This window comes from Platichthys flesus, chromosome 10 (assembly GCF_949316205.1).
Source record: "Platichthys flesus chromosome 10, fPlaFle2.1, whole genome shotgun sequence".
In the NCBI taxonomy this organism is placed as follows: domain Eukaryota; kingdom Metazoa; phylum Chordata; class Actinopteri; order Pleuronectiformes; family Pleuronectidae; genus Platichthys; species Platichthys flesus.
In genome coordinates this window covers 26,195,900-26,340,078 of record NC_084954.1, presented here as the reverse complement: position 1 = coordinate 26,340,078, position 144,179 = coordinate 26,195,900, and the positions used below count along the sequence as shown (strand labels likewise).

Genomic DNA, 144,179 nt, shown 5'->3' with positions numbered 1-144,179 from the left:
GCCTTTTGTTTAGTGCTGGTTTCTTGGTCTCAGAGAGAGAGAGAGGGGCTGTCACAGGTTAAATCTGTAAATTATCTATCTCCAGTTACATTTTTTATTATTTCATAGGATGAACTTACTTAAAGTGAAGGATACAAGTAATAAAACTAGCTTGTTATCACGCCACTTACATACCTAGTACATTTCAATCCCTCCCCGTTTTAAATGTGCCAGGCGCAGTCACTATAATACCAAATGTGTACAGACACGCTCTCTGTGCGCAAGTCGCACTTTGCAAAGTGCGACTTGCGAAAAAAAAAGTGCGACTTGCAAAAAAAAAATTCGGCCCTATGTCTTCATTGACAAGTAATTACAAATTGCACAAAAAGTGCTGGCCTCAGTAATGCGTCCATCCATACTGAATAAGCAAATAAGTTTACAATAAAAAAAATGCAAATTAATATTTTCCTCATTAATAATGTATGATGCCTATTTCACTCACCTGAACCCATCTGTAATAAATCAGTACATTTTTAGACCCTACCACCCTTACCACCCATACCTGCGGACTCGTTGTGAATCAACGAGTCCGCAGGTATAACTGCAGTACGCGCATCACTAGCATGTACCTCTTTCTGTGTGTCTCTGTCACATTGTAATGGGGACTGCTGCCACCAAACGCTAACTGCTGCTTTTAGGGAGAGCTTTTAGCTGTGGCGGTACCCCTCGAACAAGACACACAATCAAAAACACAGGATGAACTAAAATGTTTTTGTATTTATATAGCGCTTTTCTAGTCTTGATGATCACTCAAAGTGCTTTACAGTACAGTTTTACATTCACCCATTCACACACACATTCATACAGTGCATCTATTTGTAGCACTTTGTTATTCTATGGGAGGCCATTTGAGGTTCAGCACCTTGTCCAAGGACACTTCGGCATGCAGATGGGTCAGACTGGGGATCGAACTGCCGACCTTCAGGTTGGAGGACGACCATTCTACCCCTCAGCCATAGCCACATTATACAGAATGGCTACACAGATGCAGACAGCCTCATGTGGATTTTTAACACGACAAGTCCTTTTACCTTTGTTACAGGATAATTTAGCAACAATAAAATGGTTTAAGTGTTAGGTTTTCTCAGAGCAAGAACCAATCGCAGACCAAGATGCAAAAAATACTTGGGGTTAGGATTTCTATCAAAAATAGGAAAACCAAGGATCCAAAAAGGTAAAAAGATGACAAGAGCAAAAAACTGAAAATCAAATACAATAATTTGGCAAAACAGTGTTCTAAAAAGGGAAAAACAAAGAAGCAAAAAAAATTGGAGAGTCGAAAATCATACCAGATAACAGAGCTAAAACATTGCAATATCCTGGCATGGCTTCTTCACAATAAAAAATGATACAATCCGACAGGGGACAACAGAAAGACTGGGCTTAAATAGAAGGGGGAACAAAGACAAGACACAGGGGAACAAATCAGGCAAACAATAAGGGTGATGATAGGGAACAGGTGAGGGAGAAAAAGAGCAGAAAGCAGTAGAGGGCGGAGTCTCAGGACAATAACAGAACACACATGGCTTGACATTATAAACACAACAAGCACATGACAACATAAATAAACAGGGGTAAAGACATGACATAAAAAAACACAAGCAGGAGGCACAAGGGAAAATGTCTTAAATCACCAGGGTCTTAACATTAAGAGCATTAGGGTAAGGCAAGAAAGACGAGAAAAAAATCGAACTTGCACTAATTTCAGCATTCACATCCAAATATCCACCATCTGCTTTGCAAACACCTTCATAATAAAAGAGCCATGGTCCATGACAGTGTTAGCTGATATGACATATTTCCTGCAGGCATTGTCACAGTGTTGTTAGTTCAGATTCTAATATTGGAGGGCAGTTAGTGATTTATGCCCCTTTTTGTGAAATAGAGGTGTTTCTCCCCATTAGATTTAGAATGTTCTGCAGTGTGTGAGAGAGCCAAACATTAGCAAGTTGCAGGTTTGTGGTAACCAGAAATGCATGTAGTGTCTGTGCCCTGACAGCAGAGCAATAGATTCTGCCAGGGGAATTCAGAGATGACAGGACCAAAAGGAGAGCTTTTGCTGATTGTTGTCTGTAATTGCCCAAGGTCATGGTCATTGCTTCACTTCTGATGACCCAGACAGGCATTATTATTACAAGACAAGAACTTAAAACCCCTCATAAAAATAACTATCAAGGGTATTTCTCCAAACTTTTAGCCCTGGAGGCCTGGATTTTGTAAAAATCAAGAGCCCCCCCCCCCCCCCCCCCCCCCCCATATGCTCATATGCTAACTCCCTTAGCATATGATGAAGAGTGAGGATCCATAACAATGACAGCACCTTAAACATATTAACATATTTTTCTGTGTGGGTTCCAAAGATAACCTGACTAATGAATGTTAATGGGTTGGAAAATATCTTTGCCTATAATGCTAAAGCTATAATGGTTTCTCTCCCTTATGTAGGTGTCAAAAAACATCAGGGTATTAAACCTGAAAACATTTACTTTTTCAGTGAATTAATACACATTGCCTGTTTGCTTCTTGCCTCATAATCAGCTTTGTAAGTGTCTGTTGAAGGGGAATGTGAGCCTAACTAGGCTAATTCTTAAATATGTGAATAAGTCAAAATGTTTAAATGATTAGCGACTCTTAATGTGGGGTTTCACAATTACAAGTCAGCCTTCATGTAATTAATGCTGTCATGGAATATCCTTCTCCCACTGTTCCCAATGCAACTTTGTACAGGAATGATTAGTGGACTACTACTGATAACCTTGCTTGTTGAAAAGATTTGGTTAAGGAGATAGAAAAATCCCAGTAGGAGCTATTGAATCTCTAGAATATTTGGAAAAAAAATGTAATCCCTTTTTCCATTATGAAAAATGTACACCGATTCACAAACACACTCATACAGTGCTACTATATGCTGTTCTTATTTTATCACAGACTGCTGGTACATCCGTCCAGGGAAATTTGGTGTTCAGTAACTTGCCCAAGAACACGGGGATGCACACTGGAGAGGATCAAATCACCAACCCTTTTGGGTTAGTGTAAAACCAGATCTACCTTCTCAGCCAGATATATCAATATAATGCTAAAGCATAGCTGTGGTAGTGGGATGTGGACAGCTTTGGCAGCAGGGGGGAGAGATTGGGGTTGTGGTTTAGGGAACAATGTGTGAGATTTTAGTTTTTCCGTGCTCTCCTCTCCTTCTCTCTCCCTCCTCTGTTTCCTTTCCTCAGTGTGTGTGTGCGTGCGTGCGTGCGTGCGTGCATGTAGTGCAGGGAGCGTGGATGGTCTCCGTGAGCTTTGCTCATGACCCGAGTCTCTGAGTCTCTCCAAGTCTATCTGAGTGCTCAGCCCAGTCGCTGCCTTCTAAACGTGAGGATCACTCAGCTAACAGCTCTCCCCTGTGCTGACTGATCCTCTGTGGTGTCTGGGTGGTGTCTAGGTCCTCTCCCAGCCCCCTCACTTCCCACCTTAATAATATGGCATCATCATGCCTTAAAGAGCTCATAGTACCGTATCACATCACAAGAGCGGAAATCAGGCTTTCTTTTGATCACTGAAGGTTCTTAAAGTAAAGTAGAAGCCAAAGCCTTCAGCTATCAAGGTTCTCTCCTGAGGAATCATCTCCTGGTTTGAGAGTATGCTTAAAATCTTCCTTTTTTTGATAAAGCTTTTAGTAAGATCTGGTTCAAGTCTGTCTTGGTCCAGCGATTATTTATGCTGCTATAGGACTAGAATGTCGGGACACACAAAACTCTCTTCGTCTTCATCACAGCGATGTCTCATCAATATTACTGACTTGACGTATTCAATGAGTAATTTGTCCTCATCCACCAACATTTTATTTGAACCTGGCTCAGCATGTCTGATTCTGATGGTTCCCTTCAGGCTCAGGTCTACTATCCACAGATGCTCAGCCAAGGATTCACCTGCAGTTCTGGGTTTCCAATGACGCTCCAGCCCAGATCATTCTGTGCACTTTACTTTTCTTTTTCCTTCCCACTCTCTCTTCTTTGTCTGACAATTTTCATTGAGGCTTCAAATCAGAGATAAAAATGCTAACTTAAATTATGCACCGTCGTTAGATTTACGTTCAATCATTCCTGGCTTCTTAAATGTTCTTTGCAGTTTCTGTGTGTCTCATCCCAGAGCATTGGCGGTGCATTTACGAATGCTAATTAGGAAAAACTGAAACAAGCTTTCAACCTACGAACACAATGCATTCATCAATACAAGATATCAGATGCGAACAATGCTGCCGCTTAAGAACGACTCATGAATCTGACAACATTTTCTTAGAAGAGATATTGGTGAATGAGGCCCATCATTATTTATCATTTGCAGATCATGGATCATGACTATGACGGTGAATGGTGGATCGTAGATTGCGATCATGGATGGGGATCGTGGTGGTAGCTGATCGTAGGTCATGATGGGTGATCGTGATCGTAGACCGGATTGATGATTACAACTTTATTGCTTAGATTTAAAATATAATCAGAATCAGAATCTGAATTATTTTTATTGCCATGTATATTTGCACATACAGGAAATTGCCTTGGTGTTGTTGGTGCACTGTACAAACAACAATATAAAAACAACAATAGAACAACAATATATACAGTAAGAGAGTCATCGGTACGTGCGGTTCTAAGGTGCAGAGATTGGTGGTAGTGCCAATAATATATAGTTATAAATTATGTGTGGGGGTTGGGGGTGAGCAGAGACAGTGTGATGCAGGGGGCTTGTTTGTGAGCCCTACTGCCATAGGGAAAAAACTGTTCAGATGGCGCAATGTTTTAGTCCTGATAGCCCGGAACCTTTTTCCGGATGGGAGTCTCTCGAATAGGTGGTGAACAAGATGGGAAGGATCAGCAATGATCTTGTCTGCTCTCTTACTGGTCCTGAAGTGGAATAGACCTAGGAGAGCCGGCAGGTCACAGCCGATGACCTTCTCGGCTGACCGAATGATCCGCTGCAGTCTGCCCTTTTCCTTGGCAGTGGAGGCAGCAAACCAGACGGTGATAGATGAGGTGAGGACGGACTCAATGATGGCTATGTAGAACTCAACCATCACCATCATGTTGAATTTCCTCAGTTGCCGCAGAAAAAACATTCTCTGCTGGGCCTTCTTGATGATGGAGGTGATGTTCTCCGTCCACCTCAGGTCCTGTGCAATTATAGTCCCCAGGAATCTGAATGACTCCACTGTTTTAACTGGGGTGTAGCACATGGTGAGGGGGGCGGTTTGGGCTGGGCTCCTCCTGAAATCTGCTACCATCTCTACAGTTTTTAAAGCGTTCAGCTCCAGGTGGTTCTGGCTGCACAAGGAAGCCAGGCTGTTCTGTGTCATCAGCAAACTTCAAGAGTTTGACAGAGGGATGGCTAGAGGTGCAGTTGATGGTGTAGAGGGAGAAGAGTAGAGGAGAGAGCAAGCAACCTTGTGGGGCTCCAGTGCTGATGGTCGGGTCTCAGAGACAAGTGTTGCGTGTGGAAATCAAAGGAGAGGAGTCGTCGTTCTCAAGTTGAAATTAAGCAAGTTTATTCAGAGGTCACACGTCAGGAAAACGCTGTGTCCAGCAATTGAACATGCATGGGTCTCTAGTTCAATGCAGGAGGCTGCACAGGAAAAGAGGCGCTTAAACAGAGTGCGCACATAGGTGATATATTGATATATTGGGCGTGACTGGGGTTCTTCTTGGATTGGTCAAAACTAGATGGAGGCCGCTGCATCTATACGGGACACTGCCTCATCCTCTTGGAATGTCGCGTGATGAAGATATCGTACGTGCAATCCGTTGTCGTGGTTACCAGAGGTCATAATGTTCCTGTGTCAGTGCAGCTGCCTTAGTGTGTTGTGGGGGAGAGATTTTAGGCCAAGATCTGCTCATTATCTGCTGTTGGTGTTCTACTTTGTGTGTGTATGAATTGAAACAGGGAGCTGGGATGTGTGGTACAAAGTGTTGACTGCTCTACAGAGTGTAATAAAAAGGTCAAAGGAATGTATGTGGTTTATGTCAATAAATGTATATGTAATGTATGAGGTATATTTCAATAAATCCCCCTTTCCACACCTGATTGGTGTGGACAACACGGGGAAGGCAAAGGGCAGAAAAGGGCAAGGCAGATAAACAAACCCAACTAAAGCCATGAGCAAAAAATACAACACCAGTAATAAAATAAAAAAGATACCTATACTATAAAAACGTCAAAACATAGCTGTGATCAGAAGAATCACAGCCATCAAAACTTGTGTCAAGAAGAAGCTCCCTTTCATCTTAAGTCCACAGTATCACTTGTATGGGTCCATACATCACCATTATGTCAATAAATGTATGTGTAATGTATGAGGTATACTTCAATACAAGCTTGCCCAGCCTCACGCGCTGCTTCCTATCGGTCAGGAAGTTAGTGATCCACCTACAGGTGGGCTTAGGCACGCTCAGCTGTGTCAGCTTGTCCCCTAGAAGAGATGGGGAGATTGTGTTGAATGTGGAGCTGAAGTCCACAAACAGGATCCTGGCGTAGGTGCCGGGGGATGCGAGGTGCTGGAGGATGAAGTGGAGTCCCATGTTGACTGCATCGTCTACGGACCTGTTGTCTCTGTAGGCAAACTGCGGTGGGTCCTGGAGGTGGTTTGTTATGGTCTGGAGGTGGGTCAGCACGAGGCGCTCAAAGGTCCTCATTACTACAGAGGTCAGGGCAGTTTGTTGACATCTCTCTCCTGAATTGAGAGAGGTGTGAAGAGGGGGATGGGGCAGTCTAGAGCCATTTTGTGGGGAGGGCTAGTGTCTTTGTCCAGGCTGGGAAGAAGAGGTGTGATAGCTTTGGGGTGTGGGGGGTTGAGAGTGTGGGGAAGTGTTAGACTTGGTCCGTTGTTCGTCAAATATGCAGTAAAACTTATTGAGGCCGTTTGCGAGTTTGAGGTCTTCGACGGAGTAGGAGGATTTTGTCTTCCAGCCAGTGATCACCCGAAGGCCTTTCCTGACTAACGAGGAGTCGTTGGCTGCAAACTGTTGTCCCAGCTTCTTCAAATACTGTCGTTTGGCCTCCTTGCCAAACAAGTATTTAATCAGTCTGAAACTATCCATGTCCCCACTCTTGAAGGCCGCCTCCTTCTCTAAACGTAGCTGTTTGAGCTTTGCTGTGAACCAGGGCTTGTCGTTGTTGTAACTCACCCTGGTGCATGTCAGAATACATCTCTCTTCACAGTAGCTGATGTAGGATGTCACAGCATCTGTGTATTCGTCCAGGCTGTTAGAAGCAGTTCTGAACATGTCCCAGTCAGTGTTTTCCAGGCAGTAATGCAGCTCCTCCACAGCTTATCTGCTGCTCCAGTTCTTTGATCTCAGCACAGAAGGTTTAGAAAGTTTTGGTTTCTGTCTGTAAGCCGGGATCAGATGAATGAGAGCGTGGTCGGATAGACCCAGAGCAGCGCGTGAAACTGCATGATACGCCTTGCTGATGGAGCTGTAACAGTGGTCCAGAGTATTGTCTCCCCTGGTCGGGCATTTGATTAACTGTTTGTATTTTGGGAGATCCTGAGATAAGTTCCCCTTATTAAAGTCCCCAAGATCAATAACGGGGGAATGCGTGTTCTCTCTCTCCTTCTCTCCACTCCCAGTATCTGCTCCGCGAGTTGTCGTTGAGCCTCGCGCACATCAGCTTGCTCGGATGTAGACTCCAGCCAGGATAAAAGAGGTGAATTCAAGGGGAGAGTAGAACGGTCTGCAGGTGATACAAAAAGTTTCAAGGTCCGGTGAACAGGACTGTAAAATTTCACGTCGCTGCACCAGCCATGGTTTATATAAAAATAAATCCCTCCGCCTTTTGCCTTGCGTGAGAGGATCGGGTCGCGTTCCGCTCGTAACAGCTGAAAGCCGGTTAGCTGTGCACCGGAATCCGGTGTAGCTTCGGTCAGCTAGGATTCCGTGTAACACAAGACAGAAGAAAGGGAAAAGTCTCTATTTGTCCGGATGAGAAGGCGCAGTTCGTCCATTTTATTGCACAGCGAACGAACATTGGAGAGGAGAATGCTCGGGAGAGGTGAGCGTTGGCCAGTCTTGCTGCCTGGCCAAGGACCGCAGCACCTTTGATCAGTAAATCCATGGAAGAGGCGAGGAAGTTGGGACATAAATCCGATGGTGTTGTGTCCCTGATGGTAAGAAGCTTGTCCATCGTGAAAGTAATCAGAGTAGGGTCGCAGTAAACAGAATTAAATACTAAAACAAACACAGAAGTGCGCACCAACACGCCGAAGCAGCCTTTCGTGGCGCCATCTTTGTGGGATCTCACATATCACATATCTCAACAACAATCTCACATATTCTACCATTGCTGACAACACTTCTGCGATTACAACTTCCATTACTCTTTCCCTCATCTCAGTAAGACTTTTTCTTAAGCCCAAATCATTAAACATTAATACACCTCTCCCTTTATGTCTTTTCAATCAATGTTGTAAATATGGTTATTTTGTTGATGATGCTAGGCCAGCATGTATTGCATTTCTCTCCCTCTCACACAGCTCAAGGAATTAATTTTTTCTTTGTTTAATATCGTGAGATAGGGCATTCGCCTAGGTGGAGGAATGCACTCTCTGAATGCCCTTGTAGGTCTTCATGTGTTGGCAAAAGGCTTGGTCTTCACTGGAGGAGTTAGCCCTTCTGAGTTGAGCTTTGCTGGTAAAATGGTAAATGGTCTGTACTGCAGTTTCTTGTCCTAATAACCACACTAAGAGTAAAGACTCAGAGAGAGTGGTTCTGGGCCATATTCAGAGCACTATACCTGAGACGACGGACCCCTTGCAGTTAGTCTATCACCCTTATAGAAGTACCACTCTGCAGCCCTTCACATAGTCCTCTCTCACCTAGAAAAAATAGAGGCCTACTTCACGATGCTTTTCATAGACTACAGCAGTGCTTTTAATACAGTCATCCCGAAGAAGTACACTAACAAACTGTTAGTGAAACCTTGGATCACACTCCACACTGCGCCCTATGCTCGAAAAAATGCTCACATACGCCTCTCACAAGAACAGAGTGAGCAACTTCAAATTGCTGGGGGTCTGTTTGGGATTGATGTTTCAACCCTTTAAACTCAGGACGTGAGCAGTCAGTTAGGGAGAACTGAAGAGCAACAATCTGACCAGAAGTCCAGGAACTTTCTCACAAGATAAAGGTACATGACATCGATACACAAAACTGAGACAAATGGCTGAATGCCTCAAACAAAAGCATTAAATATTAGATAAATTAGATTAGATTCAACTTTATCGTCATTGCACAGTACAAGTACTTATACAACGAAATGCAGTTTAGCGTCTAACCAGAAGTGCAAAAAAAGGAGTTAAAGTGCAGAGTATTGTGCGTATTTAAAATGGAATGTAAATAAATAAGATATGTACAGTAGTGTGGAAATTGCGACGCAACACAAGGGGCAACTTCCATCAAGTTGAACACACAAATTGTGCTCCGTTTATTAGCATCAAAACAATAACAAACAAGATGGCTTTTAACATCCCAGCATGCCCTGGGGTCTCAGACGTCACTACGTTCCCATCATGCCTTGGGATCCTGACGTCATCACGTCACCCGGCATGCCCCGGGGTCGATGTCATCGCCCTCGTAGGAGACTGACGCCGATTGTGCCTATACTGAGCGCGAGGGTGAATTATGCAAGTCCCCTATTCACTACAGTAGCAAATATATATGGAATAGTACAGTATTAACAGGTATTGTATGATATAAGAACTATGAGCAGTAAGTAATATATCTGAAGTAGTACAGTATTGACAGGTATTGTGTGATATAATAACTTTAAGCAAGATAAACATATAAATATGAATATACTATAGGCAGGATAATACAGTATTAAAAAAAAGTAATAGTGTAGTGCAAGTGTTCAAATGTTCAGTGGTTGGAAGAGGGTGTGTGTTAAAAAAAGTAACAGTGTAGTGCAAGTATTCAAATGTTCAGTGGTAGGATGATGGTGTGTGGCCGGGGGGATTGCTGCTATCACTGCGGTGCAGAGTTCAGCAGGGTGACAGCCGCAGGGATGAAGCCTTCTGTAAGGCCTCCCAGAAGGGAAGAGGGCAAACAGTCTGTGGCTGGGGTGAGAGCTGTCCTTGACAATGCTGCGCGCTCTCTGCAGACATCTCTTGCCCTGGACAGCTGCAATGGTGGGGAGTGAGGAACTGGTGATGCGTTGGGCAGTTTTAACCACCCTCTGCAGTGACTTCCGGTCCGCCACAGAGCAGCTCCCATACCACACTGAGATGCAGTTGGTGAGGATGCACTCGATGGTGCAGCGGTAGAAATTCACCAGAATCTGAGACAGATGAGCCGTCCTCAGTCTCCTCAGGAAGAAGAGACGCTAGTGAGCTTTCTTGACCAGGGTTGAGATGTTGAGGGTCCAAGAGAGGTCCTCAGAGATATGGACACCCAGGAACTTGAAGCTGGTGACACGCTCAACCTCCGTCCCGTTGATACGGATGGGGGTGTGTGTGCTGCCTTTCTTCCTGAAGTCCACGATGAGCTCTTTGGTCTTCTTGGTGTTGAGAGCCAGGTTGTTGTCGGCGCACCACTCCGCCAGATGCTGGACCTCTTCTCTGTAGGCCGACTCATCGTTGTTGCTGATGAGGCCAATCACCGTAGTATTGTCTGCAAACTTGACACAAGTATTAGTGACATGTACAGGTATGCAGTCATACGTGAATAGTGAGTAAAGGAGAGGACTTAGCAAACAGCCCTGTGGCACGCCGGTGTTCAGGATGAGGGTTGAGGAGGTGTGGTCCTCTAACCACACCTCCACCTATAGGAAGTCCAGTATCCAGTTGCAGAGGGAAGGGTTGATGCCTAAATTGCCGAGTTTCGTGATCAGTATGGAGGGGATGATTGTGTTGAAAGCTGAACTGAAGTCTATGAACAGCTTTCTTAAATAGGAGTTGTTATTGTTCAGGTGAGAAAGTGTGGAGTGAAGTGCCGTGGAGATGGCATCCTCCGTACTCCTGTTCTGGCGGTGGGCGAATTGGAAGGGGTCCAGTGTGGGTGGTAAACAGGTTTTGAGGTGAGCCAGGACCATCCTCTCGAAGCACTTCATAATGGTGGTGGTGAGTGCAACAGGGCGGAAGTCTTTGAGGCTCGCTGCAGTGGAGTGTTTAGGCACTGGCACGATGGAGGTGGTTTTGAAGCACGTGGGGACAGCTGCTTGGGCCAGTGACAGATTGAATATGTTAGTCAAGACCTCAGCTAGCTGCCCAGCACAGGCCCTGAGCATGCGTCCGGGGATGCCATCAGGGCCAGCAGCCTTACGTGCGTTGATCCTGCTCAGTGCAGCACACACGTCGATGGAGGAGAGTGTGAGGGGCTGGTGGTCTGAAGTGAGCACAGCCTTGGTAGCCGCCTCCTGGTTTTCGCTGTCAAAGCGAGCATAAAAGATGTTGAGCTCGTCAGGGAAGGAGGCATCACTGTTTTGGGGGAAGTGTTGGTGGGTTTGTAGTCAGTTAAAGCCTGGATGCCTTGCCACATACGTCTGGGGTCGGAGTTGTTTTTGAAGTGCTCCTCAATCCTTAGCGTGTGGCAGTGCTGGGCCTTCTTGATGCCCCTCTTCAGGTCAGCCCTGGATGAACTGTAGGCCTGAGCATCACCTGATCTGAAAGCGATGTCTCGTGCCTTCAGCAGTAGACGGACCTCTTTGTTCATCCATGGCTTCTGGTTAGGGAATGTAGTGATACGTTTGAGGGTGGTGACACTGTTGATGTTGGTGTTGATGAAGTCAAGAACGGAAGAGGCATAAGAGTCGATGTCAGTGTGGGAGTCCAGTGTTGCCTGAACGGCAAACGCCCTCCAGTCTGCGAGTTTGAACTGGAGCTGGAGTTCAGTGTCTGCTCCCTCTGGCCACACTTTAACTGTCCTCACTGTGGGTTTCACACGTTTGATGAGTGGTGTGTATTTGGGGAGTAGAAACAAGGAGAGGTGGTCAGACTGTCCTAGATGGGGGAGGAGGACGGCTTTGTAAGCACCAGCCATGCTGGTGTAAACATGGTCCAAAGTCTTGACTCCTCTCGTTGCACAGGAGATATGTTGGTGGAATTTGGGGAGTACAGTCTTCAGGCTGGAGTGGTTGAAGTCACCCGCAACAATATAGGCTGTCGTTTGCTAATGGCAGAATGCAGTTCTTTCGTTGCCAGCTTAGCATTAGCATCAGGGGGGATATAGTATATAGTCCCAACAGTAGATGTAAACTCTCTGGGCAAATAGAACGGTCTGCACTTAACCATGATATAGTCCAGGTTAGGAGAGCAGTGACTCTCAATGATGACAGTGTCCATGCACCAAGCTTTGTTCACATAGATGCACAGTCACCCACTTCTGGTCTTACCGGAGTCATATGTTTGGCTAAAACCATCCCTTAAATAGAAAAGATAAAATGAAAATTATTAATATTAATAAAGTGTCTTTAAATGACAACATTAAAGCGTAGAATAACTCTAGAACACATTTTTAAGGCTAGAGTTGATAATACTTTAGGCTGGGATAAAAATTAATTACAAAACAAAACCATTTGCTGCCATCCTACATGGTTTAGTCCACATTGAAACAACCTGGTGGAGATAAGGCATTCATGTGTAGGCATTTATGAGCACCAGCCTCAACTAGGAGGTGAACATCAAAGAAAACAAGGATTAGAAATCAAGGCAAACAAGCAACAATGAAACAAATATTTTAATGAAAATATATTAAGTTAAACAAATCCATTAATCAGCGGAAGTTGATCCTAATTTAAAACACAAACAGAGAAACAAACATTCTTAACTGAAACCAAATATTCAGAATGAATAAACAATGAGCTGAGCTGGCTCGACTACTCTAGCATAACAACATCAACAGTAATGTCTATTATACTACATTGCACACATGTTTTACTTTATATAACATGTTTATATCTTTTACTCTTAGTATATTTTTATATTTTACTCTGATATTTTTTTAACTTTTAACGGTATTCATAGTGGAAGACAAAGAAATAATTGTATTGTACAGGGAGGGTACATACAACAATAACTGCTTTGAACTTCAACTATGGCCCTGATCAGACCTGGTATCAAATCAATCTCAGGTGTTCCAATCACCTGTGAACAGATCTTAGGTTCAGTGTGTAAGAATTGGGTGAAAGGCATCTATTGGCATAAATTGAATATATTATTATCCTACTAATGTTTTCACTAGTGTGTAATCATCTAAATTGTACGAATTTTTACACACTGAACCTTTAAGTGCAGATGCGAACAATCTAAGATGCACTGGGGTTGCAATTGAGATCTGATCAATCAGACAACATTTAGAGGGGGGTAGGAATTCATGTGTCCACATTATTTTACCAAAGTTAATGTAAATGTATTCTAGTTAACACTGAAAGACCACCTACTAAACTGATGTCCTCTGATTCACAAGTTTCATAATAAACTCAAAGTATTTTTACACACATCTTTGTCCTTCACATGCATTGATTTGTGACCATCCGCACAATATAAACACTGAGTTGCAATTTCATCAACAAAAATGTTCTGCCAGTTGAGCTGCTTTTTTCATAGTTCAGAAAGCAGTGTGAGCTGAGAGCCTTGCAATTCAAAATATATGTTTTGGTGCCTTACTCAACAATTTCAATCAGATGTATCTCATCCAGCCTTATGGAAACTGGAACACATAAGCTCCAAGTAAACAGTCCTCTACTATTCAATACAAGGCTGCCTTGTTCGACAGCTATTTTGAAGCATTCCTAAGCTGCAAGGCCCTTATCATCCTCCTTAATGCATAGGTAATCACATGTGTGTCTCATCACTTCCCCTGCTGACAGGCCAATCGTCTGGGCACTCCAAACATGAAAAACATCCTTTTTATAACATGTTTCTTCAACATTTTGTTTTTTTTATTCCTTACAAAGCCTGTGATGGACACCCAGTGAGACTATGTGACACTGATGGCTGGGTGAGGGCATAATTTCCATGAGTAAAATATCAAGCCCCTGTCAGGCCTGTCAACTCTTTCTCACACTATCACACAAACCCACATGCATATACTCAAAGCTTGCTGGGAAGCCTGTGTGATGCCAATGTCTCCAGAAATGTTTTCATCCTTTAGTTTTCCTTTTGAGTGCCAAAGGGATACAGTGTCTGGTGAGAGGGAAAAAAGCATTAATTTTCACTTGTGAAACTTTAAAGGCTGATGGGATGCTTACTTTTACTTAGTGGTGTTTTACGATTTGACTGGCCAGGGCCCAGAGCAGACATACAGAAATATTAGCACTTAGTACATTTTCAGCACAGGTCATTTTGATTTTGGTTTGCACCCTTCACAGAGACTCTGTAAACTAAAAAGGAAACGTGGAAGGCTGTTGTCACCAGTTTTTCTTTTAATTTTGATTTGACAAGTTCTTCAATGTTGTTTATTCGAGGCGGCTTGGGCTTAGGCTATTGAGCGTGGTCGTCCTTTAACCAGAAGATCAGGGTTCAGTCCCAGTGTTTCCCATTCCACATGCCCAAGTGTCTTTGGGAACCCCAAATTGCCCCTGAACGCTGTGCTGCACAAAGATCCACTGTGTGAATGTATTTTTGATATGTGTCAAAATCTTCACTGTAAAGCGTTTGGAGTGGTCATCAAAACGTGAGAAGCACTATATATGTACACACGTGGACAAGAAAAACCCCTAATGGTCACTGAAATAACTTGGAACTGAAAAAGTCATAATAAATACAAATTTACTGAAAATTAATTCACGACAATCAGACATTGCTTTTGAATTGTAGTTCAACAAAATCATTAAAAAAACTAACTAATGAAAATAGCCTGGACAAAAATGATGGTACCCCTAGAAAAGATTAAAAAAAAATTACTGTGCTGTTTGGTATCATGGTGTGTACCACACTGAACATGGACCACAGAAACCTTAAGAGAGAGATGTCTCAGGAGATTAGAAAGAAAATTATAGACAAGCATGTTATAGGTAAAGGCTATAAAACCATCTCCAAGCAGCTTGATGTTCATGTGACTACAGTTGCACATATTATTCAGAAGTTTAAGGTCCAGAGGACTGTAGTCAATCTCCCTGGACATGGCCGCATGAGGAAAATTGATGACAAAATGAAAAGACGGATAATACGAACGATAACCAAAGAGCCAAGAACGACTTCCAAAGAGATTAGAGGTGAACTCTAAGGTCAAGGTCCATCAGTGTCAGATTGCACTATCCGTCTCTGTTTGAGCCAAAGTGGAAAGACAACCGAGAAGGACACCACTGTTGAAAGCAGTAATAAAAAAGGAGATGCTTGCTATTGCATATTCATTAAGGCAAACCAGCAGCGATTTTAGCCTGAAATTTCTGGTGGGGCAATTTTGTATGACGTCATGTCACCCACACACAAATAGAGGTCGCTGATTATTATAAACAGTAGGCCTATAGAGACCAGTAAGATATACTATGGGCTGCATTTTGAGTGCCAGCAGGGAGCAGAATGGTGAATTGTATTCGAAATTCACATCCTTTAGAGCTCAGCGCGACACAAAGATGTTGCCTATAATACAGCATTAAAGTAAAATGATTGCAACAAAGTAAAAAGATTAGACAGACACATAGCTTCACATCAAAGTCAACATCAATACTCTGAATAAAGAGCTTTTTCCCGGGCGAAATCCAGTTTGCACATGTTTTTGAATGTGCAAACCTTTAGTAGATCAGGCTCGAAGAGTTTTGTAAATTTACTAAATTAGATTAAGATTCGGATTAGACTAATGTTTCTGGCATCCAGAAACCCAACATCCACAGCCAAGGGGAAATCATAAAACTGAATTTAGTGTGATAATGTCTGATTGTTAGCAACTACTTCATTCATTCTTTATCTATTTCTCTGAGCTCACTTGCTTTTGATTGTTTTTTTCAATCAGCCATTAATCTACCGGACACTGACTGGCTGCAGCCTTAGATGATGATGTAAAACAACTGGACCTCGTCCAACTATCACAAGCCTATTAGGTGCAATTCTTCGGGATATGGAGGACAGAGACTGGATAAGAATATCCGTAATTCTTTAATTTTCTCATTTTCAGTTTTTTACATTTTACTAAATTTGTCAAGGGTGTAGTAACATTTTTAAAACATAATTTGAAAACCATTAAACTATAATTAGGTGATGGATCAACTTCAGCAGTCACAACATTCACAGGGAAGTGTTTACCAATGTGAAGAGTCATCAATCATAAACAGCTGGAACTGTCAAACCTGAAGTTCACATTTAACAAATGTTCTTGCTGTTTTTAGTACATTTTAGACATACAAACTCTGAAGTGTTTACTTAATCTCTGATAATTAAATATTGAAGCCACAGTTTATGGGATTGAACAGTGTGTTTAACGCAGGTACCCAACATGATTAATCTGTACATTTTCCATTGACTACAGAATACATGCCTGGTTTTTGCACAAACAGGACACTTTTTATAAACTGAAACTACCAGACCCCAAGATGGCGCCATCCAAAGTGACGGGAGAAGAAACAACGTAATAAACGATGTATTTCTTCCGTGATTATGGGGAATGTGAGATCTTTCCCCTATAAGATGGAAGATCTAACGGCGCTAACCAGGCGGCAGAGGGAGCACCTGGAAAGTAGCAACATATGCTTCACAAGAGACATCGAACTGCTAACTGTAAGCATTTTACCATATGACCTCCTGTAGAAGTTCTTGCACGTCATTGCGATAACTCTCTACATCCCCCCTTTGGCCGATGCTGCAGCAGCTTGAGAGCATCTGCAAACTGTAGTGTCACAGCTGCAGGTATCACACCCTCAGTCCCTCCTCCTCATCTCTAGAGATTCCAACCATGATTCCCTGTCTTCCACTCTCCCCACATTCACCCAGTTTGTTATAAAGGGCCCATATTTTACACCTTTCTGGGATTAAATTTAAGGAATTGGTACCCCTTAGATGATATCTGTGGTTGAAAGTCGAAAAAACTTCGATGTGTATTTCCATGTCCTCTCTTCTGCCTCTCTCTGGTTTTCCAGACAGAGCAGGCTGTTTTCTCCTGCCTCATTTATTATATATGAGCCCCTGCTATGATTTGCTGACTGCACTTTGAGGGACACACGACTGGGCCAATCGATGGTGTCATTTTGCCGCATTGACGATCTCTCTGGTAAAAACAGCTGAAAGTCACGTTGCAGGATGTTTCTGAAAGGTAAGTTACATAGTCCTCATATTTGTTCATGTTTTAGCAGGACAGTCTGCGAATAAAGGAGTAAGTCCTGAGGTTCAGTCCCGAGTTTCAGTCCTGAGTTACAGTCCAGAGTTTCAGTCCCGAATGGGGAGCTTACTTTTAGGGTACTGTTGTGCAATAGTAGGAGTAGAATTGACGTTGGCTAATTATTAATAATCATGAAATATGATTATTAAAATAACAATTATTTATTAAAAATAATCAAAAAAGATAAAGCTATTAATTAAGAACAGTAACACATTTAATTAGAAATGATATGGTTATCCATTAATAATAGTTAAAATAATTAATGAAAACAATACAATTATCAATTAAGAATAATACAAATCTGTAATCATTGCTTATTGTCGCGGGGCACCACCCTGGTTACAGGGACCAACAATTCAATCTATAAAATATCAGTCTCAATGATATAAGTTATATTAATAATCTCAATATTTAGTATTAATGATTATATAATAAACAATGAAGGGTTTTAAGTTCGAGCACAGGCAATCATAATCCAGCTGCAATCACATACATATGCACAAATAATCACAGACTACAGATACTTTAATTACAAAAGCATTTATTAAAAAGGGGAAATAAAGTTATAATGTTATTCAATGATTCATCATTTTAACAAGCTCCGATATTTCAAAGATAAACACAGCAGCAGCACTTATCACAATTCAGAAAATACATTTAAAACCGGCGGTCTACCTATGTATGTCTGTCTCGGTATGTGTGTGTGTCTGTGTCAAAGTGTCTCTCTGTGTGTGTGTGTCTATGTGTGTGCATGTGAAATACAGTTATTGTTATTTTGATGATTCATCATTTTAACAAACTCCCATATTTCAAAGATAACAACAGCAGCCGCTTATCACAATTAAGAAAACACATGTATTCATCTATGTGTATCTGTGTGTGTGTATCTGTCTGTGTCTATCAATGTGTCTCTGTGTCTGTGTCTGTGTGGGTGTGTGTGAGAGAGAGAGAGAGAGAGAGAGAGAGAAAAAGAAGGGGGCGTGGCGATGACGCAGTCACGTCACAACCAAGATGGCGGCCGATCATGATTCGTGGAATCAAGGCCTAAAAACTCTCAAAATGGCGGATTGACTACAAAACAAGATGGCGGAGCCGTTATGAATTTAGAGCCAGAATGGGAGGAGAGGGAGAGAGGAGGCGTGGCATTAATGGACTCAAAATGGTGGTTTAACTTGCGTTATTCAAAATGGAGTCTATGTTAATGACACCATGTGGCCGGAGCTCACACTGGTAGTCGTCACATGAATTACACAAAGGGATTTTCAGACAAAGAGAATTCTTTGTCTCTGCTTTGGCGTTCGGCCGCATGGCTTCCAGATGTGTCCAGCCTCTCTGAATATAGATTTAACTATGTTACATGAACTGTATTCTAAATACAGATCGGATGTGTGTATGGTTTGGTTTAGAAGGAGAGAGAGAGAGAGAGAGAGAGAGAATACAAGGGGAGAGCAAAGCTCTTAAAAGCACCGTCAGAGACAAGTTACACTTACTTTACCACTCAGCACCCAAGTGGCGTTGTGTGCTGAGGTTTGACCGGTAAAGTATCTTTAAAGTTGTTCAAACGGTCACAATGAGCTGGAGACGCTGCTCACGGCGCTTAAAAACTATGGCACAAGGCCGTAACCGGAAGTGGCGAATCGCCGCTAAAACACTGGAACCTCGGCGGTCTCATACAAAACAAATACATTCAAGTATTAAAACAATACGCTACGTATTAGATTAACATCTGCCCAGACAATAAAGCCTCTTACTGTGACCTTCACGGTGTTGCATGCGCGTGTCGCGCGGATATTTCGGAAGTCCAGTGAATAATCGTGGCCGCTCAAGCTCTGTTGCGCTGGTTCTTCTGTCGCAGCGGCGTCGGCTGGGCCGAATAGGAGCAGATTCGTCTTGCTCCTCAACGGGATGAACATCGTCCTTCTTCTTCAGGGATGTGGAGGTCGTGCTCCTCATCGGAATGAATCTCGCGCTTCTGCAGGGGATGCCGGTGGAAGCCGTTTGTAGATCGTTGGGAAAAGAAAGTAAAGTCCGTGGGAAATGTGAAACAGTCTGAGATTGTTCCGCGTGCAATTTCCTGTTTGGTCTTTTCAAGTTAAAACAGCAAAAGTCCTTTTGAAAATAAAACGTCGACTGAGATAAAGGATAATGAAAGGAATGAAAGAAAATAACTCTGGTTGCCCCCTTTAGCAACTAAATCAGCTGGGAGCCCCCGAAGGGGCCTGGTGATGTCTTCAGAGCAGGATAAAATGGCTGATAAACTAAAAGTTAAGGTTGCCTCCTTTAGCAACTAAATCATCTGGAAAGACCCGGAGGGGTCTGTTGACGTCTTCAGAGCAGGGTAAAAATGGCTGATAAACTAAAAGTTAAGGTTGCCCCCTTTAGCAACTAAATCAGCTGGGAGGCCCCGAAGGGGCCTGGTGATGTCTTCAGAGCAGGGTAAAATGGCAGCGATTATTGATGTCTCAGTGGTTTTATTCTACCTGAGAGGTTCTTGCTTCCTCCGGAAGTGGTCACAGGGTTCAGTTGGCTCTCAGCCAATGAGAATGTTAGGATTCCGACCTTAGTCGGTGGGGCTTGGAACTCAGCGGGGGTCCTGAAGGCTCTTCAGGACATTTTCAACCACCAGGGGGAGATTCTCAGGCCTGCTGGAGAATGTTTTCCCTCCAAAAGTTTTAATCCTTTGTCCTCACCGTTGGCTCCAGCCTGTCTGAGGAAGGTGTGAATTAAGACTGTAAACTGGCCAAACTGGTTTCAGCTTGGCCTAGCAGGGCCCAAGTATTTACAACCCACTGGGGAGTCTACCCCAACAGTACCGACTGACCCCCTTAAAATAATTGCGGATAGTAAAGCCCACAAAATGTATTTTACATGATATGGGCCCTTTAAATAGCAAAGCAGTGACCATAAAACACTGGAATACTGTATGCAAATGCCAAGGATGCATACAGCTCCTCCACCCTCCCCTGACTGGGTGGTTCTGATCAAAACCTGATTTGTCTGATCCCTGCCTACAGTGAATAAACAACCCCAAACCAAAAGGTATGTAAGGAAATGGTCTGAGGAGACAAGTATGGCACTGAGGGACTCTTTTGGACCTGTTGGGATTTTAAATTTTAGCCTGTCTGTTTGTGTAGGTCTGTGAAGATGGCAACAGAACTGAACACTAAACAAATGAAGGAGGGTGGGGGCAGGAGCAATTTGGACAAGGTATAGGGCCTTCACACAATGACTTAAAATAACGGTTGCTGCTTGGTGTTAATCTCAAAGTTAGTTAGAATGTGTGTGCGTCACATCGCTGGTCAGTCTCACACCTGTCTTGATAAAAGTTCTGATAAGAGCCGCTGCCTCATGTGGGAACTGAAAATCAGTGGCATACTATACACTGTATTTTAGCTTGTTGTTGTCACACCTAACTTTTCTGGATTAAAGATTAACTCTCTTAGATTTATTCAACATCTCACTGAGGTCGACCAGCTGCCCCAGGTTCTGGAGGGAAGATAGAAAGGCATTGTTTTGTTTGGAGGATGCGCATGTTTACACAAACAGAACATACAGCCGATAGAGCAGGAACACAATATTCTTTACTCCAAGGAACAACAACATCGACCCAAAAGCCGTCAGCTGAGTAAAGGCTTGTTTATGCGAAGATTTGCCCACCATCTTTCGGAGGAGGAGTGAAACTGGGAGTTGCTCCTCGTTATTTCCTAATTCCAGTGCCAAGAGGGTGGACTATGCCTGCGCACCATCGAGAAAGAAACCAAGTCTCGATTCCCCTTCATTATTGACCAATCAAATTATACCTACTGTTATAAAATATTACAACCACCGTCCGTGCTGTGAGACTCTTGACTGCCCCGGTATTGCTAAAGGGCCGGGGCAGTGTGTTGGGTGCCCATTGCTGTGCTGTCCTTTTCATACCTTTTCATTGCTTCTTAATAGATACTTGTTGAATCAAACCGAGACCGGCTCTTCTCATACATGCGACAGACCACGGACTGGGAAGTGCTCTGTGGGCCACACATGGAGGACAGATCCCTCGAGCACCTGGAGAACACCCTTAGCACTGTGAGAGTCATGTTCTTTGACTTTCCAGTGCTTTCAAACATTCAGCCAGCACTGCTGGATGGCTGCATGGACCATCGACTACCTCACCGCCAGTCCACAGAATGTGAGGCTTCATGACTGTGTGTCGAATGTGGTAGTTTGCAGCACAGGAGAAAGCACAAGGGACGGTGCTTTCTTCTTTCCTGTTTACCATATACACCTCAGACTTCAGACACAACACAGAGAGCTGTCATATCCAGAAAATCTCTGTTACACAGCCATCGTTGGTCGTGTATCACAGGCCAACGATCTGGAGTAAAGGGGGATCAACACTGACTTTGTTCGCTTTTGTGAACAGAATCACCTTTCAATCAACGCCACCAATACAAGGGAGATGGTGATAGACTTTCGCATGAGGTCGCCCCAGACCATACAGGTTTACATCTAGAATGTAGACATTGAAATTGTGTTACAAGACGACAGATAACTGGGTGTTCACCTAAAAAACAAACTGGACTAGTCCACAAATACATACATCCTGTACAAGAAGGGTACGAGTTGTCTCCATCTGCTGAGGAGACTGAGGTCCCTTGGAGTGTGCAGGAGACTAATTTGGACTTTTTATGACACCTCTCACCCCCTACATGACAGCTTGGGGGCCCTTGGCAGCTCTTTCAGCAGCAGACTACTCCACCCACAGTGCGAGAAGAAATGCTTTCACAGGTCCTTAATTTCCTGGTGTGTGGATCCAAAAAGTTTTATCTTATCTTATCTTGTCTTACTGTCACAGCTGATAGCACCTACAGCTGCAATCAGAAATGTTCAACCCTCTCACCTCAGGATACATTATAGTGATGCTATATAGTAAGTCTCTAGTTCAGTTATGTTTGATGGCTTCCATGCTGCAACTGCCTTCTTTAAAGGGGACATACTATGAAAATGTCACTTTTTTAGTTCTTCTACACGTTAATTTGGGCATCTGGCATGTCTACCATCCCCAAAACAACTCCCGCGATCTGTTGTGGTTGTAGGTTTCGTCGAATGGGATTACGACGAAAAATACGTCATAGTCTCGCTACATGGCCTTGGACCACCCCCCACCATCATCTCAATGGCTCCGGGGAGAGACGGCGCGGCTCCGTCTCCCCGGCTAGCATTAGCTCGCGAGCTCCTTGTGGTATTTTGACCAAAATATGTTACAAACATTTCATTAAGACCACAAAGAACCATATCAACTGTGCTAAAATGGGCATTCGATGGGTCCTTTAAATCCCACCAAAGATTATCAATCAGATTTAAATCTGGTGACTGTGAATACCACTCCTGGAAGTTTCAGGATCTTTTTTTCAACCAAGCTTTGCTTGACTTGGAGGTTGGCTTTGGATCATTGTCTTGCTGGAAAGTCTAATGATCACCAAGGTTAAATTTGTCAACAGTAGGCATCACATTCAACCTTAAAATGGCCTGGTATTTCTGAGAATCCATGATGACAGGTACACGATCAAGATTTCCAGTTCCTGCCGCAGAAAAACAGGCCAACATCATCAATGACCCACCATCAGGCTTGACCTTGGGGATGGTATTCTTATGGTCATAAGCCTGGCTTTTCGCATGCCCGACATACCGCTGGTCCATATGTCTAAATCAGGGGTGTCCAAACTAACAATTTAGTACAGGGGTGGGCAAACTTTTTGACTCACGGGCCACAATGGGTTCTAAAATTTGACAGAGGGGCCGGGCCAGGACCAGATGGATGGAGTAATTTTGTGAACTAATATAATTTACATGGAAAAATCATTACATGACAGGATTTGGCCTTTAACAAGTAGCAAAGCATTTATTTGCAAGGCAATTTAACAAATAATCAGCCAACCTCTGAGCTGTAGTCACCCGTACTTGCGTTGACTGCTTGCTAATGAGTTAGCATGCTTCGTAGCAAAGTGATGGCTGATGTTGTACTCCTTGAAAACTGCGACAGTATTTCGGCATATCAGGCATACAGCTTTCGATTGGATGTCAGTGACAAAGTATTTTGTTGTCCACTCCGCGTTAAACACTTGGCACTCATTGTCCACTTTTCGCTTCCTTGATACGCTCATTTTACAGAGGGGCTCACAAAGCGAAAAAGTGAAGGGAGATCATGTGCCCTTTCCAGCCCTATACACCACACTCCCATTTAATATAAATTTAATTTAATTTATTTTTTTAATATTTGGAAAAGTTCGGTGGACCAGATTAAAGAGCCCAACAGGCCGTATACAGCCCGCAGGCCGTACTTTGCCCATGTCTGATTTAGTAGCACTTAAATGGCACATACTTATAGGAGAAGAGAGCACATTTCTCCAGTATTAGCATCGCTACACTGGCTTCCAGTTAAATCTAGAATAGAATTTAAAATTCTCCTCCTCACCTTGAAGGCCCTTAATAATTATAGCGCCTTTTTACCTTAAAGAGCTGTTAGTAATAAACCCACAGAGCACTCGCTCCCAGAATTCAAGCCTACTTGTCGTACCTAAAGTCTCTAAAAGTAGAGTAGGAGCCAGAGCTTTTAGCCATCAAGCCCCTCCGCTGTGGAATAATCGACCACTTTTAGTTCGGGAGGCAGACACCATCTTTTCGTTTAAGAGTAGGCTCAAACCCTTCCTTTTTGATAAAGGTTATAGTTAGAGCTAACTAGTGCGCCAGAACGTTACTTTTAGTTATTTTATGACACATGAAACACAGAGCTTCTCTTTAGAGCTTCTCTTTCCAGCTTCTCCTTCCTCTTCTCCATCCCTATCCCCCTTCCCCGGAATCCCTTTGCTTATCAACCGCAGATCCAGTGCCTCTGTGGCCGCACCATGGATTGCGGTTTGTGGATCGCGCACCGGCGGTCGCAGTGTTGGATCCAGTGTGGCGGATTCTGAGTCATGTGGGCTGATCGTGGTGCTGGTGGCGGACCCTGTGTCGCGTTGGCATTGGGCACGGGGGGTGGACCAGGACCGTGGTGGTGGCTCGTGATGGGTCCTAGTGGGCGGCGGTGGACGGTGACTGAGGACTGGAGTGGCGTCTGGTCTGGATGGTGGATCGTGGTCTGGATGGTTGCTGACCATGGACTGTGATTGCAGCGGGACTGCTTGGCATGTCATGTTGGGGTTGTCTTTCGGGATGTCTACCCTCATCAAATGCTGCTAGTGACTTTGATTATTGATCATGTTCTCCTACACGTGGCATCTATTGCACTTCTGTCCGTCCTGGGAGAGGGATCCCTCACATGTGGCTCTCTCTGAGGTTTCTACGTATTTCTACCCTGTTAAAAGGGTTTTTAGTAGTTTTCCTTACTCTTGCTGAGGGTTAAGGACAGAGGATGTCCCACCCTGTTAAAGCCCTATGACATGAATTGTTTATTTGTGAATATGGGCTATACAAATAAAATTCGATTGATTGATTGATTGTACTGCACTTCTCAGTTTAGACACTAGGTGGTGCTCCATAAGTTTTAAACTTCCTTATAATGCTCCCAATGGTGTCTCTTGAAATCTTCTTATACCAAAGGCCCTTCAGGTTTGATGAAATAATCTCCTCTCTAAGCTTTTGTGGAAGTTCCTTTGTCTTTTCCATTGTTGCAACCCACCTTGAATACCTTGAAGGATCATTATAGAGTTCCCAAAGGCTTAATTATGTTTCAACTCCACTTTAGGCCATAAAAAGACAGCTTTAAAAACAACTATATTATATAGGGGTTGAATAATTGTGACATGGTTATCTTAACCATGTCCACAAATGGCCTCGATAACAGCCCCTAAATATTTTTCACTGGGTCTTCCTATTCAATTATTTTTGCCTAGAGAAATTAAATTTGGCACACGTGGTATCACAGTGGTATCATGGCGAGATGCACAAAAATGCTAATGCTACTCTTTGCCAAACCCAACAGGAAGACTTTTTGGATTGAACATGCAAATTTGGTTAAATTTTTACTCCTGCAACAGTGCAATTTAACTTTTTATATATGTCATGTTATGGACTTTTGACCAAACGTTTTATTTTCAATGACTTTTTGTTAGGGGGCTAACCTTGGCATGGTGGCAAATTTCGGTGATTGAAGCGCTTATAATGTCCATGTTTATTATCCAATCTGCCTCAAATTTCACCTTTACTACAAAGGTCTTGCCCTGAACAGATCCATATGAAAATATTCAACAATAGTCATTGCAGCCAGCTCTCTATAGCAGAAAATGTCTAGCCTAGCTTTTACCACAATCCACTTTTAATCTGGTTAGGGAAGCTGTTAGATGCTGTTGACACCATATTGTGAAACTTATGGGATAGTTCAACTTAAAATGAAAATCGAGTCGTTGTCTACTCACCACTATGTCGATGGAGGAGTAGGTGAAGTGTTTGAGTCTCATGGGCAAACTTTGTTGCTGCATTATCCAATAAAATTGTAGTCAATGGTCAGTCCGTCTTCTGACGTAATAAAACAACAGAAAAAAACATAACATGCCTCTGTGTGGTTGTGATCCGAGTGCCCTCAAGCCCTGACATTAGAAACATTCGAAACAAGGTCATTTACACCCTCTTCATAGCCTAAATGTCTGCTGTTATCTTCCTAAGAGGTGCGTTCATGGACATTCTGACATGCAATCATCCGCTAGTTTATTAGATTAGATTAGATTAAATTTTATTGTCATTGCACAGTACAAGTACATATACAACGAAATGCAGTTTAGCATCTAACAAGAAGTGCAAAAAAATGGCAGTTAAAGTGCAGAGATGGAATATGTAAATAAATATGAAGTACAGTTAGAAATATACATGGAATATAAATGGAAATATAAATGGAATATGAACAGTATTAAGAGCTAAGGTATGATATAAGAATGATGAATACACTGAGAGCAAGATAAATATATAAACATATTAATACACTATAGGTGGGATAATACAGTAGGAATAAGTTAAGTGAAAATGTACAAATGTGCAAATGTACAAATGTTCAAATGTGCAAATGTTAAGTGGATGTGCAAATGTTCAGTGGATGTGCAAATGTTTAGTGAATGTGCAAATGTTCAGTGAATGTGCAAATGTTCAGTGGCTGGAGGAGGTTGTGTGGCAGTCCAAGCCAGGGTGGAGAGGGAAGTGGCAGTAGAGTCATTGGAGAAGGTGTGTGTGGGTGTGTGTGGGTGTGTGTGGGTGTGTGTGTGTGTGGGGGGGGCTGCTATTACTGTGGAGCAGAGTTCAGCAGGGTGACAGCTGCAGGGATGAAGCTGTTCCTGAACCTGCTGGTCCGGGAACGGAGGACCCTGTATCGCTTCCCAGAAGGGAGGAGGGCAAACAGTCTGTGGCTGGGGTGTGAGCTGTCCTTGACGATAATGCGCGCTCTCCACAGACATCTCTTGCTCTGGACAGCTGCAATGGTGGGGAGTGAGGAACTGGTGATGCGTTGGGCAGTCTTCATCACCCTCTGCAGTGATTTGCAGTCCACAACTGAGCAGCTGCCATACCACACTGAGCTGTAGTTGATGAGGATGCTCTCGATGGTGCAGCGGTAGAAATTCACCAGAATCTGAGGAGACAGGTGGGCCATCCTCTGTCACCTCAGGAAGAAGAGACGCTGGTGAGCTTTCTTGACCAGGGTTGAGGTGTTGAGAGAGGTCAAGAGAGGTCCTCAGAGATGTGGACACCCAGAAACTTGAAGCTGGTGACACGCTCGACCTCCGTCCCGTTGATACGGATGGGGTAGTGTGTGCTGCCTTTCTTCCTGTAGTCCACGATGAGCTCTTTGGTATTCTTGGTGTTGAGAGCCAGGTTGTTGTCAGTGCACCACGCCGCCAGGTGCTGGACCTCTTCTCTGTAGGCCGACTCATCGTTGTTGCTGATGAGGTCAATCACTGTAGTATCGTCTGCAAACTTGACAAAAGTATTAGTTACATGTACAGGTATGCAGTCACACGTGAATAGTGAGTAGAGGAGAGGACTTAGCACACAGCCCTGTGGCACGCCGGTGTTCAGGATGAGGGTTGAGGAGGTGTGGTTCTCTAACCTAACAGACTGGGGTCTGTTGGATAGGAAGTCCAGTATCCAGTTGCAGAGGGAAGAGTTGATGCCTAGGTCGCTTAGTTTTGTGATCAGTTTGGAGGGGATGATCGTGTTGAAAGCTGAACTGAAGTCTAAGAACGGCATTCTTACATAAGAGTTGTTATTGTCCAGGTGAGAAAGGGTTAGGGTTATCCCCTTCAAGTCGACTCTGCACGCACACATCACTTCCCCACTCTCGCCAGGCAATGTATTTTCTCATGAATGTTGTAATTATTGATTATTTGTTATTTTCGCTGTTTCATGCACCCTCTATTACACCTCTGTCCATTGGGATCACGCATTTGCAGCTCTTTATGAGGATACTGTATTTATTTTCCTTGATTCAAAGTTTTTTGGAGTAGTTTGGACTTACTCATGTAGCGGATAAAGGGCTGAGGATGTACTCCTTGTCAAGCCCTTGGAGGCAAATTTTGATTTGTGAATATGGGCTATACAAATAAAATTTGATTGACTCTGATTGATTTTTGCCCTGCGATATGCTGGTGTAATAGGTTTAAAATGCCATGCATTCAGTTTTTAGTTTAACAGATACCCTCCCTATTTTTGAAATATAACTGAACCATTCTCACAGTTGTGCTCCACGCCAGTGGGTGGTGCTGTGGTGCAGCGGTGGATCTGAGGGACATCTGTTTGCACGGTCTCAGTAATCACGCACTTCACATTAAATCTGAGGTCCTGCTGAACAAGACGTGTTTGACAGGTGTCTTCTTAAATCCACGGGTAAGACAATGGTCTGTTTTATAATTAGTCAAGTGTGGATGTTATGTTAGATGAGAGTGGATGATAGTAAAACGTCTGGTAGAAGTACGAAAATGTATAGTTTAGTGACTCCTCTACCTGATGGGCTCCGTCGGCGGGTGCACGTACTTTTTCTTTTTTTGAACTTAATTTTTAACCACTTTTGTAATAATTCTGTAATGTAATATTGTTCTTAAAGGTGTAAACGTTTTTGTAGACAGCACTTGACTCATGTTTACCAGTTATGTTATATGTTCACGATCTTTAACGGCCACAGCCGGTTCGCGCCATTTTGTGAGAGGCCGCTGAGGAGTTGGAGTGTGTGCACGCTGAGTGTAAAATGGCGATATGTGTGATGGAAGAGTGTTAAAAACAGGAATTGGTTTATGTTACGTGTGTATGATAAATATTCAGAGTGTATGTGTCTGTGTGTAATCAGAGTAGCGTGTGGATGAGTCAGTGTAGTAATTTATGCCCAGAAAATGTGTTTCAGTCTTGTTAATTATTATTTATGTATATGTCATTTCATGTTTGTATTTATTTTTTATGTTAATAGAATTGAGATGAATGATGTGTGAGATTTGTAAGTTGTGATATAATGACACATTAAATCTGAGGTCCTGCTGAACAAGACGTGTTTGACAGGTGTCTTCTTAAATCCACAGATTGTATGTCTATCGGTTCCACAGTGCTCTTTAGCCTGTGGAACCCGTGCTGCTGGCCCAGATTCCCCTAGATCTGGTGCCGGTAACAATTGGGGGCTCGTCCGGGATTCGATCTAGCGACAACGCCTGGTGAAGTGAGTGCCAAGACAGCGTGAACCTTTGTCCAGTGCTTCAGGGTGCGTCATCCAGAGAGCAGAGGCCACCGGTGTAACGTCATCATGGCCACTGTCACCCCTCGACGACGCTGGTCTTCAAGATCCAGAAGAGACTGTCTGATTTGAGTATAAGCCAGCTACGGAGAGTTGTAAGTTACATCGATACAACTAGCAGAGTTGATGAGCTGAGTGAACCAGAACTGTATGACCTAATAGTTGACCACATAAGAGGTGAAGGACTGACCGCCCTTGAGGATGAAGGCATGGCCCAACTCCTTTCCTTCAACGGCATGTTGAGTAACCTGCCGGCCACGGCCCCCGGTGTTGATGAAGTTGAGATCGGAGATTCAACAAGCCATCAGCAGGGGAGCTCCACTCCCCCTCATCCTGGTATCAACCATCTAGACGGTTATCCATCTCCACCGACCACAGACAGTTCCACATATCCACCACTCATGGATAGAGACATTCACCCAGATGCATCGGCCACGAGAAGAGACACTGGTCTGCCAGCTGAGAACCTCACCACTTCAATGCCAGCCAAGTCACTCTTCACCTGTGGTGGTAGGGCTCTTCATGGTAGAGTGAGTCTATCCCCTAGTCTGGGAGATCAAGTACTCAGAGTTAATGATGTTGCAGCTCTGTTTCCTCGCAGAAAGTTTAAATTGCATGGTGGACAAATTTCTGATGTTTGTTCTGATATGTCATACAGTAACCTTTGTAAACAAGTGGATGAAGGTGTTCAGGAAGGTTTTACAGAGTCAGAGGTAATCCGCACAGTGATTAAGATCATAAAACCTGGGTCATTCAGAGATATGTTAATTAACAAAAGTGATTTAACTGTTGATGAGCTAAAGCAGTTTCTCCGCGCTCACATCAGGGACAAAAATACAACTGAGCTTTTCCAAGAGTTAAGTAATACTAAACAACAAGACAGGGAGAGTCCACAGCAGTTTTTGTACAAAATCATTGGTTTAAAGCAACGTGTTCTATTTGAGTCACAACAGCCTGGTGCAGAGTTTAGCTATGACAAACGTTTGGTTCAAGGTACCTTTCTGCATACCCTATATCAGGGGTTAAATGAGAAAAACAGTCATGTCCGACAAGACCTCAAACCCTTTCTCGCGAACTTACAGGTTAGTGACGACTTCCTTTTAGATCAAATCACTAAGTCTACGAGTGAAGAGGCAGAAAGACTAAAGCGCCTGGGCACAGTAGCAACACCTCGACCAGTGACTGTAAGTACAGCCCAGCTTGACAGTAATGACTCAGACAGACAAGCAAAAGTTGACACAGAGTTACAGGCTAACTGTGCTGCTATTAGAGAACTGACAGCACAAGTGTCCTCCCTGACAAAACATTTCACCCAGATTGCAAAACCTCCTGGCAGCTCTGTGACCCCTGCGGACCCTACCAACCTGCAGCCCGTCCGCAGCTTCCATCATCTGAGATCAGGGGAAGATGCAGTAACTGTATACAGCAGAGTAAGGTGAGCTGCCCTCACTGTTTTGTCTGTGGCCAAGCCGGTTATCGTGCCATCGGTTGTCTGCAGAGAAAGGTGTCGGGAAACGGGGTGAGGTCACTAGAGAGGGGCGACCAGTGACCGTGACAGCTGAGGAGCCCCCAGCACAAGCCAGTTATTCTAAAACAGCGAGCCGTAGGGAAGTGTCAGCACCGTCCCAACCACCACTAAGAAAGCGCCTAGCACATCTCATAGGAAAGCGATGTATGGTTTCATGTGCTATCAATAGAGTCCCTCTGGAAATGTAGCTTGACTCAGGGTCCCAAGTTACTATGGTGAGCATGGATAGACAAAGCACTTCCACATGTTCGTATCCAGCCACCCGAATCCCTCTTTTCCGAGCAGCCTTGGAGATCACTGCAGCGAATGGCACAGCCGTTCCTTTTGATGGTTGGGTAGCTGTTGAACTTCAGGTCTGTAGTGAGAATTATGGACATGTCAGAATACAAGTGCCACTGTTAATCAGCAGCCACAGCCTGAACTGTCCTCTGTTAGGCAGTAATGTTATTGCTGAAATAATCAAAACAAATCAAGATGAGACAGATATTTCCTCTTTGCTTAAAGAAGCCTTAAGCATCAGTGATAGTGCAGTGGAAGCGCTAGTTTCTAACCTCCAGATCCTTACTCCTGATGCAATAGCTTATGAATACGGCGTGAGAACAGGGAAGAGAGGTCTAAGCATTCCTGCGGGGCAGATTTTTTGGCTGAAGTGTAGAGTCAGAGAGTGGCCAAAGGGCGGGACTATGTTTTTTTAACCTAACCTAGTGAGTGACTGTCCTGAAGGGTTAGAGCTGTTGCCAGCTTTGGTAGATGTTTCAAGTGGGTACACAAAAGCTGTTAAAATCTTAATTCAGAACCCCACTAAACATGATATTTACCACCCAAAGAGAACAGTTTTAGGCACATTGGAGGAAGTTACTGCAGTGACACCAGTTAACAGTTTTTTAGGCGGTTCAAAGCCACATCCAACAGTTAATGTCTATTAAGCTCAGCGCAAAACAGATGAGCAGTGAGAAGCGAGTGAGAGACATGAAACGCCAGACAGGAAAGAACAGAGATGGCACCCTCCGGTAGATGTGTCACATCTGGAAGAGGATGAGCAAAAGATAGTCAGAGACATGTTGTATGAAGAGTCAGATGTGTTTGCTAAAGAGGACTCCGACATTGGTTGCATCCCAAACTTACGACTGAAAATTCACCTAAAGGATGAAACACCAGTCCAAGCGTCTTACAACTCAGTTCCCAAACCCCTGTATAAAGAGGTAAAAGACTATATCCATAACCTGCTCGACCATGGCTGGATCAGAAAGTCCACCTCCCCCTACTCATCGCCTGTGGTCTGCGTCAGAAAAAAATACCAACGTTTACATCTGTGTGTTGACTTTCGGGGGTTGAACCGCAAAACTATTGCAGACCGCCACCCTCTTCCACGCATCCAAGATTTGTTAGATAACTTGGGAGGCTACTCCTAGTTCTCAATACTCGACCAAGGCAGTGCTTACCACCAAGGTTTTGTCGATGAGAGCTGCAGACATCTGACTGCTTTCAGCACGCCTTGGGGACTGTGTGAGTGGAACCGCCTTCCATTTGGCCTTACTAACGCCCCAGCCGCATTTCAACGGTGCATGGAGGGAGTGCTTGATGGTTTAAGAGATGAGTGCTGTTCTCCATACTTGGATGACGTTCTTTGTTTTTCTAAGACCTTTCGTGACCACGTTGATGACCTGAGGCAGGTGCTGTGCCGCCTGCGAGAGCATGGTGTTAAACTATGCCCAAACAAATGTGAGCTGTTTAAAAGTCAAGTTAGATATGTAGGGCGGCTAGTGACCAGTGAAGGTATCGAAATAGACCCTAAGGATCTTCAGGCAGTTAAACATTTGAGGGATAGAGAGCCAAAGAATGTAGGTGAGGTCAGAGCTCTTCTAGGTTTTCTAGGCTATTATCGAACCTTCATACAGGATTTTTCCCGGATAGCCAGACCACTATTTAAACTCATCGACAGTACAAGTGAGTCAAGCCAAACACCCAGCTCAGGAAGATCTAGCAAGGCCATGCCAAAGGTGTTAAAAAGTGGTCAGTTATCATCCAAGACCCCAGTCCAGTGGACACCAGAACATAGTGCTGTGGTGTCGCGCCTGTGGTGTTGACATGCTCAGCAGTTCACCCATATTGGCCTACCCAGACTTTAATTTGCCCTTTGTTCTCCACACTGACGCATCAAATGAAGGTCTGGGAGCTGTGCTCTATCAACAACAGGGAGAGAAACTCTGTGTCATTGCTTACGGGTCCAGGACCCTCACGCCGGCTGAAAAGAAAAATAACTTTCACTCAGGCAAGCTTGAGTTTCTGGCGCTGAAGTGGGCAATTAGTGATATTTTTGAAATATAACTGAACCATTCTCACTGTTGTCATGAGAGTTGTGCTCCACGCCAGTGGGTGGCGCTGTGGTGCAGCGGTGGATCTGAGGGACATCTGTTTGCACGGTCTCAGTAATCACGCACTTCACATTAAATCTGAGGTCCTGCTGAACAAGACGTGTTTGACAGGTGTCTTCTTAAATCCACGGGTAAGACAATGGTCTGTTTTGTAATTAGTTTGTCAAGTGTGGATGTTATGTTAGATGAGAGTGGATGATAGTAAAACGTCTGGTTGAAGTACGAAAATGTATAGTTTAGTGACTCGTCTAACTGACGGGCTCCGTCGGCGGGTACACATACTTTTTCTTTTTTGAACTTAAGTTTTAACCACTTTTGTAATAATTCTGTAATGTAATATTGTTCTTAAAGGTGTAAAAGTTTTTGTACACAGCACTTGACGCATGTTTACCAGTCATGTTATATGTTCACGATCTTTAACGGCCACAGACGGTTCGCGCCATTTTGTGAGAGGCCGCTGAGGAGTTGGAGTGTGTGTGCGCTGAGTGTAAAATGGCGATATGTGTGATGGAAGAGTGTTAAAAACAGGAATTAGTTTATGTTACGTGTGTATGATAAATATTCAGAGTGTATGTGTCTGTGTGTAATCAGAGTAGCGTGTGGATGAGTCAGTGTAGTAATTTATGCCCAGAAAATGTGTTTCAGTCTTGTTAATTATTATTTATGTATATGTCATTTCATGTTTGTATTTATTTTTTATGTTAATAGAATTGAGATGAATGATGTGTGAGATTTGTAAGTTGTAATATAATTGACACATTAAATCTGAGGTCCTGCTGAACAAGACGTGTTTGACAGGTGTCTTCTTAAATCCACAGATTGTATGTCTATCGTTTACACAGTGCTCTCTAGCCTGTGGAACCCGTGCTGCTGGCCCAGATTCCCCTAGATCTGGTGCCGGTAACACTGAAAATCTATCCAGTGTACACTGCCTCTTTCCCAATGTCATCCAGGATTGGCTTCAGGTCCAAATTTAGAGATTATCTTGATTATGCCCCCACCTTCACCGTATATACGGATAATAACCCCCTTACTTACATCCTGAGCACCGCCAAGTTGAACGCTGTAGGACACCGCTGGGTGGGTGAGTTAGCCGACTTCCATTTCACCATTAAATATCGGCCAGGCAAGGCAAACGCATACGCTGACACCCTGTCAAGATATCCAGTGCCACTTCACGACCACCAACAAGTTTTTAGAGACAATGCCCCCAGATGTGATCTCTGCCATCTGGCAGGGGGACAAAGCTGCCAAAGACGGCGATGTACCCTGGGTGGCCGCACTGCAGATGAAGCCAGTTGAGGATGAGCCACCTCCTGAAGGCATTCCAGTTATCACCCCTGAAAGCATTAAAGCTGCTCAGAAGGAAGATGCTCCCATCTGTGAGGTGATAAACCTGAAAAAAAGAGGATGGAATCCTAATGACAAAGATAAGTGTCAGATGTGTAGAGAGACACGCAGGCTAGTCCATGAGTGGAACAGACTTACACTTGACCAGGAACTATTATACAGGCAGATAGGGCAAAGGAAACAGTTGGTTCTCCCCAATAAGCTCAAATCTACTGTGGTTCTCCCCAATAAGCTCAAATCTACTGTACTAAAACATCTTCATGATGATATGGGACATGTTGGTGCTGATAAAGTCATCCACTTGGTGAGGGAGAGGTTTTATTGGCCTTTTATGCAGCGTGAAATCGAAGATTACGTCATTCGCCAGTGCCAGTGTATTAAACAGAAGCAGCCAGGCATTCCAGAGAGAGCACCTATGGGTTCAATAACATCCAGTGCGTCCTTTGAGCTCATCTCTGTTGACTACCTCCATCTTGAAAAGAGTAAAGGTGGTTATGAGTACATTTTAGTCGTTGTAGATCATTTTACTCGTTTTGCACAAGCCTATCCAACTAAGAACAAGTCAGGCAGGACAGCAGCTGAGAAAATCTTCTTTGACTTTATCCCACGCTTCGGGTATGCTGAAAAGTTGTATCATGATCAAGGCCGGGAGTTTGAGAATAATCTTTTCCAGAGACTCCAACAACTAGCAGGAATATCTCATTCTCGAACCATGCCTTATCATCCACAAGGGAATCCTGTCGAGCGTCTAAATAGGACACTACTACAGATGCTTCTCACTCTGCAGGAAGAGAAAAAGGCTGAGTGGAAAGACCATCTACCTCATATAGTCCATGCGTATAACTGTACCAGACATGAGGGAACGGGCTATTCACCATTCTTTCTATTGTATGGCAGAACCCCACGCTTGCCTGTTGATTTACTCTTTGCTTTAAAACCTGAACCAGAGTCCAAGTCTAGACAGGAGTATGCACAGAAATGGGCATCTCGCATGCAAGAGGCATATAAGATCGCTTCGGCGAACAGTGGTAAGAGCTCGGCTAAAGGAAAGAAGTACTATGATCGGCATATGAAAGGCATGGTGCTGCAGCCGGGAGACAGAGTGCTTGTCAGAAATCTGTCAGAGAGGGGTGGGCCAGGTAAACTTCGCTCTTACTGGGAAAAGAGAATTCATCAGGTTATTGAAAAGATTGGAGATGGACCGGTGTATAAAGTTCAACCAGAAACAGGAGAGCGAAAGCTTCATTTCCTACATCGCAACCTTCTGTTACTTGTTAATGACTTACCCTTGGAACAGAGTGTACATGCTCCCGAGAAAAGACGGAAACAGAGAAACCTTCAGGTTTATCCCAGTGAAACAGTTGACAGGGAGTCTGAACATTCAGATGATGAGGAAGAGTATACTTATTGTTTAAGGTCAATACCTTTGTATGAAAGGAGAAAAATCAGTGCCCGGTCGGAACTAGGAAATGAACTCAGAGCTGTAGCTCCTGAATTTCAGCCAGTGAGATGAGTGACTGAGACAGCTCAAATGCAAAAGCCACATGAAATTGATCCTGATCTAGTTCCAAGGCCAGTACAGATGGTAATACCGGCCACTACACCACCAGCTGAGGGACAAGTGAGGGATGATATAATGGAGGCAGTGGTGGAGGAGCAGGGAGACGGTGAATCTATCACAGAGCTGCCAGTGGAGGACATGCCAACATTAAGGAGGTCAACCAGAGCAATGAAACCTCGAGAGACGCTCACATACAACCATTTTGGACAGCCTTCATACCAGACATGGAGGCCAGGAGTAAATATGATGGTGGCCTGCGTTCCTCACCCTATGTTGTGTTTCCCAGCTATCCCTGGACCCTGCTACTACCCTGTAGCAATATGGACATACTAGTCAGGTGACGGCATACTGTGATTTAATTGACATTTTGACAGTGAGACAAACTGACCATTGACATTCAGACTTTCTAGACTTTTGACAGGTACACTTTATTTTTTTGAGTTTGGTTCTAGATGCCCGGAGACATCTCTTAAAGCAGGGGAGAGTGTAATAGGTTTAAAATGCCATGCATCCAGTTTTTAGTTTAACAGATACCCTCCCTATTTTTGAAATATAACTGAACCATTCTCACTGTTGTCATGAGAGTTGTGCTCCACGCCAGTGGGTGGCGCTGTGGTGCAGCGGTGGATCTGAGGGACATCTGTTTGCACGGTCTCAGTAATCACGCACTTCACATTAAATCTGAGGTCCTGCTGAACAAGACGTGTTTGACAGGTGTCTTCTTAAATCCACGGGTAAGACAATGGTCTGTTTTGTAATTAGTTTGTCAAGTGTGGATGTTATGTTAGATGAGAGTGGATGATAGTAAAACATCTGGTTGAAGTACGAAAATGTATAGTTTAGTGACTCGTCTAACTGACGGGCTCCGTCGGCGGGTACACATACTTTTTCTTTTTTTGAACTTAAGTTTTAACCACTTTTGTAATAATTCTGTAATGTAATATTGTTCTTAAAGGTGTAAAAGTTTTTGTACACAGCACTTGACGCATGTTTACCAGTCATGTTATATGTTCACGATCTTTAACGGCCACAGACGGTTCGCGCCATTTTGTGAGAGGCCGCTGAGGAGTTGGAGTGTGTGCGCGCTGAGTGTAAAATGGCGATATGTGTGATGGAAGAGTGTTAAAAACAGGAATTAGTTTATGTTACGTGTGTATGATAAATATTCAGAGTGTATGTGTCTGTGTGTAATCAGAGTAGCGTGTGGATGAGTCAGTGTAGTAATTTATGCCCAGAAAATGTGTTTCAGTCTTGTTAATTATTATTTATGTATATGTCATTTCATGTTTGTATTTATTTTTTATGTTAATAGAATTGAGATGAATGATGTGTGAGATTTGTAAGTTGTAATATAATTGACACATTAAATCTGAGGTCCTGCTGAACAAGACGTGTTTGACAGGTGTCTTCTTAAATCCACAGATTGTATGTCTATCGTTTACACAGTGCTCTCTAGCCTGTGGAACCCGTGCTGCTGGCCCAGATTCCCCTAGATCTGGTGCCGGTAACACTGAAAATCTATCCAGTGTACACTGCCTCTTTCCCAATGTCATCCAGGATTGGCTTCAGGTCCCCCTGCGACCTCAAAGGAAAAGCGATATAGATTTAATACTGTAAATGATCCTGAGGCTTTAACCCTTTTTCATTAAAGTCCTTTAATGGTGGCAGAAGTTTTAAACTTATGCTGTAAATGCATCCACCTCCACATCTACCCCAGCACTTTTTGCTTGATGGAATCTAATGTGAAATTTGTAAAATGTTTGCATGGCTCCACTCTTCTGATATGTTTTCCCTGTATTGTGTGCCTCATAAGGAAAACAAACTGTACTAAATATTGATGCATGTTATTTGAAGACAATTGTAGATGATGACTTGGAGGGATAAGCAGTGGAGGAGGTGGATAAAGTTTGGCTCCGGGGTACCTTCTCAAGCTGCTGGGTAAAGCTTGAATAACAAATGAATTTTGCTGAGGATTTGGCTAATCATCTCAGGCTGGCGCCCCAGGACAACGAGGGAGAGAGAGAGAGAGAGAGAGAGAGAGAGAGAGAGAGAGAGAGAGAGAGAGAGAGAGAGAGAGAGAGAGAGAGAGAGAGAGAGAGAGAGAGAGAGAGAGAGAGAGAGAGAGAGAGAGAGAGAGAGAGAGAGAGCACTTGAACTGCAGACCCCAGGCTCTAATTAACAGCAACCACAAATGAAAAGCAGATGGCAATAATTACACAATTAAAGTGCCTTTGGGGGGGGGAAGAAAAGCATAATTTCTGTAGCCATCGCCATAAATCTTGTTCTGTCTGAGCCCATTCGTTTAACATGAACTTTTCCTTAGCAGGTTAATGCATTACTCATATTAAAAACACACAATCCCTTCATGTTTTGCTTGGACCTGCTCAATAACAAAGAATATAGAACGGTTGGCATGCAGATCACTGTACCAAGAGAACTGCTTGATAATGAAGAGCACCTATACTTATTGCAAACTTTTTCTCCTTTTTTCACTTCTCAAAGCAAGTCTGGGTTGGAAGTACAGTATGATTTGCTTGATGATTGTTGCTGCGATAAACCACACAAAGCCAGAGATGCAATTGTACATTACTTTACATTTCTTTGATTTGTTCTTCCTTTAGATTTTTTACGAGCTTGAATAGGGTATCATATGTGCACTGTAAAAAAGAAATCCTAAAAACCCACTTGCGTTTTCAACTTTGCAATTAAAATCTCACTGTGAACATTTGGTTTTACTTTGGATAATTTAACTGAAAATCACCAAAAGTCATACGGTACGTTTTACTCTGAAAACACAGCCACTAACAGATGAGCAATTAAGCAATTACTGCCATTTCACAAAGTAAGCCATAAACACCTCTAAGTGTATTGTGAATGGGCATTGCACGTTCAATCATTTTTTTTTATTATTCAGACACACAAATAATTTGATAAAACGAGGGGCCATTACCACATTTTGTAACAGACATGTTACAATGATAAAAGCCCTAATTTATTGTTAGAGCACTTAAAGGGGTTAGGAAAGCCGCCTCACCCCCCGCATCATCAATCATGTGTCACTTACCCGAAGTGTTATATTATGGGAGAAATACAAATACACAGGTTTAAATGCATGCTCTCTGACAGCTGGCTTCCCCTGCTCTTTGAATCTTTGCATACTGATTTCACTTTAAAGAAAATTGCAAGTAGTCTCTGGCACTGAATGAGGATAATTTTGTTAGCAAACGCATGACTGCTTTGAAGCAGGGTGTTATTAAAAAAAGACAGACATTCTAAACACCATGTGAATCAGTAAATTATTGATTATGTTCAGATTTATGGTTTGAACGTAATGAAGATTCCAGAAAATAATCATATGAAATATTTGGTCTTATACATTTTTAATGTTTGAAGAGAAGTAGCTGTGAGTGCTTAGTTTTCTAAGATGCTAATGTCAATTTAAGAGTTTGAATATGATAAAATTCATTCAGTTGTTATTAAATGGTGCTGATAAACATCTTTACATCTTATGTTACTTTTAACATTTTCATTATAAAAAAACGTCTATTTTTATAGACTGAGCTAACACTTTTTTCTTTGTGCAGAAAAGAGATTAATTAAGTGATGCATTTACCAGACTGCTTTCATTAATGAAATTAAAACCTGTGTGTATGTATGTACAACAAACTGTTTTTCGATCAAAAAACTTGCTTCCTTACCTTTGCATCAATCATTAATCAATCAAATTTTATTTTTACAGCCCCTATACACAGACCACAATTTGTCTCATAGGGCTTAACAAGTTATGTCGTCCTTTGCCCTTAACCCTCAGTAAGACTAAGGCTAAACTCCTATTACAGGAGAAAAAGACAAAAAACCTTGAGAGGCACATGAGAGGCATCCCTCTATAGGATGTACAGAAGTGCAACAAATGCTGCCCGTAGCAGAGCACGTCAACAAAATTGAAATACTAACAATTGCAATGATAGCGATATTGCTAATAGTGTATATGAGTATCTATTTGTAATTATAATCAACAATCAGATGCAACCACAATAAGTACAGTGGCAAACTTTTATTGTTTACAAGTTATTGTTCAAAGTAGACAATAAATGCGCTTATTTGAAATGCAGGGGCATATCTGTCACCTCTTTGAGTCAGACAAGGAGGATTACAGAAACAAAAGCAAAGTTATATAATCTAAATCAATATTTGACTTTAAAGTGGAAACGTTTGTTTTTTTCTTCTTCACATCTGATGATGTTTTGTTATATTATAGATTAGTTCAGACGTAAAAAAGTATGAAGACTCTTAAAAAGGCTTGTGCACTAAATGTAATAATTGTGGCAGGCCCAAAATCTAAAGCAGATTTTCAGTATTTATCTTGCTTTTTGTGTGTGGAAGGACTTAAACAGTGCACCTTCTGCTGCCTCGAACCAATTTCGCTCTGTACTGTAAATGAGTTGTCTGTTTCTGTTTTTCTAACTGGGTTTGTTGACACATCATCGTACCGCCACACAAATGCAGATCTGATTGGGACCATGAATGTTCCAGTGCATTTCAAGCGTCTTGACAGACTTCAGGGTTAAGATGTTCTGAATTAGATTTGAATTACAACCACTAAATGCCCCTGTCAAAACTAATTATGGCTGACACTGCCCATGTGTGCTTGGCTGAGGATAGGCTCAGACCTTAAACAAAGACGTACTCCAAAGGCATTGCCACAAAAATAGTCACAATGTAACAAAAAGGTATTTCCAAGCTAAGAGTGCTAATCTAGGCAGTCTTCAGCTGTGACTTGGCAAATACAAAAACCTGCAGAAAAATTGCTCAAGAGGTATTGTCTGCGGATTAATTACAACGTGGAGGTAAGAATTATAAATTATTACTAGCAACAATAAAATGTACAAGACGATCTTGTCTTACACTATTATTTATTGGTTCACAGTGTTAAATCATCATCAGTCTATCAGTAGAACAGGTGACATTATTCCCCGCTGTGATGACAGAGATGAGTGGTTTGTATGCAGCTCTATAGGCTACAAAACATTGGTTCATATGGATGTGTTTACAGGATGCAGTTAAATCTCCCTCAGTGGCTGCAGATGTTTAAGATCACTCCTTCTGACACAGTAATTGTCAGGGGGGTTGGAGGCGTATCCTTAAACAACAGTCAGCATTACTACGAAAAATGAAAGGATGATAAAATAAATTAAAATTCTTGTGTGAAACGGTGAAAATAAACAGCATGCCTGAAATGGCACCAACAGTTCACAGGGAGGGACTCTGTTATTTCTCAGGCATCTGGACTACCAGTTTTGACACTGTTTGGAAGCCGAGGCAAAAAGTTTGTTTGTGTTAAAATAAAAACACACACTCACCATATTAACAGGAATGAAAATACCTGTATTACCTTAAGGGGTCGCATCAGATGTCTTGAAAAATACATTTTAAAGGTTAATTTAATCAGGATATCCCACTCTGTGAACACATCTAGAGGTGTACTCACAGTCTTGTGAAAGAACTCCTGCACACAGTCTATCTTGCAATAAGTGATTCATTAGACTAAAACTTTACTGTCCCCTGTGGGAAATTAGTTTTCACAGTCATTTTAGTACAATCAACACAAAAAGACACATTTCAGCAAAGGCAACCCACCTAACAGAGACAACCTGCCAAATGTAATTATAATTATGAATGAGAATTATGGTTTAAAACAGGCTTTTATGATGTTTCGGTACTAGGTAGTATTGAAGCACCAAAATATCCCATAACAAATCACTGATTGCAATCTATACACTGCTCATTCACAGGTTTTGATCTACTCATCCCTCTCCTGCGCACCTGTTCCCCGACATGGAGGTGCTAGGCATTATTCATTTTTTTTAGATAGTGTAAAATCTAAACCAAAACTAAGTACCTGGATTAATACATTTGGAGTTGTTATAATTGTTGTCCTTTTTTTGTTCACTGTTATTTTAATTGTCTATGTAAATTATGCATTTAAACATGCTACCCCCGTTTACTCACATAAAGTAAGAATTACAGATGTAGATAACTATTAATTCTGTGTGATACCAATGATGAAAATTCAGGTATCATGTTCCTTCATTTAAACATTTTGAAAATAAAACGTCTTTTAAATTTAGACTTAAGGAATAGTATTAAGCTGTTTGATGCACCTTTCCTTTAAACTTAGAATCTTGACTCAAATAAAAATACTACAATGTAAATATTGTTTTGTGGATCTCAACAATGCCTGGCAATGGGACTGCTTGCTGAGTAGCAATATGTTTAAGTGTTAATGCAAATTTAGCTTTATAGAGGATAATAAAATGTTAAATCAGATTTCAGAAAATAAAAAAAACATCATTTTTGAGTAAGAGTATTATTGTTTTCTCTCAAATACCATTTTGGCAACCAGTATATTCATGTTTACAATGGCTCTCATGAGCTCTGATGTAATTCGACTCTGAAGAGCAGGTCTAGCAACACCTCGTTACTTGCTAGGATGGCCTTGCAGTTGCCTTTGCCCCCTAACCCTTGAGGTGCCCATTTTGTGATGCAAAAAGGACCCCCTTTCAGTACCCCCCCATCTAAGCAGAAGCCTCCCACTGACCTGTACAGCTACCTCCCCTCCATCTGTACATTGGTGTGCGTTACATGCAGCAAGTGCAAATTAGGTTACTGTGAAATATCCACAGAGCAAGGGCCTTTGGGTCTCCAGCCATTGCTTGTGGAGCAAATTAAAGGGAAACAGTTATTGAGCCAGTATCATCAGGGGTGGTATAAGAGTGGGATATGGATGGCCAAATAAATGTATATATATATATATATCACAGCTTCATTAAACACAGGAAAGGAATTAATGGCACGGTCAATTTAGGAAGGGTGGTGTGGACCTGGACAAGTCTTAGATAGTTCTCTTAAGCTGGCTGCTCAATCTATATATCAGGTCAATCCTGACCAAGCTTACTTTTTCTTCGATTGAACTAAGCAGTTCCCCTTGAACTCGCCATATCTTTGCCGGTCAGCTGGCAGCAGTAATAACTCAGTGACGCTGTAAATAAAAGTGTGTCTAGGGAGCAGAGAGCTGCGTCCCGTGGAAAATCTGCAGCAACTAATTAAAGAGCAGCCCAGGTCCTGTGAATGACAAAAGCTTAAGAACTTACATTCACTCTGATTTTGACAGCACCTCACATCAGGAAGTATATGTAAAGTTGCAATCAGAAATATTCAACCCCCCAAAGATTTTAAGGATTTATCAATTAAAGTAGACAGAATCTTGTTCTTTGATCAAGATTCTGCTTCAGATGCCATCTTTATGAGTTGAGTGATAAAGAAAATCAACACAGAAAATGCATGATGTAGTATTTGTGTGTAGCAGTATATTTTGTTAAGATAGCCATGTCACAATTATTGAACCCCTATATAATATTGTTGTTTTTAAAGCTGTCTGACAGTTTTTTTGTCCTAAAGTTGAGTTGAAAGATTATTAAGCCTTTGGGAACTCTATACTGATCCTTCATTTGCTTCAGCTGTGATGCATATAAAACCCCACCCATGAAGGTATTCAAGGTGAGTTGCAATCATGGGAAAGACAAAGGAGCTTACACAAAAGCTGAGAGAGGAGATTATTTCATCACACCTGTAAGGCCTTGGGTAGAAGAAGAATTCCCCAAAAAATGATATTCCAAGAGACACAATTGGGAACATTATAAGGAAGTTTACAACTGTTGGAGCAGGTTCAAACATGCCTGGCCGTGGAAGAAAGCCCAGCATTTCATCAAGGACCCTCAGCAACTTAGTCAGAACAACTCAGATAAATCCCTGTGTGACTGCAAGACACCTCAAGATGACCTGATGAAGGCTGGTACAAGTGCTGCAGTGGCAACTATAAGACGTGCACTGAATAATAAAGGACTTAATGGCCGGCTCCAAGACGCACTCAGCATTTGACCACAAGCAACATCAAAAGTCGACTAGAATATGCCAGGAGGAATTTGGATAAGCCTACAGAGTTTTGGGTGACAGTTCTATTGACTGATGAAACCAAACTGGAACTGTTTGGACGTATGGACCAGCGGTATGTCTGGCGTATGACAGGACAGGCTTATGACCAGAAAAATACCATCCCCATAGTCCAGCATGGAGGTTGGTCAAAGATGATGTTGGGCTGTTTTTCTGCGGCAGGAACTAGCAATCTTTATTGTGTACATGGCATTATGGATTCACAGAAATACCAGGCCATTTTAAAGAGGAATTTGATTGCTTCTGTTGACAAATTGAACCTTGGTGATCATTGGACTTTCCAGCAAGACAATGATCCAAAGCAAAATCTCCAAGTCCACCAAAGCTTGGTTGAGATCCTGGAACGTCCTGGAGTTGCATTCACAGTCACCAGATTCAAATTTGATTGAAAATCTTTGGTGGGATTTAGAGAAGGCAGTTGCAGCATGGAAGCCATCAAACATCACTGATCTAGAGGGTTTTGCACTTGAAAAATGGGCAAAGATTCCAATCGAGAGGTGTAAGAAGCTTGTCCGCACTTACCGAAAACATTTTTTAGAAGTTATAAAAGCTAGAGGATGCGCCACAAAGTACTGAAGCTGGGGGGTTGAATAATACTGCACATGCACATGTGTTGAAAGAGTTACATTTTTCAATTGAACTTCAAAGTTAGGTCAACTTCTGTTGTCAAAATAACTAAAATACGCATCAATAAATATATTTTGTTGTTTGATGAGTTTTTTTTGTCATTTATTGTCATTATCTGTCATCCACATCACTATAATGTCTATTGAGGTGAGGGGGTTGAATATTTCTGATTGCAACTGTATTTGGACAGAAATCGACCAAATACAATTTGAAAACAATTTGCATCTGAATGCTCAGTACGGTCTACTAGGTGCATTGTACAAGTAAATTATTATTTTCTAATTAAATTAGAAACCCTAACCCATTTAAATAGGCCTATTTCTTAGGATGTTGGAGGGGGATTAGCCCCAGTGCCCCATATTGACAAGCCACCCCTGGTCTGAAATGAGTTTAAGTCTGGACTGAAAAGGGGGTTGATAGAAGCTTTGGACAGTCTGAAAAGCCTTTCTATCTGAAAACACTTCATTAAAGGCCTCACAATGCAACAGCTTTGCCCTTGCGGCTCTGGAAAGGTATTTAACAGCTGAGGGTGAAAGCTGAGACCTGAGCCAATTCAACCCAAAAAGGAGCCTTGATTTGGTCCGTTTATGTTTCATCATCAGTGGTCTGGGTTTCAAATTACATCACTGGTGCATTAGCCAAATTAGCTTTGATGCGGGTAAAGGAACATTTTCTTTCATCATATTTTGTTTAGCTGCCGTTGGTGTTTCCTCATTTCAAATTTATGAGACTTATGATAATGTTTCCTAAATTCTTGTTAATGCTCTGTGCATGGATGGGGTAGGGGTATGCCGAGCCGCTGCTCCGACCATGCACAGCCATTGCATGAGTGGGCACCACAATTATGACGCTATTTCTAGTGGTTTACTCGCTTCTTATCATCCAATTTTTTTAAGTTTGAGTCACAATCAACACTGATGTTTACTGAGCATTGATTGAGAGTACAGAGCACAACCTCTCCTTGCCCCTGGCCCCTCTAACTGTTGTCTTGCACCCAACCCCTCCGTTCCAATCTCTGAAGCATACAATGTGCTCTTCGGATGATGCAACATCTCATCACAAAAGGACACAGACATATGATGGACAGACCATTTACCCTTGTGTGGACTTTTTTCAACATGCACAGGTGCTGCAGATATAACTCAAAATGAGTACTTTTCTCTTGATGAGTATCTTCTCGCACCAAGCATGTTCAGGATCATGGGTTAGGGAATTAGAAATTTTAGCAACAGCTGACTTGTTGAGTATTCCATTTTATATTTAAAATGAAGATTGGTGGAACTTGTATGCATGTGAAGAACATATATGACATGCTGTATATCTGTAGGGCAATGTATTTAAAACAGAGTAATGGAATCATTATGAAGTTCTTTCTTGTGTAAAGCACAAAAATAATGTGTCCATCTTTGCAATAATTTGTCAAGAAGCAAATTGTGTTTGTCACAGAATGTTGTTCCGAAACCCATTTGTTCAGTGTAAGTAGGAATCATTGCATTGGCCTCCAAATGTATTAAAACAATAAACATGCATATACCAACTGAAGAATGCAATTATGAATATCCAGTCTGCAGTAGATGCTTATTATTGTGTTGTATATAAAATATCATACATTGCAAAGGAGAGATATGGAATTGCTTCTACAGCAAACACAAAAAGAGGCAAGGAATTAAAACCAAGATTCAAGACTTCGAAGAACTTGGTCCAGTTTATCTCCACAACAGAGAAGCTCAAGAGGCTGTATACAGATTGACTTGCATGCCACTGAGAAAATGCTCCCGGAAAGTACACTTCATGCCAACAGGCATGAAGTTTTTCTCCTCCAAAGTTTTATAGAACAATATTTGCTAATAAATGTCGTCAGTATCGATGTATCTCACAAAAGCAACAAGTGCATTTCCACTGACAGCTGTGGATCATCCAACTGGAGTGAAAAAGGGACGCTAAGTTTTCCCACAACTTGTTCGACAATGTCTGTTCCCATTTTATCTACTTACGAGTCATTTGACAAAAGCACAGTCTTTAATTTCTCCACTGCGTTTTTGTTCACGATGGTCTCAGCCAGCACAAGGAGGCTTTCCGCATTGTGTCTTGAGATGACCTGAATTTAGAAAGTTTACTCTAAAAAAAACTTAGGTGGCTTACTAACATGACTTGCATGTTTTGTCTGGAGATACCGCTGAAGATGCGCTGGCTTCATGCAACTGTTGGCTAATCTCTCACCACAGACAAAACACAAAGCCTTGGGTGGGTAGCAACTGGTGGACGTAAATCCAATTAAAACATCTTCTTCTGAATACTGAAAGAGTTTTGCCGGCTCTACTTTCGCCTTCTTTGGTACTTTTCCCGCTGGGTTTTCAGCGGCATTGCTGCTACGCTTCAACTATGACTGCATTGTTTGAGTTTTCAAGGCGGCAGTGACGACAGGTGATGACAGGTGGCGTGTGCCAGGTTGGGTCAAACCATTCTGGTATGGGGGAGCCTCAGGGTTTTTAGGATAATAAGCAGTTCATGAACTTACACTTATATTTTATTGAATATTTATCAAATAACAATTTTTAACCACTGCACCAGAGGATAACTGGCCAACCTTACTCGAATACAATATACTGTATATCATGAGCACTTGAATCACTAAACACACACAAAAAATCACATGCCCCTAGCCCAGGGTAACTAAATGACATTACCAGCTAACCTGCAAAATGCTAAAAATATGACTTTATGTTGGCTACTCAGTGTTGTCTGCTTTCATCTTGTACACAGATAATCTCACTCGTTCACGCAAGACTTCCCTGTGACGACTCCTACACATACACTGCTCATATAGCAACACTGAAAACCTAATGCCGATAACATGTGTTGCTTCCTAACAATTAAACTGGCAATGAATAATACTGTAACCTTAATTTGTATTCAAATTTACTCTCTTTTATTTACACAAACACATACAAAAATGCTACTGATATCATGTTTTAATGAGTGGCTCTTCTCGGGCATGTTAGACAGGCGGCCTCAAGATGGTCGTGTCCCTTACCCACTGTCGGTGCCCCAGAGCTCCTTTTAATTCATTTGAAAGCTTAGTAAGAGGACAGGATGAAGAAAAGCAAATCCTTACAAAGTTGTTTTGAATGATTCTCTCTAAAGCCTTAGACTGCTTCTGTCTGCAGCTTCAGTTAGTGTTGCCAGCAGCAGTTGATAGCTCATAGCAGCTTTCGTCTCCTTACTGGAAACTATCACAAACAAGAAGTAACAGAGAATCTTGCTGTTGTTTGAAGCTTTTGAGAGTGTTAACACATAGGAAAATGTACTGAGAGAACATGCTTAAGCAGATAATCAACACAGTGTCAACTTCCCTTGATACTCTGTTTGCTGCTGTGTTAGTTTTCTTGAGGAGAGTGCGCTCAGACAGGACGTTCTGCCTAATCAGGTTTTTCGCTAGCATTCAAATACTTTCCGTCTTTCCAACTTTCTGATGACACACAAATACTGAAATGAGGCTTGAGCGTAGAAGGCCTGGGTAACAGCATGGGAACGCTTGAAGAGGTGCTACATAATTAAAAATAACATTTCAGCTCCTGCTCTTGTCTATTTCCATTTAACATTACCACATCTCCACAGGTAAATTGCACCCTGTACTCCAGCGATGATGGTAATGAATGATGGTTAGGCCTGACACCACGTCTCATTGATTTAACTGAAATGAGAAATATGCCATCAACAGAGGGGACTCAATCATTTCAACTTTTAAATATGATACGAGCCCAGCTGAACTAGAGGGGGTGAATCACAGGGTAAAAATATGATATTAAGTTGGCTGATGGAAAGGGACACTCTCACCATTAGAGTATGTGTGTTTGTGTGTGTGTATGTGTTGCTAGTGTGATGTCAACTCTCCAAGTTGATATATTATTACTATCAGTGGAAGGTTTTCAAAAACCTTCTACTGATAATAATAATATATCAATTGGCACTGGTTGCAGGCTGTGGTTGTCATTGCATTTCACTCTCAATGTATTCCAACTAATTGTGCATTTCATTTTAGCACAAGCATAAAAAATATTTGATCTCCTCCCACAATAAATGACTTCATTTGCAATGAAATTTTATGGACTCCAATCTGAAATACAATTGATGTCAAACCTTCAGTAATCAGATAATGTAAATCAAAAGATTCAAAGTTTATTTTACAAGAGCACTTCTGGCTTTTCGTTAAAATAGTGAAAGCATCATCCTTTTAAAAATAAGTAGTTGAATATTTATTAAGTTCAAGTTTGGACAAGTCTTTTCCTGCTGCGTTATCTTCTGATCATCTCCTGATCATTGGACTGGAAAACTACCCTAGCTTCTATGACATCAGTGAGCTGACGGGAGCTACCCAGGGACCCATACCATTCAGACAGCAGCAACACAATGAAAATCCCATGACCACACTCGCTCGGGTAAAAGACACCCGACGTTCAAATATCAGACATGTCCTGTCTCAAAAAAAATTGTCCAAGCCTTTGTTACATCCACACTTGATTGTTGTAATTACTTATTATCAGGCTTCATCAGTAGGTCCATAAATACTTAGATTAGAATTTAAAATTATCTTCCTCACCTACAAGTCCCTCAATAATATGGCACCATCATACCTTGAAAAGCTCACAGTACCATATCACCCAACTAGAGCACTGTGCTCCCAGGCTTAGTTGTTATCCTTAAAGTCTCTCAAAGTAGAGTAGGAGCCAGAGCTTTCTGCTATCAAGCTCCTCTCCTGTGTAATCATCAGTTTCATTTTGGACATACAGTTAGGTCCATAAATATTTGGACATTGACACAACTTTCATCATTTTGGCTCTGTACACCACCACAATGGATTTGAAATGAAACAATCAAGATGTGCGTTAAGTGCATACTTTCAGCTTTAATTTGAGGGTGTTTAAATCCAAATCAGGTGAACAGTGTAGGAATTACAACACATTTTTTATGTGGCGCCCCCTTTTTAAGGGACCAAAAGTAATTGGACAAACTAAAATAATCATAAATCTAATTGTCACTTTTAATACTTGGTTGCAAATCCTTTGCAGTCAATGACAGCCTGAAGTCTGGAACCCATAGACATCACCAGACGCTGGGTTTCGTCCCTGGTGATACTCTGCCAGGCCTATACTACTTTCTTCAGTTCCTGCTTGTTCTTGGGGCGTTTTCCCTTCAGTTTTGTCTTCAGTAAGTGAAATGCATGCTCAATTGGATTCAGGTCAGGTGATTGACTTGGCCATTGCAGAACATTCCACTTCTTTGCCTTAAAAAACACTTTGGTTGCTTTCGCAGTATGCTTTGGGTCATTGTCCATCTGCACTGTGAAGCGACGTCCAATGAGTTCTGAAGCATTTGGCTGAATATGAGCAGATAATATTTCCCGAAACACTTCAGAATTCATCCTACTGCTTTTGTCGGCAGTCACATCATCAATAAATACAAGGGAACCAGTTCCATTGGCAGCCATACATGCCCGCGCCATAACACTACGTCCACCATGCTTCACTGATGAGGTGGTATGCTTTGGATCCTGAGCAGTTCCTTGCCTTCTCCATACTCTTCTCTTCCCATCATTCTGGTACAAGTTGATCTTTGTCTCATCTGTCCATAGGATGTTGTTCCAGAACTGTACAGGCTCTTTTATATGTTTTTTGGCAAACTCTAATCTGGTCTTCCTGTTTTTGAGGCTCACCAATGGTTTACATCTTTCGGTGAACCCTCTGTATTTACTCTGGTGAAGTCTTCTCTTGATTGTTGTCTTTGACACAGATACGCCTACCTCCTGGAGTGTTCTTGATCTGGCTGTGAAGGGGTTTTTCTTCACCAGGGAAATAATTCTTCTGTCATCCACCACAGTTGTTTGCCGTGGTCTTCCGGGTCTTTTGGTGTTGCTGAGCTCACCAGTGCGTTCTTTCTTTTTAAGAATGTACCGAACAGTTGATTTGGCCAAATCTAATGTTTTTGCTATCGCTCTGATGGGTTTGTTTAGATTTTTCAGCCTAATGATGGCTTGCTTCACTGATAGTGACAGCTCTTTGGACTTCATATTAAGAGTTGACAGCAACAGATTCCAAACACAAATACCTCACTTGAAATGAAATCTGGACCTTTTATATGCTCCTTGTCAATGAAATAACGAGCGAATAACACACACCTGGCCATGGAACAGCTGGGCAGCCAATTGTCCAATTACTTTTGGTCCCTTAAAAAGGGGGGTGCCACATATAAAATGTGTTGTAATTCCCAACTGTACATGGGCCAATCTACTCCAAACTTCAAATGTACGACAAGAGTCCCTGCCAATTATTTCTTCAGGGCCTGAGCGCTGACAGGGCAAGGAATTGTTTTTGCTCTGATTCTAATTCCTCTTCTTATAAATGAAACTCAACATAAAACTCCTAACTCTCAGTGCTCAGGAAAGGGTGAACACTATTTGGCTGCTGAGGCAGAATGGCTAAATAAAACCACTACACCAGAATCAGAATCAGATTTATTGCCAAGTAGGTTTACACCTACCTGGAATTTTCTTTGGTACACCACCTCTTTAGGTAAAATTTCAATGGAATAACTGACATTTTCACAGCCGAATCCAGACTCCATGCCACGTGATGGATGCAGGGACGAGCTCTAGCACCCTTTCCAAGCGAGTGCCCCTTGGTTGGTGTGTTGGCTGGGACTTGGCAGCTTCGGCGTGGTCTTGTCACTTCCCCAATGTCGACAGGCGAGGGCATGCTCATACTTGCTTGCAAGCCAAGTTACAAAGTAATTTGGCATTGTTGCTCCCATCATCTCTATCAGACATTTCCTTTTGTACAAATACTTTAAAAACATAAACACACTTTCCAATATGTTAGGTGTTTCATCTAATCAATGTTGTAAATACTGTTCTCTTGCTGATGCTCGTACTTCTGTCTGTCCTGGGAGAGGGATCCCTAACATGTGGCTCTCTCTGCCCTTAACCCTCTTGTTGAGGGTTAAGGGCAGAGGATAATGCAACTTGTTAAGTTTTATGGGAAAAATTGTGATTTGTGATTATGGGCTATATAAATAAAATTTGATTGATTGATTAAGTCCTATGATCAGTTTATGAGCAGTACTAATTTTGAGAAAAACAAGTTTTCAATAAGAGCAGCTTTTCAACAGGACGACATTGGAGTGACAATCTCTGCAACACAGCTATAACCACAACAACTCTACATCACTGTAGCACTTTCCTGGCACCTCTGTGATGCAGAGTGAACAGAGTAGTCTTTAATCACTCACAAAAACCTTCAAAATATAACCACTAATCCAACTCTGTCTAATCTTTGCCCTCACAGGGTTAAATCCATGGAGTGTATACAAAATGGACGTAGTGTTCGTGACGTCACCCATTGGATTCTAAAGAGTGAATTTGAGATTCATAGTACATGCCACCCGTCACCATCTTGCCAGTGCCTGACTCCTCGTAGTTCCTAGCTAATCCATTAATGGTAAGAGAGGAGGGGCGCGAGTTGAGCTGAGGTGGGCTGAGTAAAGGCTGACAGTTGAGCCACGCCAACAGTGCTCTACGATACATGGTTAGCTCAGTAGTATAAATACCTGGGAGTGTTCGTTGACCTGTAAACTGGATTGGGCTGAGAAAACTGATGCCCTCTACAAGAAGGGCCAGGGCCACCTCTATTTCCTGAGGAGACTGAGGCCCTTCAACATCTGCCAGACTATGCTGAGGATGTTTTGACTCAACAAACAGATCCGCAAGGCCGGTGACGATGTGGAGGTGGATATGGACTCTCTGACAGCAGTGTCAGACAGGAGGATGCTGTCTAAGTTACATACCATTGTGGACAATGTCTCCCAACCTCTCCATGACGTGCTGGTCAAATACTGCACCACATTACCACAGAGCGCCAAAGGAAGTCATTCCTGCCTGTAGCCATCCAACTACACAAATCCTCCTTCTGTGTGTCAGACCCCCTGAATCAATAGAGCAATATCCGCACATATCCATGCTTGCACTAAATACTCAATGTACAGAACGTACATATATATATTTCCAATTTTATTAAATTTGATATACATCTATTAACCTTTATATGCTTATATTTCTACTCTTGGATGGAGCTTTTGTAACAAACACAATTTCCACCTGGGATCAATAAAGTATTTCTGATGATTATTCTGTCCCTTCTTAACAAATTTGGAACAAGGACCTGATACTGAATCATTTAAAATAATTACACTGTCTTTTTCAATAAATGTCAGAATACACTTTCTACCTGAAGATTTGTAATGAGTCTTACATTCAGCAGAAAGCTATTTGGCGCCCCCCAGTGTCATAAATTTGGCAAAATGTCAATGTCTTTTGAAACAATTAATGCCCTCTTTTCCTAATCTCATACAACTTTAATATTATCCCTTGCCCTAATGAAAAAATGTGGTCAGAACAAGTAGTAACGATTCAGAATATCTACAACTACCCAAGAACCTGATCCACAAAAAAAAAACGATTATCAGGTTATTTTCTTAACATTCGTTAGATTTTTTGGGGTGAATTTTTGTATATACAATGAATTGTTCCTTGCCTTGTAAAAAAATCCTTTAAAACTATCTACACCAAAATGAACAGGGAGCTTGCATATGCATTTTATATGATACAGATAACATCAATATCACCTTTGGTAAATGGTTAAATGGTTTTGTATTTATATAGCGCTTTTCTAGGCTTGATGACCACCCAAAGCGCTTTACAGTACAGATTTACATTCACTCATTCACACATACATATTCATGCAGTGCATCTATACGCAATCGCGGCACTTTTTTATTCTATGGGGGGCCATTCTGGGTTAAGCATCTTGCCCAAGGACACTTACGCATGCAGATGGGTCAGACTGGGGATCGAACTGGTGACCTTCAGGTTGGATGACGACCACTCTACCCCTCAGCCACAGCCCAACAGCCGACCTTTGGTCCTGTTTATGCAGTCTCCAGTGGATGTTATGGACATATCTTCATTTGTCTACTTTAGCGCCATCAGGTGTTCCGGGCTATTTATTGCAAAGTGTTACAAGCTGACCTTTGGCCACTGAGGCCAAAGGTAAATCTGACCTAATGAAGCTTAGCACAATTCAATCATGAAGACCTTACCTGCATATTAATCAGCTGATTTTGGATGTTCCTAAATGTCGAATCAGGTCTGCCGCGGTCTCTTCAGCCAATCATTCAGCACCTGTCAAACTTTAAATATCCCTTCTCCTCTTTTCTGCAGTCAGCCGTCTTTCAGTGACACGCATAACCCCTACTCCAACCCAAATATTCTCCAGTCTCCAGCAGAATATTCATCACCTCATGCGGATCCCGAACGCAACTAAAGAAATCAACAAAACTGCCTGACAATATACCTATTACTTGTGGCATCCATTGCACTTTTCCCGTCCTGGAAGAGGGATCCCTTGCATATGTCTCTTCCTGAGGTTTCTAAGTTTTTCCTTTCAAGAAGTTTTTTTATTGTTTTTTCTTGTTGAGAGTTAGGGGCAGAGAATGTCACAATTTGGCGAAGTCCAATAGGACAATCTCACGCATATGGGCCATCCAAAACAATCGATTAACTGATGAACCACCACTAGTGTCTAGACCCCAGGGGGTATTCCTGATCAATGCTCTGCTCCATCCCGATGTTTGTTCCTACCTGCAGACAAATCCCTCATGCTTTCCATTACAATTGTGATTTCTAGTAATCAGACTGTGAATTTTTCGTCTAATAAGTGTATGCAGAGGTGAGGGGGCTGGGATAGTAACTTCACTTGCACCAGAGGATCGATCAGCGCGGGTGAGCGCTTAAAAGGCAGCGGCTGAGCTGCCTCAGGGGAGAGACTCAGGGACACAGAGACAGTCACAAAGCCACACATGGGACGCGGAGCTGCAAAGGTAGTCGCCAGCAGAAATTGCTGGTGCTTTATGTTTAGAGTTTTTAAGTTTGTTTTTGGATTTAATAAAGCATGATGAAAAGCAAAAGTTGTGTCACTGGCTGAGTATTGGAGAGCCCTGTGGCATGGTCAACTGCCACAGTGTGCCTCTGTTGCTTTGATTCTTTAAAACACCAGAAGATAATTGTTTGCAGTGTCATGTATTGAAATTCCTATTGCAATTCCTTAGAGAAATAATACATTCTACATGATCTACAGGACTGTTACCTTGGAGTGCAGCAGTCTGTCGTGTTTGGGGAAGTGTGAGCGCATAGCCAAGGTCAAAGTCTTCTCTAGACTCCACTGATATGAGAACAGGATCCCCGCCGTGAATTAAAAGGAGGATTTGGTGCTAATAGAAATGAATTGACCGATAAAAGTTGTAATGTGATGTGTGCCCTTTTCCACTTGCGAAAAGAAATTTTAAATTGTCAATTACAATTGAAAATTCTGCTCCTCACCTTCAAGGCCCTTAATAATATAGCTTTTTTTTATTTTAAAGAGCTGTTAGTACCTTATCAACCCACTAGAGCACTTCGCTCCCAGAATTCAGGCCTACTTGTCGTCCCTAAAGTCTCTAAAAGTAGAGTAGGAGCCAGAGCTTTTAGCCATCAAGCCCCTCTGTTTGATGGCTAAAATACATCTTGCAATTAATGCAAGATGTATGAGCCTTCGATAAAAAAATGTTACACTGATTTTCGGTGTGGTTTTGAATCAAGCCCCTAAATGTAAAAGTTGATGATTTGTGGTTTCCATTGAACATTGTTACGCCATGTTGGCATAAAATGTATCAGTAAAGATTTTCAACTTGAATAATTCGTTCATCAAGATCTGATGATTTAAGTGTTGACCTTATTAGTTTGAGTTGTTTATTTGTGTATATAGTATGTCGGTATTTTCTTAAATTTATAGAATAATATATTTTGAGTAAAGTAATTGTTTCTGATTTGTTCTACCCATTCTGTGTAGCCGGCTCCAGGGCTGTACAGCACTTCTTTAATTTATATTTCTGAAATGATGGAACTGCTGGTCAATAAGAGAAGTCTTGGCTTTCTAGCGAGGGGTGGAGAGCTGAAAGTGGCTGAATAAGGCCGATGAGATGGAGGAGTAAGAAGACCGATTTCATACTTTGAGGGTACCTACTGACCCCCTTCAAGTAATTACAGATAGTAAAAGCCCCAACAAATTATTTAACACAATATGGACCCTTTAAGAACAAATATAAATCCAACAGCAGCTGACTCTCAATCAACTGATGCAACAGATCTAAATCCTGTTTTTAGAACTCCTGATCCAGGACCATCATTCTCATCCTGTATAATCCCCTTGATGAACATCTCCTATCCCACACGCACATGATTTACTTGTCAGATTTGAAAACTTGAAAAATTAAAACAAAAAATGCAAACCCAAGTAATTGGAATACTTCTTAGTCAATGTAAAATAATAAAAGGGTAGATGACCCAGCACCCAGTAAAGATGAAGATAAATGTGTATATTTGCTGAAGCACTGTACTCAAGCTAAACTTTGTGCTTTACCTGAGTAAGTATAAGTATTTTAATTTTGTTCTTCTCTATCACTACACTTCACCAGTAAAAGTTGTACTTCTCACTTGACTACATTTAACTGACAGCTACAGTTACTATTGATATTTCACATAAAATAACAAAAGTAAGCTCACAAAATATAAAAAATTAAGCAACTGGTTTGATTCCAACTTGTTTGGTTTGTGTCTCCTTAAAATAATGCATTGTGTAGTTGAGAGCACATTCCACCAAGACTAGTGCTCTATCTGGGCATGTCAAAGCAGTGTTTCCTGTTAATGCCATATTCTAATTTTCCGCATTACTTTCATAATGAACCAAATATTTTTTACACTTCTCATATTAACATAAGAGATCTCTAACTTGGTGCTTGGTTAAATTGCTGCATTCTATAGCAGCGAGAACCTGTCTTTCTCCCTTTAGTCCGTCGCTCGGAATCTGTTGTGCAACTGACCTTTGTGTAGCAAATTTTATTAATTCTGTAGGAAGCGCTGCAAAATAAGTGTATTTTATTATCCTGGATCCACCAATTTATTCAGATATGCTCCAAAATTTTATACAATAAATTGTATCGACATCAGTTTTTGTGTATTACTTCTAACTAACGAGAAAATAAGTAAATATGGTAAATTATTTTATATTTATATTGCACTTTTCTACTCTTGCTGACACTTTTTTTTGCCATTCAAACATTTACACACAGTTAAAAAATTGCATGAATTTGCATTTTGCACTGTTAAAATTAAAAAAATAAAACATTTTGCACACAGCTAAAAAAAAACAAAAAAACTCCTAAAACAAAACTTAAAGTGTCAAAAACTGACTCAGTAATGAGTAGCTCCACCATTATTGTTGATCACTTCAAAAATTCGTTTTGGCATGCTTGATGCAAATGTTTCCAAAAGGCTAGTGCGAATGTTGCGCCAAGTGGTGAAGATGGCTTCACGAAGGGCATCCACTGTCTGGAACTGAAGTCCATTTTTGTAAACTTCCCTTGCCATGCATCCCCAAATGTTCTCAATTGGATTAAGATCAGGGGAACACGCAGGATGGTCCAAAAGAGTGATGTTATTCTCCTGGAAAAAAGACGGGCATTGTGAATTGGAGCGTTGTCCTGCTGAAAAACCCAGTCGTTACCACACAGACGAGGGCCCTCAGTCATGAGGGATGCCCGCTGCAACATCTCCACATAGCCAGCTGCTGTTTGACGCCCCTGCACAACCTGGAGCTCCATTGAAGGAAAAAGCACCCCAGATCATGATGGCGCCCCCTCCACTGTGCCGCATAGAAAACATCTCAGGTGGCATCTCCGCCCCTGCACAACCTGGAGCTCCATTGTTCCATTGAAGGAAAAAGCGCCCCAGATCATGATGGCGCCCCCTCCACTGTGCCGTGTAGAAAACATCTCAGGTGGCATCTCCTTGTCATGCCAGTAACTTTGGAAGCCATCAGGACCATCAAGGTTAAATTTTTTCTCGTCAGAGAATAAAACTTTCTTCCACCTTTGAATGTCCCATGTTTGGTGCTCCCTTGCAAAGTCTAAACGGGCAATTTTGTGGCATTGAAGGAGACGTGGCCTTTGAAGACGTTTCTTGTTTTCGAAGCCCTTCCTTCGCAGATGCCATCTGATGGTTATTGGGCTGCAGTCAGCACCATTTATTGGCTTAATTTGGGACGAGGATCGTCCCGTGTCTTGACGGACAGCCATTCGGATCCTCAGGCTCAGCGCCGGTGAGATTGTTTTGGGTCTACCACTTGATTTTTTTGTTCCATAACCCTGAGGATCTGTTAAGAAATGCAAAATGACTGTCTTACTGCGTCCAACCTCAGCAGCGATGGCACGTTGTGAGAGTCCTTGTTTATGCAGTTTAACAATCCTACCACGTTCAAAGACAGTGAGCTTTTTTGCCTTTGCCATCAAGAGATCTTCACAGTGTGATTACTTGACAGGAAATGACATGGAATCCAAATTTTTGCACAGATTTTGGCTTTTAAAGGCTGTGGTCTTAAACTTTTGATCAGCTGATGAACAGCCTATTTGAGTTAAATTGTTGTTTTCAATAAATTGCCTGCTCACAACTTTTGGTCTCTTGTTCCCATTTCTTCTTTTTGCATTTTGAAGCTCTACTTAGAACCTTCCTAAGATCCAACAGTGCAAAATCATGCAATTTTTTAACTGGTCTTAAGATTTTGATCAGGAATGTATATAGGCAGTACAAGTCAAAGAGGAAAAAAAAAGACCTGCACAGCTAAATTGCTTAGATGCTGACGATCTGTATCTACATTTTCAGAGCGGACAGAGACTAAGCCAGTGAGGTGTCACCATTAATTCCCGATTTGTAACTGATGCCAAATATTAGCCTCTGGGAGACAAAAAAAAAATTCTGTTGATATGCATCAAAAAGTCCTGATTACATGTACAGGGATTAAATGTTATATAATGTTTTAAATTTTAACCTACATTAACAAACATTATGAATGTCACTTCAAAACTACTAAGGAAGTTACAAAAAGGCAGCATAAAGGCAAGATGTATCCACATGTTTTGTAGTCTCTCATACACACACACAGAAATAATTCATACTGAACAAAATCTGATATTTTACTCCATTGTGCATTAATAAAAAATGACAAAAATCAAGTTTACTAATAGAAGAGTCGCAAAGACTGTACATTTTCAGAAAACCTTACCAGGCTGAATATAGAAGCACTAATGAGTATAACAGTTCAGACTTTATTTAATTTAAAAAGAGATAAGTGACAGCCACAGTTCACAGGAATACACCATCGAGTATAGATTTAAACTATGCATGTTGAAGACAACACATTTCACTTCATTATGGTCTACTATTTATGTAAAGGAGCAAATGTGAGTGGATTTTCCCATTAGGCTCCTTAAAGAAGGCTGGGGGAGATCTGTTTTGTAGTTAAAACAAACAGTCAAGAAGAGCCTGGGAGTATCGATTGACTGACATCCATTTCAAAGTAGTCAGAAGATTGTTTGAGGCGGGACATTAGTCTAAATCAGCCCAAATTTCAAAGATCCTTTACAGTGTTTTCTTCATAAGACAACCTGCAGGCGGTTTCTTACTCCCTTCCCAAAGCCCCTGAAGCACAGGTTAGTCCCCTTAACCTTACATGGGATACATATACATATATACACTCTTCCCCCCGCCTCCCCCCATCTTTCAGTTTTCGGCGGCAGATGATGTACAAAGAGAAGAGGAGAGGACCAAGAACAGAACCTTGAGGGACCCCAGTAGTGAGAGGACAAGGTTCAGACACAGATCCTCTCCAAGTTACCCTATGAGTGTGTTCATTGAGGTAGGAAGAGAGCAAGGACAGAGCAGAGCCTGAGACACCCAGGTTCTGAAGGGAGGAAATGAGGATCTGGTGGTTCACTGTGTCAAATGCAGCAGAAGGGTCTAGAAGGATAAGGACAGAGGAGAGAGAGCCTGCTCTAGAAGTGTGAAGCTGCTCAGAGACAGCAAGGAGGGCAGTCTCAGTTGAGTGACCTGAATTGAAACCAGATTGGTTAGGGTCAAGACGAATATTGTGGTTAAGATAGGAGGAGAGTTGATTAAAGATAGCACGCTCAAGAGTTTTGGAAACAAAGGGAAGGAGAGAGACAGGTCTGTAGTTTTTTACTTCAGACGAGTCGAGGGTGGGTTTCTTCAGGAGAGGATTTACTCTTGCCTCCTTCAGATAATTAGGGAAACAGCCAGTTGACAGGGAAGTGTTGATTAGATGGGTAAGAAAAGGAAGAGGGTCAGGAGCAATAGACTGGAGAATGTGAGAAGGGATGGGGTCAAGGGGGCAGGTGGTCAGGCGGGCGGAGGTTACCGAGGTCAGAACTTGATTGGGAGACAGGGGGGGAAAGAGGAGAGCGAAGGGGATGAAGATGAAGTTGATGGAAGTGTGGTTCTAGAAGGAGGATCAGAAAATGAAGAGCGTATGTCATCTTTTTTGTAAAGTAGTTGACAAAGTGGCTTGCTAGAAGGGAGGAAGGAGGAGGGGGACTGGGAGGGTTGAGGAGGTTGAAAAAGATGGAGAAGAGTTTTTTGGGGTTAGAAAATGAGGATTGAGATGCTGTTTGTAAAAAGTGCTTTTGGCTGTGGAAATAGAGGCAGAAAAAGAGGAGAGAAAAGACTGATAAGCAAGCAGGTCGTCCAGGTGTTTGGATTTCCGCCTTTTCCTTTCTGCAAATCATAAGTCTGATAATGTCCTGCACTAATGAAGAAACATATAGCAGGTTTATTTACTTAAACCTAAAGTAGGGCTGCTCGATTGATCGAAATTTAATCATGATTACGATTATTGGGTCAAACGGTATCCTACTACTACTATAATCGAGCTGGAACGATTATTTGGCATTTTTTTCGAAAGAGCATGCGCAATTCAGTCCTTTCCCCAAAGCAGCAAATGGAAAAGCAGCAGCACACCATGTCGAGTCTATTTTTTTGCGCTTGACACGAGCGTATCGTGACAGGAAACACACTGAAAAATGATTTTAAACGATATTGATGACATTTTATATGATATAAATGATCAATTATGCATCCCATACTTTGAATTCCCCTTCTGTTTTAATTTTACCAATGACATTATTAAATGTCCCCCTCTGGCCATCCACTACAGCCACACAAGCAGTCATAAAGATAAAAAGAGAGGGGGGGGGGGGGCTACGTATACTCCACATAGGCTTGAGTGGAGAACACGCAATTTACCCTCGACACCCGACATTTAACGGAGCAAACAGTGGAGAAGTTCTTCAACATGGATGACATTAAATTAATAATTGAAGTGGAGAAGTACATTGAGTTGTATGGTCCTCGGAACATGTTGTATAAAGACAACACCAAAAAAGTCAAATGTTGGGATGCTGTTGCTTAATGTTTGAGCAACAAGTAAGTATATGCTTGAATACTACTGGATCAACGGGTGATATTATCAGCGCTGCCCGGCGCTTCAGCGTCCGGGGTGAACAGCCAAGCGCCGGCGCGCTAGGGATTAGCGCGGCGCTTTGGCGTCGACTCAGAGTCCGGTGTGAACTCGGCGTTACTGTTTCTCTCAAAAATGCTGATCGTGTTGATAAGTTCTCCGTATATCCTTAAATTATTTTTACAGTAAGATGGCGCCGAGCAAGGCTGCTGTGTCCCATAGTCTCCCACAGCTTTTTTTCTATCTTGTCGTTATTTATTCTACTGTATTTTATATCATGCACCCCGGTAAAGCGAGCCCTATCATCATATATGATAACAACTTCGGTCCATCGGTTTGACGGTAAAAAACCCTTTTTCACCACCACCGACAACAAAGGAGACTACCCCGACGGTCGCGGGCGAAGGAAACGAGGGTCGCGGGCGAAGGAAGCGAGGGTCGCGGGCGAAGGAAGCGAGGGTCGCGGGCAGGCGTCCTGGTCCATCTGAGGAAACAAGAAAACCGGCCTCCTAAACCAAGCATTCTTCTGGCTAATGTCAAGTCCCTGGACAACAAGCTGGACGAATTTCGTAGCAGGATGGCTTTTCAACGGGACATCAAGTTTTGTAACGTGTTTGTTTTCATGGAGACTTGGCTCGACCCATCGATACCGGACTCCGCCATTGTTCCCGTGGGGGTCTCCATTCACCGCCAGGACCGGACAACAAACTCAGGTAAGAGCAAGGGAGGGGGTGTCTGCTTCATGATGAATAATCTGTGGTGCTCTGATGTGAGGATTATTTCTTCAGGCTGTACTCCGGACCTGGAGCACCTCATGATCAGATGCCGACCCTTATTACATCCCGAGGGAGTTTACATCGGTCATTATAACAGCGGTGTACATTCCGCCACACGCCGACACCAACTAGGCACTGGATGAGTTACATGCGGTGATCGACAGGACGGAGACATCACGGCCCGAGGCTGCGTTTATCGTTGCCAGTGATTTTAACAACGCCAAGATGAGGAAAGTCCTGCCGAGATACTTCCAGCACATCAGCTACCCGACGCACGGCGCGAACACGCTCGACCATGTTTACACGCCCTTCCGGGCTGCGTATAAGGCTCTCCCCCGCCCCCCATTCGGCAAATCAGATCACGTTTCAGTCCTGCTGCTAACTTCCTATAGGCAGAAACTCAAGCGTGACAGACCGGTGACTCGGACCATTCAGCGGTGGAACGATCAGTCAGACTCGGTTCTTCAGGACTGTTTCAGCACAACGGAGTGGTGCGTGTTCCAGGATGATGACATCAACACGTACACGGTCATCTGCTACATCAGCGAATGCATCGATGACGTCGTACTCAGGATTACTGTGCGAACATTTACAAACCAGAAGCCCTGGATAAATGAGAAACTGAGAACCATCACAGACTACAAAGCTAAAACCAGTAGTGCTGATGTAGTGTCTGTATCGCTCCAAGAGGATCTGAACACTTTTTATGCACGCTTTGAGAGTAACTCCCCGGCTGCGGAGATCGAAGAGGCCCAGGAGGACCGCTGCCCCCCCCCCCCCCCCGTCATATCTAGGGCAGACCTGTGGAAATCTCTCAACCGGATGAACACGCGAAAGGCACCTGGACCTGATGGCATCCCTGGCCGAGCTCCCAAGCAGTGTGCAGATAGCTGGCAGAGGTGTTCACAGACATCTTCAACCTGTCACTCTGTAGTCCCTGCATGCTTCAAGAAGACCATCATTGTCCCTGTACCCAAGAAAACTAAAACCCTCTGCCTGAATGACTACCGCCCAGTAGCACTCACTTCCATCATCATGAAGTGCTTTAAGCGGCTGGTCCAACCATTCATCACCTCCTCCCTCTCTGGACCCTCTTCAGTTCGCCTACAGGTCAAATAGGTTGACTGCAGATGCCATCTCCCACCTGGACCAGAGGGACACATGTGAGAATGCTGTTCATCGACTACAGCTCAGCATTCAACACCATCGTGCCCCTGAAGCTAGTCACCAAGCTCAGAGACCTTGGGCTCAACATCGCCCTCCGTGAGTGGATACTGAACTTCCTGACGGGCAGACCACAGGTGGTGCGGATTGGCAGCACCACATCCTCCACCCTGACTCTCAACACCGGTGACCCCCAGGAAGCTCAATATGGACTCCAGGATTCTCTGCTATTTCTACAGGTGCACAATAGAGAGAATCCTGACTGGCTGGATCAAAGCCTGGTGTGGCAACTGCACCACCCTGAACAGTAAGGCTCTACAGAGGGTGGTGAAGTCCGCACAGCACATCACCAGGACGGCGCTACCATCCATAGAGGGCCTCTACACCCAGCGGTGCAGGAAGAAGGGCAGCCAGATTATTAAAGACCCCTTTCACCCCAGCCATAAACATTTTTGCCTGCTGCTGTCTGGCCGACGGTACCGCAGCATCCGGGCCCGCACCACCAGGCTCAGAGACAGTTTCTTCCCCCAGGCCATAAGACTTTTAAACTCCTCTGAACTGCAATAATTCCACCAGACCAGCACCGTGACATATTTGCATATTGCACATAAATGAGCTATTGTTTTATTTTCTTATCAGCTGTTTATATATATATATACACTTTATTTCTATTTTAAATTCTGATATTCGATTTTATACTATTTCTATTTATCTTCTAGGATGTAATAACTTGAGCATTGCTAGAAGAGAGCCTGTGACTCAAGCATTTCACTGCCAGCGACTGCTTAATGTTATTGTTGTGCATTTGATAATAAAAATCTTGAATCTTGTACCATGTCTAAAATGGGTAAGCTTTTACTGTAGTTTAAAAGATGTAGAGGTAATGATGTCTGATCTACGAAGCGGGCCACATGGCTTTCAAAGTACTGCCATACAAGCCAGTAAACAGTCATATCTTCCTTTAGCTTTGGCATATCCTCAAGCTCGGCATCTGTCATTGATTACAAGGCTAAAACACTTGATGCTAAGGTACACAACTGAGGTCATGTCCCTAACATCTTGCTGGCGGCCGCTAACACCTGCTAACATCTATTGGTAGTTGGTAACCTAAATTGTGCTAAAAGCCTATAAGAATATATGGTGAATATCCCTTGTATTTTTATACAAGGGATATTCACCATATAGACCTATATAATAAAATGTGCCAAGTCTACTCTCATTAACCTGTTTTCCTGTGGCAGCAGTTTTCAGGAAACAAAACATAAACATAAAGAAGACTAACTTTAACAGGTGAATAATATTGCCTGTTTTCTGTTTAAAGCTAATTGTGCTGCCCCTCAGTCTATTAAAAAAAACAATATAGCAAGTTCAAGGTCCCCTATCACTTCAGTTCAATATTATATTTAACTGATACATCAGGTAAAAACACATCTATTTGCAATTAATCAAATGTGACCGTCAATTAGAATTAACATTGCTGTACAAACGCAACTTAGGAACAACATAACTATTTCTTAACTCTTATTAATAAACATAGATTGGAAGAAAAAAAACACAAGTCGTTTCCGCTCTGCCTATTTTTTGGAGTATATTTAACGTTTAAGAGTGCAATCGGATTACTTCTACAAGCACTGACCCATTTCTGATAGATTATTTCTGTTCAATTAACACAGAATTCAAAAAAAGATTTTTAACACTAGAAATAAGAAATAATGAAATATTTTACAGACTGAAGGTTGACAAACAGGACAACCAAATAAAACAGATTAAAAAAAGTATAATAAAGAGGTATTATAGTTACAGTGCAAAAAGATGAGAAATTCAAGCTTAATACAAAAACATAGCACCAAACAAAAGAAAAAAGAAAATGCATGCAATTAACTGAGGTATTCAAGTCAAAAAGGGGCTTTCTGATGAACAACAAAAGACATTTAGTGAGGCAAAATTTGTCAGAAAAAAAGAAATGTCTGGTATCCTTATCCCTAGGAATCGACTCAAGCCTTAAAGTATCAAATCTGCTATAGCTTTGGTTGGTATGGGATGTGAGTAACACTGTGTGTGTTGAAATGAATTTGCTGTATTCGTAAAAGATTCTATGCATCTTATACACAAGTATCCAATTTGTAGAAAATGGTGCAGCATATGGTATATTTTATGTCTCATAGGTCTTTCTTTTTAGATCAAAACTGAATATGTTGCTCGATGGAAAGACATTTACAGAGTAAGAATTAATATTTCAATTCCATCCATTCTTGATATCAAAAAACATTAAGCCAAATTTCTAAGATAATGCCAAAAACATCCAATGTTGCTTTCACTCACTTTGAGTTACAGCCATAGAAAATGTATAGAAGTCATCCAGTTGTTAAAAATTAATTTAAAGTACAGCAACTGGGAATGTTGAAATCCCTATTCATTTTTCAATATGAGGGTGAATTTTAGCATCAAAGGCAAGAATATCATTTACGCAATTTTAATCTTTATACATTTTTTTATATATATTCATCGGCTACAAATATGATTTTGGTGTCAGTGTTACCACACAGCTGTAAATATAACAGATCCTAATAAGTGCAAAAATTATAAAAAATACCATTTAGAATACCATTTCAAGACAGATTTCAGACAGAGGTCTCTGTTAGCCATGTCTGCTATTAGCGTTTAAAAACCACTTCTAAACTGCTTGGCACTAGTGCAGAGGCTGAGGAGTTTAGTTATATTTTTATTTTTTCTTACCTACTTTGATTTGCAATTTGATACTAATATTTTACAGTCTAATACTACACAATAAGCATAAGTCTCAACTATCTGACATAAAGGTTAACAAACAAAACTGAGAAATAGATTGTGACCTAACCTTTTTTTTTAAACAATTGACTAAATGTTAATAAAGTACTCATGTGATTACACGAAATAGAGGGAAATAAAGATTGTGTTTGCGCGAAAAAAGAAAACCTAAAATGTAAGAGAGCCACTGTTCTGTCTGTTTTGAGCTCAGTCTGCTTCTTCTGTTGCATCTTCGCACAGTTGTCCTGGCTGTGCCATTGCAGGCTGAATATACAGGGTTTGCATCAGTCTGTGCTGGGAAGTCGATGTTGCATTTTCTTCTGTAGTGTCAATAGCTTAGGTGCTAATACTGAGCGAAGAGAAGGAGCTCAGTTATTGACCTGAGGTTGATTGGCTTTGAGGCTACGCAGAGCTCGTCTTGCCGCTGCTGACTTGGCGATCCGGTAACTGCGGCCAACTCCTTTAAACTTGCCCTTGCCAACTACCTCCACCGTCACCCGCACCTTTCCATCATACGTTCTCTCTGCAGGGCTGCAAACAGAGGGGAGGAAATAACATTTCAGACTGCAGATATAAAGACTTCTGTCATTATCAAGGTACCAAGTGGGAAATAATAAAAGCGCTATAAACATTTTTATAAATCAGTGATATAGTGTTATTGTAGTTTATTGTTCACTTTATGAGTCCACTCTTGTTTCAAAATAGAAATTCTGATAAATAGGTGTTCATTTAGTTAATGACTTATTAGCTAAATATACACTAATATTTTCCATGATTATGAACAAACGTTCAACCTCCTCACATGATCCACTTCTCAGCTCTCCTCTCTGAAACAGTGTAACATTACTTCAGACTACATTCCCAATAGCTTGTTTATCATCATCAGACAACAGTGCAAAAATATTTAATAAAAAACCTTTGTTTCTTTAAATAGTACGGAAGCCCTAAACAGACATATACAGTTTATTTCCTCGTTTTTCCCATCATAACTAGTTAATTTCTCTTGCTATCTCTTGATAACGAGATGATTAATTGTTATCGAGATAACAAACCTTTGTTTTCCAGAGATAATGGGATAAATAACTCATTATCAGGAAACAAGGCCTGACTAAGGCCGACATTGCTTTATTTCTTGCTTTTAGATATAACCTATATACGAGTGTGCTTCATCTGAGAAGACACTTAGACACTTAGCAAGGCTTCGGCCTCATCGGCGGGCGGCACAATCCAACTGACATCCATTTAGTTATGAAACTCATCACTGCGCAGCTACGACTTATTTCCTGATAATGAGTTATTTATCCAATTATCTCGGGAAAACTAAGGTTTGTTATCTCGAGATAACGAGTTAATTATCTTGTTTTCACGAGATAGCTGACATTTTTTCATTATCACGGTAAAACAGAGGAAATATAATGTATGATTCCATGTCTGTTTAGGTTAGCTGTAAAATAGTATCCTTGTGCTGGCTTTTAATATTAAAACTCATTTTGAGTGGTTCTTTTCAATCCTTAGTATTGTATTTATATTCCATTGTCTTGTCTGTCACTTTTGTCTGTCAATAAAACCAAATTGACTTAACTGTGTTCATGGTTCCGACAACGTTGCCTACAATTACCAACTAAGAGACAGTTGATAATTTGCTTAGTATGACTTTGTTCTCTGAACCTAAAATTGATTGTCCTGAATAACAGAGATAATGGCTTCAATTTACTTATATAGCACTTTTCTGTTCTTAAGGACCACAGAAAATGCTTCAAGTTACAGTTGTCATTCCCACACACACATTCAGACAATATATCTATATGCAGCAGGGAGAAGGGTCTCTAACAGTTACTCTAACAGGAACTGTATTCACCTCAACTACAGTAAGACCCAGGCTTTGATTTATTACAAGCTGGTATAAGAGACAGACCTTTATTTATGGTTTCCCCATTGTCTCTCATCTCGCACAATCCCAACATTTGCAATTATCAGCTTTTGACTTTATAAATTCAGTAAGAGAGGCTGTGGCTGAGGGGGTAGAGCAGTTGTCATCCAACCAGATTGTCAGAAGCTCGAGTCCCAGCCCATGCCGAAGTGTGCTTTGGCAAGATAATGAAATGGCCCCTCATAGACGTTGAATGCAATAATTGTAAATTGCTTTGGATAAAAGCCTTAGCTAAATGACATGTTATGTAAAGTATAACTTACATTTTTGCAGCACTAATGCCATCAGAACAACATGGACATGCCATATACACCCTCCTGCTCTCACTTCCCCATTTTAAGTATCTATTATTTTCAGCCATTACTTATTTAGTCATAATTTACAATTGTGTTAAGGTAACAACCATTCCTTTTGCCTTTTCTTCTATTCCAACTATTTACAGACCATGTTTATAAACTCCACTAAACTCACAACGCTCCCATTTTTCTTGAATTGAAGTAAAAGATTGAAGATGTCCTGTATGCAAACATAAGGCTTATTTCTGTCAAGTTTTTTGCTCAAATTTGACAATCTTTATTAGTGTGCACCTCCCCTTTGCCAAGATAATCTGTGCACCTGCCATGTGAGACAGGACAAAATGATGATTATTGCACATGTGCCTTGGACTTGTCAAAATTACATAACATTACATTGCATTAGATAACATGTTATTTATGTGACACTTTTATCCAAAGCGACTTCCAGTGATTCAACTTCTATTAAGGGGCAATTTGTGGCTCTTGCCCGGGGACACTTTGGCATGCAGATCAAACCACCAGCCTTCTGCTTGGAGAGCGACAGCCTCAACCCCCCCAGGCACAACCTCTCCAAAATAAAGGCCACTCCAAAATGTGCAGTTTATCTTGGGGGGAGCTTTGTTAGGCACTGAACTAGTTTCACATAAGGTTCAGAAAACCATTGATTGTAGCCTGTGGATTATTGGTCCACTACTCTTCAAAGTCTATGCAAAGTTGCTGGATATTGACAGGAATTGGAACCGGCTGTCATACACGTCAATCCAAAACATGCTCAATAGAGCTATTTTCAGACATGACCTCTGGGTAAAATCCAGAGGGCAACAGAGTTTGCCCACAGTTTTCCTTTACCAGATGCACAACACAGCACGAGGTTCTCTGCACAAACACTTTCACAACAGCATCAAATCCTCCGCATTATTCAGGTGAGAGGTGGCGCAACCGGGTGCAGCAGGCAGAGGCGGGTAGTTATATATTAACTCTGCTGCTGCGATCACGTGATTTTGTTTACAGCAGCCCGACACTGTGGTCAGCTCTTCCATTTGCAGAGCCAGTGCATGTCTGAAAGCAGCTTCGCTGTCATGTCTGGTGAGTATGCAGGCCATGCAAGAACTGCCAAATTCTCACAAAGAAGAATTTATGGTAGCTTAATGAACATTCAGCTCAGGGGCAATAACTCTGGTGGACATTCGTGCAGTAAGCACAAGAGTGTACACTCCCTCAAAACTTGTGGCATTGTGTTGTATAAAATAATTTCAAATTTTAGAGAGGCCTTTTATTGTGACTACTTCAAGTCACACCTGTGCAATAATCATCTCGTCTTTAATCAGTATCTTGATATGCCTCACCTGCCAGATGGATGGATTTTAGTAGCAAAGGGAAGTGTTCACTTATACAGATTTTAAGACATTTGTGAACGGAATTTGACAGAAATTAGCCTTTTGTGTGCATAGAAAAATCTTAAATCTTTGACACATACAAAATGGGAGTGAAAATAAAAGTGTTTATATTGTTGTTATATTGTCTATCCCAATGAAAAAAAGGTTGCTTCTATTTTGAAACTTCTGAATGACTATTCATTTCATGTAAATGACTCCTTCCCAAATAGACAATGACCAAGAGGCATGTATGGTCTGCCATTTCATATTGGGATTTTGAAACATACAAGTTAACCTTGACCTTTTGTGTACACACACATCACTCAACCTCAGACTCACTGGCATAATGCATTCCCTAACAACTTATCTAAACCTCAACCATCACAACTTAATACCATTCTGTAATCCTTATTATAAACCTAACCTGGACCTTTTAGCTTAAAGCAAGTCTTAACCAAACAGCCCATTAAAAGTGGGTCAGAAACTGAGGACTGGCCAAAAGGTCCTCACTTTCTCAAAATCTCCTCACTCCATAAAGTCTAGACTCAAAATGGTCCTCACAAAGATATCTGCGCGCAAAGACACAAGCGAGCATGCACACGCAAAACTATGCTGGAGTGAAAGGTAAATATTGTTGAGTGTCAGTGCTGATCTACCTGAACTTGGCAGTTTCTGGTTCCATCTCCAGAAGCTCCCTCACAGGAGAGCGTGGCACATTGGCAGAGAATTTCTCTGTAAGATGAGGGGGTGGAGTGTTGAGATAAGAGCCCCATCAAAATAAACATTTTCAACATATCAATCCATCTGTAAATTATAATGTATATCTGCTAGCCACAAATAGTCAGCATGAACTGGTTTTCTGTCAACAATCATGACAGAAAAATAAAAAATATATAATTAATAGGTGTGCTTTCTCTATTCCTCACCTATAAGTGGCCTCATCATAGGATAATACACTTGCCAAACCCTCTCCAATGACATCCTGCTATCCATGTAAATTGCTCCGGCTAACGACTCAAAGATATCCCCCATGGCCTTAGGAACCTCAATGTCCTCCTCCTTCTCCTCGTCTTCCTCAGAGCGTCGTAGCTAGTATGAAAAGAACACAAAGTAGTTAGATGATGTAGACTTAAGTGCTATCCACCCCCCAACACACATACAAACACAAAACCTCTTAGGTTTCTTATCCCCCCTCCGGTTAATAGTTTTAACTTTTGGTTTTCTTACTCATGTTGAGGGTTAAGGACATGAGTTTGTCGCACTTGTTATTACATAGTTTTCAAAGCACTTTTACTTTGAAAAAGGTAGTGGAACAGGTACATGAAGAGGTTTTGTCTGTGACATATTCGAGACATTAAAGCTGTGTTAAAAGATAATTTTCATTGTCTATTTTGCTGTGAACCACACACATCCACTCAACCTAACGCAAACCGTGCACCATTTCCTGTACGAAAACTCAAAATACAAGAAAATGTGTCCGACAAACATTTCTTGCATAAGGCCCCATGTTACTGCATTCTTCATTGGCCGGGAAAAACTAAGTCAGAAGTGAAAGTCAAGTCCTTATCGTTACCATACAATGCAAATTATTGATCCCTCCAGGGGGAAACAGAAGGTAATCTTACAGCTCAATAACCCCCAACCCCCTTCCTATATAATAAAAACATTATAAGATCATCATCAGATTTAGGTGTAGACTTGGTTGAACCTTATTACATCAGATGTATAGGTGATGTGGTCAAACAAAAAATCTCGATATGGGGTTACTGGTTACCTGGTTCAGTACTGACAACTGACTGTTGAGTGGTACCACATTTCTGCAACTTATATCCAACTTCATTTTCTCTAAAGAACAGAAGACGCTTTGCTATGCGGGCAGGAGACATTTTTTTATGGGGGGAAAACCCTAACGATAGCAGCAGAGATTAGTTTTTTAAGTACAGAGCTCTGTTGATCAGCATGCTAGTTGTGCTCTTGGTAAAAACAACTCACCTCAGAATCCATGCCTTGCATCTCATTCTTCTCCAACTGAAACTGCACAAAGTCATCAATGACCTGGAAAAGCTCAGGTGAGATGGCCTTGAAGTACTTGTGGTAGTCGTACTTGACAGCCAGAGAGGCAAAGATGGTGTTGTTAACGAGTGCTGAGCGCAAGTCAGTCAGCACACCAGGTGAGTGCTGCCGTGGGTCTTCATAAAGGTGCTTTGTTATGAGGTAGTCTAAAATTGCATCACCAAGGAACTCAAGCCGCTGGTAACAATCTGAAGAGAAGGAATAAGCGTTTCTTCATTATGACAAAAATTCAGAAGCAAATGCCACTGCAGAATCACAACCATCTGGACTCAAAATAGACATTCTGAAACATATTGAGATTATAAATGTGATCTTCATAAATAATTCCAATGTTTGTAAGAATATATCAACATTTGTGAACCTGTAAAATAAATTGGCATGAGAACGTTTTGGATTTCAAGGATCAAAGATTTGTATATATTTTTTTTCATTTTTATCCTTATTCTGTCGATACAAGTTTGATCTAAAAAAAACTACAAATTGTTATTACAAATTACAAATCATTCTTTTTGCAGCAGAAAGTCGAGGCCTCTGTCTTCTATCTCATAATATTGTACAATTGTGTTATCACATTCTGATTTAAGATTTTGAATTCATATTATTTGTAAAACCTTTTCAGTGCTTCTGTTAATTATTATGGTTAATTGAGTTCAAAGGATTCCGAGGGTCTTTTTTCCCTCTGAGGCTGGGAGTCGATTTGCTCCTCTCTGTACCCAACAACAGACCATAGTTTTTTGGATTGCCTCAACATCTTCCTACTGCACCATCCTTGCCCAAAAGGAAGGGCTGGTCTAATTCCATGAGATCTCCCATCTGCTATAAGTTGGGACTCCAAATCTGAATGGCTCACTGATTCACTTATTTTCAGACATAGGCAGCCCCTAAAACACTGACCTGGTGTGATATAATTTGTCTCTTTAACCCATAAATCCAATTGTTTGAATCCTATTCACTATGGTGAAAAGTAAGAGCAGGAATTTATATTACTGAGTGTTAGCAATGCTTGTTGTTTATTATCTTGTCTGTGCAAAGATCTACAACAAAGGTGTCCTGATACTGTGTGGTGAGTTCTAACCTGTAATGGTGTTGTAATGGTAAGATGCATGGGTAAAGGCTTGCAGGAGGTAAGCCTTATTCTGAAAGGTGTAGTTGATCTTTCTTTCAAAGTTTTCAAAACCAGAAATTAGGTGGTTTAGAGTTTGCTCTGCATCTGGATGGTCCAGCATGCAGCGGGGTGGGATCTTTAACCAGCCATAACACAGGTCAATAGTTGTTGTCAGACAGCTTTGCCCAAGAGCTCCTGTTAGGCGCCCTCTCTCCAATGGTAACACCTGTAGAAAAAAAAAATCTTAATACATCAGTCATGCAGATACTCTGTTATCTTTAAACATGAATAATACAACATTTTAGTAAACAGGCTTGTTCATCATCTCTCAAAAACTGAAATGAAAACATTGACATGACTCATGTCTGTGAAGTACATACAGAGCTGGAGTCAAGATATGGTCATCCTAGCTTAGCATAAAGACATGAAAGAAGGAGCTAACAGCTAACTAATTTATTTAACAGCACCTCTAAGGTTCAGTAGCAACATTTATGGGAGTAATTTGCTCAATTAATTTGCCAGGTGCAGTGACTTCTTTTTCCTCAGGATAGTAAACATGACACCTTAACAAGTACCCTTGCGTCAACTAGGGGTGCAAAAATACTCGTCGACGAATTTACTTGTCGACGAGTCGTTGATTACGTCATAGCGCAGGTTTTTCATGCCGTGCAGCTGAACTAAACGTTGATTTATATAATATTTCTGTCATGTTCCTTCATGCCCCATAATACCGGTAGAAATTACGGTAGATTAAGAAGAACGCAAATGGACCAAATAGAAGAGCACTTGGCAGAAGAGATCCGACAGTATGACCACTTGTATAACCCGTCACTGACTGGCGGATTTGTCCGGATAATTTAAGCATCTCAGTAATTCACAGCTGGAATTTAAGCAGCAGCTGGGACTATTCATTAAGACAGAACAGTGCTGAATGTCATAGCTCACCTTTAGGCCCAATGAGCAGAGGAACATCTGGGCAGCTCTTTCTCCACAACTGGTTAGGTAGCAGCCAAGCAAAGCCTCCACACAGTCAGCAATGCTCTTGTCTGCGATACACTGCTCTGTGTGCAGATCGTAGGAAATTGACTGCTTGCCAAGCTCAACTCCACAGTTCTCCTCCGATGGATTCCAAAAACCCACCACAAAGTCATCCTCGTCTCCGACCTTGCTAGGGTCCAGGTAGCACATGGCATCCCACGAACTGTAGTCAAACTCTTCAGCTAAGGACCCGCTGGATGCCGGCTCAGAGGGTTGGTAAGCTGAGGAGCTTTGGTGGGGCTTCTTGGGGGCCTTCCATTCATATGGAGACTCCACTACGGGTGAGGAAGCCGAGGCCACGGTGGGAGATGGAGGGAAAACACTCAAAGAGATCTTCTTTGCAAATGCACCAGATCCTAGCAACATGTTATCAATGAATTTAATGTGTTCATTGTAGTACTCCAGATCATCTTCCATGTTGCCCTCATTTGGTTCATCCTTCAGCATTACCTCACCGCCGTCATCCACTTCTTCAACTACCTTCTCATTCTCATCATCGTCGTTCTCAGATTGCCCATTGACCAGAAGCTCTTCTTTGGCCTGGATGATTGCGACAAAAAGAAAGGAAAGCAGAGATAGAGTAAAAAGAAAACTATATCCCTGTTTAAAACAACCTTCGTAAAGAAGCAAACACGAGTTGTCTGTCATGTGGTTAACATGATGTCTAAAACTCAACCAGAAGACCACGTTTAAACAAGCCTATTAGGACTCAGAGACAAGCTACTATGTATTTGGTAAATGGATTTGTATTTATATAGCGCTTTTCTAGTCTTGATGACCACTCAAAGCGCTTTTACAGTACAGTTTCACATTCACCCATTCACACACACATTCATACAGTGCATCTACTTGCAGCACTTTTGTTATTCTATGGTAATTATTGTTACAAAAAGAAACAAAAATCCCAGTAAGAAAAACCTTTATTTCTTTTACTCATATTTGTGTGCAGCTCTTGAACAAGGAGAACTTCAATATTAAAGTCTCTGGATTGTTATAAATGGACCAACAAAAATTAAGTCTGTGCTTGTAGCAGGGTCTTTTATGGAGCATTTTAATGTAACACTAGAGATAACGAGTATCAGGTCAGTTCGAGACATTTTATTGCATCTGTGGGCTAATGGCTGCAAGACTTAAAACATGATGTGTTGCCAGACAAGGTAGAACTCTGCCCTCTGTTACAGTACAGTTTTACATTCACACACACATTCATACAGTGCATCTATTTGTAGTACTTTGTTGTTCTCTTAAAGGGATAGTTAACCATGTATAAAAATGTCATTTTCACTAACCACAATGCCATTTAAGGGATGGATGAAGTGTTTGAGTTCCAGGGATGAACAGCATTGCAACCAAATCCAATTGATGTTTTTTGGGGACCACTTCTTGAAATATAAAAAAAAAAAAGATACTCTCTCTCTCTATATATATATATATATTTTACACCATGTTTTTGGTCTAAATACTGTTGGGCTAAAGAGTGTGTGAGGACTAAAAACATGGTGTAAATGACGCCGTTCCGAGTAGATTTGAATGTCAAGGCTTACGCACACTTGGATGACACCACAGGAGCAGTAGGTAGGCATTTTATGTTTTGTTTTCAGTTTGAATAAGTGGTCCCCTAGTTACTTCAATTGTATTGGATTTTGATGCGACACTGTATACCCCTGAAACTCCAAAAGTGTTTTGTGGACTCAAACGATTCACCCGTCCCTCCATCGGCATAGTGGTGAGTAGATAATGAGTATATTTTCATTCATCAGTGAACTATCTCTTTAAAACCTACCCTTATGCATACCAATTATTAATTAGAAATCTGTACTTATTCTCCAAGAAACATTTACTTATTATGCAAATGTCCAATCCCAGAAACATTTACTTATTCTGTAAATGTACAATCCCAGCTCCTATACATGTAGACACACAGCAGAGAGAAAAGGAGATGAACAAAGTGAATACAGAAGTTCAGTAAGAAAAAAGCATTCAGCAGCAAGTTTACATACCTCTAAATCCTGTTTGTCAATGATGCATTTATCTTGGTTGACCACGTAGCCAGGAGGGAGCCAATTTACAGGGGGGTCAAAGATGGACACCACCATCCTGCTTGGGAGCCCCTTCTTCCTCCCCAGACGATACAGGTTACAGTTGCTCACCTGGATAACAGACAGACGGTAGTACCCATTTAACATCTTTACACACCATCATTAGTAACACAATGCTCCTATACTATATCTACACGGTGTTTCAGGCATTTTCCATTACCCATCTCACATCTTTCAGAACAGATATGCTTCTATTTAACATTATTCCAACCGTCAAGCTCTTGTAACAGCTTCAAGTATATCTTCTTCCTTTTGCAGATTGAATTACAGTGATTGTGCGTTGGATACTGATTCGCCGTGAAAGTGTTCTGACTGATTGCAACAGTGCAGTGAAACTTCTGTTGTTGCTCTGCTAAAATGCTGCTACTCATCCTGCAGACATATTCTCTGCAGATTCTCCATATTTTCTCCGGAAAAAAGGTGCATGTGTGAACTTAAACGTCTGAGAGGCTCCGGATTATCTGCAGACTTTCTCCTACTGGACTCCTATAAAGTCTACAGAAAGTCAGGAGAATTTGATGTATCCCCCGCTGTGTTCACCACGAGTGAGTGGGGGGTTAAATCACACTTCTTACATGCGAGAGAGACAAAAAATGAAACGAACAAAGAAAAGACAGACCCGTGACCCATGAAGATATTGAGAGTTTGTGGTGATAAGAGAAAGAAAATCGCGCGATCTCCGCAGCTGAGTTAATACATCACTTCCTGCATCTGCCTGCTGCACCCGGAGGCTCTACCTCTTGCCCTAATAATGCAGAGGTAATGTTGCTGTTGTGAACGCAGGGCACCTCCAGCTGCGTTGCACATACCGGAAAGGCAAACTCTGGGTAAACACTGGACCAAATTCTCTGAATTTTACCCGCAGGCCATGTCTGAAACAGCTGTAGCATTAAGAAAGGTGCTTTAATATTTTACGTTGAATAATAGTAAACTCAGATCTCTTTCTGAATAGTAACTGTGAATAGGGTTGAGCTAGAGGACGATGTCCGTCGAAGATGGCTGACACTTAAGGCCGATGTATGCTTCTCCGTTTTGACAGACACGGACAGATAGGGCCGTCTTCTTTACCGTGGAACGCCCTCTCCGAATAGCTTTTCGTGCAGCTCAGATTTTTCTAACTACACGCCGGCAGGGCGGAGAGCCAACGGATAGCCCTTGGCTGTGATTGGTCCGCTAACGCCAGCATTTCGGGACGACATCATTTCCGGGGGGTACCGCTGCGCTAAGACACGATAACATCAGCATTATGACCCGCTGGGTGTCACTTTATTTCAGCAAAAACTGTTGCGTCATCAACAGCCTTTTTCTGTTAGTTGTCATCGTTCACTGTGTGTGAGGAGCCGGGGGGACGTAAATAAACCAGCGTGGACTTCTTCTATATACCTCATGAGGTAGGCTTCTCTAAGCTTCCGTTGTGCCAACTACTGCGCTGAATTGTTTTCGGAACAAAAAGGCTCATAGAACTATAAATCAAAAAGTGTCCTTCCGCAACGGACTAGGAGAAGCATACAGAGGCCTTTAGGGGTGCAGCCTGCCCCAAAGAAAGGGACAGAGCCGGCTATATTTCCTGAGGAGGCTCGTCCTTTAACATCCGCAGGAAAGTCCTGCTTTTACGCTGTGGTGTGAGGGGAGGCAGCATGAAGAAGAGAGATGCTACAATTAGACCGGACGGACTGGTGAGGATGCCCAGTGATGGGCAAAGGGCTGTCATCCCTATCATCAGTGGCAGAAGGTATGACCTTTAACAAACTGTTGCACCCCCTGCACAGTACACTGACAGACTGCTGTCTCAGCCCTGCTTGACGGACAGACTGAGGTGGTCTTTTATCCCCCAGGACATGACTGTACAACTCCATAATGTATAGCGAAAAGAGAGTGAGTAATTAAATGCTTTAATCGGGCTACTGGGCTGCCAGACTGTCTCCTTTACAGCCTTTTTATCTTCGTTTGATTTGATAATTTGTAAATCTCTTTAATTTTAATTTTATTCTAGCGCTCCTTTCACTTTAAAAAAAAGATACTTACATCTGCTGTACCATCATTTACAGTCTGTTAATCGAATGCATTACTTTGTATAGTTTCAGTTTTTAATCATTAAATCTGTATGTATATATTTGGTATCAGTACTCAGGCTCAGTTACTTGTGTTACCGTACTCTACTTCTATCACCTAAAATGTTCAATCATCTATACTTACTCATCTGTATTGTCAATATCCCCATAAGCACATACTTCTTAATAGTGACAGCTTTTTATTAATTCTGGTGGCTTGACTTTCATCTCCCCAGAGATTAGCTCTTGTGTTTGACTGTTTTGTGTGTTACGTGATGCCTAAATTTCCCTCTGGCTCAATAAGGTATATATCTGTCTATCTATGTATATGTTATGTTCCAAGCACATGTTACAATCATGTACATGATATTTGCATACACATATATATATATATATATATTTATAAGTTATGTAAAAGTAAGTAGAATTCTGAATAACAATTATTATTATGATCATAAATCATAATGATCATTATATTAAGTAATTATAACGGTCTGCTGTTATTACTGGAGTTCCAAGCAAATGTTTTTTACTTGATTATACTTATAATAACTGGTCTGACGATAGACATCTGGAAAATTGTGAACACACAAACATAGAAATGCCATAAGACAAAGCCGACCATCCTTTATGAAAGGAAAGGAGACAACGCTGCCAAGCAATTCTTTGCCTGGCCTTTAAGTATAATGTCCATTGAAAACCAGGAGAAGTCAATGTGAGAACACAGCAGAGGATCCCCTGCTGGTTTCACCAAGAAAGTGGGGGGATTGATGAGGCTTCTAATGTAAAATGGCACAGAGCACCGAAGATTTTGTCCATATCTTGCCCATACCCCGTGACATGTTCTATCGGTGTCAAGGAGTTGTGTTCGGGAATGGAGATTTGGACTTTCCGACTGCACTCTCTCTCCAAGTACATTAGGTTGTGAATGAATAACTCCATCCCCACTTATGAGTTCTGTTGTTATCCCAACAGTAAACCCTGGGTTACAAGCGACCTGAAAGCTTTAATTAATGACAAGAAGAGGGCTTTAGGTCAGCGGACTGAGCAGAACTCAAGCAGGTACAATGCAAATTAAAACAGTCTTAAGGGGATCAAGGACTTGTATAGCTGGAAACTGGAGGATAAAGAGATCCCTGGCTTCAACAGAAAACATTCCCCTCACCTGCACTGAGGGGAATATGAAAAACAAGTTAAACCATTTTTTCAATGGGTATGACTCGGGTTCTTGCCCACCCGGTGCAGCCCCCTTACTGTTCCTCCAGGTAGCGACTTCAGGACACTCTCCCCCTGACCTTCTGGTTAGAGGACAACCGCTCTACCCCATCAGCCACAGCCCCCCCAATGTGTACTTCCTGAGAAGTCACGGGTCCTTCAATATCTGCAACAAGATGCTCCAGATGTTCTACGAGTCTGTTGTTTGAAGCAACAAATCCTTTTTGTGGTGTGTTGGGTCGCCAGCATCAAACCAAAGAACAATAACAGACTAAATAAACTCATCAGGAAGGCAAACTCGGTTGTCACCCTGGAGAATGTTGCTGAGTAGAGAATGCTGGCATAATTTTGCGGGCAATCATGGAGAATGCTGCTCACCTCCTTAATTAAACAGCGGAGTAACTTAAGAACCACTTCAGCAACAGACTTATTCAATCCCGCTGTTAAAAGAAACAATACAGGAAATCGTTCCTGCCTGGTGCTATCAGGATATATAATCTGTCTGCCAGATCTGTGGTCACTGAACTTGAATTAACTAAATCCTTCTACCTCTTATAACCTGTACTAAACACTGCTCATCTGCTCTTTCTACTTCTTATCTTCTGCACTAAACGCTCCAAAATAATTGAATACATCTACTATATCATATGCAATACATGATATAATGCACAATATTGACATTATATCCATGTATGATTGTGTGTACAGTAGGGCAAAAAAGCAGTTAGTCTACCAATTGTGCAGGTTCTCCCACTTAAAACGATGAGAGATGCCTGTAATTTTCATCATAGGTACACTTCAACTATGACAGACAGAATGGGGGAAAAAAATCCAGGAAATCACATTGTAGGATCTTTAATGAATTAATTGGTAAACTCCTCGGTAAAATATGTATTTGGTCACCTATAAACAAGCTAGATTTCTGGCTCTCACAGACCTGTAACTTCTTATTTACGAGGCTCCTCTTCACTCCACTCGTTACCTGTATTAATAGCACATGTTTGAACTCGTTATCAGTATAAAAGACACCTGTCCACAACCTCAAACAGTCACACTCCAAACTCCACTATGGCCAAGACCAAAGAGCTGTCAAAGGACACCAGAAACAAAATTGTAGACCTGCACCAGGCAGGGAAGACTGAATCTGCAATAGGTAAGCAGCTTGGTATGAAGAAACCAACTGTGGGAGCAATTATTAAAAATTGGAAGAAATACAAGACCACTGATAATCTCCCTCGATCTGGGGCTCCACGCAAGATCTCACCCGGTGGGGTCAAATGATCAAAAGAACGGTGAACAAAAATCCCAGAACCACACGGGGGGACCTAGTGAATGACCTGCCGAGAGTTGGGACCAAAGTAACAAAGGCTACCATCAGTAACACACTACGCTGCCAGGGACTCAAATCCTGCAGTGCCAGCGTTAGGGTTAGTGTCCACCTGCTTAAGCCAGTACATGTCCAGGCCCGTCTGAAGTTTGCTAGAGAGCATTTGGATGATCCAGAAGAGGATTGGGAGAATGTCATATAGTCAGATGACACCAAAATATAGCATTTTTTGGTAAAAACTCAACTCGTCGTGTTTGGGGGAGAAAGAATGCAGAGTTGCATCCAAAGAACACCGTACCTATTGTGAAGCATTGGGTTGGAAACATCATGCTTTGGGGCTGTTTTTCTGTAAGGCGACCAGGACGACTGATCCGTGTAAAGGAAAGAATGAATGGGGCCATGTATCGTGATATTTTGATCCCAAACACAATGCCCGGGCAACGAAGGAATGGGTTCGTAAGAAGCATTTCAAGGTCCTGGAGTGGCCTAGCCAGTCTCAGAATCTCAACCCCATAGAAAATCTGTGGAAGGAGTTGAGAGTCTGTGTTGCCCAGCGACAGCCCCAAAACATTACTGCTCTAGAGGAGATCTGATGGAGGAATGGGCCAAAATACCAGCAACAGTGTGTGAAAAGCTTGTGAAGACTTACAGAAAACGTTTGACCTCTGTCATTGCCTACAAAGTATTGAGATGAACTTTTGTTATTGACCAAATACTTATTTTCCACCACAATTTGCAATTTTTTCTCTTCTCATTTTGTCTCTCATAGTTGAGGTATCCCTATAATAAAATTACAGGCCTCTCATCTTTTTAAGTGGGAGAACTTGCACAATTGGTGGCTGACTAAATACTTTTTTGCCCCACTATATGTAATGCCCCTTGTGTATTCAATTGTTTTTTTTGTATTTTTACTAGTGCTGTCAAACGATTAAAATATTTAATCGTGATTAATCGCATTTATGTCATAGTTAACTCAAAATTAATCACGATTAATCGCAAATGTTTATCTATTCTTAATGTCCCTTCATTAATTGATGAATGGGATTTTAATTCTCTATCAACATGGAAAGTGTATTGGCTTGCTTTATGCAAATGTTTTATTTTATTGAAAAACAACATTGCCAAACAGGGCGATACAAAATAAAAAATTATAAAGTGCACATTTCAGGTAAACCAGGACTCAGCCTTTAGTGCAGTTAAACCATGGCTTAATATTTTATTTTTTTCAAGTTTGCTGTGAACATAGCAGTCAGGCCTCTCAAACAGACAAGCAACAAAATAACAAACAAACAAAATACATAGGCAAGTGTTGGCCTACTTTGAAACAAATTAAACACAGAACTGTGTAGGGCTATTTGAGTCCTCCCCATATTTGTGGAAAATGTATGAAATAAGAAGTACCCTATTTTGAAATAAATAAAAACATATAGCTGCAGCCTAGTAGCTTAAAAATATATATTTTAGTTGGCGAAATATTAAAACAAAAACAAAAAAAAGCGAGAGCAGGTCAGGCTGGAGGCGAACACAGATACTGTGTCTCCCTGAGCGAGTGCGCAGGGGCTGGGGGCAGGGCTATGGTGCGCTATCTGGAACCACACACACACACAGAAATACACACACTCGCTCCTTGTACTTCATGACGGCCTGATACGATGATGTTTTAAAAAATTATTGTGACTTAGTCAACCACCAACATGCAAAAGCGTGTGTCACACGGCGAAAGCGTGAGAGTTGGCAGCTCTGTGTTAATCTCGCGATAAAAAAATTGACGGCGTTTAAAATGGGTTTGCATTAACGCTGTTAATAACGCGTTAAACTGACAGCACTAATTTTTACCCTTTATTTTATTGAATTTTGATAAAGTTGGCTGCTATGACAATTTAATTTCCCTCTGAGGATCAATAAAGTGATCATTGTGTAAGATTTAGGTGAAAGGGCGCAAACTGAATATAAAATAATCCTAGTGATGTTTTTTCATTTAACTTGTACGAATTGTTGTTTTCTTTACCCTAGAACAGAGGTCTTCAACGTTTTTCAGGTCAAGGACCCCCAATCTGATGGAGAGATGGAGCAGGGACCCCCTACTATATATATTGCATAAAAACTGCTTTATATTAAACTGGGCCTAGTGCCATGTATAAACATAGCTACCCTGTTATTGTGCATTCAATACTAAGCTATTCAAATAATACACGGATTAATTTTAATGTCTATTTAAAGACATTTAAATTAGTGGTGAAAAAATTGGTTGAAAAAAAAAAAATTGAAAAATTTGTCTAATCAACCAAAAATGTTGCGACCCCCCTGCAGTAGGGTCGCAGATCTCTGCCCTAGAATGTGCCCTTTATATTTATACTCTATATTAACATCGGGAGCAGGTCCTCTCTACTGAATACTTTGAGATTTTATGACAACTGAAGGCTACCACAGGTTCTCTTTCATGTTTGGAAGGGGAAGGCGTAGCGAGGGGTTTTCATCTGCAACAAGTAAATTCAAAACTAGATTTCACTAAATTCTACACACTGAACATTTAAACATAGATTGTTTGGTCCATAAAGGCAATTTTCATGTCTATCATGATACCCCATGCTGCTATTAATAAGTCACGAAGTCTCACCTTCTTGCTGCGCATGTAACTGAGTCGTCCCTCGTGAGCATCAGGATAGGTACAGAACAGGTATGTGGTAATGGCATGCTTAAGGAAGGAGTCACCCAGCATCTCTAACCGCTCCAGGTTGAAGCCATCACTTGCGTTTGACAGGGTCAAGGCCTGCAGGATGAGGCCGGGGTTGGGCCCCAGACTTTTGGGGGAGACTCCTATCTGGACTCTGTGCTGGGAGTCAGAGACAAGATGAGGAAAAGGTGCTGTGGGAGTGTTGGAAGCCGTGGTTTCTCGGCTGCAGACTGAGGTAGCTTTATTTGTGTTTTCTGAAATCCTCCCAGATCCTTCACTAGACTGGGGGGGACAGGAATTCTTCAAGCTGTGTAAGGGCTGCACAGGAACTGAGGTAGTGGTTTGTATCGATTCAGGGCTTGGCAGCATAGGAAAGCTGGGCTGGGAGCATTGGCAGTTGTCATATTGGAGAAGGTGCTTGTCTTGGTGACTGCTGTTGTCACAGTGTGTGACAAAGGCAGTGCCATTAATTAGGTTGCGGGTACAGGTGGTGTCTTCAGACTCAGGGGCTGCAAGGGCCCCCTGCTCAGGCAGAGAAGAGTGGTAACTATTGGGTTGTGTTAGGCAACTGGGGTCAGGGGTTATTGTCTGTTGGTGCTTACAGTGACCCTTGCTATCCTCTCTGAAGGACTCAGGACAGGAGATAAATGTTTTGCTATCTATGGATCTCTTCCAGCCAAAGTCCAGGTTTGGATACCTGCAACATACAAACAGATTTTGATTGTGTTTAGTCCCACCATACTGGAAAGGTATGAAAATACTTTTGATACAGATGACAAATGTCAATCATTTGTCATCTGTAACATCCGCCCAGCAAATATCCTCCTTATTTTGTAGAACATGTGAAGGACATGCAGGCTAAGTTGCCATAAAAAGTTTGTTATTTATCACGATTGACAAAGAACGATACAGGCAGTGCTTGCAGTGTATGAGAAATGTGTGATAGAGTAAGTGTGCATACAGGTTTACTAAATTAATTTGTGTGTGAATTGGTGAATGCCCAGATTGTAACGTTAAGTGCTTTGATTGGTCAACAAGACTAGGGAAGTACAATGTAAATACAGACCATTTAACATTTACCACACATAATTGATCCACCAATAAATAAGAATCTATAATAATATAAGTAAAAATTATAAACTCCCTGATTGTTATACTGTAATAATGTATCACTTTTGAGCAAGGTGCACCTTCCTCTACCTTTTTACCCTCAGCAAGAGTGAGGAAAAAACATCCTAAAAGTTAACCTCTTAATAGGGATAGAAACGAAGAAACTTCAGAGAGCAGCATGTGAGTGATCCATCTCCTAAGATGGACAGACATATCATAAGTTACCAAAAGTAGAGTAGGAGCCATAGCCTTCAGCTATCAGGCTCCTCTCCTGTGGCATCATCTCCAAGTTTCAGGTCCGGAGGCCGACACCCTCTCTTCGTTTAAGAGTAGGCTTAAAACCTTCCTTTATGATAAAGCTTATATTTAGAGCTGGTCCAGGCATTTCTTGGACCTGTTCTTAGTTATGCTGCTATAGGTCTAGAATGTTGGGGGACACATGGAGCTTATCTTTCCAGCTTCTGGACAAAAAAAACTAAAACATATAACCATAGTACTTACACACTTGCATCAAGTCATGTTTAAATATGTAGATAAGTGTGTTTGGTGAATTTAGGAGAAATTTACAGATATAAACAGAAGAGGGTATGAAAAAGATATTCAACAATTTACAGCAAATTACATTAAGATAATAAAATCGCTGCAGTGAACGTGAATGTGCCATAAGGTGTACAGAGTGCAAAAAAAAACTTCAGTTTCGGATCCCCTGATGTGAGAAGTAAATATATTGCTCTGAATATAAAAATACTGTGTTGACACGACTGCACAATGCTGTGTGATGGATACACGTGAATAGGCCGACGGAAGCTAACCAGTAGAGTCTTAGAAAAATAATTCTGTTAGATTTTATAGATTGGGGACATCTCATTACGATTAACATTAGATTCAATAGCCCCTCTAAAAAAGAAAAATAATTCCCAGACAAATGAGTTAAAACAATTATCAAGAAAACTAGAAAGGAAGTGGCGCTCCAGCAACAATGTTGAAAATCTAATAGACTGGAAGAATAATGTTAAAGAATATAAAAAGGCTCTCCACAAAGCAAGAGCCGCCTACTATTCAAAACTAATAGAAGAGAATAAAAACAACCCCAGGTTTCTCTTCAGCACTGTAGCCAGGCTGACAGAGAGTCACACCTCCACCGAACCCAGTATTCCTCGATCCCTAAATAGCAATATCTTTATGACCTTTTTTAATGATAAAATTCAAACTATTAGAAATAAAATCAACCATCTCCTGCCCTCAATTGGTACTAATACCCTCCCAACAACAGAGATCTCAGAAACGTCTGAGAATCCTACCCATTACTCAGACAGCTTCTCTCTGATCATCTGTGATCAGTTTACCAAAAATAATCTAAGGTTCTAAACCAACAACCTGTATCTTAGATCCCATTCCTACAAAATTACTTAAATTATGCCCCTAATTGATAGTTCGTTACTTAACACAATCAATCTGTCATTATCATCAGGTTATGTAACAGTCTTTTAAAATAGCAGTAATCAAACCCCTTCTCAAAAAACCCACCCTGAACCCAGAGGTTTTAGCCAATTACAGACAAATATCTAATCTCCCCTTCATGTCTAAAAAATCTTAGAAAAAGTTGTAGCCAATCAGCTGTGTGACTTTCTCCAGGAAAATAATATATATGAAGCATTTCAGTCGGGGTTTAGAGCCAATCACAGTATAGAGACAGCCTTGGCAAAAGTCACTAATGACCTTTTAATAGCTTCAGATCAAGGACTTGTGCCTGTCCTCGTTCTGTTAGATCTCAGTCAAGCATTCTACACAATTGACCGTCAACATTTATTACAAAGACTCAAATAGTTAATTAACATTAATGGAACCGCCCTTAACTGGTTTATATTGTAATTTTCTGATCGCTACCAATTCGTGCAAATTAATGAGTCATCTGTGCGCACTAAAGTTAACCATGGTGTTCAACAGGGCTCTTTGCTCGGCCCAATTATATATGCTTCCACTAGGAAACACTCGGTAAATTTCCACTGCTATGCGGATGACACCCAGTTATACCTGTCAATAAAACCTGAACAAAGTAATCAATTAACTATCTTCAAGCATGTCTCAAGGACATAAAATTTTCTCTTATTAAACTCAGACAAAACAGATATTATAATACTTGGCCCCAAACACCTTAGAGAGACATTATCTAATGATATAGCAGGGCTAGACGACATTGCCCTTGCAGGGTTCATACACATTTTGACCAATGGATTTCCATGACTTTTCCAAAACTTTTCCATGACTTTAAACCAAATTTCCATGACCGAACATTGTGAAATCTCGGTGTATTCGCGAAAAAGCGACAATGTAGTATTCAAACTAACAATGAGAATTCCAAGGCATACAGTATACCTTAAATTACACAAACCCAAGTATGCCTGCTTATATTTTAGCGTATTTCTATAAAAGCAAATGAATTATTTAAAACTCAGCGTAAATTAACTAGGGATGGGCATTCGATTAAATTGTCTTAATCGATCGTTGGGAGAATTAACGAACGATTTTCGATTAATCATTAATATTTGCACATTAAAATTCACTATTTATAGGCTATATAGAAAAAAAATTCAGTGAAGATAGAAAAAACAAAGCGCGTTTCCTCATTGAGATCTTTAAGATTAAGATGCATTTATTAGTCCCAAACACATGCACAGACATGCAAAGGCACACTCATGCAGGTAGGGAAATTTTATCTCTGCTTTTGACCCATCTGGTGCAGGACACTCGACCATGTACGGCGCTCGGGGAGCAGATGTTGGGGGAGTAAGGTGCCTTGCTCAGGGGCACTAGACAGGGTAGGGAGACTCTTGAATTTTTGGACAGATCAATCCAGGTTCGTCTTTTTGTTGTCTATCCGTGGAGTCGAACCAGAGACGAACCAGGGACCTTCTCTGCCCACAGTTAAACGGGATCCGTTCACTGGTGACACTTGAAAACATGTCCATGTGTGGACATGAAGCCGAGCAGCGCAGGCTAGCTCCGGGTTGCTTTCTCCAACTGCTAACATCCTCGCTGTGCTGCGTTCAAGGCAACTCGGATATTCCGACGTCCTGCCACATAGGGAACATGCAATAGTTTTCATCATTGAAAAAATAATGTCATCGACGAAACTCATCGTCTATTAATTATGCCCATCCCTAAAATGAACAACATGAAAATATTAATATAACAAATTTCCATGACTTTTCCAAATCTTTTGGTAGATTATTTTTTTCCATGGCTTTTCCAGGCCTGGAAAAACACATTTGAAAATGCCATGACTTTTCCAGGTTTTCCATGACCGTACGAACCCTGCCTTGCTTCCAACGAAACAGTCAGGAACTTGGGAGTGACCTTCGATCCTAATTTATCCTTTAATAGTCATTTAAAAACACATTTCTAGGACCGCCCTTTTCCACTTGCGTGATATCTCAAAAATCAGACATGTCTTTTCGCAAAAAGATGCAGAAAAACTAGTCCACGCCTTTGTTACATCGAGACTGGACTATTGTAATTCATTATTATCAGGCTCCAGCAGTAAGTCAGCTTGTCCAAAATGCCGCAGCACGTGTCCTGACGAGAACAAAGAAAAGAGAGCACATTTCTCCAGTATTAGCATCGCTACACTGGCTTCCAGTTAAATCTAGAATAGAATTTAAAATTCTCCTCCTCACCTTCAAGGCCCTTAATAAAATAGCGCCTTTTTGACTTAAAGAGCTGTTAGTACCTTATAAACTCACTAGAGCACTCCGCTCCCAGAACTCAGGCATACTTGTCGTCCCTAAAGTCTCTAGGAGAAGAGTATGAGCCAGAGCTTTTAGCCATCAAGCCCCTCTGCTGTGGAATAATCTACCACTTTCAGTTCTGCTTGGAATGTCATGTTGGGGTTATCTTTCGGGATGTTTACCCTCATCAAATGCTGCTAAAAAATGCTGCTAAAAACTTGAATCTTGATGTTTTCCTTTACGTGGCTTCTACTGCACTTCTGTCCGTCCTGGGAGAGGGATCCCTCACATGTGGCGCTCTCTGAGGTTACTATGTATTTTTACCCTGTTAAAAGGGTTTTTAGTAGTTTTTCCTTACTCATGCTGAGGGTGAAGGACAGAGGATGTCACACCTTGTTAAAGCCCTATGAGACGAATTGTAATTTGTGAATATGGGCTATACAAATAAAATTTGATTGATTGATCACAGCTGTCTCTGAATTTCATAATCCTAAAGATCTGCATTCATGCCGCTATATATAATACAAAGCGAGACGCAACCTATAAACTGTTGGTCCGCTCCGGGCATCTGTAGCAAGATGGCGATGCAACATGGCGATGTCTGTTGGTGAGTGACCCAAGGTACAGGTAGAAACTTTATAATACATGGTTAAATGATAAATGGTTTTGTATCTATATAGCGCTTTTCTAATCTTGGTGACCACTCAAAGCGCTTTACAGTACAGTTTTACATTCACCCAGTCTCACACACAGTCATACACTGCATCTATTCGCAGCACTTTTTTTATTCTATAGGGGGCCATTCAGGGTTCAGCATCTTGCACAAGGACACTTCGGGCCGACCTTCAGGTTGGGGGACGACCACTCTACCCCCTCAGCCACAGCCGCCTCATATATATATAAGGATCATTCTAATGTAACTAAAACACTCTTGTAACTATAACTAAGATATGAGAATTATATCCCATTTTTGCAGAGAGCCTTAAACATTCTACACAGTGTCCCTTTATTAAACAAGTATTGTGCAGTGTTTGTAGCAGTGACCTGAAGTCAGGTGGGAGGGTCTGGGCTCCCACTCCAGCTTCACTGGCTGTCTGGGCTCTGAGCTCCTCAGCAGTCAGGAGGCAGTGGAGTCGGTAGAGGATGCTTGGCAGACACACGGCTTTCCTCCACAGGGAGGCAGGGATAGGGTGGATGGCACACAGCTCTGGAACCAGGATCTGATTAGCAAAACATTCCTGTTAGAGTGGACAAGGTGAACTTAAACTAATTTCTGTGGTGAACTTGAAAATCACAGAGACACAGATTTACTGGAAAAGACAAACTGAAATATTACAATGACATGTTTTCTATGACAGTAGAACTTTAGCTCAGATTCTTCTCATTTCTGTTGATCATCTGAGATGTTTCTATACTGATGCATTGGAAAGAAATAAACCAATAGGTCTGAATAATATCTCATTAACTAACGCAGAAACATTGAAAACGCAGAGTTTCTCTGGTCTCAGCTAATCAGAGATCAGCGCGGCAGCTTCTTGATCAGAGCAGAAGCTGCAGTTGATTTCTACCGAGCTTCAGTTTCTGTGTCCGCCTCCAATCTGAACTGCTCTCACTTTTTGTTTTCACATTTCGCCAACTGAAATATATCTTTTAAAAGCTATTAGTCTGCAGCTATATGCTATAAAGTAGGGTACTTCTTATTTCCTACAAATATGGGGAGGACTCAAATAGCCCTACATAGTTCTGTGTTTAATTTATTTCAAAGTAGGCCTACACTTGCCTGTGTATTTTCTTCTCCTCTTCATAAGAGTTTGATGTTTTTCCTTTGTTGTAACAGGTAAAAATAGCAATAAAATGTCAACAGTTTTCTTTGTCGTTCTATAATTTCATAAATGCAAACTATAGTTTAGTATAATATAACTTTATTAGCTTTGTTATCAAATGTTTTCGGTGCCAGACAAGTTTTCGTCGACTATAGAATAAAAATTACTAAATGTAACCAAAACTAATATGCATTTTCGTCTAAAGACTAAAGCCTGAAACATGCTTCTGCGACTGCGTCTGCGTCTTTTCACGCCGCTGTGGCGCAAGACTCGTTTTCATTCATGCTTCCCCAACCGTTGCGCGTCTTAAAAGCAATTCCGCGCCAGAACACTAGGCGGAGTAATGCTTTTTGTCGAGACGACCTTAGAGACGCCTTCTTTCTTCTTCGTCGATTGTTTATTTACATAGCCACTGCGGCTCCTCGTAGCCTTTTTCTGGCGGACAAATCCGCCAGTCAATGACAGGTTATACAAGCTATCATACTATCGGATATATTCTGCCAAGTGCTCTTCTATTTGGTCCATATTCGTTCTTCTAAATCTTCCGTGATTTCTGCCGGTATTATGGGGCATGAAACCGGAAATGCAGCTCCAGAAGGGATGTAGAGCAGACCAATCACAGCCTTGCGGGCTGAGTGAGCTTGCGGAGCTTTGCCGTAAATTTTAGAAAAGGGGGTCGACACCCGTCAGCACGTAAGGAGGGATACATAAGCACGTAAGGGACCCGGAAGGGCTCTTGCCCGCTTACGGGCCCGTGAAAACGCAGAAGCATGTTTCAGGCTTAAATAAAAAATAGCTACCAAAATTAACACTGCTCCAGAGTTTATGAGGCTGCATTTAAACTTCATGAAAAGTGACTCATCAACATGTTGTGCTCAGTACAACACGAGACGCTCACAGTCAGGACTACTGACATCTAAATCGTCCAAGTAAAAAATAACCTTAGCTAACCCAAACCCTATGAACAAGTTAATTTTAAGTGTATTATGTTTTTATTTATACATTTATTTATTTATACTTTATTCATGTATCGTCCTGAGGGGTATGTACTCAACTTAATGCCAGGACACTATGGTATGAAGCTGTGCATCTTCCTTCCTGTCACAATCAAAGCCTTGTTTGGAAAAAATTAATTGATTATTTGGTCAACAGAAAAGCAGCCAGTGCCTCTTTTTTTTTTGTGTGTGTGTACAGGATATTTATGAACGGAACATATTCAACAGATACACATTGCACAGGCTTCACAGGAGTAAAGACAGTGAAAATTATCTTTCATTATAGTTTGAATGTCTATATAGTTTGAATCCATTAATTTGTTTAATTAGGGCTTTTGTGAAATATTTGCAGGTAAGGAAGATGCACGGTCTCATACTGTATAATACATGTATTTATTTAAGTAAACAGGACTAGATTTACACATGGAAATACAGTATTTGTATTTATGGCAATTTTCAAGGCAAATACTATTTAAAAACATACTGAAAAGCTAAATATTGTGCACAGATTCTATACTCTATGAATATTTGTATTGAAAATATATTAATGTTAATATTGTGCATTTTATTGATTGACAAATTGAAAAAATAATAAATCCTCCCAAGTGTTATTTTTGGAATAAATCTGGGGTGGTAGATCTCGGGTTGAGTGAGTGGGTGATTTCGGAGACAGGGACATTGTTTATTGTGTATTATATCAGACCTGACTAATTAGTTGCCAACTATTTTTATAAACTATTAAACAATGAGTTTTTACAGACCTTAACCATGGTTAGTGAACTCAGAAAATATAGCAACAACTTGCCTCAGAATGGCTTGATAATTAGGAAAATCTAAAACTGTCTGACCAGGTATTCAGATCAACATAAACAGACACATAGAGGACAGAAAGAAAATTCTATTGATTGCAGTATTACCTGTTTGTTCTGCAGACTCTCCCACTTGGCCTTCCTCTTCTCTGCACTGCTAAGTGGCAGGGCTTTTCCCTTCTGGTTGAGGTGCCGAGGGGTCAACAGGTTCAGTCTGAGAACAAGAACAGTTCCAACTTTATCCCTTTTTAGAATTGGGAGGAATTCTTACAAAGTACTGCAAATTCATGAAAACTTAAAAATGTAGTTGGAGCTTATCAGACCAAGACTGTAGAATGAAGCAATGGCTGTAATTCTTAACAGTTCTTTAAAAGAGTTATGCATTTCTATAGTACAAGGCAAACACATAATCAAACTCACTATGTTCAGTTATAACCATAAAAATCAATGCAGCGCAACCAGGGATACTAATGTCGTTCATCTCATTCTTCATCCTTGTCCAAACCTGGCCCCTGCATAACCCACAATGCATCTTAAATAAAGGTGAAATGCTTACCAGTCAGGATTGACCACAATGACAGATAAGATTAGTGTGAAATTTAAATTTTCACTAAAACTGCAGTTGATTATCATGGTGTAAAGCTCATACTGTCCAGCGTCCACCAGTGAGCAATGGTGTCCCACATGCAGGACTGCTGGTGCAGCATGTGACGTGGGTTTGTTATGTGAATGTGTGAAGTTTACTATGTGCTTGTTTGATTCGCTTGAGACTTTATAACATACAAAATCAAACGCATTGAAAAAAGTCCAACAATTTGCACGCAGCTCACCTGCCACATACAACACAAGAGGTGACATGCCTTTACATCATCGGTGTCAAGGCACATCATCGTTTAATACCTAAATGAATGTGATTTGAACATTTGAAATAAGCAGGTTTTTATAAAGTTCTACGTGTGAGTGATTAGAAAAGAGCAGAGAAGCAGAGTCGTTTGTTGATAATATTGCACTTCAATGTAGTGGTGCTGCCAAGAGGGGACCTGCTGGATTTTTCACAAGCCTTAGTGCATTGATGTGGAGAGCGTCAAATATAATAAATAATGCTGATATTTTATCTTTAGCTTTTGGCCTTAAGTAAAGATTAGCAGCAGGCTAGGGATCTGGTAAACTCACTTCTTTCTGTCTGGACATCCCTGGATCTTTACTTTTCAAACTTGTTGCCTTTCGACACAGTCAGCACTGGGTGAATATTTAATGAATAAAGGACATTTTATCGGACTTCCTATAGCTCCCTCTGAAGGCAAAGAAGTTTAATACAAAACATGTAAACATGTACTCTGATGTCAAAAAACAACATCCCCTTTAGGACAATTTTATGAACCAATATTTTTGCACAAACTCAGGAAAAGTAAACAGAAAGTAGAGAGCAGTTTACAGGTATATTTCATTTATAGCTCTGTACTACTGACCTGGAGGAGGTATGATCAACATCCAGGAGTGGCTGATTTAGGTTGGACAGATCCAGGTTGTACTTGGTTTTGTAGTACTCAGCAAACGTCTCGTATTCTGGTGAAGGAAACTTGCTAAGCGGCGTCAGGTCTGTGTACACATCGGCTACATAGAAGCGATGAGGCTGGTCAAAGTTACGATACCTGGGGAAAAAAAGAGTAAAGGTTATTATAAAGCTTAAACCATAGTCTTTTAAACACACATATTCATCTTTTTGCAGCCAAGTTTAGTTAGTGAATTGAAGTGATGGTCAGTAATCAAATAACTAATGAGGATTTGGGATGAAAGACCTAATATATAATAAACCAGATTTCATTCTATTTTTTGGTTCCGATATAGTGGTTACATCAACTTTTATTAGGTTTGAATATATTACTTTTTATATATATTTATTTTGGTTTAATGAATTTAGGTTGTGGGGGGGCAGAAATAGTCTTTATAGGATATTGTGGGAGTAACTGCTCTAATGGAAGAGCAGATAAGTTTGAGGTGTACGTGACAATAATACAAATATTGACAAATTCCAGCCTGGCGCGGCGCTTCAGCGTCCGGTGTGACCCGCACAAAGGTCTCAGATCAGGTACAACTAGGATAACATTAGGAGGGACAGCCCAGTTCTGTTCAAACAATGTTTAACTTTTTTGTACATCTCAAATTTGAATACCTGTATTATTGTAACGCTGTCTGTCCCAAACTGATTCTGTATTATTTGCCGACTCAGTTTGCAATGTTTGGCTACAAGGTACAATACAGAAAATACTGATAAAAAGGGCTTTTGAGCCATAGCAGAAAGTGTAATTTATATCTTTGGATCATGTGCAATTACTTTAAAAATAATTAAATGTAAAAAGAATTTAAAAAAAAAGAAATACACTAGTCATTTGACCACACCCATGCTCAAAATTCATAGTAAAAATTTGGTTGAGCATATCTTGATAAATGTGCCAAGTTTCGCGATTTTTCAAGTACCCCTAGCCAAACAATTGGTCTCTCCCTCTTTTGATGCTAGACCCTTACAATAATAATAACTTTATACATTAAATGCTGTGCATTTAGCTGTCAAAGACCCATTCCCGAACTGTGTGTCCTTACAAGGATGTCATCTTTGATGCAACAAACCATTTAAACGTAAACGACCTATATTTTACACAATCCTGGGATTTAACTTGAGATATTGGTACTGCTAAGATGATACACCAGTGCTGCAATGTGTATTTCCATGTCCTCTCTTCTGCCTCTCTCTGGTGCTCCAGACAGAACAGGCTGTTTTCGCCTGCCTCACTAATTATTTATGAGCCCCTCCTCCGATTGGTTGTCTGCACTTTGAGTGACACGCGGCCAGCAAGTACGAAATGCATGTTTCAATAACAATTCTAAGAATAGACTGAGTGAAAAAGTCTGCGAGTGACTGTCTTCATAGCTACTGACCCACTTCAAATAATTACGGATAGTAAAAGTCCAGAAAAAACATGAGCTTAAAAAGCTGATTTTTAGCAAGACTAAAACGCCATCTGCAATTTAGCAATGTTCTGCGATTGTGATGCTTATAGATAGATTTATATAATTTTAATTAGCTTAAAGGGACAGTTTTGTGCCTCGACATTCGACTCAGCTAGGTCATTTACATCATGTTTTCAGCCTGAATGTTTGCAACCAGAAGAGGCGACGCTAATGCACACCCCAAGCCTGCATTTTGGCAAGAGTGTGTGCGATTTTCAGGCGTGTCTGTGACAACATGACAGCTCCTCCGAGGGGGCTATCAGGACGTTTAGGCAAAAAAAAAAAAAAGGTATTTAGAAGTTTTTATTTTTTGAGCTACATTTAAGTATTGTCCTTTTTCATCAATAATAGGGATTGATAATTGATGAATTTTGACGGATTCAAATATCAGTTAAACGTTTACATATTTAAAAATCAGACTTGCCTTCTTTGGCTGGCCATTCCAGCAAAGAGTCTCTTTATTCCTTAAAAATTGGTTTGGTCCATGTTAAAGCCCACACACACATTTCAGAAATGGGTCTCATCAGTTTTTGTTAGCAAATGAACACTCCTCAAATAGTGTAGCGGTACCTTGGAATGATGACAGCATCCTGGTAGTCCTCCAACTTGAAGGTGAAGGGGTTCTGTTTGGTGTACTGAGTGGTAGGAATGCCAGTGCGGGCCTCAGACTTCTCAATGTCCTCCATGAACTTAAAATCCATATCAAGTGTGTTGGAGTCCCCAACTGAACAAAGCGATTAGCCAAAATAAAGAGGAAAGTAATTAGTAATGAACTGCCAAGTTGAAGCATCTCAAACATACCAACAGCTGGGGAAATAATCCATGGAGTGTAGCTCGACTAACCAAAATTCAGAGGTAGTATGCAGTAAGCAGAGTCTGCTAGCGTGGGCTTGAACTCCAGTGCAGGTTTCTCCAGGCGGAGTATGTGGGAAAAGATGTATTGGTGCAGGCGGGTGATGAGGTTGAGCTGGTTGGATGTGAGCATGAAGCCAGACTTTTGCAGCTCAATGGAGATGGTCACTTCACCCGAGCGAGTGTACACTGGGAAATAAGGGATCTCGACAGAGAAGAAGAGCATCAATTACTTTCCATAACCAATTCTGGAGCCATGCGTTTGTTTTGATAATAAGTGATGCACAGTATTCCCAGAAGTCAAACATATTAGCTGAGTCTAAGAGAGCAGAGGAAGGCAACATACTCGAGGTATGGGTTTGGCAGTAAGGATGCCAAAGCACCTGGTGGTGTCCTCTGGTGGGTAGAGCTTCCTTCTGCGGAAGTTGAGTTCATCTGGGAGAGGGGTGGTAAGGACCATCCCAATCACATATAGATAGTATATGTCTACAGCATAACTGTCCCTCAGACACACTGGTATCTGGAGAAGACAGAAGGTGACTATTTACAAAATCCTACAGGATGACTCCAGCACAAAATTTCTGACAACAGAAGGTAAAGCAAAACATGTTTAAATATACTTAAACAACAAAAAATGAAATGTTAAATGTTGATATATCTACCATTGTAGAGTACAACAAATGAAATGATACATTACAGAAAACAAGAGACTGACAGAAGGTGTGATGACCCCTCCCAATTTGCTTGTGGTTCTTGTGGGCTGTGTCCGAAATCATCTACTAATCATTATATAGTGCACTAGTTGGAGGGGTGGGTGAAGTGTTTGAGACCACAAAACACTTTTGTAGTTTCAGGGTAGTGTTGCACGGTGTACCGGTAGTAGAAAGGTACCGCGGTACCCTTACGTTACGTTAAAAACGATACGGTTTTGCATATTTTTAGTACCGGTACTTCATTGAAATAGCAGCAATCAGAGCGCACTCGCTGTTCCGCTCCCTGTCACTCTGCATGCAGACTGCGAGGGGCGGGGCTGCCAGCTCTCACACATGCAGGCGGCCCTCACTCACAGCGAGTGATCTCAGGGGAGACATGGATCTTGCCGACCGTCCTCAGCTTATTGAAAAGAAAGATGCGCGGAGTGAAATCTGGAAATTATCTGGCGCGACTGGGCGGAGACATAACAAGTGGGGCGCGCGAACGGGAGGGTGAATGTGCGGCGCAACTAATGCTTTGACGTCCGCATCTCTTTAATGGCGGAGCAGTAAAAAAAGTCATTATTTCTCGGGAGCCAGGGGCCGCAATCCGCGGCTCTTCAGGCCCTCTGCAGTGGCTCCCTGTACAGCGTTCATATGTTGAACGGTAACGTGAGGGAACGTCACGTTAATTTGTCACGGCTCCTGGTTTTATCATGCTGGCCTGATACGATGCTGATTTGACAAATTAACGTGACGTTCCCTCACATTACGCGAGTTTGTTTTTGCGCACTTCGAAACATTACACCCCAATCACTTGAATGTGTTCTTGCCCTATAAATTTACACCATGTTTTCTGCATAAATGTCCACTGATATCCTCCTCCGAAGCTGTATTAACTTTTGTACGCACACACCACACACAAGTTCTTGCCCAAGGGTGTGCGCCGGGTGCGCAGTAGCATTCGCTAGTTCCGGTATCATTGCTATCATTCCTTAAAGAACATTTAGGCAAAAAACATTGTGTCAACGATGCAGTTTCAAGTCGAACTTGAATATTGGGGCTTACGGACACTTGGATGACACCAAAGGAGCAGTATAGAGGCATTTTAATGTTTTTATTTTAACGTTTGAAGACATGGACCCTAAGTTACTTCATTGTATTGAATTTGGCTGTAACGCTGTTGAGTCCTGAAACTCAAAGAGAGAGTGTGTGTGTGTGACCTGGGGACCTCTTTGTGTGTGCAATGGTGGATGCACTGATAGAACAGTATGCGAATAGAAGGATTAGTGTTCAGCAATTATGATTATTTCCTGGCCAATAATGAGGACTGATTCATCAGCTGATATTGATTCTATAAGCTGTGATCCTGGATCTTTGTCTGAGTCCAGTATACCAATACAGCACCATCCCAGTACAAATACAAGTACTCACCACTCTAGGTTAATTTGCTGCCATTTTGTATGAATCCTACGCAGTGTTAGTTCAATTAGGTACCTTGTCTATAGCATTGATATGAATAGCTGCACTACACAATGTACAGACACAATAAATATATAAGTTCAATAGGTCTTACTTTACAATGACATTACCAATGTATTATTTCCCTGACTTGCTTCCATTTTTATAATATTTTCATTAGTGATGTCAAACGATTAAAAAATTTAATAGCGTTTAATCGCTTTTATGTCATAGTTAACTCAAAATTAAGTGATTAATTGCAAATTTTTATCTATTCTAAATGTCCCTTCATTTATTTTTTCTCCATTTATTTTTTTCGTTTTAATGCTCTATCAACAGGGATAAGTGGATTGGCTTTAATGGAAATGTTTTATTTTATTGAAAAACAAAATTGCCAAACAGGGCGGTACAAAATAAAATTATAAAGTGCACATTTCAGGTAAACAAGGACTCCGCCTATAGTGCAGGTAAACCATGGCTTAATATTTTCTTTTTTTCAAGTTTGCTGTGAACATAGCAATCAGGCCTCTTATTTCAGAAACAATGAACCGTAACAGTTAGGTTACCACTAAAAAGGTAAGCCTACTACACATTTATTTATTTATTCCCCGACTTATTTTTCGATTTCAGTGTCCTTATGCTAATGAGAAAGGCGGGCCTAACCGCAGTCTCATGCAGAATTGGTCACAGGAGTTTAATGATCCAGCCCTACTACTTCTGCCTCTCAATGCTGACTGGTGTCCAGTAGCTGTTTGCAGCGTTGAGCCAGTTCACACTTAAAATGAACCAAATTTTTATTGGGATGATTTAGGTGTCAGTGGTCCTGACTGTGAGCGTCACGTCTGGTGTTGTACTGAGCACAAGGAGAGAGCAGAGAGGAGGAGGAAACAGAAACTCCAGCTCGGTACAAACCACCTGGAGCTTCTGCTCTGCCAATGAAGCAGCTGATCTCTGAGCAGATGTGACCAGAGAAACTCTGTTTCATGACTTAAGTATAGAGTCTGTAGTACAAAGTTAACTCAAGTCTAAGTCACTGCTTGTGTCTCTTTGCGAGTGTGTGGCGGAGCCCCGGGCCTGTGTGTGTAGCTCAGTTGACCAATCCTGCTCAAGACTGCGGTTAGGCCCTCCTTTAGCATAAGGACACTGAAATCGAAAAATAAATAAATCAGGGAATAAATAAAAGTGGAAATAAGTTTGAGACATTGATTCATTTAATTCTGCATTTATTTCCGAATTTATTTAAACAAAAAGCGAGAGCATGTTAGTCTTGAGGCGATCACAGATACTGAAGCTTGGTAGAAACCAACTGCAGCTTCTGCTCTGATTAAGAAGCTGCGGCACCGATCTCTGAGAAACTCTGTGTTTTCACTGTTTCCATAGTTAACAAGCAGTTAGTCAGTGACCGGCTGCTTCACGTGAACGTAGGCCTGTCGCGATATGCAATAAATCAATTAATTGCGCGATAAATTAAAATGAGCGATAATTTTTTGCCGGCTGCAATAAATCGCCGGATGGTGTTTTTTTGCCCCAACTGAATTCTTCAAGGCAGCGCGCAGGGTTAGGCATTCAGTTGGTGATGGTTATTATTTCCTGCAGCGCAGCCTTAAAGGCCGAGCTGAGGGCACAATAAGTTAACCCCCTCGTCACGTCTCAGTCACTTGTAGCATTGGTCTCTATGTGGGAGGCGGAGCCCTGGCGTTGCGCAGTGCAGAGTGCAGCATGAAAGTCCCGAGAGGAGAAGAGAAAAAACATTTGGAAGAATAAAAAGATGGAGTTGGTTTCTAAGCCGAACGCGACAGCTGCCGTGTGGGAGCACTTCGGCTTCAAACCCAACGGCCGGGGCGAACCAAATAACTTATGCGAGCCGACATGTCGCATTTGTTTGAAAACAGTATTGACAAAACGCGGTAATACAACAAACCTGCATCTTCACCTGAAACACAATCACCCGATGCAGTTTTCCCAGCTTGGGAAAAAACAAACAGTTGGGAAGTCTCCGTCTTCCCAACTGTCCACAATCACTGGGGCGTTTAGTCGGCAAACAAAGTACAAACAGGACAGCGCAAAATGGTGCGCGCTCACTGACTGTGTAGTTCGCTTCATTGCTAGAGAGATGATGCCCTTTAGTATCGTGGAAAAGCCTGCATTTCGACGAATGCTGCAAACATTTGACAGCCAGTACGAATTGCCTGCGAGAACATACGTGTCACAAACGGCAATTCCACAACTGTACAACAGTGTAAAAGACAGCATACTAAAGGAGATCAAAGACATCCCATTTTACTCTGCCACTACAGATATGTGGTCAAGTACAAACATGACTCCCTATATGAGCTTGACCATACACTACATAACTGCGGACTGGACCCTGCACTCCAAGTGTTTAGAGACCAGATATGTCCCAGAGAATCATACTGCTGACACCCTTGGAGAAAACCTGAAGTCTGCTTTAGCAGACTGGGGACTGGATGAGCACAAACTAGTCTGTATCACTACAGATAATGGTGCTAACATTGTTGCTGCAATAAGAAATCTTGGCTGGTCATGGCTCAATTGCTTTGGCCACAACCTCCACCTTGCTGTGTGCCATGGTCTGGACAGCGACAAAGATCGGACAGCGCGTGCATTCGGACTCTGTAAAAGTTTGGTCAACACATTCAACCTGAGCTGGCTTAAGAGGAGAGACCTGAGGAAGGCACAGAGTGAGGCAAATCTCCCCCAACACAGTCTAATACTGGTGAGTGATTTAATTCATTGATAGTTTAATTTAATGCATCTAATGCATACAATGGCACTAAGTTGATGGTACAGTGTGACATGAATGTACTGACTGAGTGAATGAGACCATGAGAATGTATTATTTATTGACTATTTATTACTCTACTTTTTTTTAATGAGTCCAGTAGTGAGTGCAGTGCATTGAATTGTTGTATAATGTATTACTGTGCAATACATCTATATTCTATTGTTTAATTTGCAACACAAAATATTTAAAGAGTTGTTATTCTTATTTTAAAGTAGCCTCTAGACCTGTTGAATTTAATTGAGACTGTAGTCGTATGCACTGGCATTAAAAAATAAAATAAAACATACAAATGAATAATAATGGAAATGTAAAATGTAGTATTTGTTTAAGAATGTTTATATAGACTAACTAATGAACAAGAACAATATTATCTTTCCCACAGGATGTTGTCACACGATGGGGCACTAAGCAGAAGATGGTAGAGAGGGTGCTCGAGCAACTCCCAGCCATAAGAAGTGTCCTGGTTCAAGACCGTAAACATAGCCACCTCACTCTAACCTGGCAAGATGTTTCTGTGTTGGAGTCCATCAACGCAGCAATGAAACCACTAGCTGACTTCACAGACGTCCTCTCAGGGGAAAGATACGTCACAGTGTCCTCAGTTAAACCTGTGATGGAACTGATAAAAGACGACCTTCTCTCTCCAGGCCCTGATGACACTGCACTGACAGCCAGCATTAAACAAAACATGTGCAGGGTCCTGACTGAAAAATACAAATCACCTGCAATCCAAGTCCTCCTGAGAAAGGCCACCATCTTGGATCCAAGGTATCGTGGCAGCATGGAGGAGGCAGAGGCATTGGATGATGTCAAACAACAGCTTGTCCAAGAGCTACTGGACATAATAGGGCCAGAAGAAAGTGGAGAAGGTGCCAGTGGTGAGAGCTGCAGCAACGCTGCTGGAGGAAACGTGGATGAACCTACTGCTCCCGCACCCACCAAGAAGATGAAGCTGAGTGACTTTCTTCGAAACAGAAGAGCTCATCTCACAAGTCAGACCCAGGCTTCCTTTCCAAAAAGAGTGCAGGCTGATACAGAGCTGACCAAATTCCTCCAAGAAGATGCACTTGATGCAGCTTGTGATCCCTTGATGTGGTGGCATGACAATCAAAGAAAATATCCTTTGATGGCCAAGTTGGCCCAAAAGTACATGTGCATTTGTGCAACAAGCACCAGCTCAGAGAGAATGTTTAGCACAGCTGGCCACATTGTTACTCCTGAGAGATCCTGCCTTAAGCCACACAAAGTCAACATGTTGGTATTTCTTGCTCGGAATCTGCAAGACTAAAGAAGCTACAGATTTGCATATGACCTGTTGAGGCATCCGCTTTCAGTCATGTTTTTTGTTGTTAGTTTGCACTTTTTTTGCACAAAGGTCCTAATTGGCAGTTTTGCCTGTATGTCTGAGCCTAATGTTTATTATTTGTTGAAGTGCAATCTGGTTTACATCCTTTTTATTTAGTGTTTAAATTGTATTTATTGTTTTTGGTTGTGTTTGGTTTTTATTCAAGAGCATTTTTGGTTAAAATAATTTTATTTATTGTTTTTGGATGTTTTGTTAATTAATTCTGGATATTTTAAATGTCTTCCAGATGTCCAGTTCCAGTGTTCTTTAAAAATAAAAGTTTATTGATCTTCGAAAGGGTGTACTTGCATTATTATGCCATTATCATTATATAAGTTGAAAATGGTGTCAAAACGGCAATATTATCGCAATAATTTCTGGGGCAATTAATCGCACAGAAAAATGTGTTATCGTGACAGGCCTACGTGAACGAGCTCTGATCTCACAGTGTCTCTCTGAGTGAATGCGCAGGGGCTCAGCCCCGGGACCGTTGCGCTATCCGAGAGCACGCACGCACGCGCACACACACACACACACACACACACACACACACACACACACACACACACACACACACACACACACACACACACACACACACACACACACACACACACACACACACACACACACACACACACACACACACACACACACACACACACACACACACACACACACACACACACACACACACACACACACACACACACACACACACACACACACACACACACACACACACTTTCATGACGGCCTGATACGATGTTTTAAAAAATTAAATGGGTTTGCGTTAATGCCATTAATAACGCATTTAACTGACAGCACTATTTTTCATCAATAAATAACATTCACCAGTGCTTAAAAGTTAATACTTTTGATTCTTTCATATTTTAACAATGTAGATTATTTAATATTTAAGACAGCATGCTGGGTGGTGAGGCATACATTTCTAGTTGAGAGTACATCAGAAGTTTGCTTTCTTCACGAAAGGTGTCCATCTCTCATAAAATGAGCATCCAAAAAGGTCAGTCAAAAGTATTTCACAATTTGTCAAATGAACAACCCATAAGGATAGGTTCAATGAATATAGGCTCTACTTTTCTTTTTATTGTTCTGAACATCAAGAAAGAGCCAGGTAATTCTTATTGTAATAAATGAGACTAAAGCAGAACTAATTTCTTACCGCTTTGGGGTAGCACTGCCTCCTTTTGGTGGAACCAGGTCGGCCTGGGACACTGGTCTCCTCCTCATCATGGAGGTCCAGCTCCTCCTCATACTTGACAGTCTCCTTCCCAACGGGCATCAGGTGATCATCCAACTCACCTGATAAGAAAAGATGCAAAATAGACAGCTAAATTGATGTAGAGAAAACTTCAGAGATTTCAGAAGTACAGTGTAAAATTTCTACAGATCATGCATTTACAAAATCTCAATTCTGGTTTTACCCGTTTTGTGGAGTTTCTCACAGCATACTAGTGCAACAGCTTTCTCTGCTAATCTGGCACAGGTCATTGTAGGACCCTGTCAATGACACATCCATAAAATGAATGAACCTGAAGTGACAAAGGGATTCGTTTTTATTAAATATGAGGACGGACTGAAAACAATATGCCACATTAATGTGTGCTGAGGAACTCATCTGCCTAAATCAGCATTATATTTCCAGCACAAAGAGATTCCCCGCTATCCTCACTGTTACAATTCAGAGAACAGAAAAAAGCAAAGCAGCATCTGTTCATGCATAGATGTCCACATTTTTATATCATTCGAAGAAGGCATAGTCAATCCAAGTAATGTCACTCGCACAGTCAGGACATCAGGGTTAACGTGACTGGTACGATCCTGGGGCATGATCCAACATCATCGATTTATAAGTAAATACAAGTGATTATCAGTTCATGTGCAGAGGAACAGAGACAAGCACACACTCAAGCACACTCTTGCAGACACAAATTCTTCCTGCAGATTACGACGCAACGCACTGTTTTAACTTCCTTGTTGCAGAAGAAGCGACGCCCCGTTTATCCATGAACAGGAGTATGAATTCATCAGGTTTTTACAAAGATCAGTTCTGCATCTGTGGTGTCTAAAGCTCTTAGGGTAGGCCTCCGCACAGATACATTTTTTTAATGTAGATATTCTTCCCTCACCTTAACAGGGACTCGCAGAGGGGAATTGATGGGTAAGTAGAGTGTTGACTGGAAGCATCCATCCCGCATCTCCAAAGTTTTACATTTGGGTGCCAAGTGGGTAAATGGATCGCTGGGTAGCCGAGCACAATACCTGAACACCAGAAAACAAATGTTGAAAGCTGAAGCTGATTAATATGTACTCATGTTATCTTTATGCGAACTGAGAAACATCACCATACCTGTTAATGTGTCCAATGGCTGTGTTAATGGTGACCTGGGGACCTCCATCCTCAGATCGAAGCACATAAGGTGGAAGGGTGTTGTCATCATCCAGAACCTGCTCCACTTCAAAGTCAATCACCTCAACTGACTTGGCACACTTGTTCCTCAGGATCTTTTAAAAGCAAAATAATTTTCACTTCCTCATTTTGCTCCACTTTAATCTCCTTAACATTACGGAGATACTGTACTGCTCACTAAATCAAACTGTACAAAGAGAAAGGGTTACCTTCTCAATGGCCTTGTATGTAGCGAGATCTTCCTCGAAAGCTTTGGTCCTCTCACAGTCAGCCAGCATTATGTAGTTGGAGACAGGAGCCCGAGCTCTGCCTTTGGACTGGACGTAGGACCTGTACTCAGTGGGCAGGTCAAATCGCACTACCAGGTTACACTTTGGAATATCCACACCTTCCTCCACAATGCTGGTGGCAATAAGGAGGTTGGTTTCATGAGCCCGGAATTTGCGGAGAACCTGGGAAGGGGGAGAACATAATGGTTTACACCCACTATAGCACCCTCCTTTTGCTCTTCCATTGGTCAACTCCTTTAGGCTTGTATCTCAGAATTCAACTTTCAAGTAAACTTACCTTGTGTTCTGTAGATCAATTTATCAGTTAAGTCCACATTTATCAAGATATTCAAGGTATAGTGGTGTTAGCTGCCCAGCTGGACAGTTAGTTAAAATGACAAAACTGCTACAGCCGTTCATTTTTTAAGTTAATTAAATTACAGCTAATGACATTTCATTTTTCTATTGATATATATTTATTTGTCTCAAACATTTTAAGTTCAATCATACCTCAAAGAATTTCCGAGTAAATAAAATTAAAGAGAGGAACAACAAAATTGAAAATGGAGAAGTGTGTGAAACATGAACATGGATATTCATGTGAATGTTAGTTCCAAAAGGTCTGTGTACCTCCTCTTGTTTCCTAAACTCCACCTCCATCTGTTTGTTCCGTGGCTGGTTTTTGCCAATACTTTGGCCAGTGATGAAGTTGCTGCTGATATAAGCCAGCTCTGGGTCCTGCTTCCCAGCTTCTTTGATTAGACTGAGGAATAAACAGAATAAGATAGCATTCTAATTATAATACATTGGGATAATGATTATGAAAATAATTTGCACATTTTTAGTAGAAACAAGAAACACAATAACATTTAACAGATTTTGTATTTATATATATTAAACCCTGGTTAACTATGGCTCTGTCTTTCTTACCCAAGTAATTTTTTACAATAGGTCAAATGAAAAAATAAACGTTTTTATAAAAAAAATACTAATACCTTTGTCGCTCGTTATAGCTGTGACACGGTCTGAATTATTTGCAAGCGGCATCTTTAATGCTGAGGGGAGCTGGGGTTGCTCTGAACTAGTTTTTTCCTTGTCCCACTAATGTAAGTGTTATTCTTAATTTTAGTGGACATCACTCTGATGATGCCATTTCTAGCGATTCAGTTATTGTGTTTTGTACGTGCATACAGAAGTGACAGGCCCCACCAGAAATTGTATTAAATTAGATATTTCAAAAACATGACCGATGGTCATTCTTAATTTAGAATGAATGACTGACTGATCCATATCACTTAAAAAGACAGAATTTGGGAATGCAAGTGATCTGGGCCAATAATGAGAAATTTCATTTTGTCAGAGTGCAATTGAAGGAAATTATTGGACATCCAGTCTTAAATATCTGCTACACAGTTAATTAAGCCGTCAGCATGAAATTCTCTGAGTTTCGCTTCTCATGAACCTCTCACAGCAGACAGCTCACTCCCCTGCCTGGAGAAGAAAACTTTGGTATTTTTCGGAGCGAGATGAGCGCACGCCCGATGCTCCTGTGCCAAATACTCATACTTTTTTTTTTACCCCTAACCCCCCAAATAACCTCCCTCCACGCCAACAGTCTTGCTTTACAGAAAACACTGCAGTAGTTGGTTTTAGGACAGACTGCACTATTACAAGTCCCTGATGTGCACACAAATGCATTTGGGAATTTTTGTGATTAATGTATTTTACACACCAGAGTGATGAAATTGGTTGAAAGTAATGGTAGCTCAAAATGTAATCAAAAAACCAGACAGTACAACTCTAACACCAGAGCATAAATGAAGAAAACATGAGCCTACCGGTTGAGAACAACAGCTGTGTAACGCCTCTCCACAAAGATGATCCCACACAGAATGTTGGTGAAAGGTGAGGGAAAGTTGGATTCAGGCCTCTCTTTGGACTCCACCTCCTCATCCTCATCGTCATCCTCTGAGTCACTCCAGGACACATAGTTGTCCTGGTTCCGATTGTTGTACCACTCAACGCTTTCAAACTGCTGCCGCTCAAAGGGCTTGTATTCGTGGAGAATCTCAAGCAGCCGGATGACCTTAGGGGTGACATACTTGAGGTCCAGTGAAGCAGGGGAGAAGTGCTCCTCGCAGAGGGCATGCACTTTGCGCAGGATGGTGTCAGTGAAGAGCAGGAACTTACGGTTGAGCTCTTCCTGCTCATGTTTGATATACTTTTGGAGCTCCCGCACCATAATGCCTGCCGCCTTATCTGCACACCAGGGCCCCAGCACCTGCAGCACAGCCCGGCAGTCACTCAGGATCTGGACAGGATAGGGACAGTATAAACAGCAGTGCAATCAGGTATGGTACTCTCCAGCTGAGGTTTTTTTCTCACCACTGTCGGTTTCTCTACAATATCGTGTGGACCTTTCTATTCAAAGTGCTTTGAGATTATTTACAGGGCTCCAGACTGCTACCATTCGAGCGAAAATGTGTGTGTGCGCTCCCAGGCTCCTAAGACTGGGAGCCAAGTGGAGTCTATAAACACATACAAATACATAAAGGCCCCGTCCCTAACAGGCAATGATCATTGCCAATGCTTCAGGATCAGGGCAGAAGCAGAAGTTGTTTTCTCTGTCCTCCCTCCACACTCCTGCTGAATTGCGCTCACCTAAACTTAAAAAAACATTAACAATCATCACAAGTTATTAGGACCTGATCAGTAAATGAAGTTTACTTAGAGTTTGTTTGATTTACTTAAGAGTTTATGAGGCTGTATTAAAACATAATGAAAAATGTCCAGTGCAACTAGTGGAAAAATGTTAATTTAAATCATGTCAACTATAGTATAAGGGTATGACTTTAGTTACCTTATCTATAGATAGATTATAGATAAATTTAAGACATTTGGATTCTCTCTCAACAATATCAGCCCTTCTGCTGCAGCTGGTAACAAATGTTCTGGATGTTATACACATAACCGTTAATTAAAAACAGTTTGGTATAGTCCTCTGACCTGTTTGGAAATTAATGTAGGATTGCGATCCTCCCTGTCAACAGACATGTTGCAATCGTTCAGGAAGTAGAGAGCTTCATCCAGTTCAATCAACAAATGGGAAGAAAGACCACTCTTGTCCAAATAGGGGCCACAGTCCAGCACAACTTCTCTTGGCTGAGAGGAGTATCTGAAAAAGGTGGACAAACAAAACTCTGCTTAGACGTCAGCATACAGTGTTACTGGCTTGCAACACTAGAAAAAAAATTGTCCAACATTTTGTTCTCATCTGCTACACACAATAAGAAACAAGACATGATGCGCAGAGCCATGTTATTAGGGTAAGTGACCAGAATGATCCGCATTTATGATCCGACACCATTGATTAACTAAATAAATGTGTCAGTTATCAACAAAGATGAGCTGAAACAATGAATCCTGCAGAAAGGAGAGACTTCAAGACTTAATTTATCAAGTGGACAACAATTACATACAGCAGTCACTGAAAATGACATTCTTCTTCTTTCTAGCCATGCGCAAAAATATTTGAAAACCAAACTAGCAAAACCAATTTGAATGTATAAACTAAAATAAAACCAAAGTAATCAAATTAAATAAAAATACAAATTAGACTAAAATACAATATATTACTGAGTAGAATGAATGAAAGAGAATGTAAGTAATACTGATAATTGGTAGTGTAAATATTACAAGCTGCAATTACATTGCCGGAGTAGGCAGTTTAGAAAAGTGACAATCTTATGGTAGTACAGAGGAGTTTTAACAGTCTCACGGCCTGGGTGATGAAGCTGGACGCTTTGCACTGTGGGCCATGGTGCATGGAAATAGGGCAAATGTTTATATTTACTAGTGATTGCAAGCATTCTTACCACTGTTTTGCCTCACTCAGTAAGTTTGTGTCAACGAATGCTCTTTTTTGAGGCTATATCTTGTAATAAAGTAAAACATTGAATTTCTCATCCAAGATGCTCCTTCCGTTCAGTTAGTCCAGTGTTGTCAGTAATGAAGAGATTTGAATCATGTGGAAATGATTTTTATTCCAAATGTCACCAGTTCATGCACAACACTGGTCATCACAACCATCAAAATAATTTAAAGAAATTTTTTTAAGTTAAAAAATACTTTTGTACCTTTAAAACCAATACAGTATCCTCTCTACAGAGCAATAGAAAAAACTTAACTAAAAACATTCAAAACTACCCATGTCTAATAATGGAAGGAATACCAAGTGATGGACAAAAAATTGAATAAAAACTAAATCTCTGAGTTCAATGTATGAAGTGGTTGTTTTGCAACTCTGTCGCTACACTGTATATGTTGCTCCTTAAATGTTCAATGAATACACAGTACCTGTCCAGGACAACAAGGTCGGTGGCAGTCTCAGCATTGCTCTTCAAGATTGATTCCAAATTCTGGATCTTTTGCTCCAGGTCTGAAGGGTCACATTTTCCATTTAGAAGAGAAGCTGTGAGACCCAGGATACGAGGACTACATGAACACTCTTCAAACAGCTGCAGAAATAGAGAAGAGCAAGATCATTCACATTTTTTCTGTATGACTGTTTACAACTTCTGCAAAAGGAAATGTTTTCCATTGAGACAATCTCACCTTCATTATCTCACAGTAGGGGTGGTCTGTAATGGCCAGGTGACAATCATCAAAAACCACCAAGTTGAGTTTAGATAAAAGTAAGATTTTAGTCCTCAAAACATGCAGGAATATGTGGCAAGTCATGACCAGCACCTGTATGAGACAAAGTTGAGAATGCACATGGGACAAGGTATTACTGTCAACAGTGAGTGATCCTACAAGTGGTCATCCTCAGTGCGTCTTGAGATCCATTCACTTAGATCATACGTATGCCCATACGATTTGTTTGTGGCAAACGCCACAATAGCCAGACTCACACTTCATAATGATTTATTTTTTAAAGAGGTTACATATTCCTTAATATTCAGGGTTAGGTTTCTTTTGAAGCTTTTTAATTCAAATTCTCTGAATGAGCAGAAATTAAGGGTAACCACTGCCTTTTACAGGTTAATTGGAACCTCAACATTCAAATGTAGTTTTACAATTCAAATATAACTGTCATAATCACACATAAAGCTGAAATACCTTATATTGGGTAAAATATAGTTTAAGTGAGTATGGAGCTGGAATAGTGTTAAAATGATAATAGAACCATCATTTCTCTGTGATGTGTATTAAGGGAGATAGTCCCCTGAAAATATTTTAAACTTGATAGTACATATCTATGGTAGCGTATTGCATTCACTTGAAATAAATAAGGTGTGTAAAAAAAGGAAATTTGTTTTTCTAACTGCCCCCCCGCCCATTTTTCCGCAACTAATTTTTGTTCCTGTTTTCCCGAAATAAAAATCATGTGTTTCAAACAAATTTTTGTTCCTGTTTTTCAGAGATAAAGAAGCCGTTTTAAAAAAAAAAAAAATTCCCCCTAGCTTTTATTTTGAAAGTGACATATAGCGTCCATAGACTTAGCGTCACTTAAAACGTTCAGATTCTCCTTCTGTATAAATAACAGTGAACTACAAAATACTACTGTAGCCGAGGGGTTTGTTCTATTATACTGTCAGGAGGCTTCAGCCAGAAGAGGACACAAGAGATGGTTATTGAATTGGGACATCACAACCGTTTAATTTCCTTCACACTTTTCTCTATCTATAGAACCCCTTTCCATTACAACCCCTTTCAAAACAAGAGTCCCAACCACCAACCTGCTTATAACAGGAACTAGACATCAATCTTCCATAATAACGCCACTAACGGGGCAAAAATGAAACTATCCTCTACCTATCTGTAGCATATCCCCCGAAAGATGGCCGAGACTTTCAACTGATGTGTTCAGGTTTATTTGAAACTTCGCGAAACAACACAGTAAGAGCTTGGGCCTCTTGGGAGGGTAACTAAAATATAAAATGTTTCTTTTGTGAAGTTGCAGATTCATAACAGTAAGTCCGTGTCTATACAGGAACTTCACTTTCAAAATAAATGCATGTAAAAAAAGTCCTGTTTTTCCAAATAGGCACAAGCTGAATTAAAGAATTTCATGAAGCCTATTCCTAAAGCAATGGAAAATTATGTTAGATGGTCAGAGGACCGAGGTACATAACAAGTGAGAGCAAAGCAAATTGAAATTAGAGTAAAAAAATACATACCTGATTCTCGGTTATCTCTTGACTCCAACGTTGGTTGGTCCATGCTGAGGTTTCCTCCAAATCTGTGTACTCTCCCACCTGAAGGTCGGAGTGAGTCCTGACTGCAGCTGCTTGCTGAACTACAGACAAAGCTGGACAATACAGACCATACAAAGATTAAACAACTTCTAAGAGTTCAAGTTTGATCAATCACCTTAAAGGCCCCATATTTTACACCTTTCTGAGATTTAACTTGAGATATTAGTACCTAGGGCTGCTCGATTATGGAAAAAATCATAATCACGATTAATTTGGACAATATCAAAATCACGATTATTTAAACGATTAGTAATACGTGCCCTTATTCTGAAGTCTATGCTTTATTTTATTAACTTTCGGTTCCGGTAAACACCGGCTGTGTCTTATTCCTCCGTGAAACCAGGATATCTGTGCCCGGTTATTCAAACCCTTAGTGATGGCAACCCTAACACTCTATGACCGACTGACCGGCGCGGAGAAATGCGGGGTCCGGTCTGACCGATCTGCACAGCCAGGCCGGAGCGCACTTGAAAGTAGCGGTGTGCGGCGCGGCCGCTACATGGTCTGCTGCTGCCCTCCCTACTTTTCCATTCGCGCTCCTTCACTTCACTGCTGCTTGAGAGTGAGAGCCAGCTCGATTAATTGAAATTTAATCATGATTACGATTACTGGGTCAAACGATCTCCAAATTACTATAATCAAGTTGAAACAATTATTTGAATTTTTTTTCGAAAGAAACGCGCATGCGCAATTCAGTCCTTCCCCCAAAGCATTCAACGCGGCTAGCTGACTGGCACTCACTCTCAAGCAGCCGTGAAGTGAAGGAGGTGAGTTGTGTGGTGACCGGCGGTATTTAAAAAACAGCGCGAGTGGAAAATGGCAGAGGGAGGCCAGCCCCGTTTGATTGACAAAAAGGGTCGGAAAGGTTCTCTTGTATAGAAACACTTCGGATTTGAAGACTCCGACGAGCAGCAGCACCACACAATGTAGCCCTAGTCCCTACTGACCCCCTTCTAGTGTCTACTGATAAATTATTTACACAATATGGGCTCTTTAAACTCTTTGAATGAGTTGGCTGAAAGTGGAGGGTTAAGATGGCCTTTTTTTCCAATTTCTCTACAGTTCTTAAAACAAACCATAAAGAATAATGCACATATCAATATTTGTGGCATATCAACAAAACAGTAGACATTGTGGTTAATAGTAAATAGATATAGCACTTTTCTAGTCTTCCACTCAACGCACCTTACAAATCACATTCACCCAATCAAACATACATTCATTAATTGTTTACAGAGGGCTTTTTATTCACTCATCATTCAGACACTGACATAGCGGATGTCAGGGGCAATTTGGGGGTTCAGCATCTTTCCTAATGACACATTGCCACTTAATGAGCCAGGGACAAACCACCGACCTGGTTAGTTAACAACCTGCACTAACTCCTGATCCATAGCTGTCAATGTGTGCATTACCTGTGTTCACCAGAAAAACAGTCCTCTTGGCGTCTCTCTGATAATGTCCACGGATTTGGTGGGAGAGCTCTTTTGTTAGAAGTACTGCAATAAAGGTCTTCCCTGAGCCAGTATTCAAGCAGACAATAGTATTATGTTCAAGAGCTGCTTCAAGAAGTTCTACCTGTTGAGACAAATTTAGGAAAGTGTGAACATAAATAAATATAATACTCATCAATGAATACATAAATACAAAGCAACAGCAATGAATAACTGTTTACTTGTATGATGCTAGTAAACATGCATGTGAATAGAAACTTCCTTGCCTGATATTTCCTGGGTGTATAGATGTTGTCATGGATAGCCTCCTGCTGCCATGGCAGGCCAAAGAAAGGCCCCATGGGTGAAGTAGCAGGAGTGACAAGCTGTAAACCCGCCATGTTTCAAAGACTTGGAGGTCAGGGGGCTGGGCTCCTCCAGTAGTCCACTTTATTTCATTTCATATTGGTCACTGGCAAGGGAAATAAGGATACCACATTAATGTACTAACTTATGAACTTTACACACGAGTCACTCATTAAGTTGCTATTTGCAGTTATTTTATTAACATGGCAGCATTGTGTTAAGTTTGAGTAGACAAACAGCTTGTTTAGACATTGATAAGAATGTTGAGACAAACAACAGTTTGTGTAGTGATTGGCATCAGCTATATTAATCCTTGGACATCAGTGCCCTTGATATTGATCGAACAGAGTAAATACCTCATTCTCCTCAACAGTCAATCATAATTGAAGGAGCCTCTTTAAGAATCTAAAACCAAGTCCAGTTGCTCTTGATAAAACCATTTGTTGATTATCATTTAGGCCCTATGATAATAATAATAATAGTCAGGTGATCTGTGGACTACCGTCCGGAGTCTAGTTTCCGGTTTCATGCCCCATAATACCGGCAGAAATCACGGAAGATTTAGAAGAACGAATATGGACCAAATAGAAAAGCACTTGGCAGAAGAGATCCGACAGTATGACCACTTGTATACCCCGTCACTGACTGGCAGATTTGTCCCCCAGAAAAAGGCTATGAGGAGCCCCAGTGGCGATGTAAATATACAGTCGACGAAGAAGAAGACATCTTTTCTTTTCTTTTTCGACAAAACACGCTACTGCGCCTAGTGTTCTGGCTGGGAATTAACACACGCAACCCTTGGGGAACCATAAACCAAAACGAGTCCGTCGATGCAAATGCGAGGCCACCCGCGGTTGCAGTCGCAGTACTATAATTCGGCCTTCAGTCCTAAAAAATGTCAGGTCATGTTAAAAAAAAGAAAGTTTGATAGCGAATGTGGGGTTTTTAACAAGACACAGACTTCTAAGTAGAGACGTCACGAGAACCGACAGCTTTCGATACTAAAATAACAAAACACAGACGATGCCCCCTTTTTTTTAAAGCACCTTGAGCGTCAATGCCAGCTGTTAGCATCGGTGCTGCGCCTCTTCTGGAGCTGCGGCGGTGATCTCTGAGCAGCTGAGACCAGAGAAACTCTGTTTTCACTGTTTCCACTGATAAGAAACAGCCGGTCAGTCAGTGAGCGGCTGCTTCACGTGAACGAGCTATGATCTCACTGTGTGAGTCTCTGAGCATGTGAGAGGGGCGGGGGCGGAGCCCCGGGGCCTGTGTGTGTCCGCTATCAGGGAGTGCGTGCACACACACACATTCTCCCACTCCTGGTATTTCATGACAGCCTGATACGATGATGATTTAAAAAATGAAAGTGAACCTGATTTTAATCACGTTCAACATCTGAATGGCTGCACTGTTATATCCACTGTTTTGTTTTGCACTGTTGTTTTTGCACAGTACCTTTTGAAAAGATGCCTGGAAGTCTGGAATGTGTCTGGGGACACTATTTGTTGCACTTTGACCATTCGTTGCACTTTATTATGTTGTGCTATGCTCTATTGCATATGATTTGTATGTCTTAAGACATTTTTCTATTTTTCAAATATTTTAATAAAGAAGTACATTTTATCTTAGAAAATCCTTTGTTTTACAATGTTATTTTACTGGTATTGGCACCGACTACTGAATTTTTGGTATTGTGACACCTCTACTTCTAAGTATTTGTTTACTGAAGTCAAGGGGAAAACCGTGTGCTTACTTTGTAGAGAACAGAACACTGTGTTTAAGGATCACAACTTGAATCGCCATTACAAGACAAAACACACAGAATTAAAAGTCCTGTTTAACTGCCACAAGAGTTGTTCATCTTGTAATAAAGATCTCAATGAGGAAACGCGCTGTGTTTTTTCTATTTTCACTGCATTTTAAGAAAGCCTATAAATAATGCCTCAAACACACATCTGTAAAATTATGTAACTCATACTTATGGAAATAACTATGTATTCATATAGTCAGATATGGACAATAGGCCTACATAGCCGCGTATAAGAAATGTTACGATGTCACCATGTAGTTTTCATAAATATCTTGCTGTAGGCTAAGGCTGTATGAATGCCATTTGTTAAGGGTTCAAAATGCTGGGCAGGAACAAGCTGGTGAAAAAGGGAACCTTACAGAGGTTTTATTTATTACCATCATAGATAAATAAACCAGTATCGTTTCGTACTTGTTGTATCGTATTTGGGGTATCGTGTCACGAGTATCGTGATATTTTGGCAGGCATTGTATCAAAGTCATAATTTATGGTATCTTGATAAACCTAGTCGCATATCCACCGCAGACATTCAACCTGACTTCAGAGCACTTGTGCATGCCCAACAAAGACGAGGCTTCTTTCACTGAACAAGAAAATAGAGAAAAACAGCACATGGGTTGATTAGACTACGTGCTAATATTAATAGTGCTTTGTATGAAGTTAATTTAATGCTTATCCTTGAAATACTGCAAAAACATGCATATTTTGTTCACAATTGCTTTTGTAAATGTTGATTAAATAGTGATATGTTGGTGTTAATTACTTTGCCATAACATTTACTCTTACAGTAGAAGCTTATCAAAATTAATATGAGCAGAATTGAGTTCGGCCTATTGGTCCAGCCCTCTACAACTGTCACCGTTTCTCATATGGACCCTTGGTAAAATGTATTTTCCACCCCTGTTCTAGTAAGATCTGCACGATATATTGAATATTTGTCATTATCGCAATATCAACACACGTGACATACGGATCATAAAAGACTGCTTGAACTTCAATAATGGTGTTTCATTGGCCATGCATACACGCTCTCCATGTCAAATAATTTGGCCATTCAGATGGACTCCTGCAGTCCTACATTATAAATTAAAGACATTCAGATCATAGACAAGTTTTTCCTTGAGGGAATAATTTTCAGAAGAATAGAAACGGGAGAAAAGAGAGTTGGAAAACGGGAAGAGACTCCATCAAATCTTGTGCCGCCTCCTCCCGACTAAATTCTACTGTGGAAACTTCTAGTGATCACATTTGTCCCGAGCCTAATTCATCAATATGAGCAGATGTTTATAAAAAAGAATTTTGTAGCTTATTTATGATCCCAGAACCTGAGGAGAAAGTAACAGTGCACACATTTACACTGACTCTGGCCCTTTCTCTTTCTGTGTATGTGTGTGTGTGTGTCTGTCTTATTTAAAATTTGCCATAACAGTGGAAACTGAGTATAGAGCTAAGACATAGTTGAAGGGAGTCAACTTGTCTTTCAATAACACTAATGTAGACCCCAAGCCACCGCCTGCCAGTCATTTTACTTTTTATTTTAATTAACCTTGTACAAAAACGTAAAGCCTTCAGCAAACCAACACGTGACCACTCAGTTGCAGACACCACAATGACTAATATAAGCAAGTGTGTCAACAACTATTAAAGGTTATTGGCAACAACTGTTTAGCAGTTAGACGAAATAATACGTTGATCTTAAGAAATCTGATTAAACATCATTACACTAGGAGCAATGAAGCATGTCAAGTTTCTTGGCCTGATTAAATTGATTAATTTAATCAGTGATTCGTAATGTTTGCTAATAGCAACAAAGTTCATGTTAAAATGTGCTTACTGGTGCTAATAGTAAATTCAGACTTGATGAACAAACTATATAAGCAAGGCCACCGATAGTCCAATTGACCTCTTGCGTTACCAAGTAGGCAAAGAGGTGCACTGGAATCCCCTCTTGCAGTGTTCAACAGGGTACCTTAACCTAAAATGGCTAGCGAATATGAAGTCAAACGGATCCCGCCTGCCATAAGCCAGATCTTGGCCTAGCTATCTTATTGACAAAAGAAACGTATTTCCGATTACGCTGGGCTGTTTGTGACTGTGTGATTTGTAGATTTCATTTGAAACATGGCCTTGTCCAAAATGTACAGCGTGTAATGCAACATACTATAGCCGCCATGCACCATCAGCTAGCTAGCTAATAGCTAACAAGGCCGACACATTAAAAATAGTATTTGAGAAATAAGAATCATACAATTATGTACTTAATCTCACTTGGTGTATGATTGTAGATTGATCGTCTTGACTAAATGGCTTGAAATCATTCGTTTGATATCCTCACTGCCATCCAGCCTTGCTTATCCGATTTGGTGGGTTTCCTCTCACGGTGGGACCACTTGAGCCCTGCTACACTAAGAATATAACGTAACTATCCGCGGTACTAATGACACGCTAGTCTCGTTTAGAGAACGAGAATCCCATTACCTTGGCTTCTTCTTCTTTGGGGTTTAACGGCAGCTTGCATTCTAGTTGTTGCATTACTGCCATCCTCTGGTGTTATTCAGCTCCTACATTGTCCGGTTTTTCCTTGTCAGATTATTATCTTTAGTCCCGTTCTCCTGAAGAGAGTTTCCCAGATGATCCTGCCCTGTCGTCTCTCGCCACAGTCCACCATCATGCACACTTTTCAGTGTCTCATTACCCAGTCTATTTTGTATGAAATGCAGATGTCTCCCTCTTGTCTCTGGATCCCAGTTCTGCTGCCACTCATTATTGATTTTCTTCCATGCAATACCCTTTCCCTCTGATTTTAAAAGTTAAATTGAGATATGTGTGCTTTCTTTTTTAACGGCATGCTTGGCTAATTTGTCCACTCTCTCTTTACCAGGTACGGCATGTACTTGACCCGAGGTTTAGCTTGTTCAACCTACTCGAAGAGACCCATTGATCTGCAGAGCCAGAGCGCCCCTCCCGTTCCACATGTGCACACACAGTTTTCCAAAATCTCCATGGAATAATGTAATCAGTTATTCAATGCTAAAGCAGTTAGGTTTGGTAGCATTTTTAGCTGTTCTTCCTATAAGGTATAGAAAGGGGGAGGTTGCCAGTTGTTTAGAAAGAGGCTGTGATTGATCCTATCAAGCAACCAAGGAAGGATCCATCAAATTTAATGAACTGTGGGCCAATAGCATTGACATTATATAAGGGAAAAGTAACAGAAAAAGTATTACAGAAAGATTAGTATTTTATATGAATAGCAGAGGAATCTTATCTCACCATCAGGGTGGATTTAGGAGGGGAAGAGGGAACATGTGCCCGGTCATATGCTTGGAAACAGAAGTTAAGAGTCTGTAATGGCAGATTTTTTTATGTAGAAAATGTATATATGATATGGTTTAAAAAAAAGGGATTAATTATTAAATTAAACATGATAGGAGTTGAAGGTAGGACATATAACTGGATAAGATATTTTTTATTTGCTAGGTCTATTTAAGTATGGGGAGCTTTATCAGGAAGGCATATAGTGACAAATGTTACTCCTCAGGGGGGGCAGTATCTCTTTGTTGACGATGGACTCTTGCGGAAAAGAAGAAGGAATATAATCATATTAAGGGAAAAGTACAAGAGGCAATTAGTTAGTGTTAACAGGAAAGAGAGGTGTTGAAACACAGATGAGTATGTATGGACAAAGAACACAAGTGAAAGTCTTCGAGTTTTGGAGTTTGGTGTGACGCTCAGCTCACATGGAATAAACAGATGGAGCGTTTTGCATGGAACAGTATAAAAGTAGCCATAAGCTATATTTATAAGCTACATAAATATTTTTCTTCTTCTTTGTTCGGCTTATTCCCCGTCGGGCTGAGATGGGAAGAAGAAGAAGAAGAAGAAGAAGAAGAAGAAGAAGAAGAAGAAGAAGAAGAAGACTTTTTTGACATTTGAATAACTTTATTTAAGTCACATTGTCAAAAGAAATCCTTAGTTATTCAAAATTATGTGTCACAGAAAATGTTAAAAACATTCCAGGCACACATACATCATACACCAACGATAAAATTACCAGATGTTCTGTTAAAATTTTAAAACCAGAGACTGGTTGTCCCCCAGTGAGCAAAGGACCTGTCCCACCCCCCACACAGCCCTGAAACCCTCCAGATTGTGATAAGTGTAAAAAACGCATGTTCAACTCTCAGCCGAGCTGCCACCAAACCCCTCAGACAGAGCAGTGGATCTGTCCAGCCTCCCCCCGCCATTTTGTTTTTCTACATACCCAGATTGCTATCTTGGCATTAGAGAAGAGAAAATTCATTAAAACCATAGTATGTTTTTTCCTGGCAACGTACTTTGGTCCAAAAACAAAGAGTGGTAGCGAGAAGGCCTCTCCTAAACCTCCCACCCACTCCTGTAGCTGTTTAAAAGTGTCAGCTAACCTGGGACACAACACTACTAAGTGCTCCAGGGTCTCTGGCAGCGAGCAGAAAGGACATCCTCCCTTAGTGCTTGGGTCCAGGTGAGCTCTGTATCTGTTTGTAGCTAGAGCTCCGTGTATAATTCTCCACTGGATGTCTGCCATCCGTTACTCCACAGGAGGTTTATACAGGACCCGCCAGCTGCCACTAGGGGAATAATCTGAGCCTAAAACCTCCGTCCATTTCGAATCCCTGACTCCTTCAAGAGAGCGACAGTTCAGGACCTTCACACAGCTGCAGTAGAGCTGTTTCCCTGCAAGGGCCCAGTGCTGGAGTCCTGATGGTTAGCAGTCGGCCGCTTTCTTCTCTCCACTCCCCCACTGCAGGACTCAAATTCAGGATAGGAAACTGGTATTCTTCTGTTTTCGTCCACTGGTCAGCCTGGCTTTGGCTCTGGGCGAAGGTCCGAAGAGGCTGGGGTAGTGACTGTCACACCTCATCCACGAGGCTCCGCACCATCCTGGTAGATCTTATACCTGTCACCTCCGCCAGCCTCTCCAGTGATGTCCGTGTCAGGTGGCCCAGCTTGACTATTCCTGCTTCCCTGAATTTGTTTTGTACTGTCGTTGATGAGGATGTGGATGTTAGGACCAGGAAACCATTGTTAAACAGTGGCTCCTCAAACAGGCGTTGGGTCATGAGGCCTTGTGATGGTGAGAGTCCTCCAGGCATCTAATACGGATGTATAGAAAAGACTGAGCCCAGTCAGTCTGTGTAGAGGAGAGTTCAACAGGTACAGCTGTTTGTCGTACCCGAGGCCCCCGGCTCTCCAGAGCAGCAGGCGGGCCACAGCCGACCAGCACAGTGTGGAGCCGTACAGCAGCCTCTGGGCTGCCTGCAGTCTGAAAGCAGCAGTCCTGGATTTGATGTCTGTCAGTCCATGGCCCCCCTCTGCCACAGGGAGGTACAGCACGGACGCCCGCACCCAGTGATGGCCCGACCAGAAGAAGTCCACCAGCAGCCTCTGTAGTTGTTGCATGAGTCCCGGTGGAGGAGTCAGCACCTGGAGTCTGTGCCACAGGGACGCTGCAACCAGGTTATTGACGATCAGAGTTCTTCCCCTGTAGGACAGCTGGGGTAGCAACCATTTCCATTTAGACAACTTGAGCTGCACCTTCCCAAGCACTCCCTCCCAGTTCTGCCTCTCTATCTCTTCACAGCCTAAAAACAAACCGTGGACTTTTAACCCTTTTACTCCCCATGTCAGGTTCCCAGGGAGAAGGGGTACTCTCCCTGCGTCCCACTGACCAATCACACATGCCTCGCTATTTTCCCAGTTCACCTTGGCTGTCATAGCCTTTGCATACAATGCCAGACTGCCCTCTAATTCCTGTATGTCCCCCTGATCCCGGACAAGAATGTTTACGTCATCAGCATAAGCTGATATTATTATTGGGAGACTTTGAGGCAGCTCTGGCAGACGCAGGCCTTTCAGCCGAGTTCTGAGGCGACACAGGAGAGGTTCGATGGCCACGCTGTAGAGCTGGCCTGATATTGGACATCCCTGCCTGATCCCTCTCAGGACTGGTACCTGTCTGCTCAGCCCTCCCCCCACCTTCACCACACAACATGTATCATTATATAATAACTTCACCCAGGACAGAAAGTGCTCCCCGACACCAAAAGCCTGCAGTGTGGCAAACAAGAATGCACGATCGACACGATCAAAGGCTTTTTCTTGGTCGTGTCGATAAACGACGTTAGCAGCTCTTAGCTAGCTTAGCTTAATCATCTGAACAATATAACCCATAATATCACAATTCGGCATATTAAAACAAATCAAAAACGTTTTCTACTTTGTTTTGGACATGTCTCAACAATGTAGCCTAGCCAGCCCCAGGCCAACGTTACTTACCATATAATGCCAATATTAATGCTATATGTTGTACACAAATCAAAAATGTCTCTCATTAAAAACAAATTGTCCTGGATTGAGCTTCCTGGTACATAATAAGATTTATCAGCACTAATAAATACTTCCATAAAAACCTTGAGTCTATTTGCTAAAACCTTAGATACAACCTTATAGTCACTGCATAAAATAGAGACGGGTCTCCAGTTCTTCAGCATGGTCAGATCTCCTTTCTTCGGTAGCAGTGATATTACTGCCCGTCTGCAGGAGGCTGGAAGAAGACCCTTTAGCAAATGCCTCCTTCAAGACATCCAGCAGATCCTGTCCCATACTGTTCCAGAAATGTTTTAAAAAATCTGCTGGTAATCCATCCAACCCTGGTGACTTGCCTGCAGCCATCTGAGATACAGCAGTGGTCAGCTCCTCCAGCGTGATGTCGGCGCTCAGGGTGTCTCGCTCCCCTGGACTCAGCTGTGGGAGGTCCTGCAGCAGATCGGCCACAGCTTCCCCATCACACTCCCCTGCCCCAAACAGGTCGGTATCAAATTCCACCGCGTGTCTCCTCATCTCTGCTGGTTCAGATGTAATATTCCCATCCGGCAGCCGGAGACCCACCATCTGCTTCCCTTGGGCCAGGGATCTCTCCAGGTTAAAAAAGAACGTGGTAGGTGCATCTATGTCTTTTAATTTCTGGAACCGAGCTCGGACCAGTGCTCCTTTGGCCTTCTCCTGGAGAAAGGAGTTCAGTTGTTGTCTTTTAGCTTTTAATTTCTCTGTGTTGGTAGGTACGCTCTCCAGCTCCTTAATGTCTTCCTCCAACTGCTCCATCGCTCCTTTAATGTTCCTCGTAGAGTATGCAGTGTACTGCTGGCAGAAGACCTTAATTTGACCCTTGCCAACCTCCCACCACTGACCCAGGGAGGGAAACGAGTCTTTCCTGGAACACCAGTTGGCCCAGAACAGTTTAAAATTCTCACAGAAATTTAAATCATTTAAAAGCTTAACATTAAAAGGCCAGAAGGATGCAGGCTTTCTAGCAGGAGATAAAAGTAGCTCTACTAAAACCAAATGATGGTCTGTGAAACCAACCAGGTGGATTTGACAGTTTGTCACACGTGTGATAAAAGGAACAGATATGTAAAATCTGTCCAGCCGGGCCCCACTGACCCTGCCATCTGTTATTTTTATCCAGGTATACTGCCTGGTTGAAGGATGTTTCCTCCTCCACACATCCATTAGATCCGCCTCCATGACTGTCTGGCCCAGAACCGAGGAGGACTGAGGATGGAGTTCCTGTCCTGTTCGGTCTAAAGTGACGTCTGTGCAGCAGTTCCAATCCCCCCCCATTATTGGGGAGAGCGTGGCCTAGGGGATAGAGCGGGTGCTCTGCAACAAGAAGGTTGCCGGTTCGAATCCCACTCTATCCCATCTGCATGCCTAAGTGTCCTTGGCAAGATGCTGAACCCCTAAATGGCCCCTCATAAATGCTGAGTGTTCTAAAAATGTAAGTCGCTTTGGATAAAAGCGTCAGCTAAATGACATGTGATGTGATGTGATTATTATACACTCCCCTTGACCCACACTGTCCAACTTGTTTTTTAATAATTTAAAAAGAGTAAACACGTTCAGGACCGTGGTTTGGTGCATACACGTTGATTAGATTAAAAATAATGGAAATAGTGTATTTCCACTCTTATATTCAGAGCCCTGCCTGCCACGATCTCTGTGCTGGATAGAAAAGTCATGTTTAATGAGGGAGAAAATAAAACAGTGACTCCAGCGCTCAGGTTAGAGCCATGGCTTAGTACGTGCTGCCCCCCCCCCCCCCCCCCCCCCACCATACTCCCCAGTCTGTCTCATTCAGGCAATCACTGTGAGTCTCCTGTAAAAAAAAGACATCCAGCTTTTTTACTTTAAAAAGTTCTGACACTAAAAACCTTTTGTGAGCACTTCTACCCCCGTTCATGTTTAATGAGGCTACCTATAATGCCATGAGAGGATAAAAAATACAGCGTAAAAGGACAAACAGGTAAACACAGCAGAAAGAAAACACCCAGTGATGAATGGTCAAGGTCATCTTTATTTACAGTTTTTCCTCCTCCTTTTACATGGAAGACCTTTTTTTGCTGCAGTCACATGCTTCCTGAGTCTATATCTACGTTTTTCATCCAGGACATCCGTCCCTACCTCTTTCTGGAGGGTACTGACTATGAATTTTTGAATATCTGGAAAATACTCTGCCACCTCCACTGCTTTGCCAAATGATTCATCTAAAAACTCATTGACCTCCTTTAATGAATATAAATCTGTGCTAATTGACACGCTCTCAGCAGGGGTGGACTGGGACAAAAATTCAGCCCTGGCATTGTCTGTCCAGACCAGCCCACTACACTGTCAGCGGACACCAAATAGAAGTCCACAAATCTTGCGGCGTCTTCTCTCATGCATACTACTGTTACCACCTAGCTCAAAGATGGCAACAAGAAGGGAGGCCACACACAAACCTCTCAAGCCAAAAGTAAATTTATTTAACTCCAAATCAAGATAGCTCTAACTACGTATTGGGATGTGAAAAATATGTTACGCGTCAGTGGTGTTAACAGTGTTTGGATGTGTGAAAATAAGGTGTGATGTATGTTGTAAGGTGCAGAAGCAAAGAAAAACAAAGGCTGAAGCCCCCCCCAATAGGGCAGGCCCAGGGTGACGCCCCTGCCAGCTCTACCTGTGTCTGGAAAACAACTCCTCAGGCTCTCAATGTCAAGTGGTCAACCTGAGAAGGACATGGATACATTATAATGTCTCTAATCATCACAAATTAAGTATGATTTCATAAAACATAAAAAATGATTAAACTCACCAGACTAGAGGAGACTCAACAGACAAACTTTGGTACAGTGAAGGCAGAGAGTGATGGCAGACAGAGAGTAAGTCCTCGAACATGGACAGAGGGGGAACAACTCCTCAGGGTCTCACATGTCAAGTGGTCAACCTGAGAAGGACATGGATACATTATAATGTCTGAAAAATAAAGAAAATGTTTTCCTCTGTCCTGCACCTAGAGTTGAGAACTTTTTGGATGTGTGTTTCTTTTAAAACCTTTTGAAAATTATTATAATTATGAAGTATGAATTTATACATTATAAAATAAATGATAAACTTCCCAAATTCTAACAGTGGTCCCAAATGTCCACATAGGGCCGGTCTTTCCTACAGGCGACACAGGCGGTTGCCTAGGGCGCCACTCAGAGGGGGGCGCCAAAAACTGCGCCGAGCAAAAAAAATTTAAAAAGTTTTTTATTTACTTTTTGCTAGGCAGAGTTTTTGGCGCCCCCTTCTATATGTGGTATGGCCAAAAATATTGTATTAAATTACTTTAACAGTATTTAACTCCACTTTAACAGTAATTTAAGTAGTTTCATTAGAGAAATCAGTGAATGACAGCAGCACTCAGGTGGAACGTTTGGCAACGGAGCAGTTGCACCCCGTCCTGTCTCTTTGGCCAGGTGCAGTCTGGATGAGGAACTGAATGCTCCGTGTCGTTCCTGCTGCTGCTTCCATCCTGTATTCTACAGGGTAGTAGTGGGTGAGAGTCACCTACGTTAGCTCCTAAAGCTTCGCTTGATCACCACGAGTGTCATTGAGACGTGTTGACTGGTAAAACTTAAGCCTGAAACATGCTTCTGCGTTTTCACGGGCCCGTAAGCGCAAGAGCCCTTCCGGGTCCCTTACGTGCTTATGTATCCCTCCTTACGTGCTGACGGGTGTCGACCCCCTTTTCTAAAATTTACGGCAAAGCTCCGCAAGCTCACTCAGCCCGCAAGGCTGTGATTGGTCTGCTCTACATCCCTTCTGGAGCTGCATTTCCGGTTTCATGCCCCATAATACCGGCAGAAATCACGGAAGATTTAGAAGAACGAATATGGACCAAATAGAAGAGCACTTGGCAGAATATATCCGATAGTATGATAGCTTGTATAACCTGTCATTGACTGGCGGATTTGTCCGCCAGAAAAAGGCTACGAAGGAGCCGCAGTGGCTATGTAAATAAACAATCGACTATGTAAATAAACAATCGACGAAGAAGAAAGAAGGCGTCTCTAAGGTCGTCTCGACAAAAAGGCTTTAAGCATGTTTTAAGCCTGAAACATGCTTCTGCGTTTTCACGGGCCCGTAAGCGCAAGAGCCCTTCCGGGGCCCTTATGTGCTTATGTATCCCTCCTTACGTGCTGACGGGTGTCGACCCCCTTTTCTAAAATTTACGGCAAAGCTCCGCAAGCTCACTCAGCCCGCAAGGCTGTGATTGGTCTGCTCTACATCCCTTCTGGAGCTGCATTTCCGGTTTCATGCCCCATAATACCGGCAGAAATCACGGAAGATTTAGAAGAACGAATATGGACCAAATAGAAGAGCACTTGGCAGAATATATCCGATAGTATGATAGCTTGTATAACCTGTCATTGACTGGCGGATTTGTCCGCCAGAAAAAGGCTACGAGGAGCCGCAGTGGCTATGTAAATAAACAATCGACGAAGAAGAAAGAAGGCGTCTCTAAGGTCGTCTCGACAAAAAGCATTACTCCGCCTAGTGTTCTGGCGCGGAATTGCTTTTAAGACGCGCAACGGTTGGGGAAGCATGAATGAAAACGAGTCTTGCGCCACAGCGGCGTGAAAAGACGCAGACGCAGTCGCAGAAGCATGTTTCAGGCTTCAGGCTTAAGCCTGAAACATGCTTCTGCGACAAATCCGCCAGTCAGTGACAGGTTATACAAGTGATCATACTATCGGATATCTTCTGCCAAGTGCTCTTCTATTTGGTCCATATTCGTTCTTCTAAATCTTCCGTGATTTCTGCCGGTGTTATGGCGCATGAAACCGGAAATGCAGCCCCAGAAGGGATGTAGAGCAGACCAATCACAGCCTTGCGGGCTGAGTGAGCTTGCGGAGCTTTGCCGTAAATTTTAGAAAAGGGGGTCGACACCCGTCAGCACGTAAGGAGGGATACATAAGCACGTAAGGGACCCGGAAGGGCTCTTGCGCTTACGGGCCCGTGAAAACGCAGAAGCATGTTTCAGGCTTTAAAGGCTTCAGGCTTTAGAAACTCCGCAGGGCAGTGAGGGGAGACGCTCGCGCACTAGGTGGGCGGGGCTACATTCGCCTGTATAGGTGTTTGTTTTACCCGCACGTCGTCTTGCAGGCGGGTCGCGATAGTATATTGTTTACTTTACAGTGTGTAGTTCAGCTCCGACACACACAGTATCTGTAATTCATGTATTGTTATTGTCCCTTATAAAGACCAGTTATAAGCTAAACTTCAATAGGTCTATATTGTAAATGTTTATATTTCTTTATGAGTGATAATGTATATTAAGATGTTTGGAGGAAAGAGACACCATCATAATTGAATGTATGTTTTATGCACTTTAAAATGCAGTTACACTCAAAGAAATGCTTGTACTTGAAATTGTATTTAATTTGAATAAGATGCAGTCTGGATGTGGAACTGAAGGCTCTGTGTCGTTACTGCTGCTGCATTCATGCTGTATTCTACAGATATACTTTGTTGCTGTGGTATCAGTTTTGGGACCCATAACATATATCTCAAACCAATACTTTGACATAAAAAAAATTAATCTAACATTAGGGTAAAATGAGGCAAAAATCGAGTTACAAATCTCCCTGGTGTTGTCAGAACATGCTAGCACATTGAGGCCTATGGTTAGAGTGTGCGTGTCCAAGCAACTTCGACGAAGAAAGAAATAATTGTATAATACGTTTTTGTGGGGGGGGGGGGGGGGGGGGCGCCAGGAGTGAAGCTTGCCTAGAGCGCCAAATGTGCTAGGGCCGGCCCTGTGTCCACATATAAAACAGAGGGAGAACGACTCATCAAATATATCAGAACAACCTGTAATGGAGAATAATTGATCATTTAGTGTACATGATCACACCATTAAGGATCAACACATAAGCACTCTCATCTCTATTTACAGCTCAGAAAGTTTTCTGTTGCTATGGCAACAGTAAACGACGTTAGCAGCTCTTAGCTAGCTTAGCTTAATCATCTGAACAATAATAACCCATAATATCACAATTCGGCATATTAAAACAAATCAAAAACGTTTTCTGTTTTGGACAACAATGTAGCCTAGCCAGCCCCAGGCCAACATTACTTACCATGTCTGCCTCCACTCGCTCATCTTTGACGAGTCCTCCTCGCTCGTCTCCCGGCGCACCTGCTGCTGCTGGGCTGGTGAACCCAGCACCAAATAGGTCCGTCAGTTTGGCACAATTAGCAGCCTCCACCTACAGAGACTTCAGCTTTTTATCCCGATGTTTCTCAGCGCCACCCGGGCGTTTTTTACTCTTATTATCCATTTTAAGTTTCTGTCTCAGCAGCAGCCCGTCCCGCGACTCCCCCCGCCAATGCCATGAGGTCCCGCCCCACCCTGTAGTGTTGTGTCGTTCGTGAACGATTCGTTCCATTTGAAAGAATCGTTACAAGGACTCGGGAGTAACGAGTCCTCTCAAAGAGTGATTCGTTCATTTTCTCGTGGCCGCGCATCGGGACTGTTGCATAGGCTGCTGCAGGTCACGTGGAAAATGATCCAAAGACTCGTATTTGGCAGATGAACGAATCACTGATCCGAAGACTCTGTTGGCAGAAGAACGAGTCACTGATCTGAAGACATGGTCGTGAGGTGAACAATTCGTTCATCTGCCGGATACGAGTCTTTGGATCATTTTCCACATGACCTCCATAGGCTCAGAAGAGGAAACAGATACCTCATTCCCAGTGTTGGGAGTAACGCAGTACAAAGTAACGCGTTACTGTAATTCCACTACTTTAAGCGGTAACGAGCATGTAACGAGGTATTTTTTTAAATCAAGTAACGCAGTTACAATTACTGAAATTTAAATGAGTTCGTTACTCGCGTTACGTCGATCGCGATCTACCGGTCGACCGCAAAGGAAGTGTGGGTCGATCGCACTGGACAATAGGCAGTCATGAGGACGCTCCGGCGCACGCTCTTCCCCCCACGGTCGCGCTTTTAGATTACTCATCTGCTCTCTGTATCGCTCACGGCGGAGTTCCATCCCGATGCGCACACACAGGTGAGCCCACTCCCACCAGCGGACAGAGAGCTTCCGCGGCCCCCCCCCCCCAACCAAAAAAAGCTGTAAACCTAGGGGAAACACTGACAGCATTGGCGTGTCTATTAAATCTGTCCGCTCCGTGAGAGCTACAGGCAGTTACGCAAGGTGAGCCTGATTCTCTCTCCAAAGAGGAAATAGGCTCTTAGATCATAACTTTAATAAGCTTCTCCTCACTTTTATTTCATTGGGCCTAATGTGGTAAAAAAAACACTGTTAAATGACTGAGACAGTTATTTTGTATTAAGTTAAGTATTAAAAGGGATTTTTGTACTACTGCTTTATTTGAAGGCCTGTTGCCCTGTTGATTACAAAAAATATGTTTATTGTGTTTAACTGTTCAGTACTATTCATATTCATTACATTCAAAAAGCAGACATAAAAGTAACTTAAAAGTTACTTTCCCTAGTAACTAATTACTTTTGATATACAGTAACTGGTGAAGTAATTCAATTACTTTTAAAAGAAGTAACTAGTAACTGTAACTAATTACTTATTTTCAGTAACTTGCCCAACACTGCTCATTCCCTATCGCGGGACCGCTGTTAAAAAGCAGCCATGACTGAAAGCTTTGGTGTGGCAGATCATATTTTTTTTAAGAAAACCTCCTCTATTATATACAGACAACATGACAGTTTGTATGGTTTTAAATTGTCATTTATACTCACACTGGCATTTAATTATCACGGGAAATAATTACACTGCACTAAACTGTAAGTGTAAATGTAAAGTGAAAATAACAAAACCAGTCATTATGACTTTTGAATAGGGCTGAACGATATCTCCTTGAACCGTCACCTTATCGTGGTGGAGAGGTTTGCGTGTCCCTGTGAACCTGAGGGCTGTGTTGTCTGGAGCCTTGTGCTCCTGGTAGGGTCTCTCATGGCAGAGTGGTCTCAGGTGAGGGGCCAGACTAAGAATGGTTCAAAAACCCTCAATGAATATCGATAAAAGAGGAGATGGGACCCAGCCCGGAGGAAGCCCGGGGCCCCCGTCTGGAGCTAGGCCCAGACGGAGGGCTCGATGGCGAGCGTCTGGTGGCCGGGTTTGCCACGGAGCCCGGTCGGGCATAGCCCGAACAAACTACGTGGCACCCCCCCTCTCTTCATCTCATGGGCCCACCACCTGTGGGAAGACCCGTTGGGGTCGGGTGCGCAGCCACATGGGTGGCAGCGAAGGTCAGGGGTCTCGACGGACCAGACCCGGGCGGCTGAAGCTGGCTCTGGGGACGTGGAACGTCACCTCGCTGTGGGGAAAGGAACCGGAGCTTGTGAGGGAGGTGGAGCGCTATCAGTTAGATCTGGTGGGGCTTACCTCCACGCACAGTCTCAGCTCTGGTACCGTACTCCTGGATAAGGGTTGGACTTTATTCTTCTCCGGAGTTGCCAAGGGCGTGAGGCGCCGGGCGGGTGTGGGGATACTCATAAATCCCCGGCTGAGCGCCGCGGTGTTGGAGTTTATCCGGTAGACGAGAGGGTCGCCTCCCTGCGCCTAAGGGTTGTAGGGGGGAAAACTCTGACTGTTGTTTGTGCGTATGCACCAAACAGCAGTTCAGAGTACTCGGCCTTCTTGGAGACCCTGAATGGAGTCCTGTATGGGGCTCCAGTAGGGGACTCCGTACTTCTGCTGGGTGACTTCAACGCCCACGTGGGCAACGATGGAGACACCTGGAGAGGCGTGGTGGGGAGGAACGGCCTCCCTGATCTGAACCCGAGCGGTCGTTTGTTATTGGACTTCTGTGCTAGCCATGGATTATCCATAACAAACACCATGTTCGAACATAAGGGTGCTCATAAGTGTACCTGGTACCAGAGTACCCTAGGCCGAAGATCAATGATCGATTTTGTGATCGTGTCATCTGATCTGAGGCCGCATGTTTTGGACACTCGGGTAAAGAGAGGGGCGGAACTGTCAACCGACCACCATCTGGTTGTGAGTTGGATCAGGGAGTGGGGGAAATTTCCGGATAGACCTGGTAAGCCCAAACGAGTAGTGCGGGTGAACTGGGAACGCCTGGAGGAGGCCCCCGTCCTAGGTATCTTCAACTCACACCTCCGGCGGAGTTTTTCTGGCATTCCTGTGGAGGTTGGGGGGATTGAGCCGGAGTGGGCGGTGTTCAAAGCCTCCATTGCTGAAGCTGCGGCGGCTAGCTGTGGCCTCAGGGTCTTAGGCTCCTCAAGGGGCGGTAACCCTCGGACACCGTGGTGGACACCGGTGGTCAGGGAAGCCGTCCGATTGAAGAAGGAGGCCTTCCGGGATATGATATCCTGGAGGACTCCTGACTCGGTTGCAGGGTACCGACAGGCCCGAAGGGCTGCAGCTGCTGCCGTGTCGGAGGCTAAGCAGCGGGTGTGGGAGAAGTTCGGAGAGGCCATGGAGAAGGACTTTCGGTCGGCACCAAAGTGTTTCTGGAAGACTATCCGGCACCTCAGGAGGGGGAAACGGGGAACCATCCATTACATTACATTACATGTCATTTAGCTGACGCTTTTGTCCAAAGCGACTTACATTTTTAGAACACTCAACATTTATGAGGGGCCATTTAGGGGTTCAGTATCTTGCCAAGGACACTTAGGCATGCAGATGGGAAAGAGTGGGATTCGAACCAGCAACCTTCTTGTTGCAGAGCACCCACTCTATCCCCTAGGCCACGCTCTCTCCAAGCTGTGTACAGTAAGGATGGGACTCTGTTGACCTCAACTGAGGAGGTTGTCGGACGTTGGAAGGAACACTTTGAGGAACTCCTGAATCCGAATAACACGCCCTCTATGTTGGAGGCAGAGCTCGAGGTTGATGGTGTTTCATCGTCAATTTCCCTGGTGGAGGTCACTGAGGTGGTCAAACATCTCCGCAGTGGCAAGGCCCCAGGGATTGATGAGATCCGGCCAGAAATGCTAAAGGCTCTGGGTGTTGAGGGGCTGTCATGGTTGACACGCCTATTCAACATCGCGTGGGAGTCGGGTACAGTGCCAAAGGAGTGGCAAACCGGGGTGGTGGTTCCCCTGTTCAAAAAGGGGGACCAGAGAGTGTGTGCCAATTACCGGGGCATCACACTTCTCAGCCTCCCTGGTAAAGTCTACTCCAAGGTGCTGGAAAGGAGGGTTCGGCCGATCGTCGAACCTCAGATTGAAGAGGAACAATGCGGTTTTCGCCCCGGACGTGGAACTACGGACCAGCTCTTCACTCTCGCAAGGATCCTGGAGGGGGCCTGGGAGTATGCCCATCCGGTCTACATGTGTTTTGTGGATCTGGAGAAGGCGTATGACCGGGTCCCCCGGGAGAAACTGTGGGAGGTGCTGCGGGAGTATGGGGTAAGGGGTCTATCCTCAGGGCCATCCAATCCCTGTACTCCCAAAGCGAGAGCTGTGTTCGCGTCCTCGGCAGCCAGTCAGTTTCGTTCTCAGTGGATGCTGGTCTCCGCCAGGGCTGCGCCTTGTCACCAATCCTGTTTGTGATATACATGGACAGGATATCGAGGCGTAGTCGTGGTGGGGAGGGGTTGCAGTTCGGTGGTCTAAGGATCTCGTCACTGCTTTTTGCAGATGACGTGGTCCTCATTGGATCATCGGCTTGTGACCTTCAGCACTCACTGGATCGGCTGGCGGCCGAGTGTGAAGCGGCTGGGATGAGGATCAGCACCGCTAAATCTGAGGCCATGACTCTTAGCAGGAAACCGATGGATTGCTTACTCTGGGTAGGAAATTAGTCCTTAGCCCAAGTGAAGGAGTTCAAGTACCTTGGGGTCTTGTTCGCGAGTGAGGGTACTATGGAGCGTGAGATTGGCCGGAGAATCGGAGCAGCGGGGGCGGTACTGCGTTCGCTTTACCGCACCGTTGTAACGAAAAGAGAGCTGAGCCGCAAGGCAAAGCTCTCGATCTACCAGTCGATCTTCGTTCCTATCCTCACCTATGGTCATGAGGGCTGGGTGATGACCGAAAGGACGAGATCACGGGTACAAGCGGCCGAGATGAGTTTTCTCAGAAGGGTGGCTGGCGTCTCCCTTAGGGATAGGGTGAGAAGCTCAGCCATCCGTGAGGAACTCGGATTAGAGCCGCTGCTCCTTTACTTAGAAAGGAGTCAGCTGAGGTGGTTCGGGCATCTGGTAAGGATGCCCACTGGGCGCCTTCCTTGGGAGGTGTTTCAGGCACGTCCAGTGGGGAGGAGACCTCGGGGAAGACCCAGGACTAGGTGGAGAGATTATATCTCAACACTGGCCTGGGAACGCCTCGGGATCCCCCCGTCAGAGTTGGTCAATGTGGCCCGGGAAAGGGAAGTCTGGGGCCCCCTGCTTGAGCTGCTCCCCCCGCGACCCGACCCCGGATAAGCGGATGAAAATGAGATGAGATGAGATATGGGGAAATAATCTAATTGCGATTTCCCCCCCCAAATATTGCGATTAAGATTTAATATGCGATTCTTTTATTTTATCCTCTCTTTCCCCCCCAAAAAAACGTAATGAATGATTTAAATATGACCAACACAATATTAGATACTGTACAATATTCTTTCCCACATTTTTATTTAACTGCTCATTACAGAAACCAGAATAACAAATCGGTGTGCATTTAAGTAATTTAATCAAAGTCATTTTAAGTATAAACACAAGGCATGCACTTTTTAAGAAGTGTGTGCAAATTTACCATCTTGAGAATTTTTTTTTTTAAATATAGGTGTCTTACTGCTCTCAAGTCAGTAACATTTCCAGTGTTGGGAAGGATACTTTCAAAACGTATTCTGTTACAGAATGCAGAACACATGTAAAATGTAATCTGTAACGTATTCCGTTACATATTCCGTTACATTAACTAATCTGAGTAACGTATTCTGAATACTTGGATTATTCCACATTGAATTACATTTTATGAGCCCCGCCGCCCCGGAGCTCGGCTTGCTTTTCCGAGGAGCGATTTTCCCGCCACCCGCCCGCACCGCGGTCACCGGCGAAATGAGCTCACTCTGTGTGGCCGACACGTTGGCCGAAGACTCTGTGGGCAGATGAACGAAACACGTCGGGAGTTGACCGATTCGTTCATCTGCCGGGTACGAGTCTGTGGATCGTTTGCACCCCCCCGTTGAAACGAACGAATGACTCAAAAAGAGATTCGTTCATTCAAAGAACCGACACGGTAAAAAGATCCAAACTTCCCATCACTACCACCCTGGTTTGTGTTGTGATTGAAAGCACTGTCAGGGCTCTCTGAGCCTGTCAGCCCATGATTGATTGACAATGACAAACAATAGACCAATAATATGTGTCGATGCTGGCAACACACTGGTAGCCCTCTGTAGCCAATTGGCTGGCCCAATTGGAGGGAATTTAGAGAGGAAGAAGAGAAAAGAGAAAAAATAAAAACAACATAGCGGACCAGACCTGCCCACATTGGGTCAACGGCCCACCGGGACGATGCCCGGTATGCCAGATGGCCAGTCCACCCCTGCATATACATATATAAGTTTTTCTCTTTTGTTAGTTATTCATTACATTCAGTGTCTCCCTTTCATTATGAACAGTGGTTGTCATTTAAGTATGTTTGTCTCTGTGTGTATACCTGGTCCCTCAATAGTGGGAGGGGTGGGCTTGGTGGCTCCTACACAGTTTTTCTATCCTAGGTTTTATGGCTGTCTGTGCCAGACGAATGTCATTCTCCACTTGCAGACATGCTCTGTGCTTGGTTTTCAATACCTTCAATGTAGAACAGCCAGACTCACACAGGTATGTGGTGGCAAATGGAAGAAGAGATTTCATTCCTCCGACTTTTAGATGCCAAGTGGTTGTGGCAGTTTTGCAGCTTCGGGTCGGGACCCCCACTTTGAAAAAATGGTCTATAAAACACTTTCCCAAAGAAAAAACAACCACAAACACAAATAATGAACACATTTGGGTGAGTGAAGCGGAAAAGTGACATTTCCCCAAACCAGGCTATAGCCGATCCAATTACTTAACCATAAAAGATCAGGATCAGTTTCTGTCACCCTCCAGTTACCTACCACCATGAAAAACATAGTCGTCCTACAATATAGGGCTCTTATTATTATTATTCATTCACCTGTTATAGAAAACAAGTTATCCTTAGATTCAACTTCTCCGTAATAGGGAGATTTGATCGAAGGAATCGATCAGAAAGAGGGGTGATGGGCTGCTTTGCATTGAAAACTATCTCAATTATGCAACTTAAATGGACCAGACAGTTGTCAAAAGGAGATAGTATGAGCAGCCAAAACACCATGTGAACTGTAAGCTGTCGTTTAGGACCAATATATAAAATAAATGGAAGGCAGCCTTTGACTTTGTCTATCACTTAAGTAATTCCAAAAAGAAAGAAAAAAACCTGGAAGCAATGGTTGTTTTTTATAGTTAACATGTTAAAGCTCTGTTTAATGTAAAGTATTATAAGAGTGTCTGTGTGTGATGAACGCGTGATGGCTGTACGGGTCTATTTTTGTTTGTGATATGAGCGTGTGTACGATGTAGAGTTCAGGTTTAATATTTAGACTCAGCAAGCTAGTCAGAGTTTGCATGCATGTGAGACATGTATATAAATGTGTATGTGAAGCACAGGTGCATGAAGCAGACAGCAGAGTCACCGTATTATTCCCAAAATATTTCTTAATGTCCAAATCCTACGGAGAAAACAGAGAGAAAAACACTGATGTGTAGACACTCGACCGTGTAGTCCTGGTTGTTGCTTGCAAAGCACAGGCTGGATGGGAAGCGCGTCTGGAAGCGAATCCCAAACGCCACAGGATGATGTGCACTGCACAATGATGTGCGCCGCAAGATGATGTGCGTGGCAAGATGATGTGCGCCGCAGGACGATATGCGTGCGCCGATGTGCGCCCCAGGATGATGTGCGCAGCAGGATGATGTGCGCTGCAGGATGAAGTGCGCCGCAGGATGATGTGCGCTGCAGGATAATGTGCGCCGCAAGACGATGTGAGCCAAGATGATGTGCTCAGCACCATGATGTGCGCTGCAGGACAATGTGCGCCGCAAGACGATGTGCGCAGATGTGCGCCCCATGATGATGAGCTCCGCACGATGATGTGAGCGCAGGACGATGTAGGACAATGTGCGCCGATGTGCCCCGCAGGATGATGTGCGCCGCAAGATGATGTGAGCCGCAAGATGATGTGCGCCGCACGATTATGTGATAAGAGTGTCTGTGTGTGATGAACGCGTGCTGGCTGTACGGTCTATTTTCATTTGTGATATGAGCGTGTGTACGATGTAGAGTTCAGGTTTAATATTTAGACTCAGCAAGCATGTCAGAGTTTGCTTGCATGTGAGACATGTATATAAATGTGTATGTGAAGCACCGGTGCATGAAGCAGACAGCAGAATCACCATATTATTCCCAAAATAATGTCCCAATCCTATAGAGAAAAGAGAGAGAAAAAAACAGATGTGTAGACACTCGAAGGTGTAGACCTGGTTGTTGTGCGTAAAGCACAGGTTGGATGGGAAGCGCATCTGGAAGTGAATCCCAAATGTCGCAGGATGATGTGCGCTGCACAATGATGTGCGCTGCACAATGATGTGTGCTGCAAGATGATGTGCGCTGCAGGACGATATGCGCGCCGATGTGCGCCCCAGGATGATGTGCGCTGCACGATGATGTTCACGCAGGAAGATGTAGGACAATGTGCGCCGATGTGCGCCGCAAAATGATGTGTGCCGCACGATGATGTGCGCTGCAGGACGATGTGCGCCACAATGTGCACCGAAGTGCGCCCCAGGATGATGTGCGCTGCAGGATGATGTGCGCTGCAGGATGATGTGCGCCGCAGGATAATGTGTCAATGTATGTTAGAGACACTAGGTTAACGGTAGCTGTCCCTTTTTTTGTTTCGTTTTGTAAACCAGTGGTTTCAAACTCAATCACAGAGAGGGCCAAAATTAAAAACTGGAGGAGGGAGAAGGCTCTTCTGCGAGCCGGAGTCCACCAGGAACTGATTACCTGATATACGGGTCTATTTTTGTTTGTGATATGAGCGTGTGTACGATGTAGAGTTCAGGTTTAATATTTAGACTCAGCAATCTAGTCAGAGTTTGCATGCATGTGAGACATGTATATAAATGTGTATGTGAAGCACAGGTGCATGAAGCAGACAGCAGAGTCACCATATTATTCCCAAAATATTTCTTAATGTCCAAATCCTACGGAGAAAACAGAGAGAAAAAAACTGATGTGTAGACACTCGACGGTGTAGTCCTGGTTGTTGTGTGCAAAGCACAGGCTGGATGGGAAGCGCGTCTGGAAGCGAATCCCAAACGCCACAGGATGATGTGCACTGCACAATGATGTGCGCCGCAAGATGATGTGCGTGGCAAGATGATGTGCACCGCAGGACGATATGCGTGCGCCGATGTGCGCCCCAGGATGATGTGCGCAGCAGGATGATGTGCGCTGCAGGATGATGTGCGCCGCAAGATGATGTGAGCCAAGATGATGTGCTCAGCACCATGATGTGCGCTGCAGGACAATGTGCGCCGCAAGACGATGTGCGCAGATGTGCGCCCCACGATGATGAGCTCCGCACGATGATGTGAGCGCAGGACGATGTAGGACAATGTGCGCCGATGTGCCCCGCAGGATGATGTGCGCCGCAAGATGATGTGAGCGGCAAGATGATGTGCGCCGCACGATTATGTGATAAGAGTGTCTGTGTGTGATGAACGCATGCTGGCTGTACGGTCTATTTTCATTTGTGATATGAGCGTGTGTACGATGTAGAGTTCAGGTTTAATATTTAGACTCAGCAAGCATGTCAGAGTTTGCTTGCATGTGAGACATGTATATAAATGTGTATGTGAAGCACCGGTGCATGAAGCAGACAGCAGAATCACCATATTATTCCCAAAATAATGTCCCAATCCTATAGAGAAAAGAGAGAGAAAAAAACAGATGTGTAGACACTCGAAGGTGTAGACCTGGTTGTTGTGCGTAAAGCACAGGCTGGATGGGAAGCGCATCTGGAAGTGAATCCCAAATGTCGCAGGATGATGTGCGCTGCACAATGATGTGCGCTGCACAATGATGTGTGCTGCAAGATGATGTGCGTGGCACTATGATGTGCGCTGCAGGACGATATGCGCGCCGATGTGCGCCCCAGGATGATGTGCGCTGCACGATGATGTTCACGCAGGAAGATGAAGGACAATGTGCGCCGATGTGCGCCGCAAAATGATGTGTGCCGCACGATGATGTGCGCTGCAGGACGATGTGCGCCACAATGTGCACCGAAGTGCGCCCCAGGATGATGTGCGCTGCAGGATGATGTGCGCTGCAGGATGATGTGCGCCGCAGGATAATGTGTCAATGTATGTTAGAGACACTAGGTTAACGGTAGCTGTCCCTTTTTTTGTTTCGTTTTGTAAACCAGTGGTTTCAAACTCAATCACAGAGAGGGCCAAAATTAAAAACTGGAGGAGGGAGAAGGCTCTTCTGCGAGCCGGAGTCCACCAGGAACTGATTACCTGATATACGGGTCTATTTTTGTTTGTGATATGAGCGTGTGTACGATGTAGAGTTCAGGTTTAATATTTAGACTCAGCAAGCTAGTCAGAGTTTGCATGCATGTGAGACATGTATATAAATGTGTATGTGAAGCACAGGTGCATGAAGCAGACAGCAGAGTCACCATATTATTCCCAAAATATTTCTTAATGTCCAAATCCTACGGAGAAAACAGAGAGAAAAAAACTGATGTGTAGACACTCGACGGTGTAGTCCTGGTTGTTGTGTGCAAAGCACAGGCTGGATGGGAAGCGCGTCTGGAAGCGAATCCCAAACGCCACAGGATGATGTGCACTGCACAATGATGTGCGCCGCAAGATAATGTGCGTGGCAAGATGATGTGCGCCGCAGGATGATATGCGTGCGCCGATGTGCGCCCCAGGATGATGTGCGCAGCAGGATGATGTGCGCTGCAGGATGTCGGCGCCGCAAGATGATGTGAGCCAAGATGATGTGCTCAGCACCATGATGTGCGCTGCAGGACAATGTGCGCCGCAAGACGATGTGCGGATGTGCGGAATATGTCGAGAACATTTATAAAAATGATAGACAGGATATTGAATAAAGTGCAAAAAGAAACCCTAACCCTTTTATGTACATTTGCCAGAGCCAGATTTTTGGCCTCTTTTCTTGGCTGCAAGTTCATTAATGTTTTGGGTCAGGTTCTGTGCTGTGGAAACCCTCAAGAGTGAGTGAAGGTGTTTATCAGTGAGACGACTCCTGTGTGGATTTTTGTTCATCTTCATCACAGAGAAAAGTCTGTGGGTGAACTTGGCGAGGCAGGCACTGGGATCTCTGCAACGTTGAGTAAAATAATTTAATAGTGTGGCAAGACAAGGAAAGGCAGAGGTACTGTTTACTGTCGTTTATTCAGTAGCAAGGAAGAACTAGCACATGTTCCCCATACGGGAAGTATATATAGCTACAGCCTCTAACATTACCCATCAACCCACTGGGTGAGAGGAAACACCCATGAGTGCGCGCCACACAGCCCCCCCCCGAACACCCAGAGGGAAAAAAAAATGGGACAAAAGTCAGTACCGCTCAGGGGGTTTAACGAGGCGACCACAACGGCTACGCCGACCCCCATCCGCAAACGCAGGGGTGGAACAGGCAGAAGGGACATCATTTACAACAGGCACAGGATCAGGAGGCACAACTGGAGAAAACAACACAGGGGTCTTAGAAGGGGGGCGACCACGACGGGGAACCCGGGCCGGTAGCACCTCCTCGCCGGCCAACAGATGAGCTGGCTTAAGCCTGTCTAACGAAACGCGCTCCCTGCGCCCGCCCATGTCTAGAATGAAACTTTTAGAACCCGCCTCTAACACTCTAAACAGGCCGTCATACGGGGGCTGGAGGGGAAACCGGTGAGCATCGTGACGCACGAAAACAAACCGAGTGGTCGCGAGATCCATTGGCACGAAAGACCGAGGAGAAAAATGATGCACGGGTACCGGTGCACAGGCGGGGTGTGACGCAGGACGCGCAACAGGAACCGGAAAGGGAGCCGAGCTCTGAGGCAGAAACTCCCCTGGGACGCGGAGCGGCTGACCGAGCACCAACTCTGCAGGCGAGGCATCCAGGTCAGCCTTAGGAGCCGAGCGCAACCCGAGCATCACCCACGGCAACCGATCCAACCAGTTTGCATCTGAGAGCGCAGCCCGCAATGACGCCTTAAGCGACCGGTGAAAACGTTCACACAAACCGTTAGCCTGGGGGTGGTAGGCAGTGATACGGTGAACCTGTGTGCCCAAAGACTTTGCTAGCGCCGACCAGAGATCCGAAATGAACTGCGGGGCCTCTGTCAGAGGTGATATCAGACGGTGCACCAAAACGTGAGACCCAAACTGAAAGAAAAGCGCGTGCCACGCAGGTGGACAGAGGAACCGCCTCTGGCCACCTAGTGGTCCGATCTACCATGGTAAGGAGATGTGTAAAACCCTGGGAAGGGCGAAGAGGCCCCACAAGGTCGATATGCACATGATCAAAACGCTTGGCCGGAATCAAAAATGGCTCGAAGGGCGCCCTAGTGTGCTGGTGAACTTTTGCGCACTGACACGCCACACATGTGGCCGCCCACTCCTTGACCTCTTTGCGAAGGCCAGGCCACACAAACTTCGAAGACACCAACTTCACCGACGCCCGGACACCCGGATGAGAAAGACAGTGCACCATATCAAAGACCCGACGGCGCCAAGCAACCGGCACCACCGGGCGGGGGCGGCCCGTGGAGACGTCGCAAAGGAGGGCAGGCCCACCATTTTGCACCACTGCCTCCTCCAGCTCCAGACCGGAACTCGCAGCTCTCAGTGCAACGATACCCGGGTCCCCAGGTTGATCGGCAGCCAGTGCTGAAAAATCAACCCCAAGATGCACAGGGCACACCAGCATCCGCGACAGGCAGTCTGCCACCGGGTTCGCTTTACCCGCCACATGTTGGATGTCCATTGTGAATTCGGAGATCGCCGCTAGATGGCGCTTTTGGCGAGCAGACCATGGCTCTGTCACCTTCGCCATAGCAAACGTCAATGGTTTGTGGTCAACATAGGTGACAGGGCGGCCTTCCAGCAAGAAACGGAAATGATGCGTAGCCAGGTACAACGCTAACAGTTCCCGGTCAAACACGCTGTATTTTCGCTCACTGTCTCGCAAACCGCGGCTAAAAAATGCAAGGGGCTGCCACGCACCCGCAACACGCTGTTCAACAACTGCACCGACAGCCACATCCGAAGCATCGGTCGTGAGGGCGGTGGGCGTCCGAGACGCGGGGTGCGCCAGAAGCGCCGCGTTAGCCAGGGCAGCCTTAGCCCCCTCAAAAGCCTGGATCCTCACAGGGGTCCAGTCAACCTGGTCCTTGGCTTTCTTAAGCTTCAAAGCACCATACAATGGTTGCAGGAGTTGGGCCGCACGAGGCAAGAAACGATTGTAAAAGTTTACCATGCCCAAAAACTCCTGTAGCGACCTGACCGAGACCGGACGGGGAAAATCCGCAACTGCATGCACCTTCGAGGGCAAAGGAACCGCACCCTGCGACGAAATGCGATGGCCCAAAAAGTCTATGACAGACAGCCCAAACTGGCACTTGGCTGTTTTGACAATGAGACCATGTCCATCAAGGCGCTGGAAAACCTGCCTAAGGTGCGACAAATGCTCATCAACCGACGGGCTGGCCACCAAGATGTCGTCCAAATAGACGAAAACAAACGCGAGGTCACGTAACACAGAGTCCATCAAGCGCTGAAACGTCTGCGCTGCGCCTTTAAGGCCGAACGGCATTCGCAGGAACTCGAAAAGCCCAAACGGTGTAATGACTTGGGCACGTCCTCTGCCCGCACAGGCACCTGATGATAACCTCGCACCAAATCGATTTTAGAAAAAATTGTCATGCCCGCCAGACGAATCGAAAAATCCTGAACATGCGGAATGGGATAACGGTCATGGGCCGTAATGTTATTTAAACGGCGGAAGTCACCGCACGGCCGCCAAGACCCGTCCGCCTTGGGCACCATGTGGAGCGGCGAAGCCCACGGGCTGTTGGACCGCCTAACGATCCCCAAACGCTCCATGGTAGCAAACTCCTCCTTCGCGGTGGCTAACTTCACGGTGTCGAGGCGACGCGAACGTGCGAAAACGGGCGTACCCGCAGTGGGAATGAAATGTTCCACGCCGTGTTTAGTAACCGCGGCAGAAAATGCGGGCGTTGTCAGCGAAGGAAATTCCGCCAGTAAGCGCTGGAAGACATCATTTGACGCAACGAAATTAGCGTGTGTTAACGGCCCGGGTCCCCCTGTCTGACACGGAAAAGACGCAAAAGACACAGCATCAATGAGCCTGCGATCAGCTACATCCACTAACAACCCATTAGTGCACAGAAAATCTGCTCCGATAATAGGAACCGTAATGGAGGCTACAACAAAGTCAAACAGAAATTTGCCTCCATTGAAACACACAGTCATAGACTTGGTACCAAACGTCTCTATAGCCGAACCGTAAAGCCTGAAACATGCTTCTGCGACTGCGTCTGCGTCTTTTCACGCCGCTGTGGCGCAAGACTCGTTTTCATTCATGCTTCCCCAACCGTTGCACGTCTTACAAAGCAATTCCGCGCCAGAACACTAGGCGGAGTAATGCTTTTTGTCGAAGACCTTAGAGACGCCTTCTTTCTTCTTCGTCGATTGTTTATTTACATAGCCACTGCGGCTCCTCGTAGCCTTTTTCTGGCGGACAAATCCGCCAGTCAGTGACAGGTTATACAAGTGATCATACTATCGGATATCTTCTGCCAAGCGCTCTTCTGTTTGGTCCATATTCGTTCTTCTAAATCTTCCGTGATTTCTGCCGGTATTATGGGGCATGAAACCGGAAATGCAGCTCCAGAAGGGATGTAGAGCAGACCAATCACAGCCTTGCGGGCTGAGTGAGCTTGCGGAGCTTTTGCCGTAAATTTTAGAAAAGGGGGTTGACACCCGTCAGCACGTAAGGAGGGATACATAAAGCCTGAAACATGCTTCTGCGTTTTCACGGGCCCGTAAGCGCAAGAGCCCTTCCGGGTCCCTTACGTGCTTATGTATCCCTCCTTACGTGCTGACGGGTCAGGGAAGGGACAGGGAAGGGACACTATCCTCCTCTACCTCGAACATGTCCAAAAAACGGGGTCACCAATGTGGCAAGACAAGGAAAGGCAGAGACGCAGGTACTGTTTACTGTCGTTTATTCAGTAGCAAGGAAGAACTAGCACATGTTCCCCATACGGGAAGTATATATAGCTACAGCCTCTAACATTACCCATCAACTTACTGGGTGAGAGGAAACACCCATGAGTGCACGCCACAATAGCACCAAATACTCAGCAGTTTAGGGTGAGGGTGAGGTGCGCTCGGTCTGTGTGAGTCTAGCCAGACATTGTGCAGAGCCCTTTAAACTCTGCCTGGCCCTCTGGCAAGATGAAGAGATAAAGAAGGAAGAAAAAAGTGAGAGAGAGATAAGCCTGAGAAACACTGTGAACTTGACGGGGCAGGCACTGGGATCTCTGGAACGCTGGGAAAATCATATCATCACATACTCTGAGAGTGAGTGGATTGGAGAGGAGTGCTCACTCACTCTGTGTGCGTCCAGCCGTGCATTGCCCAACGTGGCACGGCCTATGGAGCTTTCTTTTCACACAAAAAAGTGTGCTTCATATTTACAGGCAGGCCAGAGAGACATAGACACATGATATTTTATCGCGGGATGGATTTAATTGTCCTGCGAGCCGGAAGTGGCCTGATGGCCTTGAGTTTGACATCTCTGTTCTAGACTTAATTCGATTTTTGTTTCACTTAATGATGTTTGTTTTTCATTAAGCGAGTTTATTCTAAGTTGTCTTTTTGTTATATTTATTTCTTTGATTTGGGCCGCATCGCGCTGACTTTTCCTTCTATTAGAGTTTGCCTCAGGTTGTAGTCTTGATGACCAATCAAAGCTCTTTCCATAGCATTGCTGGGATGTAGCACACACAAGGAGACACATTTATGCATTACAGCAGGAGTTGAGCACAGTGAGGACAGCAAAAAGTAACACCAAAGAGGAGGACATTGTGACTAGTCTGAGGATAGAATGACTAGAATCAAAAATACACTGCACTTAATAGACAGGCATCAAACAGGATAATTTTATTACTGCCAAATGGAAGCTTAGAGAACGAGAAAAGCAGAAGACGGAAATTGCAAAGCATGATGTCGAACTGGCTTGGAAATAGTATTTACCATGGAAATAGGGAGTATACACCATTATCTAAGGAAGACAGGATTAGACAAAATAATTAAATATGACTCTTCACATTCAAACACAGTAGTTTGCCACTCGCCATTAGACCAAACGAAGAAGAAGGAAAAGCTAATCAGAGATGCAGTAGATGATGGTAATGCACCTTGATGTTGATTGCCACCCGCCAATAAATTGACTACTAAGAAGAAGAAGAAGACGAAGAAGAAGATGATGATGATGATGATGATCCCCAGCGTTGGCCCATGTGATGTTTCTCTCAAGTTTGCCTAGCAGCTGGTGCATTGTGCTGTTGTGGTCAGGGCTGTCATTAAGATTAAGATTAAGATTAAGATGCATTTATTAGTCCCAAACACATGCACAGACATGTAAAGGCACCCTCATGCAGGTAGGGAAATTTAATCTCTGCTTTTGACCCATCTGGTGCAGGACACACAGAGCAGTGAGCGACCATGTACGGCGCTCGGGGAGCAGATGTTGGAGGTGTAAGGTGCCTTGCTCAGGGGCACTAGACAGGGTAGGGAGACTCTTGGATTTTTGGACAGATCAATCCAGGTTCATCTTTTGTTGTCTCTCCGTGGAGTTGAACCAGAGACGAACCAGACCTTCTCTGCCCATAGTCCAAGTTTCTGCCCTGATAGAACCCCCGACTTTTGTTGCCCACCAACCACTACACATTTTGAAGCTATGATAATCACCTCCATATCTATGGTAATCTATAATAATAGATGCAGATAATACATCTTACTGAACTAACTGAATTTTAAAGTATTTTTTAATTGAAGAGGCTTCTTCAGTTTAGTTTGCCCGGTGTTATCAGTAAAGAATAGATTCATGTCATTTTCCCCCGCAAATCTCGTTGCTAAAACTTCCGTAAGATTGCCAGCGGGGCTCTGTAACCTAAACAAATTTAGACCTGATGTTTTGTCAAGATTCTTATCTTTTTGTTCATAATCATTGTAAAACGCTAGTCCAATGTCTGCCATTTTTGTTGTTCTCTCGGTTTACTGCTGATCCCTACTAAAACTTCACTCAACTTTACTCTGAAGTTTTTGATGTTCAGATGTTTTGCTGTGGAGTGCTAGAGTTTTTTGGCCACATCTGCATGATTTTGCAGAGGATATTCACTCCAAACATGTACAATTTTGCAAAACTTTTGCTGAAATTAAATTTAATAAATATACATTGCCATAAAACATGAGCAACCTCCTGTGATAGAGAATAACATGCACGCTCACCAGTTGAAAACTGATCTGATCTGTTCAGTTTCACCTTTCACCGGAAACATGAGTATGTTCAATTAATGGAGCTCTTTTAGCACATTAATGCAAAACTCTGCTGCCATGAAAA

The 144,179-nt window shown here is 42.6% G+C and overlaps 1 protein-coding gene across 6 annotated transcripts; it reads right to left on the bottom strand.

Moving 5' to 3' along the window:
* Positions 1 to 64,474: 64,474 nt before the first annotated feature.
* dicer1 (dicer 1, ribonuclease type III) lies at positions 64,475 to 116,485 on the bottom strand. Of its 6 annotated transcripts, none has more exons than XM_062397823.1 (28): positions 116,354 to 116,485; positions 112,197 to 112,381; positions 111,892 to 112,054; positions 110,399 to 110,529; positions 108,831 to 108,965; positions 108,573 to 108,733; positions 107,223 to 107,391; positions 106,055 to 106,527; positions 104,847 to 104,979; positions 104,157 to 104,399; positions 103,888 to 104,042; positions 103,667 to 103,799; positions 102,962 to 103,037; positions 102,700 to 102,839; positions 95,556 to 95,729; positions 95,201 to 95,414; positions 94,928 to 95,081; positions 92,818 to 93,000; positions 91,457 to 91,562; positions 88,766 to 88,941; positions 82,827 to 83,580; positions 75,518 to 75,667; positions 73,425 to 74,057; positions 72,450 to 72,705; positions 71,294 to 71,562; positions 70,228 to 70,390; positions 69,958 to 70,033; positions 64,475 to 66,230 (listed from the first exon to the last, which is right to left on the bottom strand). In XM_062397823.1, exons 2-28 carry the CDS (start codon positions 112,308 to 112,310, stop codon positions 66,068 to 66,070), a joined length of 5,697 nt encoding a protein of 1,898 aa, XP_062253807.1. In that variant the 5' UTR covers positions 112,311 to 112,381; positions 116,354 to 116,485; the 3' UTR covers positions 64,475 to 66,067. The 6 variants fall into 6 exon arrangements, 5 of the variants coding, with proteins under 5 accessions (XP_062253807.1, XP_062253806.1, XP_062253808.1 ...); XM_062397822.1 differs by having other exon boundaries at positions 116,334 to 116,478; XM_062397824.1 differs by having other exon boundaries at positions 116,344 to 116,478.
* Between the last annotated feature and the right edge of the window lie 27,694 nt (positions 116,486 to 144,179).

Bases quoted from the DNA above. Each gene is read 5' to 3' on its own strand.
- dicer1 (XM_062397823.1), bottom strand. From the start codon at position 112,310: ATGGCGGGTTTACAGCTTGTCACTCCTGCTACTTCACCCATGGGGCCT. The intron at 88,942-91,456 runs GTAATACTGCAA...TTTGCTAATCAG, and splicing joins AGAGTCTGCAGAACAAACAG to ATCCTGGTTCCAGAGCTGTG. The intron at 83,581-88,765 runs GTCACTGCTACA...TGTATGTTGCAG, and splicing joins ACCCTCCCACCTGACTTCAG to GTATCCAAACCTGGACTTTG.